Source organism: Cyclopterus lumpus, chromosome 21, assembly GCF_009769545.1.
Source record: "Cyclopterus lumpus isolate fCycLum1 chromosome 21, fCycLum1.pri, whole genome shotgun sequence".
Lineage (NCBI taxonomy): Eukaryota > Metazoa > Chordata > Actinopteri > Perciformes > Cyclopteridae > Cyclopterus > Cyclopterus lumpus.
This window is the reverse complement of record NC_046986.1, coordinates 8232427-8376605: the sequence shown is the minus strand read 5'-3', so window position 1 is coordinate 8376605 and position 144179 is coordinate 8232427. Positions and strand designations below refer to the sequence as shown.

Below are 144179 nucleotides of genomic sequence, written 5' to 3'. Positions count from 1 at the left end.
CCGTAACCTTGGAGAAACGTCTCCATTGTGGTGCAAAGATTCAATATTTGAGCCCTGTAACTGGACCCGGTGAAGTGATTGGTCAATAAGTGTGAGGGTTCACAGTCAGGTACCCGTCATATGTGTTTATACAAAACATTAGTGAGTGCCCTTTTCCTGTGTAAAATGTTTTCTTCTGGGTGTTTTGTGAAGTTGCTCACGGTAGGAAAAAAAAAAGAACGAATCCTCTAAACCCCCACCCTCCTCTCTGAGTCCATCCCACCAGGTTAGAAAAACAAGGCAGCATTCACCTCTCCCAGCAACCTTTGCACACTGCTCACATTCCAGTCCTGAAACCCAGTACCTGACAATTGATAAACAACTGACTCACTTGTTTTTCTGGGTAACACGATGACTTGCACCAAGCCCCATGCTGGCAGCATGAGAGCCAACGGGAGACAAAGCGGGACGACTTGGTTGTGAAACCACAAACAGCAATTAAACTCTTGTGTTTCCCCATCGGGAACACTGCCCTTCTGACTCACGATGATCCCTGTGTATTTTCTGTTCGAACAGACATGCCCCGGAAAATAATCCCTACCATCTAGAGATGCCTGAAAAGCCACGCTGGCAAAATGATGGGAAAGGCAACAACGGTTGCTTATTCGGACATAAAAACTGCAATTCACGGTTATAAAATGACAAATAAAGACGTAGTCTTATTCTCTGACGGTTTTAGCTACTCCCATGTGCGCATCATGTGCAGTGTTGCATGCGTCACTGGATCAGACTAGTGGACGTGGAATAAAACTGCGTCACTGAGGGGGGAGACCAGAGCAGACCATTCACACAAACACACACACACACACACACACACACATACATACAACAGCAGCAGCATCAAGCGAGCCAAGATAAAGTGTAACAAGTCCGGCCATAGCTTTCAAAATAAAATGGTTACAAAATAAAATCCATTCAAGTCAAGTGAATTGAAATACAGGTGCCGTTTCTCTTGAACGAGATCAGCTTTTATTTGGAAAGCAATATTTCCCAATATCCATGCAGGTTGACGCGGATCAAAGACCATGCGAACAGCCTCAAGATTCGTCAATGTGTCATGGGTGTGACGAATAAGAGACTAATCCTATCTAAACATCGCAGTCTACACCCAACAGCAATGCTCACAACTACTTTATTTCCTCTCGTAGCCTTTCAGACTGAATGAATTATGCACACAGCGTGTATGTAAACAGGGATAGTTGAACAGCAGTAAGAAGTGTGATGATTAGGCGAATATAAAAAGGGCAATGTTCAAATAGCCTAGAGATATCCAGAAATACAACACTGTATGTTGGCTTAATGTATTTGTATGTAGTCAGTGGGTTGAATCCAGTCAGTGCGATGAATATGGGCTACACTATAAACACAAATAAAGCTGGGTTTTTGCAGTATGTTCTGAAAAAAATAACCATTATTCTCAACTTGAAATGGAAATTAGCTCAGAAGTGCTGCTTAGCAACGAGGAGCCTATCTCTGCAGAGAAGAGTAGCCCCGAGGCGGAGCTCTATCCTACTCCTAAGCCTCGACACCACTCCCTTCATGAATGAAGGCTTACTGAATGAATGAATTGGTGTGGCAGATATGGAAACACTCACCTTTCACAGCAGTGGCTGTCTCCTTGAATCCCATGCTGGCGTAGGGGCTCGTGTTGAAACCATTCATGCCCCCCTTGCAGCCACAGGCCGTCGTCTTGAAACTCAAGAGTCCATCACAGCCTCCTAACCTGCATCCTCCAAGGTTTCCCTCCATCAAGTTTAAGGCAATGTAGTTCAGTCCATTTTGATAACCGGCTGACATCTCCCTGCACATGGGGCTGTTGCTGCCGTAGTCCTCGTCTGAACCCTCAGAGCTGCAAACCGCGTGGGATACATTCTCCACAGAGGCAGAGTTGTGCCGTTTGGTGTCATGAGCAAAGGATGGGCACACTGGTGTGACAGTGGTGGTGGAGGAGAAGGTCTCAGAACTGTGCCGCCGACGCCCCTGAGGGTCAGCCCGGATTACTTTGGCCCCTCCGTGTGGATCCACAAGGGTGAGCGATAACGAAGGACCCCCCAGGAGAAATGAGTCCCCTTTCACGGAGGGCACCCCGTTCACAATGCCGCTCTCGAGGCTGAGTCTCTGGACACAGGCAGTGGGGCTGGTGGGGAGGGGAGCATCATCAGTGATGCAGAGAGCAGGTAGAGGGGCAGCAGGACTGAAAGTCATCTCAGTGTAGTCATCCTTGACTGGAGCAGACTGACACACCAGGCTCACCTGCTGTTGGAGAGGATATTCCTCTACCATCCCCCTCTCCTCGGCCGGTCTCTCTGTGCTTTTTTTCTCTTCTCCTTGGGCGTTCACCAGATTAGGGCACATCAAGACTTCAGGCGTGTGGTTTAGGCACCCTGGAGGGGGGGAACCCTTGGGTTGTTGTGAACCAAGGTGACCCGGGGAACTGACGTCAATATTAGCATAGTCTGAGAGTGGAAGCGATCCCCTCTCTGCACACATTAAACTCACAGAGGACTCCAAACTTGCTGACACTGTAGATGCAAGCAGGTTGGAAGCAGCACTACTATAGTCTATGTTTATGTACTCTCCAGGGCTGCGTGGCTCTGAGGGAAGCGGGTGTTCGCTCATACATGGTAGTGTTCTGAGGGATTCCAGAGCCAGGCGGGTGGGCCGACACACCCGGCTCCGGTGTACCAGACCTCCATCTACCCGAGCCACTCTGAGAGGAGATGGGGCAGGAGCGGGGGTGCTTGGTGCCCCCGGAGAGCCTCCTGGAGTGACAGGACAATAGTTGGACTCCTCTTCTATCCGTTGTCTCTGTAAACACATCACCACATACTGGTCTTTGTCTGTGGACCCATTGCGCTGCAACTGGCCTTTAAGTGAGCGTGGTAAAGAGCTGTAAGAATAAGGCTGTTTGTGATGTGGGTGGGGGTGGAGATCTCCGCCTGGAGGACTGAGAATGTAGTCTGGGGGTGTGAGAGACACCAGGGGGTCAACGGGAGACATGTTCAAGTACTCTCCATTGGTGAGCTTTCCATCAGCGCTCTCCACCGACATCTTGGTTCCACACCACATCCGCATATAGCCACTGTCCTCCAGAGAAACACTCCCGGGGGAGTCGGTGTGTGGGGCCAGCCCCGCTGAAGAGTGTGAACGGGGGTTGATGATCTGCTTCGGCGCAGAAACACACATGGGGCTCATGGGCATATAGAGGTCGTGCTTGGACCACGGTGTCTGTGGTGACATACCTGGCATCATGGGCATATAGCCACTGTCACCTTGGAGACCGCTAACGCTGATCTGAACATCCCTGTAATCCTCAGGATACATGCCTTTAGGGGAGGCGGTGTGACACCTCCGAGAAGACTGGATTCCACTGTTGTAAGTGGCCCTCATGAGAGTGTACTCATCGAGAGAGGCTGAAGATACTTGGGGGGGACCTCTTTGCTGGCGGGGGGTAGTAAGGGAGTATGTTCGCTTTCGGTAAACCTTGTCCAGCTCTGATAACCGGCGGTAACCATTCTGCCGCTCCATCACCATGTAGCCCTCAAGCTCACTGCCGTCCCGGGAGGGCGGAGTGTCAGCTTTGAGGGACTCGGGAGTGTTGCTGCGTAAGGTGAGCAGTAACCTCGGGTCCCGCGCGTCTGCGGGGCTGGAGCCGTACTCCTCACACGATATGAAGCCTGCATCACTGGGGGAGCCTGAGAAGGAGGCACTGCAGCTGGAGGGCCGAGGCGCACCGCTGTCTTGGCAGGAAGAGAGATTGCCCAGGCTAGGGGTGGTCAGGGGTGGGGTAGGAGATAGGGGCATAGACATGGACTTACTGTGCTGGAGGGAAGAGGATTCAAATGTCCGACAAGGGCGCATTGAAATGGTGTGAGATCTGGTCAGGAGGGTCCGGTGGACCCCTGGGCTTAGGGGGCTTCCAGTCACCGACATGGGGCGTGCCATGGTGCCATCGCCCTCGCTGGCCGTGCGTATTCGACAGGAGGAAAATTTGCTCACAGGAGAAGTCATGGCCATGCTGTCGGTGCGCGACCGCCGGGGGAGCCCGGTCTGGCTGGGGGGGAGATTGTTCAGGTGCCTCCGCGTGGGAACGGAGATGGGGTTCGTCCCAGACGACTGGCTTTTGCTGCGCGGACGGAACTCCGACAGCTCCTTCATGGCTTTCATCGCCTCCAAGATAGTTTCGTGGATGTTTTGCGCCACCACGGAGTCGTCAGCCTGCATCCAAAACTCCCCGGGACCCGTGGCTGCGGATCGGCCAACCTCGATGAAGAAAAAGCTGTCCGAATGGCCGCACCTCCGGATATTCATCAGCTGTAAAATGACGGAGGCGACCTCCGAGTTCAGCTTCACGAAGCTGATCGTGCGGCTGGAGAGGCAGAGCCTGTACACCCCGATCAGATGCCTGCTCTGGCCCAAGCCTTTGGATTTCAGGTTGACTTGCCACATTTCTTTGTAGGCGGCGGCGACCGGCGTGATCACCCCGTAGCTCGCCTCGTCGAAGCCGACCAGCGAGGACGCGGAGTTGGACGCCGCGGAGCCGTCGTACACTTTCCCCTCGGCCATTAAATCCGTGAGCACCCGGTGCCAGCTCTCCTGCTCCTGCTCGCTCTCCGCCGCCACGGCGAAGTACTCGTCCTTGGTGTAAAGAGCGATGAGATATTTGTGCTTCGCGTCCGCTCTCTTGTTGATGTTGAGACAGCAGTCCAGAGGAATCACCCTCTTCGGGGCCGATTTGTTTCTCCATTTCTTCTCGCTCTCGTAGTACTCCAGCCGGGCAGGGAGCCCTTCGCTCGGCTCCTTGAGGATGAAAAAGCGCTTGTGTCCGTGTTTCTGCTTCTTTAGATATCCGCATTTCTTAATCGCGTTGTTTACGTTGGTGTTACCGGGTAATAAAGGCGGCTCTCCCGTGTGTGGCGGACTCGCCATTCTCGTGTCCTTTCGCTTCTCCCCGACACAATGCTTCCTTCCTCTTCCTCTCTCTCTCTCCTCGAGTTTGCAACAAGAAAAGGGGGGACAAATTAAAAGAAACGACGCGCTTTTTATGTTTTAATCCTCTATTTCCAGAGCGCGAGCTGCGCGAGCGTTCGTCTTCTTCTCCCCACAGCTGAGAAATAAATAGCACATGTCTGCTCGTGTCCGGAGGAAAGAGGGGGGAAACAACATGTGACGATCTACACATCCAGTCCTGTTGTAAAAGGAGGAAGAAAAAAGAAAAAAAAACGGGGAAGGAGGAGGAAAAACTACACACACCGACAGTGGGCGGGGCCCACTCGGCTCATTGGGCTTATTGGTGGAAACAAGGTGAATGCCGGAGTGAGAGAGAGAGAGAGAGACGGAAAAAGCCCTCCTACTATCACTCTGCCCTCTTCCGACTCATTTCAGCGTCGTCAGCCAGCGCTGTATTTATAGCAGCTCTGGTCCTGTGATCCAACATTTGACTACTGAGATTTTTGCCAATCTAAATATCCCAAACGAAATGTTCCTGGCATAAAATGTTTTGCGTCACCGATTTGAGGTGGATTACAAAACATATTAGAATAAATAGTAACCTGAATATATATATATATATATATATATATATATATATATATATATATATATATATATATTATGAGTATTATATGCACACAGTAAATGAGCGAAGCATGATGATTCATTGTAATGTGCTTTTGCAGGTTATGTATTACATATATCGTCTTTTATTTTTACACCGGGTGTAATTAGTTATTGTTGTATATTGTTGTTTTTCACACCCTTTTGACGATATGTCACATGTCTGTATAGGGAGTCCTTCCAGTGCTCCTCAACTGGTAAATCACTGCCAGCTAGTTTATTTTCTATTAGTTTGTTTTAACTATCTACTGTCTCTGTAGCACTGTGCTTTAAAAAGAAAATGCATTATCATTATTATTATTATTATTATTATTATTATTATTATTATTAAACGAGCATCAGCTAGTCGAGACTGCAGCCCCGTGACGGGAATGTAACATTGCCGGTACGTCGCACAGCAAGAATACATCACCAGTTTATAACAAGCACAATAATCGAGGAAGAGCTGATGTAACGTGTGTGATTTATTGCGCACCGCAGTCCCCTACTGCGTAATTCATGTGTTGTCTTGGGCTCCCTGCAGGAAACTCAACCAACGTCCGTTTCCAATGACGCTCATAATCCAGCATGATGTGCTCATAATGTTTACGGTTACAGGTTCACGCGTAGGCTAGAACACAACAGACCACTTTCAGGGAAACAGAGGAATGACCCACAGATTTTTATATAAAAAAACAACAACATGATGACGCAAACGTTCTCCTGATCTCAACGTGCGTAATGATGAAATGCGGGAATCAGCTGTGTGGTGCAGTGGTGATGTGAGCGTGTAGCTCTCAGCCAATAGCCTTCTACTTCCTGGGGGAATGAGGTCACCTCTTCCTGCCCACAGAGGCCTTCAGTGTGACATGGAGACACGATCTACATGGAGACGGTGCCATTGGAATCACACTGAATCATGAGCTGTGATTAAATGATGATTCATATACACTGCAAAGCACATTATCTGTCAATAATCAGTCACAACACTGCGGTGCCACTTATTAATAGTGTCATGTCCCCATGATAATGAAAACTATACCGACACCTTTCACACACACGCACACACACACGCCCCACTTTATATCTCCATTTTCCTTTAGATCCCACAGTGCTGGCTCAGCATCAAACCACCCTGTTCTCAGCAGCAAGGTCGATTACCGTGACCTCTGCAGGTCAATTATGGCAACTGAAGCAATGATTTGACTTTTGCCAGCATGAGAACAGAATCAAATCAGACAACGACCTCTTGTGACCTGTCCTTCACTTAACCTTTCTCTTTCAGATTTGTGTCCACGGCCGGTAATGAGTAGATTTCATGCTCTTTGCGTTTTTTTTCTTTTAACAATTTGAGCCACTGTGTTTACCTCTGCCTTGCCTAAAGTGCAATGAAGGCATTTCGATATAAATAGATGTAACACTGGCTGCCTAAAGCTCCTCGGCTCAGATATCTCCCTGTAGGATGAGGAGGGTTCCCTCTCTGTTGATATTAGGTTTCCCACGTGACAGATGGGGGAGGGAGGGAGGGGGGGCGGGGGGCGGGGGGGGGGGGGGGGGGGGGGGGGGCTTGGATCTGAACTTCCACAGCCTCTGATGACAAACACCTGCTGCAGAATGACTATATTCAGAATGTGGTGCTTTATGTAACATTTACACTACCTACAATATCTTAAACCTCTGATAAATGACACGCATGCTGTCCCTGGGAGACGCATTTAAAGTCCATAACAGCTTGCCTCGTATAATACCGTGACCTGATACTGGGGGCAGTGACTCTTGCTTTTTGCATCACCCAGGAAGCATAAGAAATGCAAATCAACCGTCTATACCAATAAGGTGGGCGATTGTCCCCATAAACTGGGCTGCTTACAAACCCAATTTGCTTGTGTCTGTGATACGTCCTTGCCCTTTTCTTAGGTAACGACATGAATATTTATCACCCTCCAATTTGCACAGCATGGTGCATTAATTTACAAGTTAATTAAGCGGCCAGCTGATCCTGATTTGCAAGGCTTTAAACGGGCCCTCTCATCGTCTCCTGGTATGAACCCATTTACGTATTTGGAGGTTTATTTATTTAGGGAAGGATAGGGATATGACTTTAAGGGTGCGTGCTCTCAAAAAACAGATTGATCTTTCTTACTCTATTGATTAATTTCCTTCTTCTAGTGCAAGATAGGTTAATGCTAAGATTTAAAATGTAAGCAAACAATCAAATAAGGTTGAATAATCAAAGTGTGAAAGATAGTCTAAATTCACTCAGTAGCCTGCGGCTTTGAAGAGCTAATCTCACTCAGGCTCTTAAGGCCGGCCTTCACAGACAAACAGCCTCGCCGGCCCGATCTGCTGACTCACGAGCACATAATGTCTCACTCACCCACTGCACTGTCACCGTGTGCAACGATTAGTTGAGTAAGCTTCCATAAAGCAGATTAGAAAACCTGATTTGATGCAATGAGATTAAGGACGAGTGGTAAAGATTATAGGCTCAGTCCATCAAGTGAACAGGACAAACATGTACTGTTGGGATGCAAACATCACACTCCCCCGGCCTCTTCCTTTAGTCACAGGCAAAACAGATTACAGCAGCCTGGGGGTGTCTGATTCGTATTGTTGAGGCAGCGTTGTTTTGATGTTTTGGATCTGAATAAGTATCCTGTTTTTCTTGTCCTGAGTTGGGCATGTTTTGTGATTTTTTTTCAGGACAGTTGAGTCAGAGACTGAATTGGATGGATCAACCTTTGCTGCAATGGCAATTAATTTTGTTAACCCCAATGTCCTCTTTACAATAATAGCTCAGACAACACACCGAGTGTGACGCTCCATCTTCTAATTGGATAAGAATTCATTATAAACATACTCTTTAACTGATGACATATTTGACTAGTTACCTACTGTAAAGCACTGTTGAATACAATGGAACCTATGATTGGTGTTTTAACACCTTCCCGAATCCCAAATTAGTATACTTGGATTTTTTTGTTATTGTTAACTGTGTTTTCTAACATGGCGTTTGACCTTTCTGGGGCCCAAACATAAGTAGCATCACCATGCTGCACACCTTTTGTGTGACTTTTTGGCAAACACAATTAATTTATGTTTTTTAACACAATCTATAAAACATTAACTATGTGTTTATGGTCATTTTGATTGTATGGCAGTTTATGGCAATAGAAAGGGCCAGTCCTAATCTACCTATTAAGTTTTAAAGGCGTTAGGAGAAAATAAAAAATAAACAGTTTTTCATTATTATTAATTCTAGCTGATGTAAGCTAAATTCAAGTGTTAAAACTGCACAATCTGGAAAGCATGGCTGCATATATAGCAATCGGTGACATTACTCTGTTATATATGGAAGGAAGTATGACGGATAACCATTTAAACTTATCCTATTCTTAATTTTCTTTGAACAATTTAAACATTTTAACCTTTCTAACTCTGTAATTTCTCAAACCCGACATTGAAACCAGGAAATGATAACGGGGGCTGTATTCTGTGCTCTCGAGCACACCCAATATGGATTGCTCCGTTCAATCGCATGTTGTCACCCATAATTGATTCAATTCTCGAATCAACACGTGCAAATTTCTCTTTGAGTTAATTTTTTGCTCTGATTGATCATGGTCGCGCGGACCTGGAGGGAAGACGGCGTGTTGCCGATGGAGATCTTTGTGTTATTGGACATGGCTGCATGCGCCTTGTATTGAGCCACGGCACAAGTGATTACAGTTTTGATTACTTAATTTAACCAACTCATTGGAATGGACATAATCTATTTTTGATTAATTTGAAAATTGGACACAGGGAATGCACAGTTGTGTAGAACGTTACCCGAAAGTCGTTTATAGTAGTCGCTAGGTTGTATTCTGTGCCCGGTAACTGCATCATAACATTTGTGCATGTTTGATGAAGAACTGTGGAGACGCACAACACTCTTTATGTCATCACAACCTTATCTCTTCATAATGCGTCCACCTCTTTCCAACGATTTGTTGTAATGACACTCAAAATGACTTGGGTTCTCTCATTTTCGCAGGTCACTGAGACATATATATGTATTTGATATGCTCATGAGAAGAGACAGGGAGACGGAGCATGCTCAGTTGACCAGAAGAGAAACCAATGATAATATGTTTATGTCGGCCGAAGACAACATATTTATTCATGAGCACGTCTTCCCCGACAGTCCTCCCGTGCACCACGTAGAGAAACGTCACAACGAGCCGTGCCATCGGAAATCTTTGCTCTGTTGAGCTTTGATTAAACAGATATGTGAATGCATATGATATGCAGGCTCCATAATGCCGTCATCAGTCATTTGTCATAATTATGCATTATCTGCAGTCAACTGGTTTGATATAAATGACAATGATGCACAAGGACGAAATAAACTGGTCTGACCGAACCTCGGGTATCACATCCAGTGATCGGGGTGTGGTATGAGTCCATGACCATCAAGGACCACCCAGTCTGACGTGTCATGTTTTTAAACCGGTACCTTGACACACCTTAAGTTGATACTGTCCACAACGACTCTGGGCGGTTGTTTCTGTAGTCAATACTCAAGACGGGGTACCAACAAACCACTCGAGCTAAGCAGCTCAAAGAAAATTCCTATATTTTTCTCTTTAACGGCAACGCTCCCAGTTTCCGAGCAGGGATGCTAAATCCAATTACCGATGGTCACTTGAGACACATGTTACGCATTCATTCCCCTTCGAGGAGTGAACTACAATCCACCTCAACCGGCTGCAGATACAATCTTAATAAATTAATATGTTGCTTCAGGACACGAGATCTGAAAGATTCACAGAGGGAACTATAATTCATGTTGTTGGGAAGGCATTAGAGGGTCGATGTGGTCGTCTTCACACTACTCCTTAACCGCCTGCCAGTCTCATAAATCGGGCAGACAGACGCAAAAAAAGATATATTCTGAAACGAGGAACATTGCCATGGCTGTCACATTGTTCCACGTGGATTGCATGCGTAAGCAGCTGCTCTGTGCGATGGCCACAAGTTAAACAGACTGAATGGAAGTCTGTCCTTGTGTGTGTGTGTGTGTCGGTGCCACAGGATGTTTAAAGAAGAACTTGCGTAATAAAGATGCAACGGCAAACTGGTAAGATGAACACAACACTGGTTAAGGACGACAGTGTTTGGGGGTCACATGATGTTAAAGACCAGGGGTTGGTGCGGCCTCTTAAACGTCACAACTACGTCTCAGCGAAGGGTTGGAGGATTTAATGAAAGAGGCGAAGAACGACGGCACAAAAAGGACAGGAAGTAGAGCACAAAGAGACGGTACTGCATTAACCCACACAAGTTTGTTGTTCCAGACCTTTTCCAAGCTGACCTTAGCAACGGTGATGACTACAAATGATGGAAATTGCTTTTCGCTATCGGCCCAAAAAGCATTTTCCCCCATCCACAATCTCCCGTGGATGGGAAAATTCATTCTCCCATTCAGTCTTGATGAATTCATCAAGACTGAATGCACTCAATAAATCTTTCTGAGGGTCACAATCCCCGGCCCCCGGCCCCCCCACACACACACACACGCACACACACACAAAATTATTGTTTTTTTCATCATAATATGATGCATTCGGTCTAATAACATTTAGAAGAGCCGTATGATTAAATTATTTGTATTCCATTCATGTGTGGGAGCCAACAGGAAGCCAGCCAGCGGAGGCTTTTTTGGCACGTGCGCCCAGGAAGCAACTTTTATAGAAATGAGCAGGGTGCCATCTTTCATGATGGTATCCTGTTCTATTTCATACATCCGTGGTTGTAAGCAGCATGTACAGTATACAGCTTATCTTACAGGACTGCAACCAGAATGATTGTTTTCAGATGTTTTCAATCATAGGAAGACGTTTGAGGACTAGAACCTCATCTCATTTGGCCTTCTTTGGCCTACATATGTATATTCACAGATATGTACATATACACACTGTCTGTTAATAGTGCCTGTGTGTGTGTGTGTGTGTGTGTGTGTGTTAATTCCTACTATAATGATGCTACTGTATCAAGATGAGACACAATGGTGTTACCGTGCCTTAAATTCCACCGTACATGTGTTCTGAGGTGTGTGTGTGTGTGTGTGTGTGTGTGTGTGTGTGTGTGTGTGCATGCATGTGTGTGTTAATTCCTACTATAATGATGCTACTGTATCAAGATGAGACACAATGGTGTTACCGTGCCTTAAATTCCACCGTACATGTGTTCTGAGGTGTGTGTGTGGGTGTGTGTGTGTGTGTGTGTGTGTGTGTGTGTGTGTGTGTGGTACTAGAGAGCGAGACAGGTCATAAAGTTAAGTTATGTGTGTAGTTTAATTAGCCAATCAAGTGTTATTAGATGTTTTAATTAGATGTTGATGACTCTTTGCCACAAATGGGGCGATCACACTCTCTCAGGTCAAAGAGGGCTTTCCCCAACGAAAAGAGAGTCACCGGTGACAAGGAACATAATTATGTGACGATGTTAATTCCCACACACAAAAGCTCCCGGCTTATTGTGATGAAGAAGTAGGGTTGTTTGTCTAAAATTCCCCTTTGTATTTTTTTGTTTTCTAATGGTGCCATTAGCAGGTTATTAGCTACTCTGAAATACGGCTTTTAACCACATCCTGATCACATCCCGTAGTGCAATTGTACTTTCTATGTCCAGCAATGTAGAAGTCCTCCACCAATGGGCTCATTCAGGATGTATTTATTTGACTGCACACTGAATGCCACACAGCAAATTGCCTTGTGGTCCACACTGCAGTCCATGTAATTGCAACACCCTCGGTTTTCATCTTTGAATTGGGATCGCTATTCGCTGTAGTCTCAAAAAGTAAAACGGGATCCCAATGTACTCATCATTTCTTCATCATCTCCATCTATGATTCTTCAGCAATGAACCTGTCTCGTTTTATAATGGTTTTAAAACGGTATTAGTCAGGGAACATAAACTTCAAATAACATAAATCATTTGTTGAATGACCCCTCAAATACACACACATCAGCATCGTAATCACATTCATCTTAAGTGCAACATGCTACGAGTTGAGATATGATATCTAATAAATTGGACGTTGATAGGGGTTGTAATGAAAATCGATATGGAGGCAAGGAACATGCACACGGATACACAGCGATACATACACATAGGCTGTGCTAATGAAAGAATCAGTCATAATAGCATATCCCAGACACACTTACATACAGAAATATATTCATCCACCACTCCAGAGAGAGCGTTCAAGCAAATAATTTGAAAAACCAGAATATTTGCCTTCATGTACAAGAATTATTGATATGAGCTCACCCTCTCTTCTCCGTGTGCAATTAAGGTGGAAGTGATAGGTAATATTTATGATCACTGGCTGCACTGGGCACACATACATAATGATTGCACCATGACATAAATATGTAATGAATGCTACACTGAAATTAGAAGGATGGAGTTTTAAATCATTCTACCTCCTCCTTTCCTCATCTTTCTCACTTTCAGTCCTCCTCCCCCATCATCTCTCCTCTCGTCCCTCCCTGCATATTTCGTCAGAGGCCTGCAGCTCTTCAACATTTTTTTACAAATTCGGTACGATCTGCGTCAATCTTCCCCTTTCACAGTGAATCAGACACGTCTCCATTATTTTGAGAAATCAGCTCATCTTCATATAGTCTGAAAGATGTATCGGCGCATTGCTCCGTGTCTGGGTGGAGATCACATGTGTATTATATAGTAGGATAAAATACTCTGTCTGCTTGCACATCCATCAGTCGGAGGCTGGCTGTGTGGGTAGCGGCTGGAGGAGTTGTGGAGAGGTTTTGGAAAACACGAGGGTGGAAGGATGTGAGGGGGTGGACTGATTGCCAGAGAACACAGGAAATGTCCCCCTCGTGTACTGGACACCCCCTGTGGGACAGACAGCTCCAGTTGTCTGCATCCGGAATCAACAATATTGTCATGTGACATCTTCGCTGAGCCATGATTAACTGTGTTTAGGGTTTGGGGAGAAAACAATCTCCAAAGGAATCAGATCCCAGAATCCTTAACTCACTGCTTCAAACCAGTAAATACATTTTTAATCAGCTGTATTTTAATTAAGTTTTAGTTCAATGCACCTAAATCTGAATGAATCCTTCCAGAGACACTAAAACCGCTGACAGTGCATGTTTTCCCCCGTTGCAAACAAATGCTATGAAGAGACCAAAACCATCCCATCCCTACTCATCATATTTTGCACCTTGGGCCGAAGCCGCCGGCATTTTAAACAAAGAATATGTGTGTGCGGTGAACAGCTGTGTTGCTTTGGCTTTAAGTACGGACGCTTGTAATAGAACTTAAGCAACGAACGTAACATCATGTGACTCATGTGACATAACGTACGTCAGTAAAAATAACTAAACCTTTGGTTTCACTCTGCACACGAACGCCTTTCGTTTTCTCCCAATCACCTCCCAGGACTGCCAGCCTGAGACTTTCTCCCTCTTAATACCAAGTCCATCTAAAGAAGAAGCAGATGGGTTTACATTAGAGTTAGTTGAACGCCTTATAAGGATGCTACAAGGTGCCTTGTGCACTGGTATCAAGATGCAGAGGGGCCGCTGCCCAAGTGTCACTATTTGATGCCTTGGCACTGGCAGTGAGTTTAATCTAAATTAAACCAAGGATTCTATGGCTGCTATGTGCCGTGCATGGTGCATTGGGTGTCATCTTCCTCTTGTAACGAGTAACATGGGAACTGTAGTTTATTTGAGTCAAGCTCACATAAACAGTTTTGCAAATACTCTAAAACTCCAAATGTATATTATTCCGCAGCTGAAAATAGTCCCCAACAAATGTGTGCCCAGCTTCATTTTATTTAATTAACATTTTACTATTTTTAAAAAACGCATTTGGAGAGTCACTAAGAGGGTAGGGAAAGTATTCACAGGGACTAACGCATCATCTAATAATTCAGACGTCAACCCAGGCCGATCTCCACACATTCGCAACGGACCATGTGTACTGTCACCATATTTGTTCTGGAAAAAACTGTGAAATGTCTATTTTTTACTACAAAGACTTCTAAAATAATTTAAAAAAACAGTGAAGAGTCTTTAGTTTCACGAGTTATTTGAAATTCTATAATTTGGGATACAGGAATACATATTCATATACATTGATTACGTGTTGCAATTTATATATATTTTGTAAAAGGAAAGGTAGATATTATGGCATGCTGATAGCCATGTCCTTTGTTCGTCATATTGCCAGCTTCATCTTTAAAGATACTCTCTGTTCAACATTTCTGAGCAATAGGCATTATATGATTTTATACCTTTTTTTCCAAATATGTTAAATACATATTATACATTCAGCAGTGCGAACAATAGGAACAAGCTAGAAAGAAGCATTCAAATATTGATAATTTACTCAATAAAGGATCCTTTGTTTAATTTAGATTAAACCCAATTTAGACCGTAATTGATGAAGATCGGGCCTAATTGTGCATACATTAAGCACCGCTAAATTTCAGATATAATGATTTTGTTCGACAATTAAAAGAGGAGCTCACTGAATAATGAAACCCTGTCTGAGTGTTTGACTTGAGGGGGGCAGGGAGCTTAAGGAACATGGCGTTGAGGTTTTTTATTTTTTTTATTCCTGTAGTACCGCGATACTGAAAATGTCCGTCGCCATTCTGTGTGACTGAAGCTGGAGCAGAGCTCTTCATTTACATACATTTACATACTCACATTTCACTGGTGCCATTCTCTGTTTAATGTGGTTTCACCAAGAGTGTAAGAGGTGAGGACTGGTTAATGAATACCGTACGGACACAAACATCATGTGCATGAAATTCGACGTCTGTTTTGTGGTCACGCGTGTGCTGCAACGTACATTCACACACAATGGGGCGCTTGACGGTGAAGGTGGAACAAAAAAGATTTGATTTAAGTCAGTTGTGGACGTATTTGACATTGAATTTCAACCAAGAATAATCAGAACACGGCCGGCAATGGAAATGCTAATAGCTATGCGTGAAAGAAGGATTAAACCTCCAGCACGGTATAGAGGAAATGCTTTTGGTCAATGCATGGCTGCTCTTGTGTACAGAATAAATTATACATTGAAAGGATGTATATAGGGGAGGATCGTTAGATATGCATTTGCATTCGGAGGCCTTTGGGATCTAAGAAATGGTGGTCTTGCAGGTTGCGGCCTCATGAGATGAGCCTCGACAGTGGTGGTAAGTGAGAGGGGCTTTGATATGAAAGAAATTAGGTGGTTTGGCAATCTGAGCTTTCATGTGTGACAGGACTGACATAGGAGAATTTACTGTACCGCCACCTTCCGCGGTTTCACTTGTCTTCATCAGCAGCAATGCTTTTTCTTTAGTTACACGCCGTCAGCCTTTTAATAAACACAGACTAGACACAGCATGGCTCTGTCGGCATCACTTCAGATCATTTGGGGACTCTCAGTCAGGAAAGGCTCACAGCTAATAATCAGGGCTCATGTGCACTGGCAACACCAGAGCTGAGTCTCGCTTCGTGAAATAATGTGACCCCTTTTTATAAGATTAAAGGATCAGACATCTTCTCCACACCTCCATTTATAACAGACACAAATCTGCTCTTTGTTTGGTTTGGAGGCCAGACACACCTGTTAACTCACTGCTCGGTTCTCATCCTCAAAGGTCCTTCTCTTTGAGGCCTCCCTCTGTGTTGCATTACCGAGTACAATGTTTCATACATTACAATATTCATCCAAATTGGGTCAGTTTGGAACAAACATCATTTTGGACTACAAAATCAAAAGGTGGCCGACGAGAAATAGGAGGACTGCTTTTATTTAGTTTAGCATTAAACCCAAGAGACGTTATTTTAAAGAATTCCTATAAATGTCTAAGATAAATCGTGCATTGCTATCATTGTAAACTGAATACGTGCAGTGGTAGAATGAAGGGTTTGAGAGAAGGACCGTAACCAAGACGGGTGTGTTATTTGGAAAAAAAGCTAACATAACCCATCCAAACGACTTTGTTTATTAGGAGCAGGTGTGTGTGTGTGTGAGAGAGGGAAATGATAAGGGCAACCGGGTCAGCCGATGAATGAAACACTGGCCAACTATGTTGTTGCCGCTGTGTTGCTTCACATAACAGTGCGTCAGCTGATAGAGGAGCAGAGGAGTCGCCGATGGAGACCGTAAACATGTAAGTTTTCCAGAGCGCATGCATCGAAAGGCCAAAAGCCTCCCTTATCTCCCAGCGGAGGGGTTCACAATAACACTCTTAATAGCTTTCCCTCTCACTGCCCCCACGATGATGGAAAATACTCACGGCACACAAATATAAATGGTATAAACACACACACACGCATGCACAGTGCAGAAGGTAACCGAGTCTTCAGAGCTCCGTGACACCCTTTGACGCACGCTGTCGCCGCGGGCCTCCGTGCAATTTGGTATTTAATCTAGAGTCGCCTGAGACAGTGAAGGACAGCCGAGCTCCGTAATACTGTTGAGCCAGCATGTGTTGCCGTGGTGTAAGCACATTTCCCCCAACCCCCCCCAACAACAACAACAACAACAACTGTGTCACAGCATTCGTGTCCGTATGTACAATTTGCGTGCGTTTCTGTTGATGCAGGTGTTACTCTGGCCTCCACAAAGGCTAATGGAAAGGCCCATTAACACCACAACAACCCTAATAGTATACTGTAAATACTTGGGTCTGCTGGTGTGATGATAGCTTTGTTCAATAATTCAGCAGCAGCTGCAGAGAAAATCTACAATCCCGTCTTCTAAAAGAGCAAACAACATTGTCGGTAACGCCAGCAGATAACCAGGGGCACAACTCACAGTAGATTATGTGCGTTGTGATAGCTCGACTCCAGCCTGAAAGGGAAGTGTTTTTACTTCACCCATGTTTCTCATTGACAACCTCACTATTAGTTGTTGAGCATTCAGTGCTAACAGATGTAGCATGTTAGCTTCAACCCCTTTCTTCTGATGTACTTGGGCGTTTTTATTAACGGTGCTCGTGGTAAAGTGACGAAGTCGGCGAGAGACTCCCCGCATCCAGCTTGCAATATTAACCGAGGTCATTTAGCGTGAAGCGCGGTAAAAGGTTATTTGCTAAGTATGATGTGCCGATATAGATTCGCCTGCTGTGTAAATTAGAACGTGAGTTACGGCGTTGGTCTTTTTTTAAACACGGCCCGATGTACAGTGAGGCGAGAGCTCCCCCCCCCCCCTTTACATGGGGAGGTGACATTAAGACAGATGGCAGTGTCACGCATAATCAATTGGGCATCTCTTCTCAACATATAGCTTCATAATCATTAGTTGGTCATTTTGCATTACGATGTTACATGGCCATAAAAGCTGAAGAAAGTGTTGCCATCAGTTTGGTTCATCACGATGTGGAATACCGGGGTCATGGATGAGCTATTTCAAGCCTCCATGTTTGTGCTTACACTACAAAAACTGATTTTGACCAATCACGTCTGTTTTGTATTGACATATCTGGGTGATTACAAGAGGGAGAAGTTGTTGTTGTACTGAACAATTTTAACCGTGAGTTCTCACACCCTTAGCTGCAAATGTTCACACACAACACCCACAACCCTCTTCTCCAACAGTACCTCATCACTATTCCTCAGCGGTGTGAAGACTGGACAAAGTACAAAGTGCGGCCTATCTATTTTTTATTATCTTTTTTTCTCCATGCTTTAACGAACGTGAACGCCATGCATAACCCAAGGAATGAGGATGCATCCTTCCAGACTCCTGCGCTGCTCTCCCCGTCTGAAAGAACAGATGCTCTATCTATGCAGATCAATTAATTTATGCGACAAGAGATATTCACACGTGTGACAGGTAAGATGTCATCTCACAAAGGGTATTTCATCTCTCTTCTGTTTGGCCTCCATTTCTATGGATGTTTTTTTTTCATTTTTGTCAACACACACCATGTCCCACCTTCTTTTCTCAGTTCCTAGACGGAGGACGGTCCATGAACGCCCACCATCTGATTGCACTAACGGTCCAGAAGGGCCGGGCAGACCCTCCTGTGCTGCGCTGACTGCCATCTTAATGGTTGTTTAAAATGCTTTACGGCTTTAAGGAGACACGCTTATTTAAAGGCTCCTTTGGGGTTTCTACAAGGACATGTCGACGTGCTTTACTGTAAACTGTCTGCCTGAACATACCTGAATTCAACTGCGTTGCTAGGCAACAGCTTGGGTCCATGTTTACTTCCTGTCAGCTGATGTCATTCACATACGCTGCGACCGAAAAAATGAATCTGGATACATTTTAAAGGCACCGTTTCTGGATACAGGCTGAATGTATTTATGTGAGGGTTTTGATTATTACAAATTTAACAAAATATCTTTAATTCTGAGTTACCTGTGAAAACTGTGAAAGCTTCTTCAGGATTCAATATAACAGAGTGACATTTTGTGTGGAATATGAAATTAGCGTTTTAAGAATAAGTATGACAATTATTTGTTGTTAGCTTTGATTTAATCGCTTTCCGATGACATTGTTTCTCTTTTCTTGCTGTGTTTCCTCCCTGCAAGAGATAAGGCAGAGTCTTTTGAGCCGGATCTTCTTCCCTGTCGAGGTCTCACCAGCAGATGGACAAGTTGCAGCAAAACAAAAGGGCTTGGCGACCGGAAATATTGGCTGGTGCTCGTGGTGTTGATTGCATGTAAACATAACAGGGCAGGGGTATGGGACAGGACTGATTTGCTCAGGAGGGGGAAGGTACTGGGAGAAGTACGAAGAGTTATTTATTAGATGAAGAGTGATATAGTTTTGAGATGAATAAAGAGAAAAGACAGATTGAGAGTTACACTGGAATGCCTCCCACAGATTCGCTCCCACTCTTCCTCTTGTGCCCACGCACTCTCTGTTACCGTGACGTCCACTCTTCCTCTTTTTACTCCTCCGCTCGGCTGTGGAGGCGTTCTGTTCTCCTCTCATTCATACGCTGCCACACTATTTCCATATTTCTGAGTGGACATTGAGTTGAAATTTCTGTGGAGGAAGAGGAGGCGGAAGAGGAGGGAGCACCATGTTTGGCTCCATCCGATCAAGATGTTTCCCATCACGGTGAGATCGCTCTACGGATGGAATTATGTCATGTTTGTACATGGGTCATTTAGGATATGATCCAGTTGTTTTAACTTTAAAAAAACAAGCATTTAAAAAAATAGTTCCACCCTTTTAGGGCCATAATATGCAGATATCACTACTCCTTGTGAGAGGTCAGTAAACTCTAGGGTATTATTTTCATTTGATAGGGAGGACGACGTGTATCATTAAGAGCAGGGTGCTCCTAATGATATGGTATTAATGTGTGTGCAGTGCTTGGGTCACCCAACATTAAGGAAGGGGGGGTGTTAGGTTTGATGCTGGTTTACACAGTAAGAATATGTTACATCTTTCATCTGTCAAAAAACCAGAAAGAAAATACATTTTGACACCGGTGATCTAAAAAGTTTTACTTTTCTTTTTTTTTTATGTGAATGAATAGCAGATGTGTCCTTCAGTCGATTCCTCTTTTAGATTATCCAGCTTGTTACTACGCCCAAGCTGGCAGACTAATGAACAAGTTGTACAGCAGCACCCGCACTGCAGTCACCATTCAAGGCCACATTATAACGAAGTACATCTTCAGTGTAAAGAAGTTCTATTAATAACGGCTCACTGTGACGTCTGTGGATCCATTCACCTCCACTGCGTTGGATAACAGGTTTTCTTTGTAATTTGGGTGAAATTGCTCTATGAATTAGGTGTTAAGATGTTGAAGGCACTTGTGACACTCGTGATTGTTAGGGGCAGCACAAGCGTTGCTGACGCGGCTCCATTTAAAACTGTAACTCAATAACACAGAGAGGAAGACGTGGAAGATTAAAAGGTCCAGTATGAACTATTGTCCTGTCAAAAAGAAACACTCCACACATGACCCTTTACTCATAAACCGGCTGGTGGGGAAACCAGGAAGGAAACCATTTCAAAGGTGCTGCTAATGGTCTGTGTGTTAGAGCTAATGATGGAGCTGCACAAGGAAGCAAACATCAATCAGGAAGCAAAGGAAGGAGCAAAGTGAAGGTTCACCACTAGTTATTGCCTTTGAGGGTTTTTATTCTTTCCTTTTTTCGACCTCTTCACCAGCTGAAGTCTTTGCACAAATAACAAACACAACAGTCGCGTTAAACATGATAATTAGCAAATGTAGTGAACTACCATATCATTAGAGGAATTGTTCATTTCGATGGTGTCGAACAAGGATGTAAAAGCAGCGGTATGTGTCCAAGTGCTGAGACTGCGAATGCAACTGGAGGATTGTTTTCCAATTTAGTGGCAGGACAACAGGCAGTTTAGCTGTTTTTAAGATGATGTTGAAAGGTATTATATATATTTATTGAATAACTAAAAAGGCTTGTGCCCAGTCCCAACATGACCAGCTTGTAAATTTGTACGCGTTATTCTTTATAACCATTTCTTTAATGTCTTGAATTTTTCACAATTTGTCAAGCTCACATCAAACATAATCCAAACCAGAGCAATAATAAAAAAGCATGAATATTAAAGTCTCATATCTATCTAAGTCTACACCTCGAGTCAACAACATACGTTTTTTTTTTTTTCATATTTGAAGAGGATGGACATTTTGCTCAATATTCCATTGAAATGTTCAAGTAAACAAATAAGTGAGGAACTGCTGATGAACATTCAACATTTACACAACTTATTGTCAGTTCATATCGGCGATTCCTCAATTCTCTCCCTGCCGGACTTCTTCTCAAGTCACATCGGATTCCGCTCCTTATTCATCTCGGCGTGGAACACGATGAAAAGTTATTTTGCTTTTGATCCCAAAATTGAACCCAATTTGTTCGCTTTGCGCAAAGTTCAAATCACATTGAACTTTGACACACAAAAGCCAACGTCCAGACAGTTTGATTGTTTTTATCCTTGTTTTTTATCGTACGTGCAGGTGTGCAAAGCCTCTCTCTCTCTCTATGGTGTTGCCATATGGAAACAATATCGCAATTTTTTGTCGTAAAAATCCCGTCACAGTTGTGAAATGGAGGGTCTTTTGCTTTGAACCTTTGATTACATTTTAAAAAAGGAAAAAGCTATTTTCTTATATATATCATTTTTTTCAATCTTCAGACACTTTGTAACTGTACTGTGTTAACTGGATCATAAATTAGACCGCTGGAAATTATAGCTTTACCAGAAAGAATTGTGTTATCCCACCAAAATTAGAAGTTGGTCCACTTTTAAGTGGCTTCCTGCTTATGCATGGGGACAACAAGGTGTCACAAAAGAAAGGGAAGCCCTCCACAAATTGTTGTTCATTCATATTTACACTATTTTAAGACATTTTTAAAAATAATATTCAAATTCATGCAATAAAGGATTAAGAAAAAAAGTCAAATTTCTGTCATTTAGATTTTGTGTACGAGTTCAGACGCATCTCGCTGTTTGCATCACCTATAGTAAAAAAAAGAAAAAAAGAAACATAAAAGATTAATCCGTGAAACTAAAGTCTGAAGGCTTCAAAGTGACAACTGTCCGCTTACCAACAGCCGATGTGATTGGTTGAGAGTGGTCTACCCATTAATCAGCTCAACCGTTGGCAGGTGAGGTACCACAGAGACTCCCGGCGCATTAACATCAGAATATTAAGTGCATTTTGTTCACAATTTCACAATCCTTTCAGCGTATTGTGTGCGTCGTTAAGACGAGAAGGAGACAACGATTCTCTGCTATTAGTTTCTCTCCAACTACAAAGCTGCAGGTACTGAAGTCAACATCACATTCAGGTTCATATGAAAATAAACACACAGTGAGAACACAAAGTTGAAACTGAGTACTTCCCTTGTGTAAGAAAAAGAAGTAAAGTAAAGCTCTCACTGTATTATTAACCTCTGGTTGTGTCTGTAATCCCAGACTGATGCAAAAAAAAAGCACCCTCCGTTACATTTGTGTGAACGTGTGTTCGGCCTGTGTGGCTTCTGTGAGGTTTTGCATTGCGTGCTCTGCTGCAAGCTAATCTGTATTTGGCCCGGTTCAGGTCGAGGAGGGAGGGGGGGGCTGAGGTGGAGGAGGTTGTGGTCCCTGAGGTTGATCCACTCAGGAAAAAAAAAGGTCAGGGTCACACTAACCTCCTGACGCATTCCTGCACTGTATCGTAAACACATGAAAAAACATGACAAATTATCGACTTAAAATATATTCATGAGCTCTTTCTAAATGTGGGCGAGGCTCAAGGGTGGAGTCAGTCCTTAACATGCTGTTGTTTAGTTGCAAACAGTTATTCAAAATGTTAACACTAAATGTTATTGTGTGTCCAATTTGCTGTCAGTCAGTTTGCTCTGAAACAATAATGTGGCCAGATTATTGCCGTAACATTTTACCGGGCATAATCCCCAGTTCTCTGAAGGTGATTAGTTCTTAAATCAAGTCTTAATTTAGCACTGTTGTCAAACAACCAATGGGATTAAAACACGTACGGGTTAATGGTTTGAACTCCAAAGCCCCTGAGCAAGGCTGAGCATTGATCCTAATCACACGGCATGTTGTGTATGTATTTGCTCGTGAATTACAGTCATTAGTTTTGTGGTCATTTTAATAATAAATGTGAGTTTGGTCAGTTTCTGTACGACATATATATATTATATATTTTTCTATGGATACTGCAGTCTTCACAGTTCTAATTACCGGGATATATTTGAATGGGACCGCTCTTTGTTTTCAGGGAATGAATCAGCTGCGAGTTACTTTTAAAACTGATTATCCTACTTGACATAGTTGAAAACGTACAACATTCTTTCTTTTAGAGTCCGAATGTATGTTTGTAGAATATAAAATCTAACCTATTTCACCCTAATTGCAAAGAAACTGTACATTCCATTAACGTATTGCCCTAATTGTTCTGTTTAGTTGAATTGTTTTACTCCATAATGGAAAAAAATAGTAGATATCTCCAAAACTCAAATGATTCAATCATCAATAGAATTTGCTATGCAGAAATAACCTACCACCAAATTGTAACAACAACAACAACAACAACAACAACAACTAAATCCACGTAGGTCCTGAAAATGCAGCTGTAAAATATACTTTTTTTAAGCATCACTTGAGAAAAATTCAAAAAAGTGGTACAAACCAATACTGATAGTCTTTTTAAAGTAAATCTATAGACTGCCTCTTGTGTTTCAGGTTACCTCTGACATGCCTGAGCGTGTATATCCTGCGCCCTCACTGCAGCATATGATCTTGGATGTGAGGCCGATGCTCTCATTCGACCAGTTAGCCCTTCGGTGTCGTCCGGGTATCCAGTGTGACCCCCACCAGGGTGAACTTGCACTCGCCGGTCAGAGGTCAAAGGTCAAGGCCCTGTTTGACATGTTTATGAAGATAGCCAGGGGGGGGAGGGGGGGGGGTCAAGGACCGTGTTTGTCCGTCTGACTGTGGAAGGAAGCGAGGGATAGGAATCCGGTAATAGATGAAAGACGAGAGTGGAGATGAAAGGAGGAGTTATGTGGTTCTCTGCGGAGCACATCGATCTGTTTGCGTTTTCCCGGGGTGAACGAGTTTGTTGGCCACAGTCCTGGCAGAAAGTGCTGAGCTATCGGCTGCATCGCCCGGTGGAAGTGTTGGAGCGGAGACTGCACTTAAATTCGGGTTCAACAATTTGAGGTCAAGTTTTTCCTCCCGGATAGTAAAACAGAGAGAGCTTGAGAACCACTGAAATCATGAATCATCAGCGTCTTACTCACAAAGTGTGCTGGTGCTGCCCTCTTGTGGCCCATGCAGAGTACTGTATCTATCGCGTCACGTTTGAGAACATTGGCAAACCAAAAAACGAAAACTATATATATATATATTGCCTATCATAAATTAAGAAGAAAGTTCTACAAATCATTTTATTGCAGAGAGTACACAGTATGGGATCTGGAAAATATAAAATATAAGTACTTTTTTGTTCTGTGTGTTTATTAGTTGGGAGTATTCCCCACTGTAATCAAGTTTGTTAACACTATTGATACTCTATATATACTCATGGAGCACTTCATCACAACCAAGCAACACAAACAAATACAGGTTATGGTCGGCGTAGCGTAGCCGCTGTAACTTAAACACTAAAAGTAGCTCCGAATGGGACGACGTCTGCTCTCCAAGACTGAGGATCATCTCCAAATACTGTTTATTAAGGGATTAACAAAACCCAAACATATGTTAAGACCTTTTAAAGCATGTCAACTTGCAGAGACACCTACAAATACAATCCTCCTCGTCCTCTTTTTGTGTTCAATCAACAGAGATAGCAAAAGTAATTCAGGAACATGAGCAAAGTAGCAAGTAGATGTTAGGTGTAAGTATATATATATATATATATATATATATATATATATATATATATATATATATATATATATATATATACATGTGTATTTCTTTGGGATCAGAAACATTTGGTTCAAGTAATGTGAGAAGAGTGAGTCCTCGAACACACTAGATGTGGAATAGGATTTCTTTTCTTTTTCTGGTCCATTTCATTGATCTGCATCTGTTCTGGATTATGTCAACGATAGGGTCGTGCAACAATATACACGCAGACATCACAACACACAAACACACACACACACACACACACACCACTTCCAAGCATCTCAAATCCATTCATATACGTACACTCACACAATCACATGCACACACTGCCGATGCTCTTTCAGTGCTGTTTGGTGTGTTAATAAAAAGGCGCTGATTGTCAGACGTTGTGAAACACTGTTTTTGGATCAATGGAATCTCAGATACACTAAAGTCCAACATATTCTCATACATCTTATAAATAAAAATGGACTTAATAACACACAAAGTATTTCAATAATAACCTGAGGAGAGTATGTTGGACTACGTTAGAGAGGAATGCATTATATTTACAACACAGTGATAAGTATATATGTGTGTGTCTGCAACATTGCGGTGATTTACTGAAAGGCAAGCGTCTGTAACCAGTGGTTAGTCCCATCCTTTTCATTAGTATGTTTTAACAAGCTACAAATATATATAATAAAAATGAATATATCTTTGAATGCTGTGGCATTGGAAGGGAGAAGAAGAAAAAAAAAAAAAAAATGCAATAAGGCAGATAAGTAAGATTGTATAGCACCCGACTCACACAATACGAACACCAGTTTACCAGTTTAGGGGGCATGTACTCAGTGCAGTGGTAAACTGGGTGCAATTCGTTAAGAGACACGCTGTGATCATGTTGTGTTCTGCGTTGAGCAAAAGGCCGCTCGGTCTCTGTGTTTGAGATGTTTAAGTCTGTTTTGCAAACCACATCTCCGTCCTTCTCCTCTCGCACATGCAGGGAAATAGCACCATCGTTTGAAAACAGCGAGTTAAGCCGAGTCGAGGACGTCAGCGGACGCCATGTTGCTCGCGGGGGTTGGGGAAGGAGGACTCTGGAGTCGGGCTTTATGTCCTCTTCATGCACACCTGACAGCGGCTTATGTGTGTTCGGAGATTGCCTGCTTTTAGCGTTGTGGGGACAGGTTTCCTGAAAAGAGGTCGGAGAGAAAAACATTAAAATTCCATATTATATATTGATTATATTATTATTATTATTATTATTATCGAGCTCATAATGTATATGTGGAGGATTTAAATGATGTAGAACAGTAACTTTGACCACCATCTCTGCTTCAAACCACTGAAGGGTGTGGTTGGGTGTAGTCAAAGTGTGCTCTGCTCCACACCCAACAGTGACGCAACAACATCACACACAAAAACAAGAAGATTATTATTTGTTGTTCTTACCTAAACATATCACTGTCTTCAATGGTGGCAAGCCAAAAGCTGTAGGAGTTGGCGTAGTAGTTGCAGGTTCCTCGGCCGTGACACTCGATGAATGGAGCGCTGCGGAACTCCTCCAAACAGGAACCGGGAGAGGCCAAAGCCTGGCCTGACCCCTCAGCACCAGCACTAGTGTGCTTTACACACACACACACACACACACACACACACAATGAGAACAGCTCATTAAGTATGAGTTATTGTTTGATTTTTTAAAGTACTGTATGCATGGACTACTATGGCAGTACTGCCATTGGTAGGGAGGATGGGGTGAATGGGAGAGTAGTGGAGATCGGGGTGGGTGTAGGGTTGTGGTGCTTTGGGGACAAGTTATCTGTACTTGTATTTACAGCACGATGTAATTAAGTCTTTTAACATTTGCTTACGTGCTATATTCATATTAGCTGTAACACGTGTACTGTTCCTCTTAATGTTGTCAAGGAAAATAATGACCTTAAAACAAATGAACAGAACTTTTATCATACCGTGTATCAACAACGCTGCTTGATTTTTACTTCTTTGATAATAAAGAGAAATCGCAATGCAAAAAAACAACAAAAAAAGAGCCTGCATAACTTTGGCTTTTCAGGCAGGAAAAAAACATGAATGTAACCTGATCCTGTTGGTTCTTACCATGACAAAGGAGTATCCAATCCAGAGAGAGTCCCAGCCGCGAGGGCATGCTGGGATCATGATGGTCTGACTGTGAATTGCTATGACCATGGCTGGCGCTTCACACACAGAACACCTGTCCACACACACACACACACACACACACACACACACACACACACACACATAGGAGAGGAGCGGGTCAAATGAGTATCATGAATACCTCAAACCGAACAGGATGAATAGAAATGCTGACGTACCTGCTGATGAAGGGTTTGATGCCTTCACCTGTGATGGGTGCCATGCTCATGGGCATGGGCTCCGGGGAGGTGAGCCAGTAGGAGTAGTCGTTACGAGAGGCAAAGTTGCACACGTTGTTGATGTTACAGAACAGGAAGGGCATGGGGCTGAACTTCCTCAGACAGCTGCCCGCCGTACCTAAAACACAGAGCGGGGGAGGCCTTGTAGTTAAACCCACAAACCCATTTTTTTTCCCACCTCTCCTGTTTTGTATCCTTTATCTCTCACGGTGTGTTTCTCACCTAAGTCCTGACCGTGGGAGCGTTCGTTGCCTTGAATGTAGAGCAAGGAGTAGCCATCATATATGAGCGAGGTTCCCTCAGGACACAGTGGAACCTCCACCGTTTGGCTGTGACGGGTCACCAGGAACCCGTGATCCATGGATGAGGGGCCGGGGTGACCCACTTGACCTGGAACACCGTCGGGTCCTGAGGGGCCAGGGTGTCCTCTGGGTCCTAAAGACGGAGTCATTCATGATTAATGACATTCGACCACACAGCAGTTGTTACCTTTCTCTCACTTTTCATCCCTCTGTTCCGCTCACCCTGTGGCCCTGGAAGGCCAGTGTCTCCTTTGGCTCCAGACTGACCATTATATCCAGGAATGCCATCTTCACCTTTTGGCCCCGGAATACCTGTCATACCTGAGAGAATATAACACAAATGCCGAAAGCAATAAGAAAATGAGATGCGGAGGAGAAGGACATGGGCATGAGAACATTTTGGTTACACAGTGGATTACACAGTTTTACGCAAAAAGGTCACCTTGTTGTCCTTTGTGTCCAGGAAGCCCATATGGCCCCTGGGGACCAGGTAAGCCTTGTATCCCTGGGAACCCAATGTCTCCTTTGGTGAAGGTGCTGGGGCCGGGGGGACCAGGGGGTCCTTCCTTGCCTGAAATATACAGTCTCTTTAGACAACGTTTCCCAGCTGCTCATTTAGATTTGTATCAGTTTATAGGTCATTTTATAAGATTATCAGAGCACTGACAAAATTATGTATTGGAAGATAGAGATACTTTTGAATATTAAAAGACTCCATGTTTACCATTTTCTCCTGGGAATCCTCTGTCTCCGACTTCTCCTTTGAATCCAATGTCCCCGAAATTACCCCTTGTACCTAGAGTTAAAAAAGTGTATTTTGTCAATAATGAGAATAAAAACACAAAATACGTCACACACACACACACACACACAGTCATAGACTTCCATACTGTATTATGTAATCACCTGGGAAGCCATGGACACCCTGCAATCCCCTCTCTCCCCTCTGTCCATCGATACCTGGAAGGCCAGGTTGTCCCTGTAATACACGCACACACACACACACACACACACACATAGAAATAGCATCAGAGCAGCTTTAACCTGCATATGAACTAGTTCATAAGGTGAACAGTATAAACCTTAATTGATGTAAAACAGCCTAATGACGTACAGAAAGTCCAGTAACTCCAGGGTCACCCTTGTGTCCCAACTCTCCCTGGAAACCAGGGAGGCCCTGGTCTCCTTTTTCTCCCTTTTGGGCATCTGTGCCCGGCACGCCAGAGGGTCCTGGTAGTCCTGAGGATCCTGTTTGACAAAGAGAAGAACACATAACATAACACATCATGTTTGCCCTGTAACAATGGCTCTATACTACAACATTTTAGCAGCAGGTCCTCATTCACGTAATAACTTGTCATGTATATGGCATACCTGATTCTCCAACTCGTCCCGCCACTCCCTTGTCTCCCTTATGGCCCTCCAGGGAGATACCTGTGAGCCCCCTCTCCCCTGTCTCACCCTGGGGTCCCATTGAACCTGGAAATCCCTTGTCGCCTTTGATACCAGAGACGCCGGGATGACCTGGAGTGCCAGGGAAGCCCGGACTACCTTTGTCACCTGGATAGGGAAAGAGACAAGTCACACGATGAAACTCTGTTTGGCTCCAGGGACTGACGTGTTATATAAATCAATGGCTCTAACCTTTGCCACCAAGCACCCCATGTGGTCCAGGGAAACCTTGTCCAGTTAAACCTGTGGGGAAGGACAGACAACGCGTACATGAAAGGCATTCTCTGTCATTTTTGGATTGGTAGTGAGGGGTCTGCAGATATTAGGGCTGCCGGTGGGATAAATTAGGCTGAGAGGTTCATTGTGTCAGCTCATCAACAAACAAGTATCCTTTTGCCATGTAGTCTCCTCCTAACTCCTCTGACACTAACCTGGGTCTCCTCTCTCCCCTGAAGATCCAGGGATACCATCCACTCCAGGATCTCCCTTCTCTCCGGGATCACCAGGCGGTCCCTGCAAGCCGGCTTCACCTGGAGGAGAACACGGTTACACACTTTGTTACTATTTACCAGGAAGGCAAAGGCACAATGAAGCCTTTTAACAAAAACTGATCTTGCGAGATCACGTCTGTCTTTGTGTAAGTAAACGTTGCATTAAACCCTTGAATCAATGATTGAAATGATAATATGATTAATATGTGGCCATAAGTTTGACTGTTAATCCTGTTACTTACCAGGCCGGCCGTCACGACCAGTTTCTCCTGCAGCCCCCGACAGCCCCGGGGTTCCCTTCTCGCCTGGTCTACCCGGCTGACCTGTCCGACACACATGGAGCGACAGCAGGTATGAATACTACATCTAGTGGTGGAGACACATACGATGAATGCAACAACACAGACTGACATCTGACCTGTGTAACCAATGAGTCCTTTGTCTCCTGGGCTTCCTTGCAGTCCTGGCTTGCCGGGCATACCCTCGTGACCCTTCAGACCCCTCTCACCAGGTGTTCCTGGGAATCCTGGCTGGCCTGTCAGACCCTGCGTGAGTAGAGGAGGGGAGGGGAGGGGAGTGCAGTGAAGTAAACCCCGGTAGGTGCTGATGATTGTTGAGAGGAACAAGATGAATGTTGCACCATATGATGTTGAAACTAGCAAAAAGGTTTCCGTTTCCATCTCTCTTGGTCACCAATTTAAATGATTTATTCTCTATATGTTTTGTTACATTTGAAACCTATAGTGGATATGTGGCTTTTGCAAGGTGGTGTTTTAGCTTTTGTACTGATTATTTAACTGATTATTTAACTGTGAGTGGAGCTCATAGAGCCACAGTAGAAGTTATAGCAAGTGGATTACCTTGTCTCCTGGAACTCCTGGAAGCCCAATACCTGGTTCACCAGATGTTCCCTTGTCTCCTCTCTGTCCGTCTGTGCCTCTGAATCCAGGATGTCCCGATGTACCAATATCTCCTTTAGTACCCTTTGGACCAGACACACCTGCACAAACACACACACACACACACACACACACACACACACACACACACACACACACAAGACATGCAATTAAATATGAAATGTGGGTTTCCCTCCTCTTGAAATATCCTCAATACAGCTTTTTACACATTGTCTTTGTTTGTAACACACACAGTACACATTTGCACACACTCACACTCTCATGTTGGCATTTCCGTGTGATCTCACCTGGTATTCCCATCTCTCCAACACTGCCTTTCTGACCGCTCGGTCCCATCCTGCCCGGGTCTCCGGGAAAACCAGAGTTTCCTTTCTCACCTGAGATACATTAGTGGGATAGAAAAATGTATATCTATTTTTATTTTCCCTTACTTTTCAGGGGATTAAGCAAGTGCAGAGAATTGACTGAAATAAAATAGAAATGATGAACCACATGAAGTCGACATGGTTTAGATACCCGAAAAATAAAATGTTTAACACATGTTCGGCTGCTGTTCAGGTGCTCATGTGGTCACCTGGTTGTCCAGGTAATCCAGACTCTCCATTTTTGCCTGGCATTCCAGGGTTTCCAGGAAGTCCACGGTGGCCCTTTTCTCCAGTGCCCCCAGAGTTACCTAATGGGAAAAGGGAATTAAAAACCAAATTGATATAAGTCCAATTTTAATAACCTTTTGGGAAGAGGTTGAGAAGATCCTTAAGTATGTTTTTGACTTAAAAGAACCTTGGTGTTGGTGTCTTAGTTATTTCTGTGTTATTTATTAATTATTCTATTCCTCTATAAAAAGAAGTAGAAACATGTGCAATGAATTTAATAGAAACTCATTAACCGTAGATGCAGAATGAAACATTGCCATAAAGCATTAAAAATTGCTATTTCTTAAACTATGGGTCAATAGATGGAATCACCAATAAACCTGTTGGTAGTAAATCAACACGTACACTCCTATTGAGCCGAAGGCTAGTATGTTGTTTTATACCTGGGTCTCCGAGGTCTCCCTTCTCCCCCTTCATGTGCTCCATGTCGACCTCGCTCATGTTCCCAGGAGGGCCTTGAAGACCTTGGTCTCCCCTTTCTCCTTTAGTTCCAATCTCTCCAATAACGCCTCTAGGTCCAGTAATACCGGGATCACCTACGAGAGACGGGGAGAAAGAAAAAGTGTTATTGCTGCAAATAAATCTTTTTAAGTATGACTGAAAACAGTTTCTTTCTTTTTTGTGTACCTGTATGAGAGAGGCTGAAGAAAGAACTATAAATAGCTTTTGATAATAGTTTTTTTCTCACCTCTGAGTCCAGAAGATCCAGCTGTACCAGGTGGTCCAGGAAATCCTGGTACTCCCGGTGTCCCCATGACCCCCATTTCACCTTTAAAACCTGGTAAACAAACAGACATACGTAGTGAAATGAATGCAGATAAAAAAAGATAGAGAAGTCAATTAGTTTCCTTCTGCAGGTTAAAGTTGGCGGAGTACGGGGAAAGTTATCCGCTTCTTCTTCTGATCCAGAGCAAATGTAGAACTATTATTAGGTTTCTTCAACGTTGTTTCTTACGATATGAATCAAATCGTTTGAGATGGCTCAGAGCTGCAGGTATAGGTAGTTTACAGGTTAAGTGATGTCAGGGCCGTATCACAGGGAGCCCCTGACTGTGGCCCTCGTCCAATGAGATGCCAGTGTTGGGTTTGGACCAAAAATCCCACACAGGTGAGATTTAAGATTAAACACACCATGAGAGATTTAACATCTGGTGGGGTTTCGGTGTGGTTAAACTCAAATCAGGGTGTGGAACGGCCAGTTAGGCCTGATTGCTTTGTTTCAACCACATGGTGAAGTCACAACATGTGCAAGTACAACAATTACACGAACAACACAACAAACACCCACACATCAGTTAGTCTCACCTTGGTTTCCAAGGAGTCCATCCCGTCCGGGGAATCCCGGTGGCCCGGATTGTCCTTTAGAACCTGGGGTTCCTGGGAACCCGGGGGTTCCCGTCTCTCCCTGAGGACCCGGCATGTCCAGACCAGAAGGACCTGGGTAGCCCTGTTCTCCCTTAACACCTTCCCTACCTGTTTAACATGCATGCACACGTACAAATATATTTGCACTGACTTCCATAACAATTGACAGGTGAGGTGAACGAAGCGTTTGCTTCATAATCTGAAAGCAGACAATTTGACTTGTCTAAGTAGAAATATGACAGGAGTTACTCAAAACATTATGTGTCCATGCATGCACAATACCAGGACCATGAAACTGAAACAACTAAATGGAATCAAGCCATCATTAATCAATTATTTGAACATTGTTATTACTACCTTATTATACAATAATTAGTTTATGTCTAAAGGTCTTCCATGAAAAAGGTCCATATGTTTGGATGCAAAAGTGTGTGCTCACCGTGCGGTCCTTGGTCTCCAGCTGGTCCTTGCAGTCCAGGAGCTCCAGTGGAGCCTTGACCTGGAGCACCTGGTAAGCCAACCTGTCCAGGGGTTCCTGGGGGTCCCACGCCACCTTATTTTGAAGACCAAAGAAACACAAAGTTGTATACGGCACAGATGATGGGCCTTTTAACTCTGCAACGTGGACTCGGCGAACAGTCTTGCAGTACCTTTAATTCCCTGAGGCCCAGTCGGTCCCGTCTGGCCTTCTCGTCCAGGAACACCAGGTTGTCCGATGTTACCCTTTTCTCCCTCGAAGCCAATAATTCCTTGGGGACCCTGAGAACCTTTTAAGCCTGGAAGACCCTGTCCTGGTTCACCCTGCAGAGTATAGACTCAACTCAACTCATGCAATAGTGATTCTACATGGCATTCAAAGCTCACAGTGTATCATGTCTATAAAATACATGTTAGTATTGATGTAGTTGTTGGATTTTAATTTCATTGTTTAACAATAGAGCTTTGGACTCATTTCTTTAAGGCACTTGTCTGATGTTCATAAACCAAATCCTCTCAAATATATATTTCATAGCAACATCCAAAGAAAGAAACATCATCCAAACCTAACTTTAACTTTAGGAAGTTGCACAGAACACTAATTGTCAGGTGGAATGTTGAATGACTTACTATATATTTAATTACATTATTAATTGAAATACAAATGCAGAGAAATACACACTTTTGGTCCAGGTGTACCAGGTTGTCCATTCAAGCCTTCCTGTCCTGGTCTTCCAGGGTCTCCTGGTAATCCTGAAGCTCCTGGAAGTCCACTGATTCCTAGAAACATGGATACAACATGTGCTCTTTACATGTACATACACTGTATTTTAGGGATCTGTAAGTATCCATTGAATTTCTTTGATGCATCCACAGAGAGGGGGAATAGGGTCGACATGGAGTAACATACCTTTAGGGCCAGTTGGGCCTGGTAATCCAATTCCAGGGGGGCCTTGTTCACCTTTGTGTCCAGGGAACCCTGGTCCCCCAGAGTCTCCACGCAGGCCTCTGTCACCTGCAACATACAACACGTTGCATGGTAAACAGGACCAATCACCAACAATCTTCACAATTTATTACTTTTTTTTGTAATCACTCATGTTATTGTATTGATCAAAGACAAGATTAAGTTCACTGATTATCCCTCGAGGGGACTAATTTCTAATGATATTTTTCGAAATGAAAACATGCTGACTATGGAGTTGCTCACCTGGAAGTCCAGGTATGCCAGTTTGCCCGTGTGGTCCAGGTACTCCTTGAGGTCCAGGAGTGCTCACACCTTTACCCGATTCACCTTTTGCACCTGCACACAAGGTATCTGTTAACACTGGCTTTATGTTCAGGATCTGAAGAATCAGTGTGTGTGTTTGCTGAGTTTCAGATGTGTGCAGTTGAGATGAAGTTTGATTCCACTTTTCTTTGACTATATGAGTGCAATCTTTCACGGTATTTGTTGATCTCTCACTGTGTGCATGGCATGCCTACCAGATAGTCCAGGAGTTCCAGGAATGCCTGGTCTCCCCTCACTGCCCTTCTCTCCAGACTCTCCTGGTCGACCGAAGCCCGGCATGCCAGGTTGACCCCTCTCTCCTTGAGGCCCAATTAGACCAGGCTCCCCATCTGGTCCACGATCACCCTTGAGGCCTTCTTGGGCCTGAAAGCAATAAGAAAAAGGTGATTTCCAATTTACTTTGATTTAAGTTGACAATAAATCTAAATTATACTAAAATATAGACTAGTGGAGTTCATGGTGTCCTGATGACCTGATAGGTCAAACAAACCACACACACACACACACACACACACACACACACACACACACTTACCGATTCTCCTTTGAAGCCAGGTATACCTGGAAGGCCATCTCTCCCTGGCTGTCCGTCCAGTCCTGGCTGCCCTGGTGTACCAGAAAGACCGGGCAGACCTTTGTCCCCCTTCAGACCAGGAGCTGCAAAAATGTCTCCTGGCTCACCAACGGCACCCGGTGTTCCAATCAACCCAGGAATACCTGCAGAACCCTGCACACAGGTCGAAAGATGTATTATTGCTGCTTTTTCCTCAATGGATGAATTGTGAAATTATTTTCAAAGTATTTCCGACATTATTTTACTCACGGGTCTTCCAGGTTGTCCAGAAAAGCCAGACACACCCTTTTCTCCCTTACCGCCTACTGGCCCAGGAGGTCCTGCCAGGTGAAAATGGACAATTGTACATACTTCATACTCATTCAATAGTAATCTAGTGGGAATCAATGCACAGGAAATGTTGGAATAAGATAATATCCTAGTAAAATAATAAATAATAATAAAAAAGTACTCAGAAGGTGAAATAGATCCTCACATCTTTAGCTCATAGCCCTAATGGTTGTGTGGCTCGACACCACCATTTTATTTGAATATGATGATGTTCACTCACCTCGATCTCCTTTAGGTCCTTCGGCTCCAGGAAATCCAGGTGGGCCGAAGCTTTCACACTGAACACAGGTGTCTCCTATGTCACCTGCAATTTAAAAATACGATGCACTTAAATGTCCTTAACATTTTGTCCAGCTGCAGCATTTTGTACATGTGCCCACAAATGTTTCTCTAGGCCTCAAAAATTAAAAAAAGATAACATTTAAATAAATTTATTGATGACTCGTATTAATCAGCATTAATATTAGACGTTCTTACCTTTCTGTCCCAATTCCCCTTGTAACCCTGGAGGTCCAGCAGGGCCAGGGGCTCCTTTCTCAATGTCACATTCATTAGGGTCAACTGTGTGGCCATGTCGAAGCACACACACACACACACACACACACACACACACACACACACACACACACACACACACATACACACACACACACACACACACATACACACACATATTACGTTATAGAAACTTGTGTAGATATACACTTGATCAAGGTGTCCCTTGATGTCAATTGTGGAAATGTTTGTTGTATTATTCAAAGATAAGACATACGCGGTAGTCCAGGTGGTCCAGCTTTACCAGATGTCCCTGGTTGTCCTGGAGGTCCAACGAGAGACTCTCCTTCTACACCCCTGTCTCCTTTCTCACCAACGGTTCCCTTCTGACCACTCTCCCCTCGAGGCCCTTCCATGTACCGGCCTGAAGTACAAGTCAAAGAAGCCAGATTGTTATTCTGGTTAGCAGTGTAGCATATGTCTGACTGACATATGCCGCCTCAGTGCAGTGGTCTTATATGATGTGTGTCATTGTACCTGGTGGACCTGCCTCTCCCTGAGGACCAGGAAAACCTGTGGATTATGAGAACAATATCATATCATGGAACCTGATCCAAAATAGGTGTTTATGCGCATGCGTGTCTGATTATGCGTATGAGCATTAAGCTATGGCCTCTCTTTACCTTTTTCTCCTTGTAACCCTGGAAACCCAGGAGAACCGGAAGGACCAGGGGAACCATCACCCTGAAATTATATTAATTACAGAGATTAAGGATGCATGGCCATTGTTTAAGATTATGCTTAAATTTTAAGTTGTCATCTTTCCTTTTACTGCTGACCATCGCTGCAGTACTGAAGCAAAATATCAATATTTAAATAACTGTGAAGATGGGAATTACACTTTTGTAGGATTAAATACTTCTGCTTTTTTACGACTAGAATAGACTTAGCCATTATCTCTAATTTAAAGGATCTAGAATTATTTAGAATTGCACTTCCAGAAAGTTAGGGGTTTTGTGAGAGACAGGTTGAAAAAAAAGTGGAGCACACTGTGTGATTTCACAGTGATGTCACAGTGTACTGCCAACTCCCCTGGAGTACACTTGTTCATCACAGTAGCAAGGAGAGAAAATAAACTAGTACTGGATTAATTCTGGATCCTACATTTCCCATAATGCAACTCAGAAGCGTCCCCTTTGTTAAATGCACCCTGCTTAGTATTGCAGGTATTCTGGTACAATGTGTATTCTTCAAGCTCATCCCAGGATTACTCAAGTCAAGGACACAGCCAGAATGCTGCAGAGTAACTCAATTAATGTCATTCAAGTCTCATTTAACAACCCCTCCTAACATGTTGGTCTAAATACTACCTTCTCTACACGGCCAGGATATCTATAATACAGAATATTTTTCTATATGTTAATTTACGTCATAATTTCTGTCCTGAAAATGTAAAACTTAAACATCTGTGTGCAAATTCTTCCTCAAACTGTTAAATTAAATGAACATGACCTTGGTGTTCTATCTAGAAGCTACAGGTCTGACTCAAGTGACGTCATTTGATGCAATTTTCCAACAGATAAGAGTGAAAGAAAGAGGGAGGAGAGAGATTACTTACATGACCTGGTGGTCCTCTTTCTCCCTTTTCACCCTGAAACAAGACGGAGAGTTTAATCTGTTGGACCTTAACACCTCCGGGATCATCTCAGTTTCAGGTTCAGGTCTTGAGTATGTGCAGAGTAAATAAAAGGTGCATTAGTTACCTGAGAACCAGTGTATCCAGTTGATCCGGAGAAGCCTTTTTCTCCCTGTATGACAGTATAACGTACTTTAGCGATACATATTTCATACGATTAAAGCAAGCAACCGTTAGGCAGTAGAGTATAGGAGGTGAATAACATGGTAAATTACCTTTAGCCCATCCTCTCCATTCTTACCAGATTTACCCTTAAATTACAGAAATACACTTTAATTAGTTACATGGTGTCTTGAACTCTTTCTTCGTTTATTGTACCATCCCATAGAGACGCATGTTTATCACTTACTATTGATCCAGGAGGACCGGCTTCACCTTTGACCCCATTATGATATGGGATGCAATAGCCCTGCAAAGGAAAGCAGGTGCGTGATGAACTAAAAGATGGCAAACAGCCTGTATGCACAGTAATCTACTGTAAGTCATAAACATTTTAAAGAAAAAGAACCAACTCACTTTGTCTCCTTTATTCCCTGGTCCTCCTTTCTCACCCTTCACCAACAAAACAATACAAACACATTCAGGAAATATCACGGAATCCAAGTCATCTTGTGCATATAAATAAACATTTAGCACTTATGATTTATTTATAGCCCAAAATAGCCCAATATCTGCTCTGTTTTTAAAGTGCTGAGTACCGGTGGTCCAGCTATGTGCACTGTGGTGTGTCCTTCCACTCCCTGGGATGGAGGTCCGGGAGGACCGGGTGGGCCACGAAATCCTGGGTCACCCTGCAGGACGACCGCAACGATCACAACGACTTCCACAAGCAAACACGTTTTCACGAGAGCAATGCGTTGACAATTTAGTCACCAAATTTAATTTTAAAAAAAGAAAATCATCCGGTGAAAATAAAGTTCCTTCCTCCAAATGTGTTGATTTTTAAAAAAAAAAAAGCTGCTGAATGACATGCTTATTTTGAAGATAATGGCGTCAAAACTTTATTTATTAATTATTTATACCTGAAAACACACATATATAAATATATTTGCCATTCTTACTGTTTTTTTACTCACCTGTTAAGCGCTATACTGGTACGTCTACAGTGAACGCATCATATCAGAAATGAAGCATTTTTGCAGACAGCATATATATTTAAAGAAATCTCACCTTATCGCCTTTCTCACTCTCAAAGGACAGCTTGTCACCCTGCAAGGAGGTGAACAAAAAAATTCCTATGACATCTCAGCTGTGGGATAAAGTCAGAGAATGGTGGATTCTGTTTTACAAATGTAAATATAATATATAATTGGTCTTACCATCTCTCCAGGAGGGCCAGGGAAGCCAGTTTCTCCCTGTCAAACAGTCATTCAGTGATAATATCAGTACTGTATATTACAGATGACAAAGCATCCAACAGTATCTTCCAGGTTTAAACATCGACACAGATTATACTTTTAAAATGTTGCTCTTTCCCGCACAGGTTGGTGTTTTATTTAACGGTTATCATATATCTCTGCATAACCAATATTCCACAGCTCCTAAGGTCTATAACTCACTTTTGGTCCTTGATAGCCTCGATGTCCTGGAGGTCCGATGGGTCCATGAGATCCACTCGATCCCTGGGAGAGAATGACATGTGTGGGGAAGAACTCGCATGAAAATTCAGATCACATTCGGTCTTAGTTTGTCTCTTTTTTCTTTCAACATGCGCACACAACGCACAGGTAATCCAGGTGTCCCAGGGAATCCTCTGTCTCCTTTCACGGGAACAATCCCGATGACACCGCCAGGGTCACCCTACAGGAGACACAACCAAAATAAATGGCCCGGTAGAACAATGTCTCGTCATACGTACAGATGGGTACAGATTGTTATTTGCACGTGATTGTTAACGCTTCATATATTTGAGCTGACCTTCATTCCAGGAATTCCTGAGATGCCCTGAGAAGAGAGGACAGTAGTAACATATCTATACGTAGACAATATTTTTGATTTGACACACTGTTAAGGTAACACAATGTTATGATAGTTGTGATGTTTAAACTTCATACTGCAACACAATTCTATGTGAGCTGAGGAGAGCCGCTCAAAGACAACCGGACCATTCCCAAAAATGTCAGTATAAAAAACAAGGACGCTGTTAATGAAATTATAATGCTTTTTTCAGATTTTTTCCACAGGACAGTGGCAATAACTGAAATGTGTGGTGGTTGGTTGTCATGTGTGAGTCACGCGGTTGCTTACAGGAGGTCCTTGAAGACCAGCATAACCAGGAGTGCCATCTCCCCCTCTGTCTCCCTGAAACACACACACACACACACACACACACACACACACACACAGTCAGAAGGCGCAAACAGTGAAGTAATCCGGTTTGAAACACAGTCAAACTTTTCAAAGTGGCTTACTTTAGTCCCGTTGCATCCTGGGATACCATGCATACCTGGTGGGCCATCATTTCCATTGATACCCTAAGAGTGCACGCACACAAATAAACCATTTAAGACTATTTTAAGTTACAGTGACAAAGTCTGCAGGATGTGGGACCGATCAGAGGAACTTACTGGTAGTCCTGGGTTTCCTGGGAAACCTGGCAGACCAGGAGGACCCTGCAAGATGACAGCCATATGAGCATCACTGTCTCATGACAATACCTGTCTGTCTCATCTATCGCATCATACTGTGTGTGGTAATTATGATGGTTAGTTACTTACCCGCACTCCTTTCAGTCCAGAAGCTCCGTGTTCACCCAGATCTCCCTAAAAGAAACAAGTGACATCATGATCATATAAATGTGTTTCAAATTGGTTCCAACAACTTTAATGTGTGTGTGTGTGTGTGTGTGTGTGTGTGTGTGTGTGTGTGTCTGTGTGTGTGTACTGACCGCGGGGCCCATTGGTCCTGCAGGACCTTCATGTCCCTGCATTCCGGGAAATCCCATATTACCTTGAAGACCAGGAAATCCACGCTCACCCTGTGAAACACAGACTGTCAGGTTAATGATACAAGGATAAAATAATATTCATGCTTATTAGATTCGAAGGAACAATTTATGGCACAGAGCTTTTAAAACAGATTTTAGACATTTTATGATTTCCTACATTCACCTACCCAAAGCAAATTGAATGGGGAACAGTAACTATGCAATTCAATACTGAATTACTTAACTCAGTTTTAGTTATGGTAGTTACGGTATTGGTATCAAATGTGGTAGTGACATTATGATCTGTAATGTTTTTTCTTTCTATATCTATAACAGAGCAAACTTCAAAATAACTAACAATGATTAGGTATTATTTAATAAAAAAGACTTAATTGCATTTGATTTCAACTACTAAAACTATTGTTTTTAATGTTGTTGATGCACAGTGTTAAAAAAACAACAACTAAATAAAAACTACTATTGGTCTCCGTTTGTGACCTTCTGGGTGACCTCAAACTGACTGGATGCTGTTCCCACTGTCTGCCACGAGATGGCGGCATTGCCCTTTGAAAGCTCTTCAAGAGTCAAGACCCGAGAAAGTCGTTTTCTATCATACTGAAAACTTTTGGATCGATTTCCATTCCCTGAACCAAAACACATCTGACTTCAATCAGTGGGGAGAAAAACTGTATTTTGAACCACGGGAATCATCAATAGGGTTACCACGGCAACTCCTGTTGTGACATCATTGGAAATAAAGCTCACATGGGGGGGGGTTTCTTTCTTTGGGGGGGCTTTTCAGAAACTTTGAATCGGTTGGCCGAGCTCCATTGAACACAGTGAGCACATCTGTTGTTGTCGGTGGAGCTGAATGTTTGGCTACTGTTGCTGTAAGAATGAGCCATAAAAGGCCAGGCTGGTGCACAAAGAGGATAGATAACACCCTGTAGTCGTCAGCCGATAATGCACGTGTACACAAACACAGCAGGAGTTGCAGTGACAAACAAATACGCTTTATAAAGCTGTGGTTCACAATTTCCTAAAACAAAGCAATGTGTCTAAGCAGGTTAAATGTGTCTACTGGTTGGGACCAATTCAACCTTTATTTCAATCTTAAAGTCATCAGGAGGTACACAATTATCCCATAATTCAGAGGCAAAAAGGAAAACATGAGAGGAAAGTCTGAAATTATATTTTTTGTGTGCCTGAAATATGTTTATTTCAAAAGGATAAATGTATTTACTTTTTTTGTGATTTGTTGACAATAGAATAATAATACACAATATCATCTTTTTTTTTTTTAAATAATGACCGGCAATAAAACCACATAGAAAAGTCTCTCAACAATTGCTTGATAGAAGAAAAATGTAATAACAGGAAAACCGCCTTTGCCAATGACGGCTAATACCAACTTTTTATGTTTCAGGACGGCGATTAACATTCATGTTGGAGTGCTGACAGCTTAAAGGCTCATGGCCAGTCGGGGTTAGTGTCCACTTGTACATCTGTACTGTATGTGAGAGCCTCCCTCTGGTGGGAATAAGGCCCTCGGCCCAGCTGTGTGTTCGGACATGCTCTAATTCAAACTGATCTTTGTTCCCGTCCTGGTCTTTGCTCCGTGACTGAGCCCCGTCCACCCAGCTGCAGTCTGTCCACACTGAGCTGACCACAACATAAGGAGCACTGTCACGACGGCTTCGGCCTGCTAGGGAAGTCCTTTGCATCAACCGCAAACTCACACGAGCATTGATTGACTGCGACAAAATGAAAAAAAAACATCTCACCTTTGTTCCTTTCACACCACTGCAGTCACACTTTCCACATGATGTCCCGCAGCCCTGAAGGAGGAAGAGAAACATGCAGATGAGTCATCCATCACTTTGACGACAACGCATTTAGAAAGAGAGCGTGACAAAACAATAAAATAATAAGCATAAAGAGAGGAGCAAACGTGAGTACAACAGCCGACAGCTAAGGAGGCACTTGATGTCATTCATCAGATGTGTAAAGTGTGTTGCAAACTTCTTTTATCAATCATTCTTTGACTGCATGCTAGTGTCCTGCTTCTGTCTGGTCGCTCATAGATATCCCCACTGGCGCTGTAAATCCCCACAGCGAGTGGACAGACGACTTCTGCTGATCTATCTCACACGTGGGCATTTATAAAAAAATGGATTCTTTTAAATTAAAAAAACATCAGTTTTTGACAGGTGAATCTAAGTCTAACGTTCACTCGCTTTTGACCTCCATACTGTTTAGGAGCTTTACTTTAGCACTGAGTGAATCAAACCGTGAAACCAAAACAATGAGCTAAAAGATGCTAAAACACTGGAGAGCTAAAGAGAACCGCAGAGGGGTGAAAAGTCTCACTCACATACAGTTGCCATTAGATCCATTGTTAATTATTGTTCATTGGTAATGAACTACAGCAGCTTTAATTGTTATTGATAACGACGTTAAAAGGTTTTCTTTAGTGCAATTTTGTCACCGATTAACTTTGTAGAACTACAGGCAGGCAGAACATCAATGCAGCTGGCCCTTTGCATGCACCCCCCCCCCCCCGGCTTCCTCTCCTCTGGGGTCTCCAGAGGATGAGCCTGGGAACTGGCCTGCTCTGCCTTCTCTGCCTTCTCTCTCTCTCTCTCTCTCTAATATTGCTCCCCTCCTCCTTTTCTCTCCATCATCCAGCTGTTGCTGGACTCACGTGGAAGGCGTCCAGCCAAAAGCCTGTCAGGGCTTTGGACAGGCTCAGCAGGCTCGGGCAGAGAGTGAACAGCTAAACCACCCACAAATATTTCTCTCCGTCTTGTTCTCACACACAAAAAAAATGTCTGCATCACCCTTCATCCTGATTATTTCCCAACTGTCTTGGGTCACTCGTAATTTTAGTTTTTCTATACCTCAGTATCCTGTCCAAATATGAAACATGTTCCCTGTCTTCCTTCTTACATGCGATCCTCTCCAACATATAAGTGGATCAATATGTGGCTCTGAAGCCATGGGAAAGTTCAGAAAACAGACCCCACTCTCAGGACCTCCAGCCCTGACCGAGTGCGCTTGATCTCATCCATTCTATTGTAACACGTGTGGGCTGCTACGTTTCTCATTGCTCTCTCAAACAAGTCGAACTCACTCCATCTCACCTCTTAACTTCTAGTTCCTGTGGTTTTTTTTTTTTTCACTATCAACTATTACTATTATGCCACTCAAAGAAAACATCAGGAACACCTGCTTCAGATCAGATTAGTATCATAACACAAACAGGGGAAAAGGAAAATGAACTCTCAGAATTAAGCACACGTGTTTTTTATTATTGCAAACTTGCTGGGCACGCAGCAATAAGAGCTCCCGGTGCTTTAACATGATTTTGACGATTCGCCGAGGGAGTTCAGGCACGCTAATGCAATGAAGGAACACGTGACACTTGCATACTGTCAGCACCACTGCAATAAATCACAGCTGCTCGTGTTTAAGCGTCGCTTAAGTATTCTCTCAGTCACCTGTTGCTCGGTCTCACATTTTTTCTCTCTCTCCCGTCTCCAGCTTTCCAAGCAGACATTCCTGCATGTTCATGACCCGACGCACGACTCAAACTGGCGCTCGACGGCTGATGGATCTCCCAAACGCAGCTCGGTAATCTGCAGGTGGATCAAAGTCGTGTTTCTCAGATGCGTCCTGTTTGTTTTTTCCTTCCATGTCCACGATGCACACCGCCAATGACCCCAAACACCGGAGTAGATGTCTGCAAAGGGGATCTTCAGAGGACCTCATACAGATCCGCGGGTGTATCGAATGATGAAAGGTCTGATTATCTTCCATGAATACCATTTCTAAAGGCCGACATCATGAAGGATGACGGCCTTATTACTCACAGATTACCCTCAGATGAAAAGGACGTACAGACAGGGGTGGAAGATAAAGTACATCTATAAATCTGTAACATGTTTTTGAGTCCTTTCATTTTATATTTACTACAGTCACTTTCTAACAGACATCAAATACATCAAATACAGTGTTCTGCTCTGCTTTGTTTATTTGCCGCAGTGAGCTCATTTCATTCAAAAAGCTACTACTGATACTTAGCATAATTTATCAAAAAATTAAATTTACAGCATTTCTAGTTGAATTGTAACACAAAAACACAATTCTATGAACTGTCTTTAAATATAAATGATAATGCAGCATGTTTGTTTCTACTCGTTGAGTATTGCAGTTACTGTTTCCCAATGTTATACTTTGCATTAAATCAGATCCCCATTAGATCCTCGCATAATAATTGCATTATGCAAATGTAAGAAAAATTGTAAAACAGAGGAGCATTGGTATTAAATTTCGCTACTCGTCTACCTGAGTTTGGGTATTGGGCATCTGTATCAGGAGATTAAAAAAAGAGCTGCTAGTTATGATTACTACTTACATTACCTGTTCCTATTTGACTTTTTATATTGACCCAATAAACCAACAGGAGAACATTTTTTTTTATGATGACCCCCTCCTTCAGTCTAATATTAAATACATTTCCCTACAACATTTGAAATGCTTTATCTTTACCTTTATTCTTTTTATGTAACATGTTTACATTGTGGTTCAGACTTCCAGCACAGTACATGGTGTGCGTACGTGAGAGCGTCAGATTGTGAGAGAAGGAGGAGATGATGATGAAGCACGAAACCTCCACAGAGCAAACGGAGACGGATAAAACCCTGAGATTCTACAGTGATGAGTATTGATGTCCACTGTGAGTACACAGTGATGAGTGTTAATGTCCACTGTGAGTACACAGTGGCTGCAGTGTCGCTGAGCCCTCAGACAGTCTGACGTGTCTCCGGTCGAGTGTTTATGTCATCCCAGTCTCCAAACTGTGAGAAAGCAATATGGTGTGTGCTGGCAGAGTGTTTACGTTTCCCGGGCGCTGTGCAAAAAAAACAAAAAAAAAAACAGTGCCTCATCATAATTGTGTGTATATGACAGTGTGTTTGTGATTGTTTACTCTGGCCGGACCTGGCGGGGGATGAAACTCTGGACTGAGGGTTTGCTTTTGGCAGAATCTGAGACCCGAACGCATACAATTCCACCAGAGGAGGAGGGTGAGAGAGATCTGTGGCATCGCGGAGCACAGGGGCACGTTCACACAGTCCTGGAGGTTACATCCTCCCAATAACGCCTGATGTTTCAATAACGCCTGCTTGATACGTCTGACATCAGGAGATGCATCACAGCGCTGCGATGAGCCCAGGAGAGAGAGGAGGAGATGAGTAATGTTTACTTTAAGCAGCGAGAGAGGCAGCTCCAGAGATCCCCACGTTAACACAAACACTCTCAATGTAAACCAAGGGGCGAGCGTATGGAGCTGTTGCGTAACTGATCCCAAAAAGAGCCCGGAGCAAACGTGGTTGAGGCAAGTGCAGAATGGATTTTAAATCTCGTGTGGTCAGTAACCTCACCGGGCGGAGATAAAGGATATGCCATATTCTCAAATACACAACAAACAAACTCACCACTGGGTCTATTTTCTGGAGCAGCTCTTCTGTCATATATCAGTATTGCAGCAGTATTGATCTGAACCACATGGGGGTAGACACGTTCCCATCACTGGAGTGCTCCACACTGGTTGAACATTCACAACAGCTGGATGTGTCTTTCCTTCCATGTTAAAGGGGAACTGGAAATCCCTCAAACATCTGGTCAATGTCATCGAACAGACTCTTCTGAGAATGACATCACATTCCTGCCATAACCTCCCACCACTGCTGTGTGTATCTCACAAAACACACACACACACATACACAAACAGATTAAACTAGTAAGAACCGGTAGGAAGCTGACATTTAGATGACCTACTAATATACAGTAATGGTTATTAGACAAGCATCATGAGATGAGATTCCGCCATGCTGCGTATTACTGTACAAATTGTTTTTTAATGAATTCCTATGACTCATGATACACAAAAAACTATAGAATCGCAAACACACTCTCTCTCTCTCTGTCTCTCACTCCTCTCTCTCTCACACACACACATGCATGGTAAGACAATAGACTGTGTTCACAATACCTAATGTAAAGTTAATGAAACAAGTTCTGCGGAAGGCTGTTGTTTCTGTTTTTTAAAAAATTGTTTTCAGAAAAACAACAGTTTTCCTGACCCAGTAATGTGTAGTCAGAGAAAATGACTTGACTGGAGAATTTGCTCTTAGTTTATCTCCTCCGCTGAGAGAGGAGCCTTCCTTCCTTCCTTCCTTCCCCGCTGATATGAGTTTCACTGAGAGGGGAAACCAGATCCAACTCAGTCGTATGATTTTTTAAACTTTTGTCTTCTGGAGATCTGTCTCAAACATCTATTAAATATTGGCAGTTTAACAAGAGTCCAAGAGAGCTGATAAAAGGAAGCTCAGATAAACCCACCAAACCACAGATACAGTTAACAACTGTAGCTCCTCAACATGACCAGCCATTACGTAAGAGGGCCCTAGTACGCCAGAGTTTGTTGACGTTGTTCTACCCCCCCCCTAATAACTTTCAGCAATAAAGGGTTTCATGCCATCGCCATAGCAACCGTACTGTTGGTCACAGAACTACTTTCTTAAAGCTTTCGTACCAACAACAGCCCAAACGACTGTCACTCTTTACACCGGTTGCTTCGGCGTGGCGTAAAGCTGGAAGATGAAATCATCTCCCTCAACTGTTCTCAAGCCATGTGTGGAGTTCTCAAGCCATGTGTGGAGTTACAAACTTCTGGATCAGTCACGTGACGCCATTGGACCCAAAAGGATTTTTTTTTTTTTTTTCCCATGAGAAAGAGATGCCTGTAAAGCGGGAAGTATTATTATAGCCATATTGTTGCGTCACTTCGTTTTGGTTGATTTAATTACTCTCAATGACTACGATGAGATTGTGGCTTTGTTTCCAGCTAAACATTGTGCAACGTTGTTAAATTTAACATATCCACGAACCTTCGCGTAAACATTATTTATTTATTTTTGGTGGCCTCAGTGGGTCTCGCTGAAATAACAGGTAGAGCTTTTTTTGTTTGTTGAAGAGCGTCCTTGTACCGCAGTGACGGAGCTGTTCTAAGATGTTTAACCTGGATAACGACACACGCTCCTGGCGTTAAACCACGGATCATGGCTCCCATATGGAGACAATCAGGATAGTTTTACCCCATTAACGCCAGAAATGAGACAGTTATGGAGCATGCTGCGATGCTGGCAACACAATACCTTGTAATAAATGCAGCAGTAACGTATACACACACACACACACGCACATGTACACATTAGAAAGCACACACGCCAGCTGCATTGCTCAGCTGATTCTGATGTCATATCATTTATTAGATGAGTAGGTTTACTCTCGCCAGCTTTTCCTCGCCAAATTAATAGAAAATGAATACAATAATGAAAGATGAGTGGGGAGGATAGATAAGTTATTTCAGACTGTGCTGCGCTGACATTCCTGGCCTTCTGTGGTACTGAGAGGCTGAGCTGAGAGAATAGAAGTGTGGAGGAGGGGAACGTTCTGTCTGACTGCCATACTTGGAAGACAAGTCTCCTGGTGCACGTTGTTCTGTAAACAGTGTGTGTGTGTGTGTGTGTGTGTGTGTGTGTGTGTGTGTGTGTGTGTGTGTGTGTGTGGGCGAGCTGCACATGGACAAATTGGAATGCTACAATGTGAATTTTTCCCAAGATATATATATCAAGTTAAGTGAATCCATTTGTCTTTTTTCCTTTTTTCTATCCTTCTTTTTTATTATTATTATTATTGGTGAAGCAATGTGACAAAAGAATAAAGACAATAACATATGAAAATAATAATGAATACAATAATAGTGAATATTAAAATAATAATAATTTAATAACCATCATAATAGTTATGATAACATTGACGCAGCAATTAGAGGAATTGCCAGAGAGGAAAAAGGAACAAATCCACATTGAATATAAGTAAATATAGATTTTGTTGGCTGTATTTAAAGCAGCTGTTAGATACTTCAGGGAAATAGACTTATTTGCTTTCTTTACGAGACGTAGATGAGAAGATACGACGCTCATGTCTGTAGGATAAATATCCACACTAGGATAAATATAAAGCTATCGTCAAGAGCCCGATAAGGCCTCACCTCATGTACCACTACAAATGACACAGTGGTTACTACATGGCAATGCTCCAGAGAGACCGAAGGCCACGTTGAGAGCCCTTTACCTGGAGACATATTATATACACATTCTTCAATAAAACAGGGCTATGTTTTCTGTGTCCTTCATTTTACGAGTACTGTTGTGCTCATTTATTTATATAATTCAGGGCTTCTCTGCATCTGCAGAGAACACACACACACACACACACACACACACACACACACACACACACACACAATGAACAAACACACCAGTCAGTTGGCAGTCTGCTGATGCATGACCAAGCGTTACCAGGATAATGTTGCCCGTCATCATTTGGGACCAGAAGACCAGAACAGCTGTAAGTGCATGGCTCTAGAGTGGCGGGGTCTAAAAGTTAAGAAAACTGCTTCTCTACCCAAAAAAAACTCCCACCGAGTATACTACCCACTTATCAACGTCACGCAGGCTTACGCTTTACTTCAGCTCAATAAACCCGTGACCTAACATGAGCATGAGTCTACTGTAACTCAGTGGAGCCAAACATCGCCAACTGTGGACAGGACTGCAAACAAAAGTTCCTCCTCTGGGACTGCAGACGTTGTTGAACGTGTCAGCGCCGGACAGAAAGAACCGTACAGTTCCTCTTTAGCAGAACGGGAGCGGCAGCATCTACAGTCCAACCGGCAATGAACGCAACAAATGTTGTTTACTTGTTTACGACAGGACTCGCTGGTCTGCACAATGTACTATATGCGTATGGTAAAATAAAAACTCAGGAATTGGCTGATATGAGGGTGGAAGGGACTCCAGAAATCTCTTCTCTGTTTATCACTCATACCGTAGTTTAGATTAAACTGGAGAAAAATAGGACAAAGAAATCCACTAATTAAATTAATCAATTTAATTACATTTCATTACAATGGTTTAGTTGTTGTGACCAACATCAAACACTCCAAATTCCACGTTAACGCCTCTCAGTGATCCTGCCTTAGATTATAAAGGTCGCTGATCTCTCTTAATCAGCTAGTCCATCTGCATCCCATCCTGACCAGTAACAAATGAGCCTCACAGGCTCATCCTGCTGACCTGTGACCTCTGGCCAGACAATTAAAGGGGATTTAGACAGTATTCAACATAAGGGTCATCTTTACAACTCTGCTCTTTCTCAGTGGCTGTCAGTGTGCACGAAGAAGGAAATGTTACCTTAAGATGGGCTTTTTGGTTCACATGCCCGCATGTCACTGGTCTGAGTGGTTATTGTTCCACAGAGTAAAAAAAAATAAAACATTCTTCTACAATCCCAGAGGAACGAGATCGGTTCCGGTACTAAAACACACAAACATCAAACTGAAAGTTCTCTACCTCTGAATCTGCCTTTATTGCATAAATGTACCCCCAGAAATAAAATCTGACAATAATCTGGAACAGAGTTTGCACCTTTTCTCTGCGAACACAACTGGTATTAAGGCAGCGAGAGGGAGAACATGGTCAGGGGCTGATGGACACCGAGAGAGACGTGGGGGGGGGGGGCTTGGGGAGAGAGAGAGAGAGAGAGAGAGAGAAAGAAACAATGACTTCGTTAAAACGTTTGTTTTCTCTGAGAAAGGGCCAGTTCAGTTCATGTCAGCGGTTGCAGAGCTCTGACTACTTCAGCTCTGCCGGTTGCTCCTCTGTGAATGTGCCACAGGATGTGGGGTTAGGAAGCCATTCTTTTTGTAAGGAGGAAGGCCTCTTCCTTGCCTTTTATGCTCACAAAGACAAGAAGGGGTTGGGTCAGCCTCGCGTCTCTCTCAAGAGTGCTCTAGTATCTGGGGATAGCGTCAGCGGCTTTGTACCAACCAAATATGTAGCCGTTTACGTCCACGTCTGTCAAAATTGTTGCCACTTCATCATTTATTTTATATTAGAAGTGTGGGAAATTTTGTGAGGTAACAGTGACGTTTGAACTTAGAATTAGTGCAAGTGCACGTTTGTGACCAATTTGAAGATATTCGCTTATTGTTCAAGGTTTCATTTATTGTCCTTGTACAACGCTGCGTTGTTCAAGGAAATGCAGTTGTAGTCCCAAAATACAGACCTTGGTGACCTCAATGGTGGGTACGGCCATGCTGGGAACAAGAGGTCAACATCTATAACAAACAAATCTATTTTCATATTCGGACGGCTGGAGGATGAGTTTAAAAAGAAGTCTCTCGCTCTCTCTTAAAAAAAGACTCACGTGTTACATGGAAGGAAGCATCTGGGATATGAGTTAGTAATTAATACATAGAAGCATTACCATAAGTGTTGTACAGGGCGACACAATGCATCCATCAGGGAGTTTGCAAATACAGGAAGTGTGTTGCCATGTAAGCTCTATTTTACATCCTTTTTAACAAAGGCTTTTCCATTTGCGCAGGCGTCACATATGTTGCTGTTGTTTGTTCCCAGCGAGGAAAATTACCCCTTCATCATTGACATCAGAAACACATAATTGAGGCGGCACTAAATGAGCACGAATAAGTGTGAGAACAAGAGGAAATTCCAAAGACCGGAGAAGGACGGCCTTTATCCCCGGCACTTCACTCTCCCCAAGTCTGCCACAACCCTAATGGATACTGGAGCCCTGTAGCCCCATCACCATCCCATACACTTCAGATGATAGCTATCTAATAGACAGAGCTGCTCTCTATTGTACTCCTGTTTCCACATCAAGCCTTATCTCTTCCATCACCATTGCGTCACTTCCGCTGGACGTATGGAGACTGTAACTTGAAGGACAGACCGGCTCTTGTATCAGTTAAAAATGTCTTAATCTACCCCCAGACTCAGCTGTGCATTGAAAGATCAGCGTATCTCCTCGGCTCCTGATGTGAACCACGGGATGTGACAGGCTTTCCTAAACTTATCTGATTGAGCTCTTTTTTTTGGGGTGGAATACTTTAGTTAAATAACATGAATAATGCTCATCGTCTGCAAGTCGGCGAAGCACAACACCAGGAACACATGGATAACGCATCTGTTCTTCCAGGAAAGAGGTTCAAGGCTCTGGGTATGGATCCACAGGCACTCTCAGGTCCTCCGAATTTCAGTCAGATCTGCAATTTCTATCAATCCAACCTGTGTAAATATAGTGGCATAATCATCCAATATTATCATTTCTGGTAGTATAAAAACCACAGAGTCTGCAGGGTTAGAGCTAAACGGTGAGTTTCCGGAAGTGGAAATCCCATTCATAGACTGAATTGAGGATTTGGGATTATTAGCTATAGATGTCGTAACCATCCAAGGTAGACTTACCACAAGCTATGTTTTGACCTTTATGTAAAGTGTGCTTCAAAGATGCTCCATGCAAGGCCTGTGAGAGCTGAACGCTGTAAGACACCACTTCAGACGCCATGTTGAGCTGACAGGAATAAGAAATATCTTCATTTATCTGATCGTCAGATTTGATGAAAGGCGCCACACACCACATAGCCCCCATTCTGGCGAGAGCATTCGTAAGTTAACTTTTAATGGGACAAATATGAAGCGTGTGCACTGGCGACATCCATCTTCCTGGTTTAATCTACCATCACTAACTCCATATGTTACACACTCAACACACGCACTAACCTTGTCCCTTGCTCTCTCATCTGCACTCTCAAAGAAATCTGCATGGCCTACCACGGTTGTAGTCGAATGTGCTTTCAGGAAACTACCAACCACCTGACTCTAAAAACTGATGACAGGTCAGTTTAAGCCAGGAGTCACTTATTTTTTGCCCCAGTGATGGTTCAGGTCCTCAATTTGTGTCTCACAAATGGGTGGAGGTCCACCTGCTCCTGCACCATGAACATGTTCAATTGTGTCAAATGATGACGTCCTCTTGACCTTAGTTCATGTTTTTTTCTTCCAAAAAATAAACGTTGTTTCTTTAACTCTCATTGATCGAACTACTTAGATTATGATCAACTGGATTAAAGAGAAAAGAAAGAGAGAAAGTGAAATTAAAACTGTTTCCTGGAGGAAAGATTTTTCTTTTTTTCTTTTGGGAAATAAGAGGCTTTGGCTTGATAGTGGACCGAAGGAAATAATGTATTTATAATTAACATTCAGGTACAAATAGATATAATTTCACCAACATCAATGAAATATTAAGTTTATCATAGTTTTTTTGTGTTACTGTTGCCAAAACCTACTGCTATCTTCAGTGACCTTTTACTATTTGCCAAACCACCAATCAGTTCTGGAACATTCAGTTCTCCGGCCTAAAAGAGCAGCTGTTCACTTGAGCCACCTCTGATCTCTATTTGATTTGAATGAATCTTTATGGGAACAAACTGTCTTTTTCTCTCAGACACCCGAGTCGGTTCTTGTGCAGTCTGAAATACCCAAAAATAAGAGAAACCTTCTTCTTCTGCATTCTTCTGCCTAAAAAGTCACGTAGATAAGTCTGTCGTTTACAGAGAGAGAAGAAAAGAGCTCTCTGATGTTTATCTGAGAGGCTCCTGCTCTATGTGTGTATTTATATTAGAGGAACAAGAAAGGCACTTCAATCCAAAAATAGAAATATGGCATGACCAATATGCTTCTTGATTTTTGCCATTTGGTGTGTTGTATTGTTAGACACACACACACACACACACACAGACAGACACACACACACACACACACTTTCCTAAACATTCTACCTCAAAGTCCCATGTTGGTGTAATTTTCTGTGGTCGATGCTTAGAAACTTCTGAAGGCCTTTTACCAGATTTCAGGTTTGAAGCAAAGACAGCAACATTTCCAAATAGAGCAACAACAAAACAAGTGTTTAGTTTAACAATCAAGAAAGACCACTCACTGATGAGAAGGTCTGACATCTGAGACATGGCTACGTTTAATTCAACCTCATTGTGATCATGAAGCTAATAAATCCATGGAGGCTGCAGTTAAAGATGTGTGCCATCATATCTTCTGCATTACAACGCATCAACACGATGCAGTGTCTTAGATTCAAACCAAGCATTGCACATCCAAAGGAGAAATCTGGTCGGATCAGATGGGAACAGACGAATGTGTGAACAAAGCAAACCTCCCCACACACAAATCCATTTACAGACACACACAGACCCGGATGTGCACGATCCTGTCAGGCAACACAAACAGTCAGAGTAGCCACAGACCCTACCGTTGTCTGGAGGCTTTAATAGAGTATTATTCGTATAAGTATTTGTGACAATACTGACGGAAGAGACAACATGTTAACACTTTGTGTGGACCGATGCAACAAATCCTCACAAAGTGTTAAATGTAACGATCCCGTCATCACGGTCTTCATTACCCTCCGTCAGTTGGACAACTTGGCAGCGGCGGGTGGAAGTTCAGGTCAAGGTCCGGGGAGTGAGACTAAAAGATTTGCTACGGGGTAATCATCTCTGGCTCCGACTCACATTCCTCCACTTTTTCGGGCTCATATCCGCCTCCATTCCTCTCCCGACCCCGACACAGCCTCCCCCTCCATCCCGCCATCACTCTCCACCTCTCACTTCCCTGTCAGACAGACGTATCCATTACGCCATCTCCGTCCAAACCGCAAATGACCTTCGTGACTCACAAATTTCACAGTTAATAGGCTGAATTGCACTTTCACCATAACAAAACACCTCGGGGAGGTAACCGATACCTGTAGCAACAGCGTGGGACGAAAGACGTGGTTTATGTGAAGAGCAAATGTGACAAATCTCAATAATTGCCTTATTAGTGACGTTTGGACCACAGGGGAATTGAAAAGGGCTTTACCACGCTTAACCCCTATTTAATCCTCTCCTGACTTGGCACACACAGGAACACACACACACACACACACACACAGGAACACACACAGGAACACACACAGGCAGAAGGTGGGGCATACTTGCCCAGAGATGCCTGTAAAAATACAGGCACACTGGCATGATCGCAACTCTTCCAAATGTAGGCATTTTTACAACACTGGGTGACAGGGGTCAGGCAGGTTATGCCTTCCCAGGGTGCCTTGCTTGGTTGGTGGCCGGTAACAGTAAGAGGGGTCAGCTGTTGCCTCTGTAGGGGTTGATGGGGAGGTCGGTGCGTTGACCAAAACGACACGCAGCCTTGTCGGCAGCCTTCGGGCAGCTTGATTCGTAGCTTTCAACGGACAACATATACACATGAACAGCTCTCTCACTGCCTCCACCATATTTAAGTAGCGTCCCTGCCTGAGGTTCACCCCGTCCTGGGACACCACGGCAGAGCCGGGAGCAGGATCCTGGCAGCACGGAGAGGCTCATCTTTCCCACCAGCTACTGACTTTCCCAACCGCTCCATCCAACATCCCACACACAAACTCTCACTCCAGGAATCTGCTAATCTGCCCTTCCTCCTCCTCCTCCTCCTCTTCCTCCTCGTCCTCCAGGAATTATAAATGACTCATTCTGGCCAGATTAAATGACCGCCAAGGGAGAGAGACTCTATTCTGTTGATATGGTATAAACAGTGGGGAAATATATACTCAGGATCGGATGCTGTGGTGAAACTATTGGGAGCAAAGGTCTACATGGTTCTAGATAGTAGCTTGTTGCTTCAACCTTAAACAGAGTGCAGAGCTTAAGGCATTATTTTTTCATTGTGACCTTAACTCTGAGCCTGTAACGAGGCTCAGAGTTAAGGTCACATGTATCACATTTGTGTGTGTGTTGCATGCATTAGTGATTGACCATGAATTGTTTATACTCTATATTCACTCCTGGCCTCCGTTGAGCCCCCACTGATTGTGAAGGAGCCCAAACAGGAGACTGTGATACTCAGTCAGCGTCACGTCCCTGTGTACGCGGAGACAAAGAAGAGATAAACACACTGAAGCGCCCTGTGGACGTTGGCCAAACACTGATCTCTTTGACTGGATTCACATTAATGAAGATGCAGGATACAAAAGCGAGAGGACCTGAAGTAAATCAACGTCCTTGTATTGGATATAACTGTTGAGGAAAGACCCCCTTTTCTGATCACCGTGCAGCTTCGGATGGAGGACAGGATCACAAACTTCCTGTTGTGGACGTCCCACGGGCGGAATGGGAAAATGTGCCAAATCCCAACAGATCGTTGAGTAATTCCGATTTCATTGGCTTCATCTGATCGGTGACACGATGTTCAGCCAGACGTAAACCTCTTCAGCCATCCTCTCCTTTGTCCAGATGTCATACGTCTCTCTCGTGTTTATGCTTCTAAATCCATGTAGGCGGAGGGTCAAAAGTTCTCTGCTGCTTTGTTTAACTTGATATGTTGCCTCTCAGCATCATAAACTTCTGTCCTACGCAGCTTCTTGAATTAAAGCTTTTTCTGCAGATAAATATATGATTAATTAATGGGATTGTTTTCAAAATAGAACATCTAGGGAAAGGAACGTCAAAGCCTCTCTAATGACATGTTTTTTACCATGTGGATCATTCATTTCAGCTATTTATTTTCTATTATAGTTCGTTTTTAACTATTTACTGGCTCTGTAGCACTCTCAGATTATTTTGAATGAAAAGTGCTTTACAAATAAAATGCATTATTATTATTATTATTATTTGTTTAGCTGACTTTGTGTACTTTGTGACGACAAGCTCGCAGCTACAATCCATCACAGCTGAAAATGTATTCTTAAAAAACACCCGGAAGAAAGAGAAACTCCCCACAAGATAATACCAGGCTTCCCTTGAGAGGTGACAAGTATCTCTGAAACTGAACATGTCAGCAATAATGCCAACTGATTTAACAGCCTGTTTTTCCTCATTTTTTCCTCCTGACACAGTCCACCAATGTTTTCCTCCCCCTCACCTGGATTTCCGCTGCTCGTGTGAGAGATGTTTTCCGCCACAAACTCCACCCACGCTTCAAATTGAAGCACCACATCTGACGAGCCCCCTGGATAGAGGGTGGCCTCCGGAGTTATGTATATTTCAACAAATAGCTCCACGGCGATGGTCCTCCTCATACATGAGCTTATAGAGAGCGGCACGCCTCCTAACTGTTTCTGTTCTCAGAAGATTTGAAGCACTACTGCTGTTTTACATTAAACTCCTTTTGAGTTGGAAATCTGGATTTGGAAATGTATCCAAACATTTTCTCTCCATGTGTGTGTTTTAAATGTTTGTGGTGACAATAGTGTCTTTACATTATAATTTCTTAGCATGTTTCACGTCAAACATTGTTTTCTGTACATTGAGAGAAGAGATACATGTATCATCCAGTTCATCCAATGGAATATGAAAACACGTCTTTATTTTCTTCCTGATGATTCAGAATACATCATATTACAATGCAAGTGTGCAACTTTGCATCAAGCAGGCCTAACTCACCAACAGCAACCTACAGGCTAACAGGGACACAGTCAGAGGAGTCATATACTCTTCTACCTGTACAGTACGGCCTAAAGAGCGTAGCAAGATTGTCTAAAGAGACACATTCATTAAAAGTTTATTGAATTATCTAAACATACCAATGATCTAGTTCTGACAGTATGCATCTCAGTCTCCCTCTTTAACCAACACACAAGCACTCCAGCTACTGTAGGCTCACTGCCCCACCCTCTCTCTCTCTCTCTCTCTCTCTCTCTCTCTCTCTATTCTCCTCTCCAGAAAATTGGAGGAGGCTGGACAGGGAGAAGATTCAACTCAAAGTATCAGAACTGCCTCATGAAGCCCAACAGACAAGAAGTGGTTGAAAAGACATAATAACACTGTGATACAATATACAGTATATACAATATGCAGTATATAAATATATATGAGTGTATTCAAACACAAAAATCTGAACAAAAGAGTCTCTATGACACTGAAACACTGAAATGTGTCTGTTTTGACGACTGAAGCTCAATAACAGATGAGAACAGTTAATGGGTTATTTCAACAGTTGAACTTCGTCACAGAAAAGCAGATGGTTGCACATATAAATATCTCTCTCTCTATATCTATATATAAATATATATATAAATATATATATATATTTATATGTATGTACTAGCCTGCATGTCTTTCCTAAATCCACGAAGATGTCAACTTAATGAAATAACGTGCACGAGAGCTACTTTCTGCGCAGGTGAACCTTTACGGTCCTCACGATGCTGTCGGTGCCTGGTCCACTTACCTCAGCGCCCGTCGGGTCTACGCTGCAGTACAGAGCCGCCAGCAGGAGCAGGGTGCCGGACGGTACCAGCATGGTGGCGGCGCGCGGTGGACCAGTGCAGGCTACCCGCAAACAACCCGCTGTTGGTCGCTTCGGGTCCTCTCTCTCTTTCTCTCTTCGGGTGACGAGGGAACTTATCGGCAGAGCACGGACGGCACGTTTGACTGCATCTTTGTCCGAGTCGATATGAGGTCCTGATCAATGCACCGCGGTCTACTTTCTGCTGCACCACACCCCCCTCCCCAAAGCGACCACCCTCGCTTCCCATTGCAAACGGGACTCTGGTCGTGCTGGTACAAACACTTTGACTTTTCTCGGTAAGGAGAGGGACTACTCGGCTCACTTTGCTGTGTTTCTGGTGACCATATTTCAGCAGGTTTTCGGTGCCGCAGGTAGCTTTAATACCTTTTACCCGAAACCTTTTCACGCGCGCGCATCTCTCGCCCGGTAGCTCGAGTTGACTGTAAGTAGCATAAATATCTTATTCATGACACGTACAAATCTTATTTATAACCGCGACTGTTCCACGAGAGCGGAGCACCTTGTAGTATTTACAGCAGACATTGTGGGAAAGGGTCGAGTGGAGCTCTTGAGACGCTTAACCGGGTTAATTACGCATGCGTGTATATGGGCGCGTGCGTTGACGGTGCTAATTGACGGTGCTTATTGACGCTGAGGGTCTTGATGTGCTCACCAGGTCGGGGCAGACATGCTGTAAGGGGCTCCACGAGTGAAACAGCTGAAGTGAAGCTTTCGGTGCGCATGAGCGGCACCATGCAAGGACAACACAACAGGTGAGCGCAACACACGCTGCAAACCAAAACATAGTGGCATTAATATTATTTGTATTATTATTATTTATTTGTATTATTATTATTATTATTATTATGAACGCTGTCATTCTCATTGACTACAGGCTGCTGCTCCTGTGCCTCTCCGTGGCCATCCTCGCCGCAGGAGTGCACGCGGTAAGTTGTTCTCTCTCCCACGTTGCGTTTTATTATTTTTTTTTGCTTGTTAACTTTCATGCAGTTTGGTAATAAGGGTATAATAACACAATGCACCCGGTGTGTGCGGGTTTGGGGTTTGACTGTGTTGGAGCAGCTCGGCAGACACATGCAGACCGTGGGAGGGTTCTGGGTTTGGGGAGTTCCTCCTGGAGGAGGGTTCCTGGCTTTGCCTGCTGGTAAATAACAGCAAAGCTCAACACACAGTTTCTTGTGAAATGGCTCATGTTGAAACTGTAGTGGTTTGACTTAGGACATTCACTTGCTTTTGCAAACTCAATAAACAAAAATAGGGTTTGACCCTTGACCTGGCAGGGATTACGGGTTGCTGTACTTACATCTGCAATATGGCACTGGAATACATTTTGACTATATACGTTCCCTCTGATGGATTACCTGTAGCATATTTTAAGAGACTGCTAATATTGTACATTAATGCAAACCTATAGTTTCCTGATAGCCTGGCGATTAAAAACAGCCTCAAAACAATACTATTGTTCCAATATCTACTGGTGCTACTGGTAATATAGCATTCCACCAGTCCATATTGGCCATTAAGTGTTCCTTTCCTATCAAAACAACTCTGTAAGTAATGGGGACTTAAATCAGTCTTACAAACACAAAGAGGGAAGTCTGTAATCAAAGAAGATAAAACTTGAAAAACACTTGTATAAGTCTTTTTATCAAACTACCTAATTTAGGCCTCTGTTATTATGAATTAAAATGTGTTTTTTAAATGAATGATTACATACAAAATGGCCCTGTATGGTACAAAAAAGCAGACTTGTGATGTCTTGTCCTTATTGAAGGAAAGATTCACCATTGTGGGTTTCTATTGATGAGAGTTGCGTCAACGAGAGGTCAAAGGGCAGCTCCCTGCATCAGCTTAACGTCCTATGTCAGAATGTCCCACAGCTTGATGCTGAACCTCTTTCTACTCACTTGTTGAAAGTAATTTGTCCAAAACGCAGAGGAACTAGATTGACGAGTAGTTGATGTCACAAGCAAATCAACAGTGAAAGTTGCCAAGTTTCCAGCCAAAAAAGCGCTAACTTTAAACACATTTAGAATAAACTGGCAAGAAAATGTGACTTCAGGCACGTTTCCCTCCACTACTGGTATGTGAATATGAGGATTTCAGGGAATTGAGATAAACATCTGGTGGCACCAATTGTCCAGTCATGTACCATTAAACCATTGCAGTAGAAAATACGTAATTATAAGAGCGGCAGCTAAACATCAAATGAAGGAAGATGATGTGGGAAATGTTTCATGTGTTCATTACAGGAACAGTACGGTTCCTCACCGATCCACAACAACATTCATTCACTAGCAGATAGATGGAAAGTGGTAAAGTGGAAAGAGGAATCTGTCTGTGAATGAACGAGGTGCATATCGTGCCTTCTCCATGTGTTTGTTGACATTACAGTTCACTTTGGAAAACTCCCTCCTGTTTCACATAAATGTATTTATTGTTTTTCCTCATATGCACAAACACCTTCAGGTGGTGTACGCGAAAGAGAAAATGCAGACGTTTCATTACTTTTTTATCCTCTCTCTCTCTCTCTTTCCACACCGACTGACTTTGCATGACCTCTCCTTTGTTTTTCCTTCCATCAAGCTCACAAATGTGTGCTTGATAGAAGGGAAGTGCACCCATGATGCTGAATCCATGTGTGCACTCTTTAAGTGTGTGTGAGCGTGCGGCCTGCGAGTGTGTTTTTTTTGCTTTTCTGTGTGTTGCAGACACCAGTTCTGTCAGATATTTCATATCATATTTCGGTCTCTCAGTTGAACAAGTTGCTCTCTCGGTCGTGATGAAAAGGCCCGTTGTCTCTTGCTTTTATCGGATCGGGTCAGGCCTCGATTAAAAGCGTGTGACAGCGCTCGGCTCCTCTGTGTATTGTGCAGCTTTGCTCCAAGGCGGTGATACTAAGAGACAGCAGTCTAATTTTAGTTTGCCGTCATCCGTGTGCTCCGTGCAGGCTGCAAACTGTCAAATGAAGGAGTTCACATTGATTATACAAATAGCTTGAGTTAAAAACAAATAGCTTCAGTTTCTGGGTGTGACGCACCAGCGTTTGACCTTTTTTGGTAAAACCTCCCCATCTGTTCACATTAAAGAAGCTCTTGAAAGGGTAATAAGGAAGTTATGAGCTCTAGGTAGTGAGGTAATGATTTTGAATGTAGAAAAGGGTGAAGGAAAGCAGTAAACAATCAAACAACACCCTGTGAAGTGAAGTGTCCCATCTGACACAAGTTTTCTCAATCTGCCTCTCAAAAGATATGTTCCTGTTTAATATCAAATCCAAATCTGACTCACGAGACTGTTTCAGTTCTATGAACCAGAGCCCAGCCTCTTGAACAACTGTTTCCCAACATCATTATTATATAACATATTTCCGTTGTTATTTTTCAGAATTGTCCACGTTCCACCTTCCTTCACAAACAAGCGGGACTCCACAGGGGGGTGGGGGGGTCACTAAGTTGCAAAAGCCTTTGTGATTAGATTTTTTTTGTAAGTATTATGTGTTTATGCTTGTTTTCCAATTGGCCAAACTTAAAAGTGGTGAAGAGCCACCCATTATTGAGAGATGCTATAATCCTTTAAATACAGTTTGGGGAGAGCAGAACACATTTTCAGGCAGTTTTTCCTGGAAAGCATTCATAATATTGCACAAAATATGTCAGAAGTAGTTGTGTAACGAATGAAAAACGGGAGTTTGAGAGAGAAGTTTAAACCCTGGCTCCTTTGTCACCTCGGCTGCTGGCCAATCACAGCTTGAATGGGGTGTAATTGTCAAATCTTCCAAAAGTTAAGTAAATTCTCAGAAGCAGCCTGTTGGGAGGGTTTGATCATCCAACAAGCGGTTCTGATGTAGTAAACTGCCGTCCAAGTAACAATTATATTTTCTTGATCCATTCATCAATTTCTTTGAAAAAGGAGAAAGTACAGACACAAATGTCTATCTCAGTTCCTTGTTTCGAATGTCTTGTTTTGTCTGACCAACAGTCCTAAACCGCCTCTTTATCATGCCAAGCTTGTCGACAGTTGCACGACTTCACTTGAAGCATTCTGAACCCTTGAAGTCCGAGTTATCGGTCATATGCTTTGACTCTCAGGGGCCACATCTCAGGGCCTCTGGGACAGTTTCTTCAGAGGATCCTAATTTCTGGATTTCCTGCTTGGCATTCTACATGGAGATGCCAGACAAAAAACACGATTCTATGCATGTGCACATACACCATGCATACAAATACCGTTTGTCGGTGTGCAGGAAGGAAGGCTCTTGAGGCAGTAATGTTAACAGGATGTTTCGTACAGGACCCTTTAAGGGGCTCTGATTCGCCTGCGTTTGAAACTATATTTCAAGATGTGTTTGAGCGCGGTGGAATGCGGGGATGATGCTGGAAGAGGATGTCTGAGTTGTGGGAATTTGATCTGTGACCCCTGAAAGAGACATTTTTTGGCTCCAGATTCCTACAGTACCTGGAATCCCAGCAGCCACATCTGCTTCAGCAATTACAAGCTAAGTGGAACGTGGTGATATATGTTGTTTCTGCATACGCCTTCTTGGCATGGTTCACCTTGCAACCACACGGTCAAACAAAATCAAGCAGATTATGTTGCGAATGGCCATAAGAGAATGTGAAAACGATGCGAATGATAGAAATGCAGTTCAAATGGGTTTCACGGCCATGCAGTCTACTTGGGAGAAAGCTTAAGCCTGCGTCGAAATGTGAATGAGTGCTGTGCGATGGAGTCGCACGACGGAAAGCAGACACGTGACCGACCTCTCAAAAGTGATTGTTTTATGGTGGAGGAAGGCGTGTGTCCGGGGCGAGGGGGGAAGATGTCTGCCTGTGATAAGGATAGAAAAATGGCCAAGCACATCCCCATGCCAAAATAGTGGCTGTGATATAGAGATCGCCGGGCTGTAACAATCGGGGGAAGAGCCCATTGTGCTGTGCTGCAGGAAGCCGCGGTCTCGGATGAGAAGCCCATGTGTGGGGCTTCCCTGTCACTTGTGGTGTGCAAGCATGGGTGTGTGTGTGTGTGTGTGTGTGTGTGTTGTGTGGTGGCATGCATTTTTTTTCCACTGAGGTGTTGCCCTCACTTCATCGACGGACCTCTCTGACCTTGCTGCATTCTTTACTGCCTGACGTGCATGTGAATGAATGTACAGTCTTTCGTTTGCTTAGGTATTGTTTCCTCAGGAACAGCTGTTTGAAATGTGACTTTTGTGTTGGTGATTATTTGATTAGTCTCCGTGGTTCGGCATTGTGATGGTGAGGAAAGGCCTGGTGAGCTTGGCTGTTTGCCCCCATTGGTGTACAAATTGCCTCCTTAAACAAGCATACGTGTACAATGATGAATACGATTGAAAGCGGAGGACTAAAAGTTCAGTAAATGTGTCCAGTCCGGGCAGCATCTGTGAGTGTGTGTGTGAGCCTGACTTTCTTTCTCGCACGTGCTGATAGCGTGGACTGTCTTTATCTTTGGGCTTAGCAAAGTTCAGTTTTATGGGGCACATCCTGAGTGCATTGTGTGAAGAGAAAATAGGACATCCAGAGAAGCTCTCTAAACAGGAAAAGGAAATGGGTTGGAGTTAAATGTGTCATAGAGTTTCTTTACAACCCCGCTGGACCCCACGTAGTACCCCAGAGGTTTACTGGGTTGTATATTTGCAATGTGAACTCGGTGTTGCCCGCGCTGTGATAAAGCATTGTGGAATAGAGAAGGGGATGTATGTGTGACGACGAGAGCACGACGATGACCTTCTGTATTTGACAATCTGTGTTGAATCTGTTCTGGCCTCATTCCAAATGTGTCCCCACGTTATATACAACCTACAGGATAAACTCTGACTACACTAAACCCAATGACTTTTTATAAAGTATAAACAGTCTGTATTTTATCTCTAAAGGGTTCATGTATAACCTGCCAGTGGATGACGGGGGTGCTGTGTGATCTCAGTGGCCTCGATGCCGTCTCAGAACGTCGATCCATGTATCTTACGTTACTGCAGTGCCTGTGATTTTAAGAGACGTTTAAACGTATTATATTGTTATATTATTTAGACGTCATAATGACGTGAAAATATGTCAAAGTTCAATATCCCAGGGTTTGATTGTGGATAATATCTCTTCATGCTTCATTTTCATTCCCAGTCATGTGTGACAGCCTCAGCACCACTGCCAACAGTGCCCTGGTACGCTACATGCTGTACTTTGGGTGTGCAGACACACACACAAACGTTCTTAAATTGAAAACAGTCTGACTGATTGAGCGATACCGTTTCTCTCTCTATCTCTCAGGGGCAACTTTCATGATCAATAAATAAAACTGCAAAATAAAAACATAGTAAATGCTATCTACGGTATCTTTAGGAGGTAATGGTATTGTAATCGTAATATAAGTCAAAGTCATTTCCATGCGAACCAAGTCCATCGGCCTTGGGTTTCATGAAGGTTCTTCCAAGGGAACAAAGTACAGATGTGGACCAGCTCAACCTATAATCATGGTTCCCAATAATGATTTATTATCGCGGCTCGTTGTTGGTAGAGATTTACGGCATTATTCATAAACCTGACATCACATTAACCCTGACTTCTCTTTTACATATTAGCCCGCAGATATCATAATAATATTAAGTGATATTGAGCTTTTACAACCTTCTAAAGGGCCAGGGCTTATGTGATCAAGCACAACCCACAACACTTATGGTTTCACTCATGTTATTTGGGGGGGGGGTGAAACCTATTTGCCAGGAACAATAAATCAGTAGTTTGTGTGAATGTAACTTGCTGCAGTAAAGTCAGTTTAAACTGACTTTTATTTGACTGGGAATGAAGTTAGGAAGTAAATTCCTTGTGGAAGTTGCCTCTGGAAAATCCCTATATACTGTGTATATATCCAACCATGTCCTTTGCCCTTACTCCATCTCTCAGTGATTAATGGAGAGACACAGGGGTCCCATCAGGCTGTGCTGCAAGAATTCCTCCCAGTCCTTCCAGGCTTCAGTCTCTCTGTACAACTGTGTCCCTCACTTCCTTTTATAGCCTCTTTTTGCCCCTGGTCTCTATCTCTCGTGTCTTCTGCCCCCTCACTCTCTCTCTCTCTCCATCCATATCTTGAAGGGACACTTGGCAGACGGTCCGTCCTGCCTCTCTTGTACTGTACTCTTGTACCTCTCTCAGCTTGTCTCGTCACATTCCCCCCCCCCCTCCCCCCCCCGTGTCCTCATCCTACGCCTCTCTGGTCGTCTGTCTCTCCTCAGTAGAGGTGGGTTTTCTCAGTGAGCTCAGATGGAAGGATTGTTTCAGCTGTGTTTACACAAAGACTCCCGGCTTGTTAGAGATCATGAGCTGTTTGGTTCAACAGGTGCCCACATGGTGATTACATTTCTGAAGTCATTTGTTTGAATTAGATTCATGTTTTATTCTGCATGTTTGAAGGCCTTCATCTAGTAGGAATATGGCCATTCAGTTACCTCACTGTCGGGCTTCACACATTTCTTCCTCTGGACGAGAGACAAGACCATTCATTTCCATTGCAGCTGTGGCCTAATTGATTAAACTGAATTATTTCTCGTCATGGGAAAAACTTTAACAAAGTTAAATGCACAATTTGCGATAACATCACCATGTCCAATTTCTCCTTCTCTCTCTCTCTCTCTCTCTCTTAGTCAGCCTTTTAGCCTGCCACCACTTTGGTCCATAATACCTCAGCAACTATTAGATGTATTACAATGAAATGAGTTACTGGTATCAATGGTACCTTCATAACTTCGGAACATGAGGAAGGCATTTGTGGCCTTGGGGTAAAGTTCTTGAAAACTACTTCCATGAAACTTGGTATATGCATTCAGGTCATCTCTGCGATAAATTGTAACGTGACGTTAGCATTTAGCTGAAAGAACCACACAGAGCCACCAGCATTAGCTTTGGACTATCAGTCTTGTTTCTGATTTTGTGCCATGAACAACCTGACTATGTTGCCATTTCCATCCTCTCTTGTCTCTAGACTCAGGTCATACTAATCCTACCATCCCAATCATGAATAGCACAATTTAATCTGTCTAGGAATATCACCCTTAACCCCTGTGAGTCATCATTCTGGATTCCTTAGGAGGCAATTGTCTACTCGTAAGTAGAAATAAAAGAGCAAACACGACTGTTCTCAGGCCTATCAGGTGTCCGGGCTCTTACTGAATGGATCCTCTCATCTGGATGTGATTGATCATCTGATTAGAGGGCTAAACAGTAGGGCCATCAACATAACAAGGTCTGACAGATTGGACTGTTAGCACTAAAATGCAGAACAGAAACGGTTCTAATCCCACCTCCATTTGGCTCAGACTGGAGCAGGAAGCATTGATTAGAAGTGTGCCCCTCTGCTGAGACTCTGTGTGACCTGAGGCTAGTTAAGGAGAGGGAAGGTCCAGCTCTGTCAGGCCCAGGGCAGAAACCAGAGCTGTGTTTACACTGGAGCCCAGCCAGAGGAGCACAGTGGGAGTCTCTACTCTGCTCTGCTTCTTTCAGGTCCCTCTGCTCTGGTCATGTTCTCCTTATGTCCTTCCGTCTCGACCGTTCCCTCTCACCAACCCTTCCTCTTTTATTTTAATTTACAGTGCCCACCATCTGGATCTTTTCTGTAGACCTCTAGATATTACTCAATATATTGAGTTGCTTTCCATAGCTGCTCCGCATGAATGTGAGAAATCACAACCTGATGTGTTTATTCTCACAGCTGTTCCCATATTAACATGAAGACATTTGAACTTCATTCATTCCTCGATCTTCTGTGGATTTTCTGTTTGTGTAAATGTGCTTGGTTTGGAGACTCAAACTCTCTAACAGGAAGTTGAGGGTGGCGTGGCAGGAAGATGGATTAGCTGTAAAGAAGCACTAGTTCAGACAAGCTGTACTGAGTATCAGAAATCTGTAAGATCCATGATGGCCAGCAGGAGAATTTCCCTTATCACCGTAATGGAGGCCTTTGGGACGGCTGGTGTGATATCAAGACATGCCTCAGTAATAATAACTACCCCTACACAAACATGGTTATGTTTGATGTTTAGTTCTTCCGGTTTCTGTATGTTTTAGTGTGTGTGTGTCTCTAAGAGTTTCGGGGATGTGTTTGTTTCACAGTTGGGATCTGATTATTTAATTCAGTTTTATGTTGTTCGAAGCTGCACAGAAAGTATAAACTCCCTCTTTTGACACGCTGACCTACAAGTTAGTTTTGGTTTAAAAAAATACAAGATGAAAACATTAATTAATAAGTTAATTGATTCTTGAAAAAGTACAATAGTGATGAAGCATTTCTATGCACTTTACCATCAGTCACAATGTTCCTATTGCGGAGGAAACATTTCACGTGTGTCACATAGCCAGATGGCACCAATGACAACCAGCATGATTTGGTCACCAGCTCTTGTGCTTACACACACACACACACACACACACACAGAAACACAAAGACACACGCACAGACATTTGTGATTTTATGTTTATACCTCCCCACTCACAGTCACCAGAGACATTTATGCTTCTTTCCTCTTATCCAGCAAAACAAGAATGTCCTCACACAAATTCCCCCCATATTTATTGAGGCTACAGGGAGGCTGCAAACACTGTGGGGAAGTCTTTCAAGATATTGTTCAAGATTTTCCTCTTTTGTTTAAACAGTGAACAGGCCTTGAACCACAGCGTCGGGGCTGGCCTTTCTGTCGGCCAGCTGGCATCCACCCAAACTACAAGTGTTTTAATCTCTTTTGGAGGTTAACGCTGTGTGTGTGTGACGGAAAGACTTTGAACTATGTTAAATCTCTTCATTTAGGAAAGTTACTCAAATTTAAATTGTGTAATGGAGAAAACTGAGGAAATACCCTGTAGGTTTTTTTAAGCTGATTTGACGAAAGAAAGCTGTTTCTTACGAACAACATTTATTTAATTAATTTTACATTTTGCTACCCTGTTGTACAAATCTAAGTGCCCACAACTATGCTAGTGGCTCTGTGGCTTGTACTTAACGTGCTTTGAGCTAAATGATAACATTCTCACATGGATGCTAATATGCTGATGTTTATCATTTAAAATGTGTATCATGTTCACCATAGCATCCCTAGTTTGCATGTTATCATGCTAACTAGGGATGCTAATTTGGCTTTCCTTCTGACCGATCGCTCAACCTCGCTAACCGCTCATTGACAGTTAACGACAAGATTAGTGCCTTCCATGTGTTTGAAGTGTCGATCCACCCTCCCAGCTGCAACCAATGCAATAACCAAAAGGTTGAATCCGTCATTTAAATTATTTATAGGGAATGCGCCAAACAGACAAGTTAGGTGCCAGTTCACCCATCCGGGGGAATTAGCAGCCATGAAGTAAATTACATTGACGTTGACACCTTCTGGTTTATATCATTGGATATCATTATATCTCGTAGTTTAGCTGCGAGGTTGACGTCTGTGTGTTTGTCTGACATAAGTTTAATGTTACTCCATCAGGGTTTTCCGCTAGTGTATTGCAGTAACATTATAGCTGTGAACGTAGCAGTCTGACCAAAGTTAAGCCAATTTCCTGTGTCTTGCTGATTGAAGTGAAGGGGGCTAACGTTAGCCCCAAAGTTAGCAACAACTCCAGGCTCACTTCAGGTGGGCTGAGCTTTAATTAGGGACAAGCAGCTCCTCACGCTCAGCTCAGAGTTTTGCTCAGCTATTTTTTAATTGTTAACATCTCTAATGCTAACATTTGCAAATTATAATTAAGCACAAAGTATGGCTGAGACCAATAGGAATGTCATTACTTTTGCAGATATTTGGCAAAGTTTTGAACAAATGATGATGCAAAGTTCAAAGATCACTTAATAACAACATGTCCTGTCAATCCATCCAACAGTTGTCAAGATATAAAAAAAAATAAAACAAAACTACACTTGGTGGCGCTATAAGAAAAGTTGGGATCATCAAAGTCCGTGGGATTTATCCTCTGGGAACATGAATATTTCAGTCTGGAGCAAAGTGGTAGACTGACTGGCATTGTCATTTAAAAGTCACACCACTAGCATGGCCAAACACTCTCACTATGAACAAAACTCTCCAAACATTGTACGTATCGTCTTGATTCAGATCTTGACTGTGTGTTACATGCCCTTCACTGAGATCGTTCTCAGCTGGAAACGGGAGTATGACACACCCAGGGCAGAATCCGTCTCACTACTGACATTCAGATATAGTGCAGATATACATCATGTACAAAGGTACCGTATTACGAAGCATGTTTCCATGTGTGTTACACATAGAGAAACCCTTTTCGGAGCTCCTTGTCAACAGTGGCCAGGTGTTTCAAATTCAACGAGTAGAAGTTTTCTCATCATCAGTGTGAAGAAGTGCAGCTGCTACCTTGGCACATCATACCAGTGACAGATAGTCTGACACAATGAAAAGGCCATTAGAGTGTACTTTCCTTCCTTCCTTCCTTGGTGTTGTATCAAAAAAATATGAAAAATCATAATAGTAGTATAAACTAAACAAATTGCTATGTGAACCTCTGATGTTAACCCTCCTTTAAATCATTTTTAGTTTCCTACAAAAACTGTAGATATATATTATTTAAAAAATCTACTAGAAACTAAAGTGGGGGGAAATAAATGATGTACTTTGGAAAAGGGAGAAGGACATCTCCCGGCTGTTCCCAGTGGAAATGATGCATACGTCACAAACTGTAGGAAGTAGTAAGCGCAGCGTCACCTGTTGGTTTGTTGATTACCGCTTTGAAGCTGTCAGTCACAAGGTAACCACGTCCTAAAGCATACTCTGTTTTATTGTCTATTTTAGTCTAAATGGGACCATATTTTAAGAAATTAATGCACATCGTGTTGTATTGAAGAAAACCTGAAACTAGTATTTGACTCGTAAACTCATGTGTACAATCATTTACTGAGAAGGAGGGTTATTTTCTCGTCAACATCTCATTAGTTAATATCTCAACAAACAAATGAGTCGCCCCTGATGGATGCAATTTAATCCTCCTCCTCATTGGCTGCACCTTCAGAACCAGAGGTTGCCAACTGGCATAGTGTCCCTCAGAAGTCTCCCTGGAAACCCCCGTGTTCACACGGTTGGATTAATTTGCTTTTGTACAATTCCAACTCTTTTAGTTGGTTACGTGTGTTTTCCCAAGATTACATCTCTTAAACCCGGAGCTTAGTGGTGTCTTTATGTCCGTCAGCTCTTCTGAAGTTGGGTGACGATGGCAGCAGCCTTCTGAGGGTTCGGTTAACGAGACCAGTGGTTGTAGAAGTGAATTGGCATCCACCAAATTGAATAGTGGGATTAGGCATTCCTCTCGGGCTAAGGTCAAAGTGGAAAGGCCACAGGTCAGATCCTTCATTAAGGATGAGCAATAGCCTCTGACAAACAGCCACACAGATCAACCACTTATGGCCACAGGTTTCCTTGTAGTTGGATCTGGTTTCTGTTGACTCAAGTAGCCTTAAGAGTCTACATTGCCGTTGTCACGGCAGCCATATTTTACACCTCTCTCCTCAGTCTTGTCTTATCCTCCCAGAGTGAGTTACTGAAGGGTGGCCTACAAGCCTCGTCACCACCACTCCAATAGATCAAACACTCATCCTGACCTGGATGGTCTGTGATCTCGGTTCATTCGATACCTCAAACACGGGGGGGGGGGGGGGGGGGGGGGGGGGGGGGGGTCTCACACAAACACTGTTTTTGCTTCACTGTCTCGTTTCAAGTGTGAAAACTGAGAAACCATCTGAAAGAGGCCGTTTGTCATTTCCATCACCTGAGGTTCAGAGTGCTGTTGTGAGCTGGCGTGACACCGATGGTTTGATCTGTGAACGCTCTTCTGTTTGAACAACAGAGAGTAGGAAATACTATCCGTGTGACAAAAAAAGAGTGAGATCCACAAACCGCAAATTATAGGTTTATGAGGACAATTACGGGCAGAAAATGGGAGATTTTAATGACTTCCTCTTAAATGTGTCCGTCTCTACGTCCCTCCTCTAAGTCAAAGTCGTCATTCATATTTCTGAATTACGGTTTTAGTTTGTTAATAATCTGCGGGGATCATGGGATGTTTCAGTGAGTAATTTACCGGGGGGGTTTTGGGGGGATGTGGAATGTACAGCTGTGTGTCGACATCATAGTCTCCCATCTGTCTCCTCCTTTTATTTATGTGTGTGTGTTTTATGCCCTATTTGCTATTTCATTTAATAGGGGAGAGACTTCACAGTGTCTTTTTCTGGATTCCATTGATTGTTGTAACAACCTAAATTTTATAGATGATCTTAAATTCAATTTCTCTGTGTATGTCTCTCTTGGTGGCATTTTAAATTTCTTCCAACCATGGAAGGATTATGGGTCCATTATTTCTAATCATTGAGGGTTTCCTGATTGCTCTGGAATACCATAAATCCTCCCATGAATCCTTCTGTTTTTGGCCTCTTTTGCAGTCTCCCTCTCAAAGTCTGACATTATTTCTCTCCATCTGTCTCCTTCAGTTGGTCTTATCTGCATTTCTATTCTTCCGTTCTAGTCTTGTAATCATCCTGTTCCCGTGGCTGAGACGCTGTGTTGCTTTTGGCTGCTTTTGACATTGACAGGAAGTGTTAGGAAGTGCTTATGTCTGTGGTAAACCTGCGGTTACATGGAAAAGACCATGGTGAGTCAGGCTGACCACAGACACTCCACACAAAACCAACCATCATCATGTGCCCATGTTCTGTATGACGATGGAAATAATTACTCAATGATAATTAACTGTATCAACACCTGTGGGTGGACAAAGAGTCCTGGCATAGACAATGATGGAATGAAAAAGTAGCTTAAGGAAAATGTAACTGGTCAAATTATTGCTTTATAATAACAAATAGAAGCACCTGTATCTAATGAAATATAATTGATAACCAAAGTGCACTAAATCACGTGTCTCTGTATTGACAAAGAAACCATAATTCAAAAGTCTCTCCAAAAGCATTAATAGCAATAATATATGTATTTGTAGCAGCAGTAACGGGGCGAAAAAAAAACTGAGCGTGAGAATCAGTGCTGTTGATCCAGATGTTTTTTATTTTTTTTTCATTTACTGTACATTGAAGGATATTTAGAGCGAGGCACCAGTGCAGTCGTAAAGTACAGGGAGGCAACAAAAACAACATTCCTCATTAAGGAAGGCATTAATCTGACCTACGTGGCTGGAAGACCTCAAACTCCTCTAAGAACTCAGGAAACACTAAAGGCAGTTAGATGGGAAATCCAAACAAATTACACGTGAATGTCTTGTGTGCAGAAGACGCCTCTAGTGTACACACACATGCATACAAAAGACACAGATATGAGGAACAGACATTTATCATACAAATATCAACTCATGGCTCTATTTTTACAGACTAATCCTAGTTCGATATATATTGGTATCACTGGAGGTAGTTCACAGCACATAAAAGATTATCAACGACATATATAAATGATTTCCTGGAAACGAGATGACAATACGCAGAAAACCAGAGCTCAGGAACTGACCTGGTTTGTCTGACAGTTCTCATAACAAAGACATAACTATACGTTCTCATGTATATTCTTAAAACCTCTGGAAAATATATTATTAATGGGTTCTTTTTTTTTTAAATTAGAGACACTGCAGGATGACATCAGCTCGTCTGTGAAAAGATGGACATTTTGTTCACCAGCAGACACAAAGCAATGTATCTTTCGTCTGTTTATGACATGTTGAGTCTGGTATTCACTATTTAGTTAGATTTAGGGTCGTAGTCTGCAGGATCCCACGCTGCGGTATCGGTGGTCTGGATTCATCTGTCTCTCTTATTGCATTGTGCAGTAATTTGGCCACTAAATTAATGTTGTTATCGTATGCGTCTGTCCTTTAACTTTAAGCAAAACTCCTGATTTGTTTATAATAAGTCAATGTGAACGAGAACTGGACCCAAATTGAAAGGCGACAATGTATTTTCTTTGGTCTTGACCAATTTAACAAAACAACTGAAGGAAAGACGTGAGATAGAGAATTGGTTTGACCATCGGCCAGAACTGTTTTCTTGACATTTTATATTTTCTACTTTTTGATATGGAGCTTTGTGGCACTGATCTAAATAAATGCAGCAACACGACATCGTTCAAGGTTTGCAATGCAGTGTCCATGGAAAAGGAGATTTTGAGTGGTTTATCGTGACGGTGGAAAGAGAAGACAGGAAACTGGAGCATAATCCTCTTGTCGTCTGTTGAAACAGCCATCCTCTATTTTGAGCCTGTAAACTGTAAAGTTGAATTGATGGTGCATAGCTCCACAATGTGTAATTTGCCTTTATGGGAGCCAATCCTTTGTGTGTCTGTCCGCAGTTGACTCATTCTATTGTCTATGTTTTGGACTTCTGCCTCTGGCCATGCCTCTGGTACATCCTAATTGGGATGATATGACCTTCTGCTTTTGTCTCCACTCCTGAAACTAAAAGTGTCGTAAAGGTATTCCCCCTGCAGAGGAGGCGTGCTTTGGTCAGACTCTCGTTTCAAGTGAGTCCGCTGCCATAGCATGCAGGCTAAATTAAACGCATCGCAGCATTTCTCTGCTTTATCAAACAGCGGTTTGAAAAGGAACCGCTCAGACCCGCTGGTACTTAACCAAGAAATGCAGCCTTGAGCATTCCATGAGGGAGAGGAAGAGGGTCTTTTTGTTGTGGAGATAGGGGATCAGTAAAGGACAACGTCTCGCCAGTAAAAGAAGGTCTTTGTGTGTGTGGAGAGGCTCAATGTGGCCATTGTAAGAGAGACCGCTGGGATCTGCCGTCCAAGTGAAGAGGGAGAATTATTCTGATTCTTTATCTGCCATTTTGTTTGCCACTGTGGGCATAAAGTGGCCATTTCTGTTGAGAGGGGAGGGTATTGAGGCATTCGCTATGGTATGGCTGTGTAGGTGGAGCACGTAGGCAGACACAAGAGAGAGATGTCATAGTCAGCGACAATGAGCCTCCCTGCATGTCTCCACAAGTTTCACTCATACATGCTAATTGAAAGGCGACTCAAGGGCCTTGCAAATTTGGAGATTAATAAACGCAATATGCAGTATGTGTGTGTTTGTTTCATTACTAATTACTCAGGCACAAGGGTAAAATCGTCAATGAAACATTTTAACTTGTGCAAAAGCTTTATTTCCAGTCATGCATTAAATAGAGCTGATCTATTAAAAACACATTTGGGTTCAGTGATTAGTTTCAGCAATAAATTTGAGCTGTTTTGAAGCAGTGAGGCTTTAAGAGTGGCTCTCAACACGTCATGTTGTGTCTACAGTTGTGTCAAAGCTTCATATTGTTTTGCTTCTGTTTCTCATCAGTAAGAAATGTGGCCGAGGCACATAATCCCCCCCCAAAAAAACCAAATTGCGCCCTTTGATTTTCATTTGCGACACCACATAAACACAACAGTTCTCCAAGATACCATTCTCTCTTAATTATGTTTCCAGCTATGTCAGCCAGCGTAGGGTCACGCCACCTCTGACCCGCGGGTTGGGAAACCCCGTTTGTGTGACTGCTCTCTTTGATCACTGCCATGTCTCACTGTGTCATGTTCGAGCACAGATCGGCCTGTGACGGTGGGTGGTTTTGTTGGTATGCAGACGTCTACGGACAAATCGTCTTCGTCAGTGGACGTCCATCATGAGTCACTCGAGCCTCATATAAAACATCCTCTTTGCACACCAGACCAACATAAGCAACAGTGCAGGCAACACACATAAACAACAAGTGTTTTCACAAACCACAGTGTACACAAACATAGCCGGTCACGTCACGCCTACACCACACGCTGATTTACCCCACACTGTGTCCCAAAAGAGGACGCAAGCGACAGCACATGGACACATATCTCTACTGTGTTTAATGAAGTGGACGGCAACATGTCGCAGTCTCCTGTGTCTGTGACTTCCGGTAGTCCAGCTCTAACTTTGGTGTTGTCTGTTTTGTGCCTGACAGGGTGGGAAGAAGCACAGCGGCCCCTGTGGAGGAAGAGACTGCAGCGGAGGCTGTCAATGTTTCCCAGAGAAGGGTGCCAGGGTAAGTCCTATACCGTAAACCTCTGCTGCAGATAACCTTGATCACACCTCTCTCTCTTTCTGTCTCCATCTTCCTGAACTTATGTGTGAACCAGTTCTTGGGTTTCAGTCAGAAGAAACATGCTTTTCTAAAGGCTTCTGCACTTTAAATAACTTGGTTTTGGACCCATCTTTAAACATTTTGGGGCCACAGACAGTGTTGAACAGTCTAAAAGATGTAGAGGGACTAAGACAGGACACATTGTTGGTGTAAGAAAAGTATAGAATTCATGAGAGCATCTGTCCTGTTTTCATTTATTTTTCTTTAATACCTCAGATTAACTGCCAATAAAGCTCATAGCGGCATCACTTGTGAACCATAGCTGAAAACCTTCTTATAGGTGAATAGCAATGCAATATAAATATGTTAAATCATGTGAATGTATGAGCCTGTCATGGGCATTCAGCCCTATGGAAGACTGTGCTGCTGAAAGTCATTAGTTATAAATACCTTTCACACGTCCATACAGTTAAAGTGATGAAATGCACACCATTAACCCCCTAAAAGAGGAGGTCGGAGCGAATGGAGTGTGGGAGACCCATTAGGGAGAGAAATGAAAGACAGAAAGAAGAGAGAGGAACCAAAAGTTTGACCGAAAGACCCAAGAGACAGACGTAGACTAAACATATTGAGATAACAAGCTCAGAGTGAGCGACCGGGGTTCTGCATGACGAACGGCTGCTTCACACTCCCGACACGCGCCGGCCCGATCGTCAGATAGCTCTCTGAACATGGACCGGGCCTTCAACAAGTCCACGGTTTAGTAACTTTCAGAATCAAGACAGTTAACGTCTACTCTAGTTGTTAAGGATGGATTTAATCTGATCTGCAAATAACTTTCAATGGACATAAAGGAGTTCTGACTAACCTTAGTTTAAAAAGCTGCTATAAACACCTCAAAAATCTTCGCCACACACGAGGCAGAACAAAAACAAGCAGTAAGACAGTTTTCGCCCCAAGTTGCATCAAGTGCTTGGACCCAGTTAGACCTCCTGCTTGAAGGGCTAGTTTAAATATATATATGTTCATGTTATTTATTAGACTTGTTTTGAAGGAAACGTAATGCTGTATTAATATGATGAGAAAATTACTAATTAGCTAATAAATTAACATATCGCGTAAGTTGCAAGAATGTTGGTATGTTGATACTGAATTAACTGTTTATAACATTTGACTGAAACCACAATCTTTAGGGTTTGAGTTGCCTGAACTGGACTCTGGATGCAGACCTGGTGGCTCAGTCCCTCGCCTTGTGCATCTGTTTAATAATGTACAGAAGGTCTATGAGACTTGATTGTCTAAAAGAGCAGTTTGCACAGAAGGCATTAGTATACAAATGAAGGATCTCCAGAAAATCTGATATATTTGTAAAGTTATGCTACCTTCTGAAGGCCAGTTTCCTTAATTTCTTCTTATCATGAGACGGCGAGATCATAGGAACTATAAATGTGTGGTGCCATGAACTCAAGGACAGAAATGCACTCTTGTTACTCTCCGTCGACCAGTAAAGAGCAACTCCTGTGGGAGGCAACCTAAAAAAAATACAGAGGTGAAGAAAGGAATGACAACTGTACTTTGGCAGACCAAGTTTACAGTCGGTCTGACCTTTGACCTGCGCGCTCTCCGTGGATACAGGAAACCCTGTAAGGAGGCATAGAGAGGAAGTCTCACATTCCACATCTGAAGGATGCAAAAGCAGACCACCTTTCCCTTCCTCCTCCTCCTCCTCCTCCTCCTCCTCCCCTCTCTCTCTCTCTCTCTCGCTGTTTCTCTGCGTCAGCCGGAAGGAAAGGATTCAGTCAGTGACGAGGTGATCATGACAGGGAGCAGCTTCCAGCATGCAGGGGAACCTTGGCTTTGTTTACGCTTTGTCTATGAAAACAAGAGAAATTAAAGAAGAAAAAAAAACATACTCTCAGTTTTTACACATCTGGCCTGATAAAAAAAATGAACTGTCAAAAATATTTCTCACACACGATTTGGCTCTTAAACCATTTACAACAAATAATATTAAATGGTTATTTCCGAGAAGCCAGACATTATAAATGTCCCCCCCCCCCCCCCTCTCACTCTTGTTGTCTCTGACTCACTGCGTGTATATTCCAGCTGTGCATTTACGAAGGAGTCATAAACATGACTGACACAACTAAAATGTTCCCCTTGTATGCATTGCACAACTGATGTACGTGTTTGGGAATACAATGGAAACCAAGATGGATTCTCACAGATGTGTTCATCCCTCCGGGGTGTCGATCTTTACGTCTGTCTCCGTTCCGACCAAATCTTTCCCTCGAGGAGACTCAAGGCGATAAGCGCTTGTTCTGGAAAAAGGGTCAAACTGATCCCTCGCAGCTGTCTTGATTGGCTGAGACCCGTCACAGCTGGGGCGATTAGGTGATGGCGCTCAAGGAGTAAATGGTGGCTGTCGACATCTCGGTGTTGCAAGTAGAATTCTCTTATTTGAGCATCATCATCTCGGTGTCCACTCTTCTTTTCTTTTCTTTTACCACGGCTCTGTGGTTTTGGGTCACTCACTCATCTGTTTTTTAAAAAAAATAAGAAAAATGCTTAAAAATCCCACTGCTCAAAACTGACAAAGTTAGCGACTAGCTGATGAAGATAGCGGAGCATTTAGCATTTAAAGGATGTTTCCCTCATGAGTTGGTGGAGACCAAAACAGAGCTTAAAGGACTTCCATGTATTAGGTGAACCGACACTTGACTGTAAATAAATACTTATGTTGCTGTGTGTCTGTCGGATGAGTCAATGTGACAACTTTAAAGGGTGATAATACGTCAACACTGTGTTTACAGCTAAATAAATCTGTTAAAGCGGGTTTAAAGAAGAAATACTAACGTGTTTTGTTTTCCCATTCAACATAAACACCATAGGATGTGAGTAATGCAGGAAGAGAAGGGAAATAGATTACTTTTATCTGGAAAGGTCACATGAGGTACTTTGTGAACCAATGATGGAATTCCCATCCTTCCTTTTGTATGTGCCGAGTGAGATGTTGAGTGTGAAGTTGGATATATATCTGGAAAAGGGACGAGAGACATACGCAGAGAGCGTGAGAGAGCCAGAGTGAAAGAATGAAACCGATTGTTTTGGTGGGGGTTGAATATTAATTTCACGGGTTTTGTGCTTTGGATGGAGAGCAGGGATTTGGCAAGCTGACTCTCCAGCCTCTCCACCCACTCCCCCTGGCAGCGAGGTGGGCAGAAACATCTCGAGCTCCCCTTCCAAAAGTCCCCTCTGTTCTTTTCCATCCTTACTGGATTGTAGTTCTGAGATCGGTCATTAAAAGCGAAACGAGCAAACCCCAGAATAAGAGTAACGAGAAAATAAATTAGGCAAACAAAGCATCTGAAGTAGTTCCCAAGACATCTGCGCGACTAAGTCGGCGCCTCTACGGAGAAAATAAAGTGTGGTCAAATAAAAGAATATGAACCTCAAGTCCTGCAGGCTAAAGGCGGTGTTGTAAAACCGAGAGGTTTATAGTATATCTTAAGCATGAATAACATGCATGAGAAGCTGACCACAAGGCCCCCCCTGCGTTCTCTCCAGACACATCAATGCTGTCTTTTGTGCATGGGAGTCTTTCCGTCTCCAGTTCTCAGAAACAGGGAGTGGCGCCGGGGTTCTATGGAGAGAACGTCGGCTGACAGAACAGTAGCGCCCATCTGCATGAGCTCACGGTCTCTCCTCATCCCATACGTCGGACGGAGGAGATAAAGAAACCCCCCCAGAGGCGAAAGAGAGAGAGACCGATGACAAACAAGAGACACTACGCAGATCGACAGATGCCGTCCTGTCCCACCATGGGGGGAAAAAAAGCCGCCACAGCTGATGTAGAGCAGGAAATGACACACGTCTCAGGAAGCGGAGCACAATGACACTCCACTGATCTTTTTTTAAAATATATAGACGCTCTCTGTTTTTGTGGGAACAAGATGGTCTTGTGTTTTTGGCTGCAGCTATAAATGGCAGAGATCTCCTTGTTCCATGAAAACAAGTTTGTCTACCTACAATCTGACTCCAGTACCCTTGACCGTCATGGGCCTTCCTGTCTGCTCAGGGACAGGATGACGGCAGAGAGAGGAATGCTGCCGGTTCGGATGAGATCAAAGAGCCCTTTGAATATATTTTCACCAAAGGGGGAAGCCCTGTGTGATGCTTTTCTGGTTCTTAAGCCATTGTACAACTCCTCAGCACATAACAACTTCTAAGAACTCACAAATGCATGACATTCATGGTGAATAATTTATTTTTCATCATGGAGATGCATACATTTTCAACTGGCAGTAGTTACCTGCATCGAAGCAGACATTTTGGTCTGAAAACTGTCTCTACATGAACTATTGTGTGTATAAAATAAATTATTTCTAACTCTTGAACCTAAATAAATGAGCTTGTCTGATTAGAGCTGCTTAATCATCAGCAACAGGATTTCTCTTTTCAGATAGCAAACAAATTCGTAGCGATAAGTTATTGAACTGATTTACTGGCACTGGCACACGCTTGTATTAGAGACCTGTTGGAGCTTCACATATGAGGAGAAGACATGATGCGTAATGGCAGTTTTCCTTCTGTCAGGCCCCTCAATCCAAACCTGCAATCATGAGACTCATCCGTCTCTGTATTCTCTCTCTCCTGACCTTGACAGGCCCTACTAGGGAGGAACTACCAACTGTGAAGCAATTATTTAAAAAAATAAAATAAATGTGTGAGTGAGTGGAGTAAATAAAAGAAAAAAAACGGCTGCTATCACTAAAACTCTTGACGGGAAAAAATTACATTTGTTGGAAAGAGGAATTCAGTTGTGGTCACAGGCTGGTTTTGTGTGAAAGTTAAAGCTGGAGTATATATATATATATATATATATATATATATATATATATATATATATATATATATATATATATAACTAATGTCTGTGACATTCATGCCCTTACCAGACGAGTTCACACAGTGCTGAGTAAGCCTATCACCTCCTCTCTCATGCGGACGCACGTATGCCTGCAGGTGATCTCCCCCAGGAGTCTTGTCCTTAAAACTTCCCATGCAATTCTTTTTATACTTTAATCCTTCCTCTGAACCCCCTTTTTTTTAATCTGGAGCATCCACTCCTGCTTCTTAAGATTTGTTGCCATAGCTTCCGCCATACTCCAAGCTCCTGCTTCCTCACTGGTTTCTTCCGTGTGGTAACTCATCTCGCTACCACAGGGGGGAGACAAAGGTTCTGCCCTCCAGCTCTCAAGCTGTGGAGCAATTGGAAATAATTTGGGAGAAGCTGAGGCAAATAGACCAGCTGTTTGTTTGTGTAAATGCACGACGTATCAGGCAACATCTGGAAGAAACGGGTCAGTTACAGACAGTTGCCTATTTACCCATCTGACAGACTTTGTGCAACATTCACATTTATTTACAGCCCAGTTTATTCTCCCCTAATGAGATTAAATCCAATAATCCTTTTTCTTTTAGCTCTGGTTTGGTCTCCACCAACTGAAAAATAAGAAGAAAAAAAAATAAGAAAGAAAGACATTTGTTGTCTGAGAAAAACTTTAACAGATATGTGGAAACAGCATTGATGTTATGATTACATTCAGAATTAGAAAAGTAAGTTATGCAAAGTTAAGCTAAAACAATTAACTTAAATATTTTTAAATGATCCACAGAGATGAGGAGATCTGCAGTGATAATTTACATTTGGGTGATAACTATGAGTGACTTTAACATAATCTTTACTTGTATTGTTATTGGAAAAGAAAATACAAAATCATCTGTACATGTGTCTACCACAGAAAGACAAACATCACTCAAAGGACAACAAACAAAGTCCGACACATACGTTTCATCTCCCAGACACAACATTGTCCACCACAATCTATTAAATGAACATCACAAGATCACATCATATTTATCCAATGGCGTGTTCGCCGGCCTCTACAATGAACAGAGATTCTTTCCCCCGTTTCTTTGCTCTCTTTTCTCCGCGTCAGAGAAGAGTTCGACCTGCCGTCCTGCACCCTGCGGTGCTCAGGCTGTAAGAGCCTGTTAAAGTGGCTCGCTCTCACATTTTAAGATGATGGCTGCTGGTTCAGGAACAAGAGGACTATTGTTGGTGCACACAAAGAGGCAACTCTTTTTTTAAGACACACATACACACACACACACACACACATATATATAGACACACACATGGGAGAACACACACATATGGCTATATCCTTTCACTAAAAAATGTAGTAATTATAAAGTACTGCCGTAATGGAAGAGAATATTGACCCGTCTCTGAACTCATCACCCAAAAAGTAAACCCCATCTTAGCAACTGTTACTATGCACAGCTGGCCTCGTCCATCTTTGGGGTTCTCCACGTTGATGTCGGCACGTTACTGTAATATTCAAACTTCATATCGAATGCTTGAGACATGCAGCTGTGGCCTCGGTTTGCAGAACTGTCAATTGATTGTACAGATGTGCTTTTATACAGTTTACTACATTTTACTAAATGTCATTTTGATATCCCAGAATGACCTTGATGTGGTCCCCCTTATATATAATATATTAGTTACCCTTTGCCACTAGTGCAGTATTTGTGCAGCCTTGTGTGGATTAGGGCGGTAGACACTGGCCTTGTGAGCCTCAGCCGGAGATCAAGATGAGTAGAATATTCTGTATCATGTTGTGGCTGGGAGATTGTTGCCTCAAGGCACTCTGAGCTGAAGCTTACTTCCCCCCCCCTACCCCTCCCTCATTCTCTTCATCATTCTTCTGTGGACGTCTGAATCCATCTCCCTCCGCTTCTCATTGGAAAACACATAAACACACACTCCACGTCTTCCATATCAATCAAATCCGTCCGCTCGTCGTTATGGCAATAAGGAAAGTCGGGTAAATACGGCGTTTAGGTGCCGTACGTCATCCGGGACGTGAACATTTGGTCTGCAGACAGCAGTCATGAAGCGTCGTAGGTCGACGAAGAGGGCCCACTCGGGAGCTGTCGGGAAAGAAATGTGACCAGAGTTGTGGGTCACCACGGCAACGCCATGTGTTCCCCATCAGGCCTTGTTGTGAAACGTACACCGGGGGCCAGCTGCAGAGGAAACAATCACATCTCATATTTATTCCACTTTTTTGAGGGAGACATGTTTTCAGTGCAGGGTTCATTCTCAGAAATTGTGTATCTCATGACAGTAGTAAAAAAAAAAAATGCTGTGTTATATGTGACTAAAGGTTTCCCTCTACATCTTAATGTAAATATCATGTAAGATAGTCACCCGAGGAGCCATTAATTCAGTCAGTTAACCACACACATACATGGACCGTTCACAGGATTTGCTTCATTTCAAACTGTCCAGGAATGTGTACGATAGCTGGAATGAATGTGGGCGTTGCATCCTTATGTGGGAAAAGGGACAAAACGTTTCCAGGCTGGCAATGTTGGACTGTGGATGCAGAAAGAGACCTTAAGGATTACTTGGGGTACCCCTGATAGTAATGTGAAATCTAATATTAGCAAATGTTGGCATGCTAAACTAGAGTAGTGACTATTAGCTGCTAAACATCAGCATGCCGTTGAGAGAATGTCAGCATACTGGAGTTAGCATTTAGCCGTGTAGTAGCCTCGTAGAACCCGAAATTAGCCGTAGTCTTGTCTCAATTATTCAACTTGTTTTAGTCTGTAAAATGACTGAAAATACAGAAAAATGCCCCGTTTTTAGAGCCCTAAAGGGACATCATCAAAATACCTCTTTGACATATAAATATAAATTTTTCAATTATATACATGAATGATATACTACATCGTTTTTGCTTAATAAATGTGATTAATCAATTATCAATACAAGAAAACTATGATATTGTTGAAATAAAAAATAAATAAAAATGAAACAAACTTTTGAAGTCAATATGCACACCTTCGTGCCCTTGGGTGCGATGTGCAACCGCTTGAGGACGTTTTACAAACAGAAGGTCACTCGCCGAGCCACCGTATAGAAGCTGTAATGGCATTATAATCACAGTGATACAGTGGGACTATAAAGGCAACGCACGCATGATGGACGTCATTACACGCAGACACACGATACAGGCACACAGGTGGTTGGTCTCTGAGGTGAAGGAAACACCTCATTCAAGACCGGCCAGTTCTCGCTCTTTCTCACACACACACACACACACACACACACACAGGCTGCAGCTGTGTCCTGTTTAGACACACATATGCTTGAACCACAGACTTGAGACGTCTCATTCCTCTAACATGAGGCAATAGCACAGGTGTCGGGCCCCAGAGACCCCTGGGATATAGCTGGAGGTCCAAGCTGTTCTGTTCTCAGCCTGGGATCCCCCACACACACCCCTCGAGTCTTAATCTTCAACAACTCTTTCTCTCTCACACACACACACACACACACACACACACACACACACACACACTTTAGTCCAACCACTGGCCTTAGCGGCCTTCTCTCTTCGGTCTGGATGCTGTCAGTTGTCTGGCACATGCGTGTGCACGTGCTCAGTGAAAGTGTATGCAGAAATTAGCTTGACGTCTAAACACATTAATTCCAATATAAACTGGTCTCGAACCCACTCGGTGCCGAGAAGGCTAAACACAGAGCGACAGACCTCCATGAGAAACAATGCAAAATTATGTTTTCACAAATCGGCTTGTCTCCATGGCAACAAAGCACTTTTTCTCATGGAGGATCCTTCATTGGATACTGTTTTTCATATGTGACTGTTTCACCTGCAGCCAGCATGGCCGTGTCACGTGTTCTGTAACTCTCAGCATATAATTTTATGTCTTCAAGGACTTTACAACCGGGGACTCGGGAGGCTGACCTGACTTGAGCCAGGAGATCTAAACACACTCTAATAGATATCTAAACATCATCTACAGATGTTTATTTATTCTGCCTGAGTCCTCCTCGGGAGATCCAATTGAGGACCCTCTTTGTCCTCCGAGCGAAGCCCCTGAAGCCTCTCCCCCTAATCCCTGATCCCCCCCCCCCACACACACACACACACACACCACCACCCCAGGGAGGCTGAGCCCCATTTCCCCTCTGAGCATCATGTGGAAGGAGATGCTGTTCTTCAGGAAATGAGTCAGAGAAAAATTCATCCAAGAAAAACATGTGAGCCGGGTCGCAGAGCAGAGGGACCGAATCCACTAAAGTGTCTGATCCTGATTGTGGGAGCCAGAGAAGAAGGGCAGACGTCCACTGTAATTCTTTTTGCCTGCCTCTTTTCTTCATTTCATTCTTTCTTACCTTCTAAACCTTCTCTCGTCTCCCTTGATGCCTTTCTCTTTCCTTAGGTTTATTCATTTTTCTTTTATTCCTTTCTTCTTTTCTCAATTCATTCTTTGACATTTCCCCTTCAACCCACTGTTTTCCACACCACCTTTCCTTCCTTCATTTGCTCTTTTCATCTTTCCTTCCCTCATGCCTTCCTTCTTGCCTCATTCTCTTGATCAATTATTTCTCTTATTTCCTCTGTGTAATATTCAGGGAGCAGATCAGTTCACAACTGCTGGACCGCTGCTGCTGGCAAGCGAATAAAGACGTCAATACGCTTCAAACAAAGTGTTATTAAACACTTTTATTGGCTTTATTTTATTAATTTCTCCCAGTCGTTTGATACGGACAAAGCCAGTCCATTTGTCCAAATATCACGCCTCGTCAAACTTTAATGAAAGCAGGTTTTTTCTCACCGCACTTTCTACCTCAACGTCACATATGACGTACGAATGTAAGTCCTCTGGTCTGTCGGTGGCATGTCCCACATTGATGACATCAGAGGATAATGTTCACACTGCATAGCATCGATCTCCTCTCCCTGTGTTATTTCTGAAGATATGCGATGTATATACAAGCATTTGGGAAAGAAGCCATTTGAGGTTTTAGGTATTAACATTGTTTACAACAGGGTTAAAAAACAGTTCAGAGTTTCTAACAGTTTTTCTGTGATTTATCACATCTCTTATCTCTGTTGTCGCTCTTTCCACGTCTTGTGTAAAGAATTACAAAACTGTCCCAGTTTATCCGGACAGACAGATGAAATAACAGAGGGAGCTTCCGGCCGGTTGTTTATTGATTTATTTTATTCCTCTCTGAGGTCAGAGGTCGGCGCACTGGGCTGCGCGTTCCCATCCGGTTCCTAGCGGCTCGTTCCCAAACCGTCCACCCCAGGGGACAGTCTGGGTCCAGATACAATTTATGGTGTCAGGCAGGGGGGGGAAACTTTTAATAGGCTTGTGATTTAGGAATGAGAAAAGCAAACACACCCACGTACACACAGGGAGAGGTTATGGTTACTGCATTTCACACAATGTGAAGAGGCGGTTTCTCAGGGACGTGTTGATTCAGATCAGACATCATGAAGGCACTTGTTTACATGTGATGATGAAGTGGAAATGGAAATCTGTCAATTTAGGGTGAGGGGAAATGAAAAACACAATATTGATATATTCTACATATCCTAAAATGGTGAACATTTAAGAATGAACTGAATACAGTACCAGCCTGAAAGGCTGTTTGTTACATCCCTGAAGGTGTCGGGTGTGGCCGGATGAGAGCTCTGTGTCCCCACACTCAACAGTGAGTCCATGGTGTACTGACAGACCCTGTAGTACACTTACACATTACTGCAACAATATGATATGCTAAACTACTTGAAGTCAGCAACATTAAGAGTGTCAGCTTTTGTTTAGATTTATATGGATCATTTTCTATTTTTAAATTGAACGATTAATAATTGGAACTTCTCTCGGAATAGACCCGATGAAAGCTGTGAAGACAGTTGGGTGTGTAATTTGGGTGTACTGTCCATTTAACCATGTCTCACATCTGCATCTCTGGATAGCACTAGATTAGTGTCCTTCTTCTCTGCAATGTATTGTTTTGTTTAGATGTTTTGCCTGTGAACCTCTGCTGTCCAGTGGGCACCAGCTCTCTCTCACATGTCAGGTTTAACTGGAAGAGACGCTTCAAAAATCCTCCTCACGCATTCCTAAAGCTGCAGATGGTGGACCTGGAACATCTCGTTGTCAACACTGGACATGATGCATGAAAGAAGGGGTTAATCCTCGGAACAGACTAAACAAATGATGCAGCGATAGAGATAGGAACAGCAAGAAACGTGTGTGTGTGTGTGCGCGTGTGTGTGTGTGTGTGTGTTGCCTCTCGAATGAGGTGAGAAGTGATTAAATAAGAGGCAGCCACCAGTTGGCAGGTCTGTGTGGGAAGGGCCGGTGTTCAATTGCTCTTTTACAAGCATTCCTGCGTAGTCGGTCTCTTAATAGTTCTTGTGTACCGTGTACAATAAAGAGTCACTCTTTGTCTGGGGTGGTGCTGCATATCCGTTCGTGACGTAGCCGTTTGCAGCGCGGGGCCGGCCGACTTGGCTTGGGCTCAGCGCTCACGGAGACGTCGGGTTGTAACGTTCGTGTCTCCAGAATTCGGAAGCAAAGTAAACTGAGGTCAACGAGCCGCGACCTGTGAAGGTCCACTGTGGACCAACGTGCTGCAGTTATACTGTGTTCACGCCAAACGGTAAACACATTTCTGCCTGTTGTTTCTCACCCGAGGGTGATCGTGTGGTAATTTGTTTATTTACACCATTTGCACAAACCAGGGAGAAGGGGGGGGGGGGGGGGGGGGCGGGGGGGGGGGGGGGGTGTATCTCCATGCAGATGTTTCATCAACCACGGCTGAAATCACCACTATTGCTACCCAAAGGTCTGGGTTTATAATAGAGTATATATATAATAACCCAAAACTGATTTTGATGTGATTTACTGTTATTGCAATGAATGGATAAAAAAAAAGCTTGTTCCTGTTCAAGATGACAGGCAAACAGATCGATCAGTTCCAGGCTATGTTAACAATTTAAATGCTCCATCAACATTGAAAATAATGCTATCTAAGCATAAATGTGTCAGCGACGTTATTGTTTATATACCGTAGACAGCCTATGGTTTGTACACATACATTTAGATACATAGAGCTTTGTCCAGTCTCTACAAATATGAGGTATAATCATACCCAGAGATCGGGGGAGGGGGCCCACTGACAACTTCGGTATTGTTTCCCTTCATTTCTAAGTCAACAATGATTTAAAATGTAAGCAAATTAGGCAAATATGTGAAATTCAAGTATTTTGTGCCACCTGAGCTTTGAGACAGACAGACAGACAGACAGACAGACAGACAGAGATTCCTTCCTGTGGGGTTAGAGGCGGTTGATTCCTACTTTCCTGTGTGGTTTATTCATGTTATTTCAGTCTGTTGTTATTTCCTCCTGACGCGCACTTCTCGTTCACCTGTCTGTCTGTTCTAGTTTATTAATCTGACTGTGGAAAGTGTGATAATTCTAGCCTGTTTGTCTCGGGCTGAGACCTTAAATGTATCTTACAAAGGGAAGTGACTATCACCGACTATAATTTTAACCATTAAATTCATCCCTAAAAGCCATGAAATTCTGGGACTGTATAATCAAAAGTGTGAAATTAAGTTAACTTAGTGACTGCTGTCTGGACACACACACACACACAAACACACACGCACACACACTCTTGCACAGGCTTGCTTTCGTGGTTTAAAATATAATTGCAAGGCTATGCTGTATTACCCATATTGGGATAAAGACGCTTTGTGCAATTGTCTCTTACAATTGAATCGTTTGTTCTATGAAATGTAGCAAAAGAATCCCTTTTGCAATTTACTAAAGCCCAAGTTGCGGTTTGGTAGTAGTTTGTTTTGTCCAACAACTCTCCAAATCCATAAAACTACTACTACGATGTGAGAAAAGAGAAAAGCAACAAATCCTCACAAATGAGAAGCTGGAACTTTATTCGTTGCGTTTTTCCTTCCAAATCGAGGACAGAAGACGTCATCAGACGGATGAAACTGACTTTGACGACCTGAAATACTTCCTCAAGACTCGTGGAGATTATTGTCTACTTTCTGCCGGCCTCCATGTCCTTCTCATTCCCCCCCCAGTGACCTCATTAGATTTGACCGCTGATTGATGGCTCGTCGTATCCCCTCACGGAGCTCACGAGACATACGGTTGAAGGTACGACGTGAGCTCACCGTCAACTTCAAAACAGCTATTACAGTAGATATACTTTCACATACGTTTTAGTTTTTGATTGATTCTGCCAAATCTGGACTACATTATATTGATGGGTGTGTAATCCACTATTTCGGTGTAGTTTTCTCTTGGATGTGTGCGTCCCATCTTGCACCTGGTCGCTGCGTTTTCTTTTTCATAGAGGTCGACGCCCAGAAATGTCCCAAACACGACAAAATAAGGAAAGTCAGGCAGAGGGTATGCGTTCAATAACATCTCCCCCATTATCAGCTTTGAGAGGACACTGGTATTAATCACCCATACAGAGAGATACAGACCAGTGCACATAGTGTACCATGCAAGTTACATGTTTACACACACACACACGCACATGAACTACGACTCACTCCACCCCTCCCCACTGTCATTATGTTTTACTTCTCCTTCTATATGTGAATAATAGCAATTTCATACTTTCACAGAACCAAATGTCTTCAGAAACTTGGTTGGCTTGATTCATTTCCTCTTTGTTAGGATGAAAGATTTACTATTTAACTGTTAAGTGTGTATTGTTGGTGAAGTTCACCTAACCTCATGCACCTGAGGGCCTGTTTTCCACCATAACTCTGTGCGATCTCTCTCGTAATAAACCAATAAATGTTGGTTGTTTACGTTCATAATGATCATTTTGGGGGAGTGGCTTTGCAGGGACGGGCTGTCAGTGTTGCCGACATGGCAACTTTCTCGCTGGATTTAGCAATGAATTAATTAAAAAAGGATTTTTTTTTTTTGAAATCTAGCGTACCATCGTTAGTTTCTCAAGATGTTTTAAATGACATCTGGGCAAGCAAGTGCAAATGACTTATTCTGACGATGTTGTTTTTAATTCATTTAAAAAACAACTGCACGCACTGTTTTATCTCGGTTATCTATACAAACTCTTTAATGCCGAAAGCTTTGGTACCAACGCCAATGTGGGGAAGTTATATTGATATATCATGGCCAAATAATCGGTGCAGCCCTTCAGCAGTTCTCATCTGTAAATTATGGAAAGATTCACAGCACACGCACGCAGTACGACACACTGCCCATTATTAAGGCGAGGTTTGAGTTGTTTTGATAGGACTGTTGTCTGTTCTTTAAGCAACAGCTGCAGTGCCGAGATTGAAGACAAAACACACACCTCCTGTTTAAAAAAGCCACCCATAGACAAAGCTCTGACCACCACCACCACACACACACACACACACACACGCACACACAGTTACCAATGAGTTCAATTGGGGCTTTATCTCTCACTGCCGGCATCTGATTTGCCTGCGAGCTTGTTTGAATTGTTGTCTGACATTGTTTAGGCTCCCTGCTGTTTTATTAATTCCTTCGAGACCCGCTTGGCTCTAGTTTCATTTAACAAGGCGCTGAGCATTTCTGTCCGGGGAAAAACAACATGGCTCTGTTTGTTGGTTCTCACACCGTCGGGGGCCCCAAACCTCGGAGTTCATCGCTCGCTGACCCCCTGAATTCCGAGACCATGCAAACAGGCACAATTCCCATGGTATCTTCGCCCTCAACACTTGTAAAAGCGTATATTATATTATTCTGTTTCCTCCCCGCCAACCCCGTGTGTAATTTCAGCACCCTTTTGAGCCTCTCCCGGATGTAAAGGACGCCCACGACACTGAGACATACTGTATGTCTCCTTGTCTCCTTGTCTCCTTGTCTCCTTGTCTCCTTGTCGTCACACTGACCACATCCTCAATATTTAATACACTTTCCATTTTCCTCAATATTCAGTACACTTACATGTTCTCCTCGTCGACATGCAGAAGCGATTCTGGTGACGTCGGAGAAGAGAGGAAGCGTACTTTACTGCTGAGTCTGCAGACACATCACAAATCTATCTCTCTATTAGGAGATACAAGTATAGATATTTAGAAATGAGTTATTGTTTGGAGAACAGAAACATACTTCCGACCACAGCCAGGCTCATATTTTGCCTGCTTCCTATCTGCGTCCCTGTCTTCACTCTTGAGTATCATAATCAAATTGTTATATTTAGCTTGCAGATTAAGGGGTCTGTCTGTAGTTTCATTATTAAACAACCCTTTGCTCTGCTTTTCAGGCTTGCTCGGCCAATGTGTGTCTTTTTTTTAATGAAGGAGATATTTGACAGCAGTCTGGCTTCATCTACCTTAACTTCATCTTCTCGGCGCTCTATCTTCGCACGTTTTGGAATAACGTGTGTGTTTTGGGGGCTTAAATTATCTTTCATTTGCGTGTAAGAAAAAGTGGGAAAATTATATCCGCATGCAGGTTAATCAATCTGTTACCACTATCCAAGCTGGTTCTAAAAACAAGAATATATAAAAGAAGACTATATGAAGCCATGTGTGTCTGCTCATTCTGTCCATAACGAAATGAAAAGAAAAATATTTTCTTTTTGTATCTATTTAATTGCATTGCTTTGTACATTTCTTATATACCTGAGTTTGGTAGTTAGTTTTAATCTTTCAGGGACATTTACGCTGTTTGACCACTAGGTGGCTGTAGAGAGCGTGGAGAAGAGGATTTCACTAGAAACAGAAAAAAGGTGTTTGTCTCCCCCTGGTGGTGTAATCTGAAAGTACAAGCAGAAATGAAGAGCTGGGAGGGGAATTAGCCTAAAAATGGGAGAAATCATTCAAGTGTTTTCTTGTACTTCTTGTTGTATTGATGTGATTCTTTGGTTGTGTTTATAGCACTTTTCAAATGTTCTCTTTTTTAACAGGTAAGTTGACTTTTTTTGATACCCCACATATCACCAATGTAAACCTAACTTTTGTTAAAACACCAATGACATCATTGAAGAATGGAGATCAATGGATAATTGATGCAGACGTATTGCAAAGTGCATTTGGTGTGTTGCATTCTTGCAACATGAAGGTGATAGTTGTTGTCTCTACCTCTCTAATCTCAGGGTCACCCCGGGCCACATGGTCCTCTGGGCCCCCAGGGGCCTTCGGGGAGACCAGGTGATCATGGGATCGAAGGACCAAAGGGGCAGAAAGGTGACCATGGCCGTAGTGGCCCCATTGGTCCGAAAGGCAACGTGGTAAAAAAAAATATCCTTCTCTTTTTAATCTTTAATTGTCAAAAAAGTCGCAAAACACTCTTGTTTGCTCGCTTGTTTTAATTCGTGGTTCTTGTCGCTCCGCAGGGAATGACCGGCGTTCCTGGATTTTCTGGAAACAATGGCATTCCTGTAAGTCCACCCAGCAGTCTGCGTGAAAGCCCGAGCAGCTCACAGTTTCGATTCTGACTGTTCTGTTCTGGTCTGACGCTCGCTCTGCAGGGCCACCCGGGACAAGCCGGGCCCAGGGGGAAGCCAGGGGCAGACGGCTGTAACGGCACACGGGGAGATTCTGGGTCGTCGGGGCAACCAGGCATTAATGGCTCACCCGGTTTTCCTGTAAGTGCAACTCACCCACTCAGACAGTGATTTATGTAATACCCCGTGTTTGATTTCCTTCAAAGTGACCATCAATTACTCTTTTTTTGTTTGTTTTCATCCTTTAGGGACAACCAGGCTGGAAGGGATCGAAGGGAGACTCTCTGGAGCTGAGTGTGTACATGAAGCGCTTCAGGGTGAGGAAGACGAGCGGACGCCACACACAGCCTTTGTTCTGAGGGAACTCCTGGCTTCATTCAATTACATAAGCGACTTCATATTGCTGTGACAAAATGATCGACCTCATGAATCTCTGAACCCATTTCTCCACAGGGAGATGCAGGCACACCAGGAGTCAACGGAATATTTGTGAGACACATTATTCAAACTATTTGATACTTTTTCAGTGAGACCTGATTAGCCAATGTTTTTTGTACATATCATTTTAATAATAATATATATATATATATATATATATATATATATATATATATATTATATAAATTATAATAATTCTGTTGTTGCAATCTTTCTCTCCTACTGCCTTTTATTTAATTTTTGTCAGGGTCCTCAAGGAAACCCGGGATGGCAGGGTGCCAGAGGATTACCAGGACCGCAGGTGTGTGCGTGTGTGTGTGTGTGTGTGTGTGTGTGTGTGTGTGTGTGTGTGTGTGTGTCTATATTTGAGTGCTCTGTGCATTTTAAGTTTGTAAAGCTCCATCTATGAAAAGTGCTTATTAGGATCCTGTTTGTGTCTTCTTCTAGGGTCCCAGAGGGTCTCCCGGTCCCCGTGGACCACAGGTGAGGCAACAATAATATGTATTTAATGTAATATAATAGAAACATGATGTATGAATACTGCATACAATGTTAGGAATGCAGCTTTAAGTGTTGTTTTGTTTTTCTGGGTCAGGGCACTATTCCCAAAGTGCTGAAGGGATTCAGAGGAGAACAAGTGAGTGACCATGTTTGTCATATTCATTGCTAATATAATATAATATAATGCTGTAAAACAAATGCCAAGACAACAAAATGGTTTGCGGTTTCTGCAAAGCAAATCCTGAATTCACTTTCCCATGCAATGATTGAAATATGAAATATGAATATGATTTTTTCATTTAAAAAAAAAGAAAAAAGATAAACAGTTGTTATCAGTTCCACTAAAGAGACATTTACCCTTTAAACTCATGACATGATATCATTTAAATAACTATTTAAAGACATACAATTATCCATGATTATTTTGTTCCACTGTAACTTTATTCTTCTTTAATATTTTTAAGTACATTTTGCTGCTGCACTTCTGTATTTTACCAAAGTTGGAAGTCTTTTACATGTAATTGAGTATTTTGAAACTGTCATTTTACTTCGGTAAAAGAGCTATATGATGATTTGTTTCTCTCTGATTTGGCTGACTTTTGTTTCATACCTCACTTCCACCCCAGGGAGACATCGGACCACCGGGGCTTCCAGGAAACTCCACTCATCAGTTCAATAAGCCCCTCTACGGCCCCTCGGTCTGTACACGTTCATCTTTATTCATTAAGATGGTCTCTATAAATACGAGTGGTACGGACACAATAATATCCTCCTATTTTCATTTGTTTTAGGGACACAGTGGTGAGAAAGGAGAATTAGGAGATCTGGTGCGTGCTCACTCATTAAAGATCACACGCACACACATAGACGCATATTAACATTAACGTCTGAGCATGTCTCATCTTTTTTCTTTGTCGGTTTTGTTTCAGGCTGACAACAAAGGGGAAACCGGGGTGACGGGGCCCCCAGGATCCCGGGTGAGCACCGGCACACGCCGTCCACGCCATCCAGCAACACACTGTCCTCTTATCTGTGTGTTGAAATATGATCATGTGCCCTTTATGCCATTCTAGGGTTCACCTGGCACAAACGGGCGTCCTGGACCGAGGGTATGCACGTGTGGGGACATTTTTTTTATAGATGTTGCATCGTGATTGTGTTTACGAATGAAATGTGATTTTATAACGACTGTCTTTCAGGGGGACACCGGCGAACATGGACCAAACGGTGGAGATGGTTCTAAGGTGAGAATGCACTCTGAACCTCACCTGCATGAGCTGTTGAACACATGGGTTCATATGGTCAATAATCCTGAGCATAAATAGCATAATTAACATGCTACTATACGTATTCATTCTTTAAAAAAGATCAACAACATTTTGCTCACTTTATTATCAGATTAAAATCTTTTTAATCGGAAGAATCAGAAATGAAAAAAAAACCAGAGATAAAACAGACACATAGAAATGTGTCACGGTGATTTCTAAGACATGTGTGCACATAAAATGACTCTGAATACGGAGAGAGTGACATTCAGTTAATGTGTTTTAGGGGGTCAGAGGTGACCCGGGAGAACTCGTCTCAGCCGGATCCGTTTGGCCCTGGTCTTCAGACGGTAAGATGGTTCATTCCCAGAGGAGCAAACAATCAGCTGAGAGAAAAGAGAAACAGTTTGAGGATGAAATCAACTGCGGAGAAATCGTTGCTGACATGAAGTGAAACTTTGTGGGGAACTTCATGACATTACTGAACTGAAAGAAACCCAGAAGAGGTTGTGGGTACTTTTAGGAGTCATATCGGTAAAAAAAAAAAAAAAAGATTACGCAATCAACGCTTGTGACAAATGTGGGAAACATGTCTTCTAATTATTTCTCAAAGAAGAAGAAGAGAATATAATTAGTTTGTATTCCAGAAGTATGAAACAGACAGAACTATCTATCTTATTATTACGGTATTCAAATGAGGATATAACAGAGAGAGAACTATTTATGATCATTTATGTTTAATGTGTACAAAGCAATTACAAGCAGTGTCACGTATGAGCATAAGATGCTAATGAATGTTTTATTCTTGGACTTTGATAAGCTGGTCCTCCCGGTCCGAGTGGCGAGCAGGGTGTGAAGGGAGGGAGAGGCTCGGTTGGAGACCAAGGCTTCCCCGGACCTCCGGGACGCCCCGCCTCTGAAGCACAGCAGCTAGGTCTGTAAAGATGAGATCGGTCCACATACAGCACACACGCACAGGGACCAGCAGCCTGTGTGACACTTGCAATAGTTAGTCTGAGGTCCATTTAATGACATTTTATGACACTGCTCTACAAGAGGAGTTAAACCTTTCATCAACTGTCGGCAGTTTAACATTCATGTTCTCTTTTGAATCTGTCAGTTTGGGATTTCATGGGGCCATTTGGGGTCAAGGGTCAGCCCGGAGAGAAGGGCCAACAAGGGGAACCGGGACGCCCTGCGGACATGTCAGGACCCCCGGGTGACAACGGGCGCCCGGGGGCCGACGGCCCCCCAGGACCTAAAGGAACATGTGAGTGAGTGAGTGAGTGAGGGAGTGAGTAAATGAGTGAGTGAGTGAGTGAGTGAATGAGTGAGTGAGTGAATGAGTGAGTGAGTGAATAAATGAGTGAGTGAGTGAGTGAGTGAGTGAGTGAATAAATGAGTGAGTGAGTGAGTGAGTGAGTGAATAAATGAGTGAGTGAGTGAGTGAGTGAGTGAGTGAGTGAGTGAGTGAGTGAGTGAATAAGTGAGTGAGTGAGTGAGTGAGTGAGTGAGTGAGTAAATGAGTGAGTGAATAAATGAGTGATTAAATGAGCAAGTGAGTGAATAAATGAGCGAGTGAGTGAGGGAGTTAGTGAATAAGTGAGTGAATGTTGCTGTTCTTACTAATCTAAACCTTTACTGTGATTCTATTCTTACTCTTTGTTTTATTGTCTTTAGGGGCGGAGTTCTTCAAAGGAGCTCCCGGTGGGAGAGGAAGGCCCGGCAATGGAGGCGTTAAAGGAGGAAAAGGTGCTGTAGTTATACTTGTTCACGCTAAGGTGGATTTAATAATCCCTGTGTAAAATAATCAGTTAAATGCATATTAATAAGCTCCTTAACACTCTATGTTTCTGCGGGTGCAACGATGTGCACATGTAGGTGATCACGGAGTGTGTGAATGCAGTGTGGTGAACTCTTCACCGGGTCTCCCCGGCCCGGCTGGTGGCCGTGGAGACGCTGGGATGACTGGAGAGTTTGGTCGGGAGGGTGATTCAGGAGATCCCGGTCCCCAAGGAGACGACGGGTTGCCCGTAAGAACAATCAAGCCATCTCCAATCTTTTCTGTTCTCTTTGAGTCCTTCTCTTTTTCCTCACACCTCTCTGTGTTGCCTCACAGGGATCTTTTGGGCTCAGCGGTCCGCAGGGTCAAAAGGGTCGAAAGGGGGACGGCGTTGTGGCCTCACAGAAAGGTGCAGTGTGCCTGTTTCAGTTTCAGATCAGTTTCAGATCCACACTCGTGTTCAAGTGGGCCAGAATACAGACAGTGGTCCCTCTACTGTGTGTGTGTGTGTGCGTGCTGTACTGATTGTATGTGTGTGTGCATACGCTACAGGATATCCCGGAGAGCCAGGAAATCACGGGCGAGACGGTGAGCCAGGAGCGTTGGGTGCTCCAGGCCGTAATGGTTTGCCTGGTCTCCCTGGGGGCCGAGGTCTTCCAGTGAGTCCAGCGTTCTTATTGGCAGTTTCATTCAAAGGGACATTATCTCTTTTTGGCTCATTTCCCCACGATGACAAATGAACTCTTATCCTGCAGTTTTGATGATGCTGGTTGATGTCAACAGGGAGAAGGTACCAGAGGAGAAATGGGAGACAAAGGTGCACCGGGTCTACCTGGTCGACCCGGTGCACCCGGGCAAACTGGGACAGACGGTACCGTCCTTGGAGGGCACAAAGGCCAACGTGGGTTACCCGGTGACGATGGCCTCGCCGGCTATCACGGAGTTCCAGGGACACCTGGCCACCCAGGTGAGAGGTGGCTGACTGCCTCCGTACATCCTTAATTTTTTTATTCAACCTCAATATGGCGTTGCGTAATTCTCCTTCACTGTCTTTACAACGATTTGACTGTTTTTTTTACTCTACTAAGTATTTCATTGGACCTCGCCTCTCTTAATATGCAAAAGCAGCGAAATGCGAATGAACATTAATAGCTTGTGATTAAAAAAAGGAGGAAGCATGTGACGGGTATATTTTTTCCATTTTATTTACTTTCCTTTCTTTGCCTCTTGATGTCACCTTGATGCAGGAGCTGCATCCATCGAACAAGCTGCAGCAAAGCTTGTTTGAGATAATGCTTGTGCTTCTGAGTAACTCCTGTTTCGAATGCATCTCTCTCTCTCTCTCTCTCTCTCTCTCTCTCTCTGTGTGTCTCTCTCTGTTTCATTCTCTCTCATTTGCAACTGAAAGGCGGCTGTAGTACAACAGGAGATGGAGGACAGGTGGATGTAACAGGTAGCTGGTATAATAACGTTTTCACCATATCTCTGTAACAACGCTGTTGTGCTTTTGCTTCTGGATTATTTGGCTCTTGTGCATGACGATTTTTTTAATTGTTCACAATTTGGGGTTACGCGTACTGAGATTCCAGCTAATTTAATGAAGATACCATGTGGTGAAACACAGTCCACGCTGGGCAGCTGACAAAACATCACTTGCACCAAAATAGTCCTTTCCACATACGCAGTTTAAACTTTGACACACAACCGTGACGTTGCCCTAAAGACATTTGAACTCTCAGGTCCTTGCGATGTTGTTCCTGGACCTCCTGGGTTGCCTGGACCTCCAGGACCCACTGGACTACCAGGTTACTCAGGTAACGCAACAAAAAACATATTGCTCACTTCAGGGCTCCTGGTTTGAGTCATTTTTTGATGCCCCTGTTTATATTTCGGGAATCAAAAGGTTCTCTGGGCCAAAAAGGACTAAAAGGCCAATTTGGAGCAGACGGAGAAAAAGGAGAAACAGGAGAACAAGGCATTGGTGGCCGTGTTGGACCACCAGGTAAGAAGTGACAAGAAAAGACATGCAGCAGTCAGATAGACTTGATGACATCGGATCTTTTGATCGGTCCATATCATTTTTATTTATTAACATTCAGGGTTTTTTTCTGATGCAGGTTTCGTCGGCATCCGCGGAGACTTGGGGGTTCCTGGCAGCAAAGGTTCGGCAGGAACCCCGGGTGTGCCGGGGGTAAACGGCCGGTACGGGGTGCAAGGCGATCAGGGTGTTCATGGAGAGATCTATGGAGCCTCGCAAGGACCCCCTGGTGAAACAGGACTGCCTGGGAGTCAAGGGAATCAAGGCCAGATTGGTGATCCAGGAGCATCCGGCTATCCAGGTTAGCACTTTGTCACTTATTTATATTCACACATAACAGTCTTTACTCTCTTTGCCTTGTTGCCTTACTTGTGGCATCATTTGGAAGAATAATCTAATGTTCTTATTTGTCCGTTCCTCTAGGAATGGCCGGCATGCCCGGTATGATCGGCTTGAAGGGTGAGATTGGCCCTCCAGGCCTAGAGGGGGAGGAGGGGAGACCTGGACCAGCAGGCAAGTATGGCTACCCCGGTGATCCTGGACAAGCCGGTCCACCTGGGCCACACGGGAGTATTGGACAGCCAGGTCAGCGTGCACAGCGACACACACACACACTCTCTTTTAGAATTGTTCTTGTTCATGTCTGACGGACCTGTTCCGTCTGGCATCCTGCTCACCAGGTTTGACTGGAGAGAGGGGTACCGAAGGAGACCCGGGCCCTCCAGGTCCGATCGGATTAAAAGGCAGCCCAGGGAAGTACGGTGACGATGGTCCCGTCGGAGAGTCTGGCTCATCGGGTGAAGCGGGGTCGCCGGGTGCAGATGGACGTCCAGGACTTCCAGGAATCAAGGGTTTGTTCCTCAGATATTTACTTTGAAAATATAATCCAGTAATCCAATTAAACATAAAATGATGTAAAATATATGTATGAAACCTGGAGGACGTGTCCACGATTTGGACATGAGAGTTTTTCAGTGACGTCGGACGGCCTCTCTCTTTTCCAGGATACAAAGGGTCTCCCGGCATGTCCGGTTTTGAGGGGATCAGGGGTAAACTAGGGGGGAAGGGCTTCAGCGGGTATCCCGGAGAACCTGGAGATCTGGGTCAAGTTGGCCTAAAAGGAGTGAAGGGTCGAAGTGGAGAGAAAGGTGAGACTTTTCTGTTGTAAAAATGTTTAGGATCCCAGTAGATCTTAAGTGAAACCACCACATTAACCCTTTGACTTACCATCTCCGTCCGCCAGGGGATCGAGGTTTGAGAGGGCCATCTGGGAATAAGCCTCTCATCCCCGCCCAGATAATGGTTGACATGAAGGGAACCAAGGGCGACCACGGAGGATATGGAAATCAAGGTTTCACCGGGCCGAGAGGTAAGCAGCTACAATCTGATACCATTCACTTGTTGTCCTTCTCACCTCCTCTGTCCTCACATCCTACTCTGTTCCACAGGTATCAAGGGTTTGCCCGGTGTGCCCGGCTACGGGGGAACTCATGGTCTTCCTGGAGAACCCAGCAATAAGAAAGGTTACCATGGAGATGCAGGTGGAGAAGGGTTGCCAGGTATAAAAGGAGTGCCGGGCCTAACTGGAAATCGAGGAATTAGCGGTTTTGAGGGAATGCAAGGCTACAGGGTGAGTAGAGACATTTTTTTTCTCCATTTATTATGCATTAAATATTGCCCCGACTCCTCAGTGTCCCTCTAAAAAATATGACTTGCAATATAAGAAAAGGTTGGAAACAGTGATCCAGGCTAAAAATGAAGATTTCCTGCCCTCTTCAATTGGAATATACATTTTTGTATCTGTCTCTGTGTGTCCCCTTACTTATGGAAATGCAATACTAAATTGCTAAAGTATCCCTTTAAGTCTCCTAATTGCGATTTTGGCTTTCACTCTGCCATTGTCTGTGTAATATTTTGTAGCTACAAATAAAAGTTCAATACATTTTTTTCATAGCAACATCTCACGTACACATTGTATATTCTATTGATAAATAAATTGCTTGTTTCTTTTCAGGGAATTAAAGGAAGTCCTGGTGCCTACGGACCTACAGGAGACAAAGGAAGGAAGGGAGTCAAAGGTACCACCTCAAAGTCAAACTCCAGACAGATGGAGATCCAGGTGCTAATTCTAAAGTGATTATGATGAACATTTTGATTACAGGTGAGAAAGGCCTGCGCATAGACCTTCCAGGAGCCACCGGATTGAGAGGAGAGCATGGCCTTTCAGGAGAACTAGGTACACACATTAGTTCATACAGCTTGTGTTTCTTCTCTTCTGGTGTTGATTGGCACCGCTGAACAATTAGAGGCTCGTGTGTGGGTGGTATGAGATGTTTGATTCCTCTTTTACAGGCCAGAAAGGTTTATTTGGACAAACAGGGGACATTGGGTTACCTGGTTTTAATGGAATCGTAGGGAAAAAGGGAGAGCCAGGTGATCCAGGAACAGGAGGGTACCCAGGTAAGAGACTGCCGTTCACGTCCCTTATGTAATGGTATACTGGGCACTGTGAACAACATTTTAGTTTTCTGCAGGCTCTGATGGGCAGAAGGGAAATCCTGGTAACCAAGGTCAAAAAGGCTTTCCTGGACCTTTTGGAAATGGTGGACATCCTGGTTTTCCTGGCTTCCCAGGAGACAAAGGTGCCAAACCAGCGTCTTCTCTTTTGTTCTCTTTAAACTATTGTTGTCCACCATGTTCCTCCATCTGAACCATGCAAATGTGTGCAGGCTTCCCTGGCTCTAAGGGACTTTATGGATTACATGGACTGCAAGGACAAAAGGGTATCCCAGGAACACCAGGTATTCAACTCATCAAAACAATATCTCTGTGCACTTTTCAAGATACTGTTTCATGAAGATTATATACAGCTTAAAGGCCCTAAAAATGTATTTTCTCAGACGGCTTTATCTTATTATTAATGGGCTCCAACATGAACAAAACAATTGTTTGCAAGTTACAAGTTTTTCTTTAGAGATTTGTGTATTCATAATTTTCTACAGGCTTTGTCAGAAAAAGGTGAAGTCACATATTTCTGTGGACTAATCAGGATTTAGCCACATTTGAATCTGGTAGTTTGTTTGGTCACTGTCAATCAATCTGATGAAACCACATCCTTACAGTCCTCATGTAGCAGCATGGGGGTTGTGAGTGTTAAACTAATAATACCTCAGTATGTTTTATAACTTTAATTGTTGCTTATCTAGTCATTAATATTCAGTGTTGTATAGACCATGCTTCCAGTAGTGAGTAAATATGTGTGTAGTTGGTCAAGTTAATCAATGTTTTTCACTAGATCCAGTGCAGGAGAAACCATGTCGCTCTTACGTAAAGACCTCAGGCGCTAGACAAATGATTCCTGTTCATATTTTCATCAGGTCTGGATTCCACTGGACCAGCTGGGGAGCCAGGAAGCAAAGGAGAGAAGGGAGAGGGTGGTGACCCCAACCATCAGCCAGGTGGTCCTGGCTCAGTGGGTTTGAAAGGCTTCCAGGGACCTCTAGGTTAGACATTACTCTTCTACATTAAAATGTCATCTGGGGAACCATCTGAGCTCTGAATAAAAGAACCAGTGACGCAAGTATGTTGTAATTGTGTTCCACCATCTTAAGACCTGAAACGATTCCCATGTTTCACTTGTTCAGGTGACTATGGTCAACCTGGACTGCCAGGATACCGCGGCCCCGTAGGACCAAACGGGACCAGAGGCAGACCAGGACACATTGGTGACCCTGGCTCTACAGGACCTAAAGGGTACCGAGGTGAGAAGATACAGTGGGATCAAAGAAAGCCATTGTAGCTGGAGGGTTGGCAGTTAAATTCCTGGTCAGATGGTATAATCTGGGGGGGGAATGGCAGCCGTAATAGTTGATGAATTATGGAAATAGCGGCTGTAGTAGTATTCACGTTAGCAGTAGGAGATGACATGAATATAACTCACAGGAGTGAGTAAAGTATTGTGTATTGGCAAGAATCTAGCGTATCGGGTTACGATTCAATATATTTAGATTTATTGCAATACTAGACGAGGGGTATGTATTATATGGTTTAAGGAAAACCGTCATAGTATAAAGTACACACCAGCATTTGCATACAATCTGATTTCAACTTTCTTTCAGAACAGTGGGATCTGCATTCATAACAGTACCTATAACATCCAACATCATAGCAGTACTTTTGTGCTATAAAGTACCATTTCCAGCATTAAGAAAGACAATAGTGTAAATTAATTTGATTAATAGGTTCTGCATAATTGACTGGGTGCATTGATGTTTAAAATTAGGTATTTAAGTAATCAAATAACTGAACTGTTACTTGTTGTTTGCCTTATATAATAACTATATTTATTAATCCTAAACGATTTGTTTCTCAGGTTTCCCAGGAGCCTCAGGAGTTCCTGGTGTAGATGCTCCCCCCAGTGAAAAGGGTGTAATGGGAATTAATGGGTTTCCTGGAGTCCCTGGTAGGAAAGGATTCAAAGGAGATCAAGGTTCCTTTGGATACAGGGGGCCACATGGTGTTTCTGGGAAGAAAGGTAAGCATGACGTGTTCAAGAATAAACCTCCAACAGTGGCTTGTGAAATGTTTGCAGTAGCAGATCTTAAACTTCCATTGTTGTGTCAGACCATGGACGATTATTATGATGATGATGATGATGAGGATTTCTATTTGGAGCAAATAATCAATGCAAAATATATTGTGGTGCAGGACAAACAGCATATCAATAAAACGTATTAAAATAAACATGTGTCTTAAATATGATGAGCTATAATAAAGTATACCTTTCACAGTCAAATAACCTAAACATGTCTGAATACTTAAAATACCACAAATAGTGTGGTGCAAGAAGTCCTAAAACCTGAGTCACCATTTTTGCAGTTTCATTTTTGTACTTTCGAATGTGTTTTTGGTTAAATGCCTGAAATAAGGTCTGCAGTTAACACAAGCAAGATATTTGAACGTTGTTCTCCATATAAATTACATCAGTAAACTCACTCGTGAGTTTTGGATCTTTTAAGTGTCCTAAAAAAGGCGTTCGCTAACGAATGAGACAAAACATGTTAGTTTAAAGGTGGTTTCTTGAAGTCATGCGACCGTGGTGGAGTTTGCTTATGGCTTTAGGATCACCAGCTACGATCTGCGTGCTACAATCTCGATACTCCTGTTTTCCTCTAGGAGTAAAAGGAGAGCAAGGAGTGATGGGAGTTCCTGGTGTTATTGGCGTGAAGGGAGAAAGAGGGCCAGCCGGCCCAAAAGGAAACATTGGAACTCAAGGTGAACGGTCCACTTTCATGTAAATTACAGAATGCTCACTCGTTAACCAGACGTGTGCCTTTATGCTTTTTGTCTTGGGTCATAACGGGATCTTTCTGTGCTGCAGGTTTTCCCGGATTCCCAGGAAACCAGGGTCCTCCTCACATTCCCATCAGAATACCAGGAGAGAGGGGCCCCGGGGGACCACAGGGTATCCAAGGGCCAAAAGGGTTCAAGGGGGAACCAGGGCCACACGGCCCCCCTGGTGATGCAGGTTAGTGGTTCTAATGGAACATTTTGTTGTTGAGCACCCCACTCAGCAACATGCCTGTGTCAGTGGGGCAGGAAGTGAGGTTTTTAACTTTAAGTTGTACATAATAACACTGATAAGAGCGAATTGTAGGGGTTGTTTTTTTAATCTGCTCTTTTTATTTATTAAGGCAAACATTGTCAGAATAATTAAATGTTAAAATGAAGGTTGTAATATGTGTAAATATGGTATTAAGGGTTGATCTATATTACTGATAATGGTTAAAAAGTGTGTACAATTCGTAAATAACTAATAATTGTGTGTTAATAGCTGTTAAATACAAATGCTCCTCAACAATTAAAATTAAAGCATAAAACATGAATATCGCACATCATTTAGTATAACGTCATTATATTGACCGACTTTCTCTCAGCAGCCCCGACTCTGACTGACTATCAGCGCCCTTGTCTCTCCGTACAGGTTTTGTAGGACCCAGTGGGCAGAGTGGCATGCCTGGGATCAGCGGTCGATCAGGAACACCTGGATTCCGTGGAGAGTTTGGAAACGTGGGCCACCCCGGCCTGCAAGGCATGGAAGGTGCGTATGACGCTGCGGGGCAGACTCAGATTAGGGTTAATAAACCGGGATTAAAAGATTTAAAGTAGGTGGAGACTCCTAAGCGGAGAAACCAGTCACCAAGAGGGTTTTCTTCTTATTTCTTGTGAGAGAGTCCTGCAAGGTCTGTTTATATTATTATGTAATTATTTTTCGAAGTGAGCCAATGACATCATTAGTTCACATGCACAAGTCAAATCTATCATCTATGCAAGTGAAATCTGACTTGCATGATACACAGTGTGTACAGTATGAGCACGTATGAATGCATTTAATTGATCATTAGTTATTTCACTCAACAGGTCGCCGCGGCAACCCTGGTATCTCCGGGCTCCCTGGCATGCCCGGCCGCAGCGTGAGCGTGGGCTACTTGCTGGTGAAACACAGTCAAACGGAGCAGACGCCCATGTGCCCCGTGGGCATGTCCAAACTGTGGGACGGCTACAGCCTGCTGTACTTCGAGGGCCAGGAAAAAGCCCACAACCAGGATCTTGGTAGGTCGGGCTGAACTACGACACACATGCCGGTGTGAGCTTGTTACCGCGCGGTCCCGTCAGAACAGACATTGTGATCCAATGAACCAGAAGACATTCCAGAGCAATCGGGCTCATCGCATCTTCAGCCAGTTGCCTCACTCTTATATTTCACATAAATAATTGAGCTGTAATGGCATGACGGGGATGGAAAAAAGTGACCTTTTAAAAAAAATATTCAGTCCTATAAATAGACATGACGAATGAAGGAAAAAGGGACAGACTTGTTTTTCCTTCCACTATCTCACGGTCATCTCTCGTTGCTCGCAGTGTTGCGGTTGTGATGAACTCCTCTCTCACGTCCTCAAAGTCTTAATTCGATTGGGTGTTCCAGTTGAAACCTGCTTGACTTTCCATCGGTGTAATCACATTTGGTCTTTAAATTAAATAAACTTGGCATGAGAGGCAGAACACTGAACGTATTTGTGAAGATCCGCTTCATTTAAACCTTCTTTCGCTAAATGTGAGAAATTCTTAAAAAACTAAAATCATTCGGGAGAAATGTAATGTGATAGTTGACGTTATTATTTGTCTCTTCTGTTGAGAAATTGAGCTGAGCTATATCTATATATCTTCTTTTTCTCATACTTTGAATCTGTTTTAAATGTTCATTTATGTTCAGTCCTATTTAATAACCTTTTTAGTCATCGTGTACTTCCAACTCTGACGTGGTTTGTTTGTCCTCGGTTAGGTTTGGCTGGCTCCTGCCTCCCACGGTTCAACAGCATGCCCTTCCTGTACTGCAATCCTGGAGACGTGTGTTACTACGCCAGCAGGAATGATAAGTCCTACTGGCTGTCCACAACGGCTCCTCTTCCCATGATGCCTGTGGAAGAGGGAGAGATCAAACCGTACATCAGCCGCTGCTCAGTGTGCGAAGCTCCATCGGTCGCCATAGCGATCCACAGCCAGGACATCACCATCCCGCAGTGTCCCGTGGGCTGGCGCAGCCTGTGGATCGGTTACTCGTTCCTCATGGTGAGTGCTGGTCTCACCGTATACATGTAAAGGCATCCCAGCATAACGTATAGATGTATAGGCGCGGTCCATTTTCACTTTATTGATGATGGCGACAGCTCCTTGAGCCACGACACTCACCAAAAGTCACAATTCCTCAGCCCGGCTGCTTAGATTTAGACCAAAGTTTATTCAGTCTTCTTTTTCAAAGTTCGTCAACTTCATGGAAGTACAATAGCAGATTGTTGGGAGAGCCCTTCAGGCGTACGTCTCTCAATACAACCATTGTTACAAAGAGGGGGCCACTTTTCCTCCTACCCTCCAGGATTTTGTTTTGTATTTTTCCATTATTTTAAGCTACATCTTCATTACCATTACCAGAAGCTCAAGCAATATGTCATATTATGTGTAGAATCAGGCCTGATAACAATCGGTGTAGGCAAGGCTGGCGATATTGTATATTTTGGTTATTGTCAACAAATCTTGTGAAAACAACTAAACCTACAAAGTCCTTCTTTTAATTTGTTCTGAATTTCCCACCTTCTCTGTTCATTCATACCGAAGATGAAAATCTTTTAAAAAAAACGAGTCACAAATAATATATATGTTTTGGACATTTCTTTTGTATTTTTTGGGCACCCTTTTCAGCAAAAGGATTTGGCGTGCTCGTATTTACGGCAGCACGACAATGTGTTATTTTGGTCTTCTCATGGGATTTGTTGACAAAAAAAAGAAAATGCACAATATCCCATTTTCAATAAACATCAAAATACTCTTCTGAACATTCGAGCGTCCTCATGTCTTCCCCCCCCTCTCACCTCTCGTCTTCACAGCACACGGCGGCAGGAAACGAAGGCGGAGGTCAGTCCTTGTCATCGCCCGGCTCTTGCCTGGAGGACTTCCGCACGACGCCCTTCATCGAGTGCAACGGGGCCAAAGGCACGTGCCACTACTTTGCCAACAAGCACAGCTTCTGGCTCACCTCCATCGATCAGTCGTTCCACACCGAGCCGGCATCAGAGACGCTCAAAGCAGGCCAGCTCCTGTCACGCATCAGCCGCTGCCAGGTCTGCATGAAGAACTTGTGAGGGCCTCAAACCAGGCGTTGCATTGACAGTGGTCTAGTGTGGTCTGGCGTCGTCTTGCTATCCGTGTACCAAACCAAACAAAAGGGGGGTCTGAAATAATGATTGGAATCGATGTCAAACAGAGCTCTCAAGATATGCAATGACCCGTGATTCATGAGCTTTTGAGTGAAACGTCCGGCTGTAGATAAAACGGGGGAAGCTCCGTGACGACGTCAACGTCTTCATGGGGGAAAAACAAGTGTTTCTTGTGTCATGTGGATTGGTGCTTACCGTTTAACTTATTACCTCAGCTACGATGACACATTGTTAACCATCGGAGGCCGTACACTACAGCTGAACCAAAGACGCCCGTGTGTATGCACTGCTTTAGTTTATCTCCATGTTTTTATTGTTTAGGGCGTACAGCCCACCATAGAGCCACTAACACTGCTCCTCGGCCGGCTGAAGAAAGTGTCTCAAACAACCGTCGGGTCGATACTATTGACAATATTATTCTGCTTTTATTCCACTGCTCTTTTAAAGAAAATATACAACATTTATAATACGACAAGTCTTTTCACAGCTTTTCCTTCCGTTTTAAGCATTTATCAACCATCGCAAAAATCGCCTGTAACTCTTTATTTTTCATATATTTTGTTGACACAATGCACTGATTCTGTTTGTATTTATACCAGCTGAATGAACTTGACCCATGTCCAGAGGAGTTTAAACATGTCTTATCTAATATCTACTCATGTCGCACTCATTTTCCTTTACAAACCTACTAATTATTGACCCGCCAACAGGACAGAATGTCAACAGCTCAGATCAAAGGTCTGACTTTTTGCAAATCCACGCTGCGGACACTGATCCTGAATATTTTTTATACAATTTAGAAAGTAGTTCAAATCTTCTACTTCACATAGAGTTGCTGGTTTGAAATTCAACAGTTTGATTAGGCTGGGCATATACTTACAATTAACTCATGTTATTTTTCAATGATTATTTAATTGGATTGTAAAAGATTAAATGTTGTTTGTTATACTTCTGATTGTGTTGTTTTACTCTCACAATCTAAATCTAATCAGGCGGAGCAGAAAGACTGTAAAATAAACAAAACTTTATTATGACAGCGTACTTAACAACTCGATAGGTTCATCAACTATTTACACTCATTGAAAAGTTCTAAATGTGCCGATAACATATAAAGATCGGTATTCACACGAGTGACAGAGCATGAAAGAAAACATGATTGATTGAAACCTTACATTACAATAAACAATTAGTGATGTTAAAGTTGTGACATTCTCAATCCAAAAAAAACACAAACAAAAAGCAGTGATTGACTTATTATGCGTGTTATTTCATCACAGACACATTTTTTGGGATACTAGTGTGGTTTCAGTCGTCGTGCTGGAGGTTTCAAAGCTCCTTAAAATGTCAGCGGACACTACGAACACACAGAATCAAGAATGTGTGTTTGTGTAACGGGGAGATCATTAATGCCATCGGGTCCCGGTCAAAAACAATAAGTAGTACCGTCACAGGATGTGTTGTGTTGTGTGTGTGCAGACCAACATCTAGATTGTCCTTCGTCAGAAACGAGCCGCCTCTAGCAGCAGGCCCGCTTGCTGCTGGCCCCCCTGCACTCCTCCAGGTCCACCGTAGGAGACTCCTGGTTCTCGTTCCTCTTCCTCAGGATGGACGGCAGCACCAGATCAAACAACGCCTCAAACAGAGTGTCCACGTTGTAGCCCGTCTTGGCACTCGTCTCGAAGCACAGCTTCTCCGCGGGCAGGCTGCTCTTCTCTTCCAGGCCCTTGTAGCGCAGTATTCTCCCATAGAGTGCTGCCGCATCTTCGAGGGTGACCTGTTTGTGTGGCGCCGTCGTCCCGGAGAGGGAGGCCGGGGAGGCCGGGGGCGTGGGGCAACCAGACGGCGCCTGTGGTTCCGTCGTCTCCTCGTCGCACTCCTCGGACGCCACACCCGAGTCCAGACACAGCTGGGCTTTAGGGTCCGTGAGATCGGCCTTGTTGCCCACGAGAGCGTAAATGCAGTCGTGGTTAGCCGTGTCGGTCAGGGACAGGAAGCGCTCCTCCAGCTCAGCCAGGCTCTGCCAGTTGGTGACATCATAGGTGAGGATGACAGCGGCGGCACCTCTGCAGTACATTGAGCCCAACCCGTGGAACTGTTCGCGACCTGCGGAGACGGAGAGAGGTCAACAGTGTCCGACTCAACTCGAACCCCAGAAACACGCAGGTTTAAAAACAGCATTGCAGACGGACACGCAGCACAGAGAGAAGTTGTGCAAGACAGTCAGCAGTTTGAAAACAGAAACAACCGTTGTTGTTGAAATATGCAGTATTCTTGAAAGGGCATATTGTGTGTGAATGCCACTGGGGTCATCTCAATATAATAATACTCAGTCCCAGTTTAACGAGGACACCTAACTATGATTACTTTGTTGATGAACTATCAAAAATCACTGTTAAAATTTGCCAGAGCACAAAGAAGTATTTTCAAAGTCCTGGTTTTAGCCCACTAATAATCCAAACTCGTAATATATTGAATATATTAATATACATGAACTAAAAATAGAATTGTTTGACAAGCTGGAAACTAAACATTGGACTTTTGCTTAAAATAATTGGAACAATTAATTCTGATTAATTGTGTTGTAATTGAAAAATCAACTAATCATTTCAGACGTAATTCCACTGCACCAATTCGCCACAAGTACCTCTTGGAATACACTGAAGATGTGAGGTATAAGGAGATTTTATATATATATATATATATATATATATATATATATATATATATATATATATATATATATATATATATATATATATATACACACACACATACATATACATATACATACATACATACATATATATATATACATATACACATATATACATACATACATACATACATACATACATACATACACACTATTTGCTAAATGATCCAAAACAATGAAATAACTCGGTCCTTTTTTGTGCATCTGGAAATTATTATTGTATGTAAGTTTGGTCTTTCTTTACCAAGCCTGTCATGTGACTATGAAGAGGAACAGTAACAAGGTAGGTGGCTTAATGCTAAATGCTTTCATGGGGCTTTGAAATTAAACTGAAAAAAGGAAGAAAAAAAAAAAGCAACAGGCTGTTTTCAATGGGCCGAGCCAAACATCTGACAGGTTTTTAGTACACAACACTAATAAGTGCCAATCTTCCAAAAGCTTCATGGCCGACACTGATAAGTCTGCAATGGCAAGTGTTGAAATGACTCAGCGCTGATCCGGCATTTCTCAACCGCGGTGACTAAATAAAACGAGCCTCCCGTCAGAGGTCATTGGAGTTAGAGGAACGCAGACGGGAAATAGCTTACTGGTGACACGCTCAGCCTTTCCTTATCTCTGTGGCTCACCAACTCTCCTTTTGTGCAGTGGGTATTTGCCCCAGAGGGTTTATTGTAATTCATGTTTACACAATACTGGAATGGAGTGCAGTTATCAGCGGTAACGTGATAAATCACCAACGTGTGTTTTCCTTCTCTTTTTCATTTCATCGTCATTTAAAAGTTCAGTTTTTTTTTAATGAAAACAACATTTAAAGTTGCATTTGATTTATCTAATAGAATATATGGCCCTTTGTCGTGTAGGCCGCAGCACATGTAAACAAGTTGTTGTGTTTGAGTAAGGCTGTGCACTGCATTTGGAGAGCCTTTTCATTGAGGTGTTAGTTACAATCAACTTACAATTGTCTGTTTGTTTTTTTTGTCAAATCATTAGCAGTGATAGTTATTTCTGAAGCCTCTCAGGCGGCCGTTAGGTCATTGCAGAAGTACTCAGATGACAATAGCTTTGATTGGATCAGATTAGTAGTATTGAGTAATGTGGCAAAGGACACAGAGATTTTCTAACATCCGTGTTGATCGGCAAAGAGGAAACAGGGTGAAGTGACTTATTATATGTAACACAACATATATATTTTAATAAAACAGTTTCATGGTCTCCACAGAATCATAAGCGGGACCTCAAAGTGTTTGTTTAGGAAGCAGGTGTTTATCAGGGTGATTTTCTGGTCTTTGCTTAAAAACCAAAGCTACAAAGGCATCAAATGCCTTTAAGAATATAAGAACCAACTAAAACTGGAACAAACACTAATTTGTAATAAATCTGTAACTCTTTTCTATGGGAGGGATTTTTTTTATTTATTCTACTTTATAAAAAAATTGCTGACACATTATTATAAAAATGTACCTGAACCAAATAAGAATTATTTTCCCAGACAATTTGACTCGCCGACAGAAACTAAATTACTAAATTTGAAATTCTATTAACATTTTTTTTTTTTTTTTTAAACTTAAAAACGGGTAATGTACTTGATCCAAAAAAAGCAATTGGCTAATTTCAACAGACGTATTTTCACTTTTTTAAATGTTTTGAGAAGAGTCTCTTTTTAAACAACACATTGGGGTTGTTTATGTAAAATATTGTTTTTTATTTTACTTCTGACCAGACGATTAAGGTCCAGTATACTTTACTTGTAGCCGATAACTTTGGGCTGATACAATTAAAAGTTGTGTTAATGATTACAGGTTCTGGCCAGTAAATAGCATGCTTATCAGCATGAAATCAAGGTCTTTTCCAATCAAGCCCTTTAAAGGACAAAGGCATCGTTTTTAAAAAAGGAGTGTTGACTTTAGAGATTCATTTTGAAGTTGTTCTTAAGGTTATTTTTCACTTGAGTGCGTTTGACCTGGAAATCTTTCATTATGAAAGGATTTATAAAAAAGGCATGGTATTGTTGTTGTCCATTTCTAAATGTAAGAATAAACATACACATATCAGAGGTGGGTTGACAGGCTAAGTGGTCACATGCTAGTGATTGTCTCAGGTGGTGCGTTCACACGTTATCAGGTTAAAAAAATAATAATTTAAAAAAGTTAAATAAACAGAAGAAATCAAAATAAAGAGTGAAGAGGGGAAGAAGAAGAAAACGTGAAGAAAAATAAATGGAGGGTGATATTACCAGCAGTGTCCCATATTGAGATATTGTAAGGTCCCCACTGTTTGAGGAAAAACGCCCCTCCAACGGTGCTGATGGTGTCTTTAAACCTCCTCTCCGTGTACCTGTGGAGCAGCGACGTCTTGCCCACGTTCATGTCTCCCAGGAGAACTACCTTGACGTCGGGCTTCTTCATCGACACTTCGGGCATGTTGCTGAGTGGACGGGGGCGCTTCTTTTTCTTTTTTTTCCTCCTCCCTGCTGTCGTAAGAAAAGAAAGTCGGTCTAGCGCGTCAATTTAACGTCGGCTCGGTCGCGAATGTCCGCTGACCAGCGCCATTTGATGAACTCATGTTAACGTGCGGAGCGCGCGACCATCCGGGAGTTGGCTCAACTCCATCTGTTGTCTGACTCCGAACTTCCAAAAGTGACGGAGGTGAAACAGGAAGTAGGGTGAGCTGAGTGGAGCTCTTTTTCCCTGAGCTACGCCTTTCAGGTTCAGCTACCGGACCCGTGTGCACCGCCCACAGCTATCTATCATGTTTTTTGTTTTTTATTGTTATGAAAATACACACAAAAGGGGGTATTCGTTTCAGACGAAGTAGTCAGTCACAATATGTGAGCATATAATTAAAATAAAACTCACAGGAAGGCAAAGAAATGTGTACTGGATAGCATTATGGGGACATTTCAACTTCAGAAGACAACTAGTGTTGTACAGACTTATCTCGCCAAATGCATTCATTTGACCATGACACACATTGGAGGAAAGAATACTTGATGAAGAGGACTTGGATCTCTTGAAGAATAAGATTCGTCAGACTCCTTAAAACCAGACAAATGTGCTTGATGAGGCCCTGACTTCAACACCGTGAAGCACAAGTGAGGACTCATTAAATGTTATTGTTTATCAGTGTGTCATATCTTCATTAAGGTTAACATTAAGTTTAATTATGACACCACATCAAAACTTAAATCACCAACGGATCTGTAATTTTATTTCATCCATATAGTCAATGTGAAAAAAATAAATAATAATTGTTCTTCCATTATCATTAGGGCACTGGTAATTATATATATATGGTGATTATAACAAACCACAAGAAGGCTGCCATTCTTTTTGAAGACGTCCACATCTGATTTAACCCAACCAACATTTCCAAAAAGCTCACTTGCACACACGTATTGCTCGTGGGCCACTAATAGATTACCTTCCTCTGTTCTATATATCGTTTCTGGGTTGCAGCAGGCCACGTTACATTCTTTAAAACGACTAACTTTTGTTTCATTTCCAGTCTCCAGTGGTAAAAGGGGAAATAGGGAAATACTTGTGACATAGACTAACAGTTGTTGTGCCTCAGAGAGTTTGAATGATATTTACTCTAGACTAACAGTTGTTGTAAACTAGAAGATATTATGTCAAAAGTAGCCTGCTTTAATATTTTTGATACAGTGCATTTTTGATATGCTCCAATTGCAAATAACTAATTAAAAAAAAAAGATAACTGTCACAATGGTAATTACAAACAATGTTTATTAATATGTTGGCGCAAAGAAATGTAGTGATGAACAAGTCATGTTTGTGATTTAATTTTGGAACATATCTGCATCTACAGACCGCCCAAATGTACGTATGTTATTAAGGGTAACATAATATATTGGATTAATGTGGTGGAGCGTCAACCCACCAGCATCTAGCGGCCATTGGAAGAAGTGCAGCGTTAAGCTACTTCCGCTTTGGCTGCGCTGGTGATTTTAACCTAAGGGATCTAGGATTATCCGAGGCGCCTCTAAAGGCACCATCAACTCTTTCTTCCTGTCCTGGTGCTCCGGGTCAATGCGCCTTATGACCGGGATCATTTGGATACGGTTGTCAGCGTTGAAACGCAGCTCCAGTTTAGGTAAGAAGATCTGTGGTGAACACGGGGGTGGAAGACTCATAACAACATGCCGCACGAGATTCAGATGCTGGTCTTTTGCTGTTTCACAGTTGCTCTGTCAATTCTTGCCACAATGGTCTGTTTGAACGAGAAAGGTAAAGTGAAGTAAACATTGTGACATTATATTCCATTGGTCGCTATAACGCTAGCTAAGCTACGCTGCTGCTGCTGCTGCTGCTGTTGTTGTTGGATTTGACATGTTATGTGCCAGTTGGACTTTGTAGGAGGGCTCTAGGACCCCGCAGACACCGAGCGTTGTCGGAAGAGCAAGGCAAGGTGAAGTTACCCTCAGACTACTGATCAGAGGTCAGTTTTGAAATCCAGCCAACGAAGTAAACGGTTGTAAAAGAGCCCGGTGACACCGATCCCCTGTCAGTTAATCAAAAAAAGTACACATTTTCTTAACGACGTAAAATGATAAACACAGACGTCTGGGCTTTAGCTAGCATACAAAGAGTTGATCTGTACAAGATACCGTAATGGTTCCCAAGTTAAACACTCTCATTAGTGTCCCCACGTGTCCTTCTAAGATACCTAAATGGCCAGTTATTGCTGTTTGGGAAATCGGTTCCCTGCGGCTTTGATGCGGCTAAGAGCAAAGATCCAGACCAGGCGTCCATTATAATCCGCCGTGTCAACATCTCCGTTGTGGTGCCGTGTGCTCTCTAACGCGAGCCCTCTTGGACCCGCTATGCAAGCGAACACGACGCGGGGCTTCTTGTGGTCGGACGTGGAGACGAGGACCTTGTTGAACATCTGGGGGGAGCAGGACATCCAGGTGGCGCTGGATGGAAACTTCCGCAACAGCTTCGTGTACCGCGACGTGTCCCGGAGGCTGTCGGCGATGGGCTTCGAGAGGACGCCGGAGCAATGCAGGGTGCGCATCAAAAGCCTCAAGAGACAGTACTTGTTAGCAAAGGAAGGTAACCTGCGCAACAACGGACAGTATCACAAGATTTGTAAGTTTTATGACGTCATGGAGAGGATTTTGAGCAACCGGCCCGCCCTTGATCCCCAGGAGTTCATAGACGGCGGGGCGGGAGGAGAGGAGGCCGTGGACGGCCTGGAGGAGGATGGAGAGGATGCTCAGGATGCATACTCGGAGAGCACTGGGGAGTGTCCCTATCCTGCAGAGACTGAAGTGAAGCTGGAATACCCAACTGTTCCCATCTCTATTCCAGTTAAAGTGACAGTCGGCAATAACAGTGAGTCCTCCCTCATTGTCCATGTTCCTTGGTTCTTCTGTGTTTTACTGGATGTTGTTATAATGTCTTAACGCCACAGTGATTTTATTATATTGTGCTCAAGATTTGCATCACAATGTCTCACCCGTCTCCACCCCAGGCACTTCAGTAAGGCCACAAAACAGCAGCCAGTCGGCCATTAATCTGTCATCCAGAACGCCCAAACGGCCAAGGAAGCGACGCGCTAACTTCCCCATGGAGAAACTGATGGAGCAGTTCCTGGAGCAGAGCGCCCAGGCCGAGGACAGCTTCTACCGGATGGAGGAGCAGCGCTTACAGGCGGAGGACCGGCGCAGGGAAGCCGAACACGCCAGGGAGCTGCAGATGCTTCAGATGCTCGGTCAGATGTTCTCCGGCATCTCCTCGGCCAGACCCGGTTCTGCGGCACCTCCCTCCAAAACCGCTGCGCCTGCCCACGCTCCCGCGTTCTCCGGTGCCTCCCCGTCACGTACACGTGGCCAGTCCAGTCATCTCAGGCACCCTCCACCCCCGACAGACTGTTGCACCCAACAGAATCAAGTGGGGAACCCAGATCCCAAGGGATTAGGTATTAGTTTTGGTGTCATGTGCAGCGTTGAGGTGGAAGTTAAAGGCAGATGTAATGTGAAGGCTTCGGTGTTGGAGCTGTCACTCCAGTACACAGTTTTTCTTTAGTTAGTTGGTTTCTTAATTCGCAGTGCATATAATGGTTTTTTTTGTTGGTACTGTGGTTGTGTGTGTGCGTGTGTGTACGTGTGCATGGTAAAAACGTAGATTAGACATCGACTCAAGCCAAGCAAGCATCCCACACTTTAAAAACTGTCCCTTTTTGTTTATTCCCTCAGTGTTTGAACGCTACTACAGTTTGGGGTCTGCGTCACACACAGGCATGGATGATGACATGCTCTCGTTGGTAAAGAACATAGTGCCTCCACTGACATCCAAAAAGCACAAGGGACAAGACGGACGTATCGGGATCATTGGAGGATGTCAAGAGTATGTCACAATTTCCCCCTCGATACAAACATCATTCACCAAAGAAGAATTTAATCTGTTGTTCTGCAGAACGTTTGCCCTAATGTTTTCATCTCCACACCCTAAAGCTACACTGGAGCTCCATACTTTGCCGCCATCTCGGCATTGAAAGTGGTAAGCAGTCATTCTGACCGTGCTTGTGACGGATTTCTCATCAATGTTGTGCAGTCTGAATTTATGTTTTTAAGGTAAAGCCCAGTTCAGTGTGCCTTTTGTCTGGTTTCCAGGGGGCTGACTTGTCTCATGTGTTCTGCACCAAAGATGCTGCAACTGTCATCAAATCATACAGCCCTGAGCTCATAGTTCATCCTGTTCTGTAAGTACAGATCCACGTGGACCAGTTATCATCCGACGGGACACAATTATCTCGTAGGATTTGTTCACAGTATCAAGAGAGTAGGATAAATGACAGAGAAGCATAACAAAAGCAAATAGCTTTTGGAGAGCATTAACTTTTCATAATGTGTGGCTTCAGACACGTCTAATGCGCATTTGTCTCTATTTGTGTGTGTGTGTGCGCGCGTGTGTATGTGTGTGTGTGTGTGTGTGTTTGTGTGTGTGTGTGTGTGTGTGTGTGTGTGTGTGTCAAGGGACAGTCCCAATGCAGTGGAAGAGATAGAAAAATGGCTCCCAAGACTTCACGGCCTTGTGGTGGGACCAGGTCTAGGGAGAGAAGACGCATTACTGAAAACAGTGAAGGCACGTGGAATACATTCACTCCCCATTGCACTCAAAACCGTCTCTATGGCCCACTGCTGGTGCGTGACCACAAAACTGAACAAAAGTCATATTGTTTAGCAGTTGGATAAAAAAACGTGATGAATTTAAGCTGCTATACAACACAGCTCATTGTGTGTGTGGCTCTCTCTGACTGAAATGGTTGAAATTTAAATTCAATTCCTGGAAAAACATGGCTTAGTGGGAGTGTCAAAGAGAAAGATCTCATGCTGATGATTCAACTCTATCTGAAAGAGGCACATGTGCACTGCTGCTAAATTGACACTGAACTATGATTAGACTGATGAAACTAAAGGCAACATTACAGCGTGCTTGTTGGACCAAAATGACTTGGGTATGATGTATAATTAACTTTTCTCTCTCTTTTAGGAGGTGATAGAGAAGTCTAAAGCGAGAGATATCCCAATAGTCATTGATGCAGTAAGTTCCTGCTGTTGAACAGATGGGATTTTATTGACAAAGCTGAACACAGTCACTCAGTCTGTTTGTTGTTTGTTTCTTTTTTTTTTAACAGGACGGATTATGGCTAGTTACACAGCAACCATCTGTTATCCAAGGGTATCCGAAGGGCATCCTCACACCTAACTTCATGGAGTTTACTCGACTGTATGAGGCACTGGTGGGTCTTTCTGAAAAGGTGATCTGGTCACTAATTGATGGCATATAACATGTCATCCTGTGTGTTAATGTGGGTGTGTGGGTGTCTTTTTGCCTTTTCTCTGTGTTTGTTGTCTCAGCACCATGAGCCCATGGACATCAGTGACCATCACCGCAGCATCATGCAGCTCAGTGGAGCCATGGGCAACCTGACTGTGGTGCTAAAAGGAGAACACGATCTCATTACAGACGGCAGTATGGGTTAGTGTCTAGTCCATGGACATTATACAAAGAATATTTAGGAAACAAACTTCCACGGGCAATTATTTACCCTTTTTCCACTTTGCGTACATTTCTACTTGGATACGAATCCTGAGAAACTTAAGAGCTCTTTTTTTGTCGAGTGATTGTGATGTCATGTTGTGAATTCTTGTTTCTAGTGATCTCCTGTAGTATTGAGGGCAGTGGGAGAAGATGTGGTGGACAGGGTGATCTTCTATCTGGATCCATTGGAGTGTTGGCACACTGGGCCCACGCTGCCCCTGCAGCTGGAATGAGGAGAAGGTGAAGGCAACATTAGCTGATTGTGCATTTGTTTAATAGTAGTGTGAGGCACCGTTTTAAAAGTACATGTTTATGTTTAAGAACACATTTTGCAAACCATTCCTAAAACAGTCTGTGTCGGGATTTTGCAAGCACCCATTCACCTTTCTTGCATAATCCATCCTAGTGAAGATGAATTGTAGGTCGACCACAATGCAAAACAAATGGTTGCAGGCTTTTTATTGTGATCATATGCTTCTTTACCTTGTTGTATGTGATCATTTAATTAATGTCTTTGGGTTTGGGATAGCTGGTCAGAAAGGTGCATTTGATGTATTGGGACATGCTAAATAATTTTCTGACATACGGGTTTTGGAACCCACAGATGATAAACTGGTGGGGGGTGTTCACCATGTTTTTTTAAATTGTATAGATGAAATGTTTAATCAAGAAAATAATCGTCAGACTATTAATGACAATAAATAGTCTTTAGTTGCGGCCCTATGTATTGTTATGCTGTTAAGAATCACCTGAAGTTAAACCACTATTACAATATATTATGGTGTAATATTGTACAAATAAATATATGTTGATGTGTGTCTCTCTGTTTCCTAAACTACAATGTTTGTCCTCCAGTCTAAATCCATCGGTGGTTGCAGCATTCGGGGCTTGTTCTCTTACACGGCAGTGCAACAGCCAAGCCTTCCAGCGGCATGGCAGGTCCACCACCACAACGGACATGATCCAGGAGATCGGCTCAGCCTTCAAAAAGCTATTTGAAAGCTGAAATCAGCCAACTGAATATACAAAAAAAAGCTATACACCTACATACTCAATTTTGCATTGTTAAAAACTGCTAATATAGCATATGGGTGGACACATTTCTCATCAAGCTGAATTTGAGTGAAGGTAAGAGGACGCTCACATTCCGGTGTGAAAAAAATGACTTTTTGTTTGAGTTGGATTAAATGAACCCTGTAATAAAACCAATAAATACAGTCTTCCATTTCTATTAAGTACGTATTTATGAATGCATTCACCAAACATGCTAAGGTAGCAGCATTCACAACCCACCAAAGAGACTTGGATGGTAAGATAAATAGGGCCACTGTAAACCAGAAACCTGTTTGAATTCTTTTTAATAAATATGCTTTTGTGTGCGTGACTTTTTGAATAAGTTTTTGAAAGCCTTCCTGGAAAAGTGCCGTTGTTGCCACAGTGGGGCAATATTGACCTGGGGACATACAAGGGGTACGTGTATTACTGCCAAGGCAAGGGGAGTCCCGACATGTATGTATCATGGTGTAATACAATTGTTAATGATAAAATATCCTGAAATCAGTGTTTGAAGCCAAGCAGAAGTATATATATGATTAGATTATTCAAGCACTCCGTGTCAGTGTCTGCTTCGCACTTGCGCCCAGCCGAAACATATTTGTTCAGGCACTTTATCGAACAGCTAACATGAGTTGCCATTGGGCGAGTAGGAGGACCCCGCACTACCGTTACACCAGTGGTCAACTCTGCACACGACCTAGCGTAGCAACAACAGCGATTACCGCATCACGGAGCGGCGAACGTTTTGTGACAGAAAACAAGCGACTATTTACCCACTCAGGTGAGTTCACCTGCGAGTCGCCTAACAACAAACCAGAGACGTCCGGTAACTGCTTCGTTGAACGGTTGTTTTTCGCATTGCGTCTCATGTGAATCGTTAAGTAACGTTAAGCGTTAAAAGCTAACGGGAGCTAATTTGGCTAAGAGTTACATTGGGGCGAACGTGATATAAATAAAACCGCTTAAAGTGTCCAAATGAGTGCTGGTCGTTATAATGTGGGTCACGGTGCGCGTGACGGTTGCTCGTAGGTGTAAGTTAAGTCAGCGGCTGGTTGTTTACGATGTGGCTGAATGAAAGTGCCTGTTGTTGTTCACGCTGGTTCGCATTCATCTTTGTGTTTGACACGTTAACGTTTGGGTGTCGGTTGTTTAAACTTTCAGCGCTGTCAGTGAGCGATTCACTTCACTGATAACAACAAATCATATTTCGTTCTGTAAAGTAAAATTATCTTTTATTAATGTATTTTTTAAGAGTTGGCCAACCTAAAATTTGCGAAAGGGGGGGGGGGGAGTTCGTCCGCGTGAATTTATCACGACTAGAATTAGACACGAGAACTCAACCGTGTCGGTGGTTGACGCCACATTAATGTGTCCGTGTATCATTTAACCGAGGTTTCCTGCCGTTAGCTGCCTCACCTAGCGAACATCAATGTTATGCTAACGTCGCTGTTTAAGCGCGGGTGTCTTCTCCGTCACCCTGAGGTGCTCTCGTCATTAGTCACTCAGAGTAACTAACGGCAAGATGCTGTCCACCTTCTTGAACTGAGTTGTGTTCCTTCCCAGACTAGTCAGCTCTCTGTTAGCACACGTAGCAGGCGCTTTTTTTTAGGATGGCTGACTTCAGATCAGTTGCCCCCTCCCCCTTTCTCCTTTTCACAATTTTAGTGTATCGCTCCGGACGGATTTCAAATGATTTATACATGAAATCAAGGTAAATGTCCCCTGGTTTTTATATCGGGGAAGTGTGTTGTGACTAAAGTAATAGTTGCAAAGAAAACCGCATTTGAACATTGTAATAATGATTTGTTGTTAACAGGTGCAGGTGCCAGAGTGTCCTTCAACAAAAAAGGGGTCCGCAATGTTGAACCCGACCAATGGCGACCCGAGCCACGTTGTTGTGAATTATGTTGAGGAGTATTTGGACCTGGTGGAGTCGCTACCGTTTGACTTGCAGAGGAGTGTGTCCCTCATGAAGGAAATTGATGCCAAGTATCAAGGTAAAAGAAAAAACTGCTCCTCACAATTATTAAAAATGTTATTTATTATGTATTAAAATACCATGTTGATTTGCATATTGTGGAGCTGCAGAGATGTCCTGGCCAACACGCATGCTACAGATGTAAGAACACATCTTTGTTTGGTACAGATCCCTACGAAAATTTTTAATGATAATCCTATTAATAGGTTTATGTATCATCTCCATTAATTGATACATAATTAATTTCAAAAATCCCATAGTAACATAATTAAACAATTACTTTTCAGATACCTCAGTTGAAAATGGCAAACATTGTAAACAAATAATTATTTCTTAGGATGTTTCCTTGAAAGTACCATGTGAATATGTACTTATCATAGAGAAAATGCTGGCATTGTTTATTTGGTTGACTTTGCACATGCTACAAAGGAATTTTAGAGGAGCTTTGTGTGTGATTTGCACTGATCAGATATGACCAGCAATATAATTGTTTTCTTCCTGTGTGATAGTACATTATAGATTTGCACGCAAATCCAAACATATGGAGATCAAACTTGCATGCATAGATTCATGTGTTTTTCCCCCGCACTTAACCAAGCAAATTAGAAGGTACTTTAACAAGTGTACCAACTGAACACGTAAGAAATTACATGGCAAATTGTAGACCTGTAGCTATAATGTACAATTACACACTCGTTGTATGTCTGAACCCATTAGCTCTTAACCGCTCCCACTAGATCGAGCCCACCACCCACATCGTTGCCCTCTCACCAGTCTCATTGCAAGCACCCAACGTAGTCGCTCTCACCTCCTCTCTTGTCCACATTGCAAGTTTGATCAACCGACATGATTCACCTTTCATCTTCGCTGACTGCAGACTCATCTTGACAGATTTGTCTCCTTTCTAAACTTAACACAAACTATAATGTGGTAGTACAAGTTCAACGGACGTATCTGAACCAAACTACTACACTCTGGTTTCACCAGCTGAAACTGATGTAGTCTAATGTCATGCTCGCCCATCTGGACAGTTAGTTCACTCATTATCCACTGGCTAAAACGCCCTCCACACCACATAATTCAGTCAGGAAAATGATCTAATATGAAAAGTAATAGAATACTTTTTGTGTGTACCTTTTTGAGATTGTGTTGCATTTCAGTCGTCCTAATCCCATTTTAATTTTCCCCGTTGATTTATTCTTCGACAGATGTTCTGAAGGAGCTTGATGACGCTTATGAACGCTATCGCAGAGAATCTGACTCGCTACAGAGGCGAAAGCTGCAGTTATCCATTCAGAGAGCGCTGATTCGTAGCCAAGAGCTCGGAGATGAGAAGATCCAGATAGCTGGTCAAATGGTACGTTAAGAGAGCCCCGCAGCTGCTCATTGGCAAGCTGCCAGGTCTGAGTGTGTGTGCGCAACTGTGTGAGCACGGAGAAGCGCGTTTGCAGGAACATTTGTGCTTGGATAATCTGCCTTGAGTAAATACATAAAAATAACTTTTATAGACCTGCTAAAAGGCCTTTTTGTAGTAATTAATTTCTCTGAAATGTTGGTGCACCCATTGTTATTAACAGAATGTGTAAGTGGATAAACAAGGAGTATGTCTAACCTTTTGCCTTTCAGCCTGTTAAATTATACAAACAAAGAATGATGTGCATGCAAGCAAACAGATTTATTATTTAAGAAATATGTTTGTTTCCTGCCGAGATTAACTTTTCAGATACAAAAAAAATCATCAAAACATATTGTTTATCAAAGGAAAACACTTTTTAACCTTGTTTAGTCGTCCACACTTCAGACGACAGCAGCAGGAGCTCTACAGTAACTCTGACCGGTCTTTGTTTCAGGTGGAGTTGGTTGAGAATCGAACACGACAAATAGACTGGCATTCTGAACTTCTCCTTTCCTCTCAAGAAGTCCCAGAGAGTCATGTTCCAACGGCAACGTCCATGACGCCCGCCGCCGTGTCAACGATGTCGTCGTCGTCGTCGTCGTCAGCCACCGTCACTCCGGGCAAAACCGGCCACCACGAAAAGAAGCGCGACGAGGTCACCCCTAGCTCCGCTGGCGGAGACAAGGCTGGAGGCAAACGCTCAAGACGTCAGAAAAATGGAGAAAACCGGGAGAGTTACGGGGCTCCGGATCACACGGAGGACGCGGGAGTGGGGGCGTCCCGGGAAAAGAGGGCTAAAACATCTTCGAAGAAGAAGAAAAGGTCCAAAGGAAAATCTGAGAGGGAAGTGTCACCCCCGGACCTGCCCATCGACCCAGATGAGCCGACATACTGCCTGTGTGAGCAGGTGTCCTACGGCGAGATGATTGGCTGTGACAACGGCGAATGTCCCATTGAATGGTTTCATTTCTCCTGCGTCGGGCTCCATCACAAGCCCAAGGGCAGGTGGTACTGCCCCAAGTGTCGGGGTGAGAATGAGAAGACCATGGACAAGGCTTTAGAGAGGGCCAAGAAGGACAGGGCATACAACAGGTAGCTCGCTCTACCGGGCCCGATGAACACTGTTGCGGGAAATATTGTATGTTTCGTCTTTGTTACCATTTACTGGCAACACCGTTTAAAGAAAGGAGAAGAAAAAAAAAAAATAAGTAAAGGAATGTTGTAAATAGTTATTTTTGTAACTTCTGTATGGCTAAAAAACAAGACTGCTGCCTCCTGGTTGGGATTGTTTGTAAAGAATGGGCACAGTACAACCTGCATGTAACTTACATCCCCTTTTTTGTTTTCATCATGCATGCAACATCTCCCACTCCTTTTTTCTATGCTCAATTCATTTCACAAATAAAATGTTTCTAAATAAAGAAGAATGTAAGGAGGTTTTGACTGCTAAGTGGCAAAGTGTTATGTTTTTTTCGCCTCCACTCCAGAGGCTTTGTTTTCAGGTTGTCTCCATCCCATTCTCGTGAGCAATGTCTCTCAGGAATTTCTCGGCTAATTATGGCATCAAGGGATGATGTGAAAATTGTGTTTAATGTACACCTTTATTGATGCCAGTGTGGAAATTCTTCTCTGCATTTGACCCATCCTTAGTTATGAAGGAGCAGGAGAGCAACTGGGGGTCCAGTGTCTTGCTCAAGGACACTTCGACATGCAACTATGGGGAGAGCAGGGATCGAGCCGGCTACCTTGTGGTTACACAGGACGGACACTCACATGGATGCAAATGGAAACTTAACTGGTTGGCAGAGGTTAAACGATGATCTAGTTAATGACTACGGTTTTATTATGACCAACTATGTCATGACTGTCATACTCTACTTTGGCTTTTCAAAAATACATTTTGGGCCATAAATTCATATGCTAATTATGACAATCTAATGTCATTTTGACTAGTTGGCAGAAGCATATAACCCTGAGGTGGTAAATCTAGTTGCAGTATGACTGTCTTCAAAAAAAATAATAAGTTCCCTCCCTGTGTTGCTAGTGAGGATTTCAATCCCATATTATTTAGTGCCATTATTTCCCAAAGGTGTATATTATGGTCGGTGCCTTGTAATCCCCATCAAGGAAAGTAAGGTTGGTTTTTAGTCAGAAAAGAACTGAATTTGCAGTTCCAATAAAACGCTGCTCACAAAAATGGATTTCCCATTTTTATTTACAAGTGCTGAAAAAAATGACGGGACAACCAGTGTAAAATCTGTACATAAATTCAGTTGCAGGTTTGTTATATACATGAGTACTGAACAGGAACGTGAATACACTCTCTGTCATGCATGTAACAGAGTTCAAAACACAGCAAAAGACACGGTGTCCGTGATGCTCAGGCTGCTCATTCTCCCCGAGGGAAGGTAGGATGGAGCTGACAAACTGACTTGAGAAAACAAACGGGCCGACAAGGTAACGAGCACAACAGAACAATGACCCATGACTTAAATCTTAGACATTTAACAGAAGTCATGGGGAGTTATTACAGCAAGTAAGAACACACCAGAATCTTTGGGTAATGGCCCACAAGTCCATACTGACAAAACATCGAGGCATGATTAAACACATTTCCCTTGACCCAACTGGAAAATGGGGGATAGAATAGAAAAAAATAAATCCCTCTTGAAGGGCAAAAACAAACATTCTATGAAGGGAAGTTGACAATAAAGTGCATAAAAGCTTAAAATCAAAAAGATGGGGAGCCCCAAAAAGTAAGAGGTACTCCACTAAACCTTGTAGCACACACAGCTTGGCGATGGAGAGAGCAGCCATCATGATTGTCAAGTCAACTGTCTCTCCAGCTTTGTTCTACGATGGCAGACACACGCTTCTCGTATTCCCGCTTGTTCTCCTGGTACAGCTGAGCTGCCTGACTGTTGGCTGGACTGTTGGGGTTTGGTTCATCAAGCAGGGACTGGGGAGAGAAATTAATGCTTAAGGTGACTGTTGTAGTGGAACATGAGCAACCTGAGTCAACAGCTTTCATCTACTCGGACACCAGTCTGCACAAATGCATATTTTGTCATTTGGTGTCAAGAACATCCACTTTTTCGTTCACACCAAAAAAAAAAACTTTTGGTGTGAACGCAGCATTAAAGTGTGAAGCTAATAATTTTTTTGCGCAAATTATACGTGATTAGGATGCAAATAATAACTATATTTGCAAACATTAACATGAGCATAGGGTTTGCACAGTGGTGGACTTTGTACAATTGTACATGTGTATACATTGTAGTCTAAATCTTGAATAATTGCAGTCTAACTAATTAATCAAATATGTGTTAAAATAAAAGGTTATCGTTTCTAAATTTTAAAGATAGGGTTTGCTTTCTCTGTTTTGTATTATTAAAAAAAACTGAGCACCGTTGGTAAAAAAGTAAAAATAGAAGTGCCTGAATTAATAACATATATTGCTGTTTTTTGAAAATGTCTACCTGGATAGATGTAAGAATAGAGGACACATCATAAGTTGGACTCCAACGATTCTGTAGGATGTCCAAACATATACTGCCATCCGCATAGACTGAAAAAAAACAACAACAAAAAACACAATGAAACACATAAATGGCAACATTGTAATAAGCCGGAAGATATAATACAACAATCCTACCATTTGGATGAAACATCTTTGACACAAATCGTACTGTGGGTGGTTTGTTGGGGTATTCTTCTGTGAACTCTACAATGAGTTTAAATGTACCTGGGACAAAAAACGAGACACAAAAAAAAAAACATTGGTTCATCAACGTAAACATATCCTAAAGTAAGGGTAAGAATAGTTACATGCAATAAAGTGGCAACATGCCTAACTAAACAAAATAAGAATAAATTAACAGAGTGAGGTACTTACCATCCTCAAAGGGAGTTCCTTCCGGGCTGTGAGTGTTAGACAAAAAGGTATGTCATCATTAATTTTGCATTTCACACACGCACACGCACACATTTATAAGATCTGTAGATGGGGGGGGGGGAATCTGTTCATCTGTTCATTACGACTGTGCATCAATGTCCTACCCAAATATGACTGCATTCCACGCCATGATGTTGTTTTCAGACGGGGCACCACTGACACCAGCTGGCGGGTCCTCTTGTAGCCTTCATAACAAGAAGAGAAAATCAAAGGGCTATTGCAGGACTTCTGAACCATACTCCACACGCAGAAACTAGATGCATTCATCCAGACAAGTGAATTTCATAATTGAAGTACAGCTTTCCTCTTGACAATAAGCCACAACCAAATTCTATATTTGAAATAGAGGTGACTCTGAGAAGTCTACTACCCAATCAAAAGAGACTAATTCAAATCGTCGCACTGGCTGAAAGGATGTGGTTATGAAACAAAGGATTATCCCATTTGGGCTGTATTGTGGCGCTGAACGTTTGATTTGACACAGAATTGCTTGATTTATCCCAATAATTTTGGTTTAAATATCAGCTTATTAATAATACTGTTGAAATTTGTAAAAATATGTGCTTTCAATCAATCTCCTTATGCTGCGTTCACAAATATTGGTGTGAACGCAGCAATAGTGTGTGTGTGAATAATTCCCTGTTTGAGAGGTAAATGGAAATGGGGCCAGTGTATTATTTGGTTGTACCATTTAAACATTCAACCCTGGTGATGTTTAGTATTTTAGCTAAATGCAGTTCAGTATTTTTGCTTTGAACAAATAGATGCATCACATTAGCAACTAAGTAACTGCCTCTAAATTATTTAAGCAATGAATTATGTAAATAATCGGCATTGTAATGTCTTGCAAACTGCAATGCATCAATATTAAAAGCTGCATTAGCTGATATAAACATTAAGGTCATTACTAACAGAGCCCCTCACATTGGCAGCTTAACTCCAAGCTAAATGCAAAGAAAAGGAAATGTCTCTATGATTAACTGTATCCTAGATTCAACATCTCGTCGATAACTAAAAAGAATAATTACACGTCAGAGCATTGTGTAGATAAAGGAACAATACCTTTCTTCTCATATTGACCCTTACAAAATAGGAACACTGGTGTTAAAGGTTAAAACGGAATTGCTAATGAGGTACACGATTACTAATAAACTATAGAAGCATGTGAAATATTGTAATAGCTTACTTTTGATGAACTGCTACTACTTTTGTCGGGACCGACGGTATCAGAGATAATGTTGGTTAGCATTGTACACCACCTTGTGTTATAGAAAAGATGGCCTTAAATCCACCAAGCATTAAATGTGTTTTGCCAAAGTATGAACTGGCCAACCAATCTCTTGTCACGTGCTGTAATTTATAGAGTCAACTACCAGCCGTAAAAGAGTAACTCTACCCTGCTAACGTTAGCATGTAGCAGCCATACACATATACGGTATCAGCTAGCAACGCTCGAGCAGCTGCTGACGAAGCGTCTTCACAAATTAGTGTTATTTCACTTAATATTTCAGCTTCTTAAAAACATGATAGAGTGCACATCATTTGCGCAACGTTCCCATCTTCGGTGGTGATCGTTGAATCAATACGTTAATATATTATTAAACATATACTGGTTAGCTATGCCCAGCTAACGTAAGCTAAGCTAACGTTAGCTGTTTATGACAAACCGACGTTAACCAGATCCTTTCTGACCATCAACTTACCGTTTAAAATCCCTCATGAGTCTCCTTCTAGCCGGGGTTGACATCGTATACTTGTGAAACACTTATTGATAACACGTTAGACGTTACCAGGAGATCATATGATCAAACTAGTTATATTTGTATTTAATGGTTATTTTGACTTCTTCACAGTTGGCCGACGCTTTCCGTCGTTCTTTAGATAATCCAGTCTCGCTCTTGGTTTACAGGACGATACCACTGTGGGAGGAGGGGGGGGACTATTTCGAGTATCGAGGTGAAACCATTTTCCTGCATTGTAAAATCAGTACATATCCGGTATTCGGTGGCGTTAATAACATTTTAAGAATTTATTTTTACTTTTGGAAATACATTATCTTGTATTTGGGCCAGATACATTAGTATATAACGTTGTTTTATTTGACAGTATCGTGTGTCTCCCCCGTTCCTATTCGCGGTGTTCGTGCAGCGCAGCTATGACGAAGGTCGCCTCTCGTGACATATCACTGTTAAAGTATACCTGCCTCTACACAGGCTGGATAGATAAGTTGCTTTATTAATATAGAGAACAGTATTTCAGAGCTGTATTCTGTAATAAACGGGCAAACAGGAGTTAGATCTTAAATACACATTAAGACCCACTGTGCGTGTCTGTAGTGAAAAGGTGCAGCTAACAATGTATAAAATATGAGGTTTTAAGTGTTGGTGTTAGACAATAATACAGCTATTATATTATTGGCTAACATGGAATCTTTGCGTGGATGCATGTCAAGTAGTATATAAAGCTATCCAAAAGTAAACTATCAAACTTTAACTTTTGCAAAACTGTTATAATTCTTAAATGAGTAACATGGGTTTTTTTCTTACATATTTTTCTTTATTAAAACCAAGAAGCGGGGATCGTCCCACTTCCAGTTGAGACAGAAGCTGAATGTAAATATCGGCAGAGGTTCAATGTAAATGCTTAGTTTAGCAGAATAGTTTATTTACAGCTTAATCAAACTTTAATAAGCTACACAAAAACGTTCTCTTTAACAACACAAACAAAAGAAATCACTTCTTAATCAACAATCAGTTACACTTTTCCATCCATCCACAACTACGGGCCTGCCCTTTCCAAAAGCAAAAACAAAGAATTTCAATGAATAACTGGACCACTCAATGGCTTTAAAGGCAAATTAATGCTGGTTTAGGCTTAAATGACATTCAGGCAAAAAGGGACAGCCTGTCAATGAGATCTTCTGCACTTTAGGATCCATGGTAAAGAAGCATGGTGGTGAAGAAGGCATGGTCATACAACTGCTCTGCTTTCACGGTCTTCTGGTGCTCCACCTGGCTGCCTGCAGTGCCGTTGTTCTCATACGAGTCACTGTAGGAGAGTTGGCCATGGTGTGTTTCTGCTGCTGGGTAACACCCAAATGGGAGCTCTGGTTGATTGTGGCCATTTGAGGAAAAATCCTCACCTGCCACTGAAAATGAGAAAGAAAAAATAAAAAAGGTAAAATGGCATATATTGAATTGTGACAATATTCCTTTAAAAATATATTTTGCTCTCACAAAAAGTTGATCAATACATTGCAAAGTACATTCCAGAGCCTTATGTAAACACACATGTTACGGCCTACTTTGTCTAAATAGGTCACATCCATATCCGTGGTAGCTTTGACATCCGGGTACTGCTGTATGACACAGTGACCTAGTTATATACTCTGTGGTATTTACGCTCCTGCATCAAGGGAAGAAAACCTTAAATATTTCATGCCATAACCCAAAACAACGAGCAGACGTGATTTAAAGTTTGGTCATCAAAATCTTCCTTTACATTCATCTGAATATTATTCCACTTTTTTGACGTTTTGCAGCCCAGCAAAAACACCACAAGAACAGAACTTGACAGATGCATGCGAATACATAAAGAAAACCAATGTCCACCAGTCACATGTATGAAATTAATCAACATTTAATGATTTCACACAATCAAGTACAAAGCTAAACCTGCTCAGTACCGAGCATTGGATGTTCCCAACTGAATGAATTTACACTGTGTAGGACAAAGAAATAAGAAACCAATTAACATGAAATTGTACTACAAAATACAGAAAGAATACAGAACTTCTGTTACCAGTAACTATAAAAGTTGAATATTGTACATAAACTTACTGTTCAACTATTCAATACAGCTCGAGAAATAAGGCTTTTTATGCAAATCCATGCACATTTTCTAGAGCAGTTGTGTTTATTCGTAACTACTGATTGCCAATTACAAAATCAGACTGGGTATTATTATACAACCTACAGATCTGCTAGTTGCCGAAAAAAAACATTAACCATACTTTTAGAATCAAATAAGCAGAAAGAAAAAAAAACTGCGGAATAAGCAACAATCAAGCCCATGGACCACTATGTCTTAGTACATGACACCTACTGAACACAAACAAGCAGCACAGTGAATTGTTTGTTCTTGACAAGCTACATTCATGTTGGGATATGCTTTGGCATAAGGCAAGTATGGAATACAAACAGTTAACGTCAGAAGATATTTGTTCTGTGTATATTAATGTTAATGTTTTTTTTATATAAAATGTCAACGTCAATCGAGCATTCTTTAAAATCTTACTATATTACATCGAATTGAATCCACTCAACTGGAGGGGGACAATATGTTACTAAAGGAAACCATCCAATCAACATATAGATATTACATGTATACGTATTTCTCTGATAGAATTGTAAAAGAAACAAAAAAGGTTTCTAACCTATTTGGGAAGAAAGTCACAGACGTTCCCCGGACAATAGAAACATCTTCATGAACAATGAAGTTCACCCGTTTGCTATTTTTGCACAAGTTGACAAGCATCAGCGACGACCCCGGACCTATATTCCCCCCCATCATGCCAACATGACCTGCATCTGCACTGGTGACCCTCACGTGTCGCGAGGATGCCGCTGTATAAATTGTGCAAAACGAAAAAACTCAGCCTTTTAAAAATCATGAATCTACAAAATAAATCAAATCACGACAATATTCTGTATATCTGGACGGAAGCGTTTAAATATAACCGTATAATAATTAAATCTCAGTATTTGTATCCATCTCAGTAGAACTAGGAACATGGAAAAGTAGAAAATACAGCACACACACGGCTATACATCTTTCAAATGTAGCGTACCACAAAATTAAAACAAATGTACTCCTTTATGCATGTGTTATTAAAAAAAATACCCAAAAGATATACTGCACGAAAGAGGAATATTAGCATGTGGCCACACACACACACACAAGCCTCTACAGGTAGGCATAAGAGTTGGTGCAGCGACAAGGGGTCTGCATTGATGCCACAGTGATGACCTCCAGCTCTTTAGTTGCTGAGCTCGACCTGCCTCGTCCCCCCTGGTCCACACACTGATCCATGAGCCCCGGCCCTTGTGGTGGCGCAAACCCATTCAGCCCAAATGCAAAGGGTCCTGGCCCACCTGAGGTTACAGTCGCTGCCGACTCCATGTTCATGCTTTCCATCTGGGCCTGTCCAGCGGCACCCAGTGGCCCATTCCCATTAAGCAAGCCCAGACCTAAGAGAATAAGATGCATACAGACATCAAGCGAGGAACTTAAATTTTAATAATAATAAAATATAATTCATTTTTAACATCAAAGATGGCAGAAGCCTTAAGGCCATGATGTAAGGCTGCAGCTGACTCGATTTGTGAACACAAATGTATATATTTAAATTGTAATTATTTATAGTAAAACCTCAAAAAATCCCTTTTAAGTTTCTTGTCATCCACTTTTAATTATGGTTCTGCACTTCAAGCCCACTCTCTATTCGTCTTACGCAGCCGTGTTTGGTCATTTTGTGCAGCACGACTGCACGTGCAGCAGTCTAAACTAATAAAAGATTTGCGTTTTTTTTCTTCCCTTTTTAAAAGGAAACCTGAAGAAATTGGTTAATCTAGAACGCGACACAAAACACCAGATTGGACGAGTTCGGCGACCTACCGTTGGGCCGAGCCTTCTTCAGTGCGTTTGCTTCCATGCCGTCGAACGACCTCTTTCTGTTGGGCACGCCGTTCGAGAAGCTGCGTCCCTGGATGGTGGGACGAGCGTGGCCCCCGTTCGGAGTCGTGCCGTTCAGAAAGGACCCGTTATGGGCCTGAGCCATGTTTTGTTGGAAGTTCTGGGCATTGGAGAGAATCTCTGCGCACTCCTGGAATCCCTGGGCGTGGGCCAAGTCAGCAGCCGTCAGCCCACTGGCATTCCTCATACTGCACAACGAGAAGGACGAGTGTTAGGGGCACTCCCCGGACGGTTGATTTACACAAATAAAAACAAAACAAAAAAAGGACACGCTCAAACGCACACACATACACTCATTAAGCATGTATTCACTCACTCTCACTCACACACACACACAGACAGACACAGAGATGTATAGAAATAGCCTGTGCTGCTCTACTCCCTCACATTCGTCATCCTCATGGGATGAAGACTGATCCGTTTGGATCATTGGCATCTTCCATAAAACTTCAATCTTGACAGTTTCCAAATGATTGGGGAAACATGTCTGCTGCAAGAGGACATGATTAGGACAACTGTAGGTATGCACCCTGTTTATTGTGATGAGAACCTGAAATAATCTGACCAACAGGACAGGATGACGTTTCTATCAAAATGATGGTTGAATCCAAAAAGAGAGAATTTCTGGGAGGTGACGTAAAGAGCTTCATCTCGTCTGCCGGAGAAATGAGACATCAAGGTTGGGTTGTTTTTTTTTTTGGAGGGGGGGGGAATGAAAGGCCGCCGTCTTCTCACATTTCCACCGTCGATGCTGCTCAAGGATTTCTGAAAAGGCCGCTTCCAGATTCCCAGCAAATTATTTCGCCGTGTCCCAAATGTAAGCTGCAAAATGCAAACCGAGAGCGGCGAAAATAAGCTGCAGTCCTGGAAAAAAAAGCAAAGTGATGATAGAGACAGGCAAAAGCAAGATTGTAGAATTCTTCCAAGACAAGATGGTCATCCGAAGGAAGTCAGTATGTCAAGTAGTGTCTTCAGGAGGAAACTCCACATAATCAATAACTGAGAGGGGAAATCAAACAAGGATGAAACCATGAGAAATCCAGGAATCCTCTCTTGGGAAGGTGAAGCTGTGAAGGCGAAGTCTTCAAGAGAGATGAACAAGAGAATGAAAAAATAACAGAAACGACTTCACTGCTCTCGAGGGAGTTTGTGCCCCCATTCGTTGCTCCAGAGAGTCTTTGCGCGTCATACAGTTGTATTAATCATATCCAGGTGCAGCAGGACTAAGATGATGAGTTAAATAATGAATGAGCAAACAGTGTCGTTCAGACATGTCATTGAGTATGGAAGCAATTGTCACTGGAAAATAAAACCATATTCTGTCTTATTAATGTGAATAAGTAACACTAATTTAATTCAAAGATAAACAGTTATTGTAGATGTTTATCAGTGTGTCCTTGCTACGGAAATGTAGTGAATAAATTGCCAGATACAACACATTACAAGGAAGTCCTTTTAGCTTAACGATGAGAATGTCTGTCCTCGCCAAAGGCCAATTACACGACAATGCTGCACTTGTTCTGCGTCTAAATGTCATCCGACTGCAAAATCAGCTCTCAAAGCAAACAGCCCGGTCTTTGTCAAAAGAATTGGGACTGTGGCCCACATCCGAGCTTATATTTACTATTAAAAGTGACAGAAACAATGAAAACTTTACCATCTGCAGTGTGTTTTATATACATGTACCAGAGAATAGGTTACATCTATTTTTAGTGAAGAAAGAAATGGCATACTTGGTGGCTGCTTTATGACCTATATGATTTAACACTACGACTATAAACACTGAATTCTATTTTATTTAACCATTTACTGTTAACTGAAAACCAGGTGACATTGACTTCCACACAATGAATGAATTCAAAGTACGCTGTTTGCTCATTCATTTAGTTTCAAATTGGTTCTCTCTCAGCATATTTATCTAAACAGTTTTGCAAAAAAAGAAACATTTCAAGAGCTAGTGCACATTCACAAACATTTGATAATGAATTTAAGATAAAAAACAAACAATTAAAAAATCACACAATAACTTGTTGCACATTACCCGTCCCCTTCAAAATTAACGCTTCCAAAAAATTATTCCAAAAGATTACATTTATGTCAATAAACCACGTAAGTAAGGTAAAGGTACGCTAGATGGATTGGTCTCACTACAAGAAATATTGTTCTAAAATGTCAAACTTTTCAACAATTAAGTGCCATTTAAAATTTAAAATAACTTTAAATAAAAAGTTTGCTGAGCAACTCAGTATGGACAAGAGAGCCTCAAGCGTTATTTCATCCTTTAAGCAAAAATATGATACCGTCAACTACATTTAGCGTAATTCTTTCCTTGTTAAATGCCACACAGAGTGCTTGTCATACTGGTCCAGAGCAAGTCTGCAGCATCTGGAGCTAAATGTGGGCTGAAATGGGCTCTGGATATTGATCCTGAGGGAAGCCAGTTAATCCACCACTCATTTTAGTATTTTAGGGAGCATGAGATCTCCGACAAAGCACTCGTAAAAACTCCCACATCTGTTTTGCTTATCCCAGACTTGTTTTAAAGTTGTATCTAAAAGAAGCGAGGAGGGGTTTCAAGTGCTGTAGCCTTACAACAGCAGATGTTGTATGTGTTTGATCCACAAAAGAACAAGATGGGCAATTCTCTGATTTGATCACCCAGATTATCTTAAAATCAGATGGAAATTCTAAACATATTTTCTTTCCTAAAGAAATCACTGTCGGTGACAGTATTCCTTGAGTGAGACCCGACATCTGCAGTCAGCACTGATCCAAAAATAAATGGATAACAAAGTACTAATTAGCACAGGTTTGGTATGGAAATTTAAAGAGGAAGCGTTAATATTTTGTAAATGCCTGGTATGCTTTGCTTTCCCGTCCTAAGCACACAATATGTGTCTTCTCTAGCTATCGGCTAACCTTCCAGAGGCAACCTATTATCATGCTACATGTTGACATGGGACTCACGTGATTAAACCTGTCCATATTAAGGGCTCCTATGGTTAGTTCACAAAATAAATAAAATAATAAAATAATAACAAAAAAAGGCTATATACAGGAACAATTCATGGATAATAAGCAAAGCATGCAGGTCTAAAACTTTAGTTTTGATTAATAAAAACCTAGCATTAAAACCAATCACCGCAAGAAATACCTCAACAGTTTGCCAGTGTGTAGATAGGAAGCGATAGTGAGAACACTCAATGCCACAACAGTGCGGCTATCCCAGGGAACGGGGCAGACTCAGCAGTGTCTATTCTTCCCCTTTCTAGGATTACTTGAAAAAACCAAGTCATTTCCAATTCAATGGCTGCAAAACATTAAGACGTACGGTTCGGTTTCAGTATAGAAAATACTTTTTTTTTTTTTAACTTGTCACTTTCATAAAGGAAAAGGTGACAAAGATCAGATGTCAAAACAGACTATAGTGTATAGGGTTAATACTGTGACATACAAAAGAAAACATTTGAGTATGAAGTAAAATATTTGATACAGTGAAATGACAGTGAATAACCATTGCAACAGGATGATTGTTAGCATTACACAGTTAAGTACATGATATGTATGCAAGTCTAACCCGTCTAACTCAGCTGCTCTACGCTCGTCTGTGCATTACTCAACACCAGCAGCTGTCTGCTGCTAGCGCGCTAATGGACCAGCGTAACACTTTGAGGCTCATGACAAATAATACAAACCTGTTTTTAATGAGGACCCTTTGTTAGAAATTGGAAAACGGTAATGTCATTCTATGTTTTTAAGACTAATTTTGTCCCATTGAGAGAAATGGATTTTAATTATATCGTTTAGGAGGACATTTCTTCACGCAACGTCTTTCCGTTGTAACTTTGAATCAGGACAGGGGGGGCGGGGGGGGTCTGATTGGGATGAAGGAGACCCGACAAGAGGAAGAGAGCAAATGAGACCGGTTTCTTCAAGGCTGGGTAAGACCACAAGACTGTTCCAGAAACGTGCTGTCCCCCAAAGGGAAATTATTCTCACTTTGTAAGGGGACGAAGATAAGAGACACAAGGATGAGCGCACTTTCCTCACGTCATTCAAATCCCTTCGACTGGAACCAGGAAAATGAGGAAGGTCCCTGTGTAAATATGAATAAGGGTATCAACGCTTAAAGACATGGGTAGTTACTACTGGTATATTAAAAACCCAAGTTCCAGTTGATCTCATGTACAGTTCTTTGCAGCCAACATGTCATGAAAATGAGTAAAAACCTCTGAGAGTGAAAGCTTAAGCTCATATTTTGGACGCTAAAAGTGTCCAAATGTGTCACAATACACCAGACTGACTCAGTTAGCCATCAGGAGCTGCCGGGAAATTTGTGATCATCTGTGGCGTCGAATTTTCATGGTGCTCTGCACCCCAGTCAGTATTGCAAAAGTATTTAGTAAAGTGAGTGAGCAGATGGTGAGCGAGCTCTCAGATTCATTAGACAGAACCGCCGTTCAGAGATGGATCCATTTAGTGCGGTTTCTCATGTGTACACTCCCCCTCTTCTTTTCTTCTCTAACAAGCAAAAGGCCGGCTATGCAAAGAACAATAGGAAAAGTAACATAATATGTCAAAACATATTTTGTGCATAGCAAGTTAGGCGTAAAGACCACCGACAGGTTCATCTTCTCCTCTCAAGACCAGAGGGCCAGCTGCAGACTTTGAGGTGTGTTCAAGGGCAACAGGAGATGAGGTGATGCAACGCATCTGATCAGAAGGCCCTTAAAAAAAAGAACTCAACAAGGTGAGTGGTGAGCAAGGTCGGTTTCCAGCAAGAGGAATATGTGATGGATTAAGGATTTTAAGGACTAAAATGTGTTCCTACTATTATTATTAGTATTATTATTATTAATGTGATGCAGCACACTGTTTGTGCTAAGCTATGAGCATCACTGTCGAAGGTTATATTGTAAGTTTTTTATTATTATTCATTTTAAATTTGAACGCTTGATGAGAGTTTCTTATTGATGGCTCTGCAAGTTTAAATTAATAAATTGTTAAGAACACCGCGCAACGGATCTAGAACCACAAATGGGAGAACTTCACTGGAGTTAATCTCCTCAAATATTGGACAAAACTGACTCCATTAACAGGTTCTACATGCGGGATTCAGAGCATCAATATAGCAGCAAACAACTACGTGCAAAGTAAAGGTTTAGTGGACCAATGGCTACCTGAGAAGAGAATAGAGTCGCTCTCCCTCTGTGTGTGTTGGACAATTGGACGGTTAACATCCTAAGCAGCCTACTCCATATGGAGGGTTGCATGGAGGATATAGATATGCTCCCAATCCCCAACAGAGTGCTGAAGGAATGAGTCCTAAAACCAGGAAATGGGTTAGCATTTTTACAGTTCCTTTGTTTTGAGGTCAATAGATATTTTTAATAGATTTTTAGATTTTTTAGGATTTTTGTTTGATACCTGATTCGTGGTTTACACAAGCGCAAGATTTTTCTACTACAAACATACGTCAGTCCCACTTTACGCAAATGCAGTTGCAAGCGGCTAAATGGGTCTCTACTAAACATCATCACAGCCAACACTTTCTGCTTAGTGGTGTTGATGTTGAAGCCGTACAACCGTGGAGTTAGTTAAAGCCTCACGTTAGCTTCTTTAAAAAAAACTAAAAAAAGTTTATTTGTGAAAATGATCTTGATGCAAGTATCAAATGTTTGTTTACCGTAGAGCTTGTTTTCTGGAACAATCCAATGAAGAAAAGGCCCATTGGCTTTTTGTGCGAGGGAAGCGGTGCGATGCCAACTTGGCCTACAAAAATCCCTGCATCACTCTATTAATATGCTCAGATTTCCATAAAGAGAACTGTACATTATTCTGGCTTCACTACACTGAACACAGTCGTCTCGATTTTGCCGTCAACAGCGACGAGAAACTTCTTAGATGTGTGATATTGTCAAGAGGTCTCCAAAGAGGAAACGTGTGGCCATTAGAGAGATGTTTGAGAGCAGGCCGGTATCCACAAGAATGTCAATGAAAAAGGACATCCATAAATTACAGGAACGTATTAACCCATCTGTAAAGTATTATGTATATTGTTGATTTGGTGAAATATTACATTATGTGATTAACATTATACTACATACTGAATTTGTTTTGCTCTTGTGCTCCTACAAAAAGTAAAATATCAAAAGGATAGTAATTAGACCTGCTTTTATGATTATTATTGACAGAAATCTTCATTAAATGATATTCCACAGTATTTCTCACCTTGCCATAAGACGCATATGGCATGCAAGAAATACACTTGTATTAATCCAAATGGTGTTTTGTTTCTGGATATTTTCAGTTACATTTTAATTGCAATAAATAGTTTTTAGTTTCAGTACTTTTTTTGCTTTCAACCTTTGTTTTAGCTTAGATTCATCTTTTGTTTTATTAAGTTAGACCGCTTATTTATATTAATATTAAGAAAATAAAGTGAGGAATTTTAGTTATTGGTAACGTTTGACACCAACATAATGTTGAAGTTAGTCTAAAGTTATTTTGTCATGAGCCTCATTCCCACCCAGTGTGCCTCTTAGTTTCCCTCCCAGTTGTGCCTCTATACATTTCTGGGTCATAAAAAAAATAACCTGATAATAAACTGAACTAAATGCATAATCTTCAATCTGTAGGAGGGAAACAAATCACTCATCATTTACATCATGAATATTACTGATCAGCTGGAAACCAAATGCACATTACACAACCTCAAAAAGAAGGGAGGCATTTATGATGTATGCCTACATTAAAACACATTTAATTGGTTGAACCAGACAAATCAACCAGGAGTTTTGTGGAAAATTAAGTCAACTGAGTATAAATCAAATCACATGAACAGTCAGACTAACAGAAATATATGCGCCCCAGTGGTCAGGATCCACTAACCTGCAGGAAAATGTTAAACAAATTCCAGTTAATTTACGTCTTCTTTGTGTTTTAAGTAACTCTTAGAAAGATATAACATGTTTCATGTTAGCATTGTTTGCTTTCCTTAATGGAACCAGAAGTAACTGGATGCCAAAACTAGTTTCAAATTGCATTCAATGATTACCTTCATTCTAACAAGTGCCTAATAAGTAGACCCAATATTTCACTACGGTAAATATAATTACATTTTTATCACAGACATCATTTCCTAAATTTAAAAAAGACCCCATAAAGACCATTTTCACGACACACAACAAAGTGTGTGTCTGTAAACCCCTGGTTGTTTTGGCTCTCGAGAGTCAAACAGAGAAAATAAAAAGGCATACAGCTTGTTGCAAAAAATGAAACTTCAAGTAAAACCATAGTTGAGTTAAGACAAAATGGCTCATATATATATATTCTATGAGTCTTTCATTTAAATGTGCTGCAACATTTAATGTCAGCTTCCTAGAATATTCTATTACATTGTTACTCTAACCAAACAAAACATGGACTGATTTATAAGACTATGAAAGAGCACGAGTAACAAGCAGCTCAAAAAGTAAGTGTTGCAAGGCAACACAAAGAGTAACACAATCCTTTGGTCTCCCTACAGGTCTGACAGGATCATAATTTAGGAAACAAGAAAGATGGGTTGTGTCTCTTCTCCTTTTTTTCCTGCGTCAGGTGCACCAACAAGAACAACTTGATCTATAGATAAAAGCACAAAAGGCGTGGCTAACTAAAAAGGTGTGGCTAAGTATAACATGTATGTAGATGATATATCCACTTCCTAAAATAGGAAACAGTGGTCTTTTTTTTCTTTTCTTTGTTTCTTAAAATGTTAAATTTGCAACCAATGATGTATTATTGGTGCCTTTTCATTCTCTGCAACAGAATCGTAGCCTTCTCATACTAAAAGTAAAATTGCATCAGAAAAAGAGGCAATGTGCATTTGGTCATCCAGTCAAGTTGTATATGCAAGACATTAACAAAACAAAATATTAAAAGAAAATCACACTCTAGAGTTAACAGAGATCATGCAATATGGCCTACAATACTAAGAACAGCTAATCAACCTTTACATTAAGTTGTCCTCTTCTACGCATAATAATTGTGCTAAATTTACAAAGTTGATACCTAATACCAAAGGCACTGCGCTGAGGTAATTATACACTTTTATTAAACACAACTATTCCTGAAATCACAAATTTAAATGTGAAAGTGTCTGCTGAATGTAAATGAAACATACTTAATGAACTCAATAGGTTTTTGCCAATATTATTACACAAAGAGGTCAACTTAATGCGAATTGTTGCAATGATAAACAACAATTTCCAGGAATAACAAAATGTGTAACATTTTCAAGGGAGCGCCACCAATTCTATTAATATTCTAATATAATGCATGTTATTATGATCAAACTGTCTTCAGCTGGACTGGTGAAAGAATCACCATTACTTTGTCATGTAAACTTTAGCATTCTGCAACAACATCATCATGTCAAGCTAACTAAGAGTCTAATCCTAAATTAGAATCCCCAGCTATTTATTAAACTACATACAATAATTAACTAAAAGCCACTGGAGGAAAAAATACAACTGAATTTAACTTGCATCAACAGGACAAGTTGGTGTTGTATTGCAAGGATCTTAAAAAAAGACCACATCTGCAATCCTTACATTATTTTAATATGTCCAGCACTGTTTAGAGTTATGCATATTGTATAGTCTGAAGTGAATTAATGTGAAGTTAGCGGTTAATAAAGCAGCTTTCTTCTGGCTGGGTGTGTGTAGCACAGCCAAAATATCCAAATTTTATTTAATTTGCATCTTTCACAAATTGATAACTTGCTTAGTCTAAGGTTCGGATCTGTACAGTTAATTTGCAGATCCTCTGCATTTAAATGGAGCATTTCAATGTAAGCCCTGCTACGATTTTTGAGTTTGATGGCAGTCCCTTGCAAAGGTGTAACTCAGATGTTGGATAGTACAGAGGAAAAGAAATGAAGACACAGATCTGATTACAGGACTTACTCAGCTTTCGCTCCCTGAATCAAGAGAGCGTTGATACACTCCAGACTGCCTGCACGAGCAGCCTTGTGGATGGGCGACTCGCCCACATAGTCCTGAGCGATGACAAAAGGAAGTAGTTGTTTTTTTGTGGTTTTTTAAGCATGACTAGCATTGTGCACAGTAACAGCTGTGGGAGCCAAAACAGTGTTTTAGATTCGGTATGGAAGTATGTTTGTGGGAGTATCTTTTTAAAATCAAATACACCCTCCCTAACTGCCTTCTGTCTCCATTTCCAAGGTTAAAAAAACAGAGAGGTGTAACAGGGCGTAACTCTGCAAGACCGAGCCTGACCTCAACCAGACACAACCACCGCCAACAAACATTTACAGTTACACATTAGTAGGAGTGCCGATGGGAAAAAGAAAAATATACACCCAAAGGCCACAATGTAATGATGTGGTACGAGTTTAAAACAATTAGCTATTCAACATCAGCCATGTTGAAATATTAGAAATCTAAGAGGGGAAGGTCACAAATTGTAATTTCCCCAGGAGTGAATCTTAACATATGCCCGAGAATATTCAAAAGCCAAGTGAAAGAATTGTGTTTCACGATGACGACAACCGTTATGTAATCGTGACCCACTAATCTGATTTCCCCCAGCAGCGAAGCGGAGCTTTAAATATAGCCCTGGTGCATGAGGCTGCATGATAACACACGGCGAGGGAACAAAGACTTAAGAATAACAAGTGACTAGTAAACCACATGCGGGTCTGAGAACGACATACAGTCTCAGGAAATGTGATAACCAGAAAATGAAAAGGAGAAAACACGGTCACGGGGTAAGTAGCAACAGCAGACTATAAGGGTCATGACCCCACTTTGGAGAGATCCTTTCTTAATGGGATCAGTCTGAGTTCAACCTGTCCCACTGCACTACATTTTTTTATCTCCCGCATGTGTCCCTCCGCCTGTCTACTTCTGAGGCATTTTAGAGGGTTCTTTTTACATGAAAGTGATTTGTTGTTTCAAAATCTAAAAAAAAAAAGTGCTGCTTTTATTAAAGTATTGTCAGTGTCGTTTGTGGAAAAAAAGAAAATCACGTTTACACGCATTTCTTCAGGAGGTCATGATGCTGGTAAAAAAAATAGCTCGACAAGTTGGGAGATGTTTTGTTTTCAAAGTGAAAAGTTAAAAGTATGCAGACAAGTGTTTAGTGTGCGTCCGGTGTCCTACCTGTCTGTTAATAACTGCACCAGCTTGGAGTAGCCATAACAAGCACTCAGGGTGGCCCCCAAACGCAGCAATGTGAATGGGTGTCTGTGCGAACCTGGAGGTCACGGCGTTCACGCTACTGCCCACCTGAACCAGACGCATCACGCACTCCAACTGTGGACACACAAGGGGCAGTGCATGGTCAGTCAAGACAAATGACACAGTGCGTGCGTGCGTGCGTGTGTGTGCGTGCGTGCGTGTGTAACTGGCTCATTCATTCCTCGCTTTCCAGGGCAGGTAGAAACACGTGGGCTACAGTCGCTGCTTGGAGGGAGAAAAAAATGCAACACTATTTATTGCCTGGCCCGTCCACATAGCCGTGGGCACCCTGGAGGCCCGCCCCTTTCCAAGGTGCACGTTAGTGAGCGCAAAACGCTAATCTTAGCATCACTGCGTGTATTTATTAAGGAAGGAGGAAAGTTGAGCTGCACGGTCACCGCGTTTTAAATAAAAACGTTAAAAGCTTTTTAGACGACGGTTTATTTGATACAGGCGTCTGCTCGCATAGGTCACCGCCTACTGTTACATTATTTAACGCGCACGTTAGTCAGTAACGTTGAAATCAATCAGCGTCATTAACTGACGTCGTGTTGGTTCTCGATCCTTTGTCGACGTCCAGCAGCGATTCACTTAAAAAAGCCGTTAAAATGGTTCCCGCTCGACGTCAGATTTTCCAACGTGACTACACTACATTATTTTTGTTTACCCAACACGTATAAATGGTAGTTTATAATGTGAACCCACCCCCATTTAAACGTTAGCGAGAAAACGGCATCCCGTGTAACGTTCACGGTCCATTGTCCGCCCCCAGTTAACGATGGCTGACATTCGGTCTCATCCGCTCGCGTTAACCGGGGAGGAACAAAAATGGTCGAGACGAGGAGGACCGTTGGCGCTCATTATTCCGGAGCACCAACCGTGTTCATTCACGTCCGCTAAACCCCCCCCCCCCCCACACACACACACACACACACACGGAGCTAGCGACTGTGCTACCTTTCCGAAATGAGCGGCCCAGTGTATCGGCGTCCAGCCGTAGAAGGTGTCCTCCACCGTGAGGTCAGCCGGGCTGGAGCTGCACTGAAGGAGGGAGCACAAGGCACCGACGTCTCCATCCCTGCACGCCCGATGGAGAGGGAAGCGGCTGTTTAACACCTCCTCGCTCGAGAATCCGGACTCCACACCCACCGACATCGTAGCAAAAAAAATGTATAAATAATTCCTAACTACTTTTAAAATAGACAACAACAACAAAAAGGGCTATCTATTGTTTAATTCTGGTCGCTGATGGCGTGCCTTTGAATCCCGACACGCGCCACCCTGGCTGGTGTGTGTTTCTGCCTGACAACACAAAGCACGAAGAACACCAGGAAAGAACACGCGTCGGAGTGAAACTTGAGAAACGCCGAGTGGGCTGTAAACTGCGGACTGGATTTCACACTCCGGACCTTCTTTCTTCTTCCTTCTGGTGGTGGCTCGCGCCGTGTCGCCACCCTTTGGACGTGGGTGGCCTGACTGTCCTCAGGTGTATATAGCGCCACCGTGCGGCGTGTGTGGTGTGTTGCACGTGGGTGACGGTTGAAGCACTGGGCCAGCAAAAAGAGGCACACATAACACATGCGCTCTTGTCTGTAACTAGCTTTCTGTTTGTAACATTTAAACATGAAATGCATGACTTGTGTGTGCCACAAAAAAAAAAGTTGTAATTATTAGATATATTATCTGTTCTTGTTTTATATTTGAAAATAAATAAAGTAATTTATCAGGAAAAAAAAGTTACTAATTTCTTCATTAATTCTTGTATATCGTTTTTTTTTTTTGCTCGGCAGCTAGCAGCTAGCTTCTCACAACTTACTGCGATGCTGTTAAAAAGCGGTGAAGCTAAACATTAAAGTTGTAAAAACAATGAGCTTAAAGTTGCTTTTGCTTATGTCTAAAGCCTTATATAAGCCTTAAAACTCAGAGCGCAGAGAAACTTTCCAACTTAATTAGCACCTGTAATTAGCATCAGTAATTAGCACACGGCGAGTCACGTTGTTCTGGAAGGTTTTCTCGTAGTTTGACCTTCGAACCATCCGTGGGGAAAGAGCTCCATCCATTCAGCTGAATTATTCTTAAGTGTCTGTTAATAAAATATACTTAAAGACATTTGAGAGCTTGATCGTCACGTTGATTTCTCACAAGCAGGTTAAAAAGATGAATTTCCACCACATTGTCTACTTTGTGTGTGCATGTGCAAGGCCGAGATTTCTCTTTTTAATGTATTAATCCGCTATTAAAAGGGGATAGTACATTAAAACACAGTTAGGACATTACAAATATATCCAACTAAGCTGATCACGTCTCCTCTGACATAACAGGGAGCTGAGTGAAGTGCGTTAACGCTTCACTGTCACTGTTTGGATCCAGCGTTAGCGAGTATTAGCTTAGCTTGTTTGCTGTCATATTACTAATATATGAAACTAATACAGACTGTGTCTTCTTTGCCAACATATTTTATTGTTAAATCTGCACTGAAAGCCAAAAGCATTGAGTCATGATGACAAATTTAATAATAAATAAATTAGATACTTGACAACTTAACTAATGTCAAATAGTAACGTTAGCACGCAGGGTGCCCATGAAAATAATGGAAGTGACCTTCAATACAGTCACTGTGTCCCTTATCTTGGATTCTTTAGTGCATCTTCACAGACTGATCTGCCCAAGTTTGGCAACAGGACACTGACAGGAAAGTCTGGTAACACTTTTATTACCTTATCTCAATCTTTCTAGATTGCGTGCATTCAATAAAGAAATATAAAGTGGGCGTAACAAGTGTCTTCAGTTCTTCGGGATGGTTGTTGTTCTGTTTTGTAAATATTTGTTTTCTATATTGTTAATATATGTGATACACATTAAGTTCATTATAGAACTTATTTAAGTTTAATTTAATAAAAGGGTAGGGCTTTACAAGGGTGAATGTCTGTGTCACGCCTCTGCTGTGACCCCAGTCCTTTTCTGGTGTTTCCCCGTGTTCCTCTGTGTGTGTGTGTGTGTGTGTGTGTGTGTGTGTGTGTGTGTGTGTGTGTG

At 42.6% G+C, this 144179-nt stretch overlaps 8 protein-coding genes across 16 annotated transcripts in view; 3 read left to right on the top strand and 5 right to left on the bottom strand.

Annotated features, from left to right (window-relative positions):
* The window catches only part of irs2b (insulin receptor substrate 2b), a 12569-nt gene extending 7319 nt beyond the window's left edge, over positions 1–5250 (bottom strand). The window contains exon 1 of the mRNA XM_034561237.1: positions 1635–5250. Within this exon, the coding sequence (XP_034417128.1) occupies positions 1635–4968 (3334 nt within the window). The 5' untranslated portion in view covers positions 4969–5250. The remainder of the gene's footprint in view (positions 1–1634) is intronic.
* Positions 5251–25097: 19847 nt separating this feature from the next.
* On the bottom strand, positions 25098–40966 carry col4a1 (collagen, type IV, alpha 1). The gene is made up of 51 exons (XM_034561826.1): positions 40928–40966; positions 40368–40457; positions 40198–40242; positions 40048–40092; positions 39892–39954; positions 39728–39781; positions 39398–39424; positions 39206–39280; positions 39040–39102; positions 38800–38835; positions 38651–38689; positions 38179–38271; positions 37997–38032; positions 37830–37889; positions 37696–37731; positions 37548–37592; positions 37403–37435; positions 36468–36528; positions 36322–36357; positions 36062–36208; positions 35767–35850; positions 35510–35593; positions 35209–35279; positions 34921–35112; positions 34580–34748; positions 34305–34397; positions 34005–34109; positions 33777–33874; positions 33268–33418; positions 33057–33170; positions 32558–32725; positions 31941–32030; positions 31636–31788; positions 31174–31272; positions 30887–30976; positions 30540–30679; positions 30098–30224; positions 29922–30002; positions 29620–29718; positions 29381–29431; positions 29111–29296; positions 28851–28984; positions 28643–28715; positions 28461–28532; positions 28179–28307; positions 27959–28057; positions 27657–27869; positions 27375–27552; positions 27136–27250; positions 26467–26639; positions 25098–26206 (listed from the first exon to the last, which is right to left on the bottom strand). Exons 1-51 carry the CDS (start codon positions 40964–40966, stop codon positions 26125–26127), a joined length of 4836 nt encoding a protein of 1611 aa, XP_034417717.1. The 3' UTR covers positions 25098–26124.
* Positions 40967–57596: 16630 nt separating this feature from the next.
* Positions 57597–106094, top strand: col4a2 (collagen, type IV, alpha 2). The gene is made up of 49 exons (XM_034561824.1): positions 57597–57743; positions 57984–58053; positions 58359–58455; positions 58578–58629; positions 74681–74761; positions 90841–90975; positions 91081–91125; positions 91216–91332; positions 91440–91508; positions 91645–91680; positions 91877–91930; positions 92077–92112; positions 92225–92266; positions 92757–92828; positions 92922–92957; positions 93060–93107; positions 93204–93239; positions 93330–93374; positions 93682–93745; positions 94216–94329; positions 94516–94665; positions 95076–95147; positions 95277–95428; positions 95515–95587; positions 95731–95837; positions 95962–96145; positions 96587–96631; positions 96918–96992; positions 97082–97180; positions 97296–97517; positions 97640–97801; positions 97897–98067; positions 98221–98364; positions 98460–98585; positions 98665–98846; positions 99231–99294; positions 99378–99452; positions 99569–99676; positions 99751–99858; positions 99946–100017; positions 100594–100719; positions 100861–100977; positions 101589–101750; positions 102392–102490; positions 102597–102743; positions 103200–103316; positions 103637–103828; positions 104559–104845; positions 105658–106094. Exons 1-49 carry the CDS (start codon positions 57597–57599, stop codon positions 105910–105912), a joined length of 5289 nt encoding a protein of 1762 aa, XP_034417715.1. The 3' UTR covers positions 105913–106094.
* Positions 106095–106390: 296 nt separating this feature from the next.
* rab20 (RAB20, member RAS oncogene family) lies at positions 106391–111366 on the bottom strand. Its single transcript, XM_034561958.1, has 2 exons — positions 110934–111366; positions 106391–108090 (listed from the first exon to the last, which is right to left on the bottom strand). Exons 1-2 carry the CDS (start codon positions 111118–111120, stop codon positions 107504–107506), a joined length of 774 nt encoding a protein of 257 aa, XP_034417849.1. The 5' UTR covers positions 111121–111366; the 3' UTR covers positions 106391–107503.
* A 1260-nt stretch (positions 111367–112626) lies between these two features.
* naxd (NAD(P)HX dehydratase) lies at positions 112627–118150 on the top strand. 8 transcript variants are annotated; one of them, XM_034561030.1, is made up of 14 exons: positions 112627–112810; positions 112900–112944; positions 113548–113726; positions 113868–114054; positions 114194–114640; positions 114918–115068; positions 115176–115221; positions 115335–115423; positions 115698–115806; positions 116215–116265; positions 116360–116464; positions 116583–116703; positions 116883–117006; positions 117622–118150. In XM_034561030.1, exons 1-14 carry the CDS (start codon positions 112747–112749, stop codon positions 117770–117772), a joined length of 1869 nt encoding a protein of 622 aa, XP_034416921.1. In that variant the 5' UTR covers positions 112627–112746; the 3' UTR covers positions 117773–118150. The 8 variants fall into 8 exon arrangements, with proteins under 8 accessions (XP_034416921.1, XP_034416922.1, XP_034416919.1 ...); XM_034561033.1 differs by adding an exon at positions 113061–113155 and having other exon boundaries at positions 112628–112944; XM_034561031.1 differs by lacking the exon at positions 112900–112944.
* A 261-nt stretch (positions 118151–118411) lies between these two features.
* On the top strand, positions 118412–122646 carry ing1 (inhibitor of growth family, member 1). Its single transcript, XM_034561037.1, has 4 exons — positions 118412–118603; positions 119639–119819; positions 121009–121157; positions 121651–122646. The coding sequence occupies exons 2-4, from the start codon at positions 119681–119683 to the stop codon at positions 122290–122292; spliced, it is 930 nt and encodes a 309-aa protein (XP_034416928.1). The 5' UTR covers positions 118412–118603; positions 119639–119680; the 3' UTR covers positions 122293–122646.
* A 747-nt stretch (positions 122647–123393) lies between these two features.
* ube2al (ubiquitin conjugating enzyme E2 A, like) lies at positions 123394–127067 on the bottom strand. The gene is made up of 6 exons (XM_034561038.1): positions 126855–127067; positions 125256–125336; positions 125092–125117; positions 124852–124941; positions 124676–124764; positions 123394–124155 (listed from the first exon to the last, which is right to left on the bottom strand). The coding sequence occupies exons 1-6, from the start codon at positions 126896–126898 to the stop codon at positions 124027–124029; spliced, it is 459 nt and encodes a 152-aa protein (XP_034416929.1). The 5' UTR covers positions 126899–127067; the 3' UTR covers positions 123394–124026.
* Positions 127068–127794: 727 nt separating this feature from the next.
* Positions 127795–142600, bottom strand: ankrd10b (ankyrin repeat domain 10b). 2 transcript variants are annotated; one of them, XM_034562548.1, is made up of 6 exons: positions 142104–142600; positions 141069–141221; positions 139854–139945; positions 130828–131093; positions 130305–130400; positions 127795–128299 (listed from the first exon to the last, which is right to left on the bottom strand). In XM_034562548.1, the coding sequence occupies exons 1-6, from the start codon at positions 142299–142301 to the stop codon at positions 128079–128081; spliced, it is 1026 nt and encodes a 341-aa protein (XP_034418439.1). In that variant the 5' UTR covers positions 142302–142600; the 3' UTR covers positions 127795–128078. The 2 variants fall into 2 exon arrangements, with proteins under 2 accessions (XP_034418439.1, XP_034418440.1); XM_034562549.1 differs by lacking the exon at positions 130305–130400.
* Between the last annotated feature and the right edge of the window lie 1579 nt (positions 142601–144179).

Coding starts and splice junctions, on each gene's coding strand:
- col4a1 (XM_034561826.1), bottom strand. CDS start 40,966: ATGCCGCCATCTCGTGGCAGACAGTGGGAACAGCATCCA. Junction 35,851..36,061: donor TGGACCACCTGGACTACCGC/GTATGTCTTATC, acceptor ATGGCCACACAG/TTGACCCTAATGAATGTGAC. Junction 26,207..26,466: donor GAAGACAGTGATATGTTTAG/GTAAGAACAACA, acceptor ACCTCTTTTCAG/GAAACCTGTCCCCACAACGC.
- col4a2 (XM_034561824.1), top strand. CDS start 57,597: ATGCTGTCGGTGCCTGGTCCACTTACCTCAGCGCCCGTCGGGTCTACG. Junction 58,456..58,577: donor ATGCAAGGACAACACAACAG/GTGAGCGCAACA, acceptor CATTGACTACAG/GCTGCTGCTCCTGTGCCTCT. Junction 91,681..91,876: donor CAGGAGTCAACGGAATATTT/GTGAGACACATT, acceptor AATTTTTGTCAG/GGTCCTCAAGGAAACCCGGG.
- rab20 (XM_034561958.1), bottom strand. CDS start 111,120: ATGCCCGAAGTGTCGATGAAGAAGCCCGACGTCAAGGTAGTTCTCCTG. Junction 108,091..110,933: donor CTCAATATGGGACACTGCTG/GTAATATCACCC, acceptor CCGTCTCCGCAG/GTCGCGAACAGTTCCACGGG.
- naxd (XM_034561028.1), top strand. CDS start 113,541: ATGCAAGCGAACACGACGCGGGGCTTCTTGTGGTCGGACGTGGAGACG. Junction 115,424..115,697: donor CTCATAGTTCATCCTGTTCT/GTAAGTACAGAT, acceptor GTGTGTGTCAAG/GGACAGTCCCAATGCAGTGG. Junction 117,007..117,621: donor GCAGCTGGAATGAGGAGAAG/GTGAAGGCAACA, acceptor TTTGTCCTCCAG/TCTAAATCCATCGGTGGTTG.
- ing1 (XM_034561037.1), top strand. CDS start 119,681: ATGTTGAACCCGACCAATGGCGACCCGAGCCACGTTGTTGTGAATTAT. Junction 119,820..121,008: donor AATTGATGCCAAGTATCAAG/GTAAAAGAAAAA, acceptor ATTCTTCGACAG/ATGTTCTGAAGGAGCTTGAT. Junction 121,158..121,650: donor TCCAGATAGCTGGTCAAATG/GTACGTTAAGAG, acceptor TCTTTGTTTCAG/GTGGAGTTGGTTGAGAATCG.
- ube2al (XM_034561038.1), bottom strand. CDS start 126,898: ATGTCAACCCCGGCTAGAAGGAGACTCATGAGGGATTTTAAACG. Junction 125,337..126,854: donor CTCATGAGGGATTTTAAACG/GTAAGTTGATGG, acceptor CTTGTTATGAAG/GCTACAAGAGGACCCGCCAG. Junction 124,942..125,091: donor AGGAACTCCCTTTGAGGATG/GTAAGTACCTCA, acceptor TTTTTGTCCCAG/GTACATTTAAACTCATTGTA.
- ankrd10b (XM_034562548.1), bottom strand. CDS start 142,301: ATGTCGGTGGGTGTGGAGTCCGGATTCTCGAGCGAGGAGGTGTTAAAC. Junction 141,222..142,103: donor GGGCCGCTCATTTCGGAAAG/GTAGCACAGTCG, acceptor GTGTGTCCACAG/TTGGAGTGCGTGATGCGTCT. Junction 139,946..141,068: donor GTGCAGTTATTAACAGACAG/GTAGGACACCGG, acceptor GTCATCGCTCAG/GACTATGTGGGCGAGTCGCC.